The 139,366-nt window shown below is 39.9% G+C and overlaps 4 protein-coding genes across 16 annotated transcripts in view; all 4 read right to left on the bottom strand.

The window, feature by feature from the left end:
* Positions 1-16,517, bottom strand: part of LOC130568499 (nuclear receptor corepressor 2-like) — a 40,063-nt gene extending 23,546 nt beyond the window's left edge. For 2 of the 3 annotated variants that reach the window (XM_057357400.1, XM_057357401.1), the window contains exons 1-4: positions 16,076-16,517; positions 10,980-11,161; positions 10,738-10,862; positions 2,084-2,261 (exon numbers count right to left, since the gene is read on the bottom strand). In XM_057357400.1, the coding sequence (XP_057213383.1) occupies positions 2,084-2,261; positions 10,738-10,862; positions 10,980-11,066 (390 nt within the window). In that variant the 5' untranslated portion in view covers positions 11,067-11,161; positions 16,076-16,517. The remainder of the gene's footprint in view (positions 1-2,083; positions 2,262-10,737; positions 10,863-10,979; positions 11,162-16,075) is intronic. The other variant, XM_057357402.1, reaches the window with a different exon arrangement.
* A 1,962-nt stretch (positions 16,518-18,479) lies between these two features.
* Positions 18,480-49,451, bottom strand: ep400 (E1A binding protein p400). 9 transcript variants are annotated; one of them, XM_057357391.1, is made up of 54 exons: positions 49,270-49,451; positions 43,691-45,006; positions 43,308-43,415; positions 43,047-43,131; positions 42,608-42,727; positions 40,753-41,132; positions 40,232-40,537; positions 39,422-39,607; positions 39,099-39,239; positions 38,880-38,958; positions 38,601-38,656; positions 38,463-38,520; positions 38,294-38,383; positions 38,052-38,165; positions 37,753-37,940; positions 37,492-37,669; positions 37,241-37,377; positions 36,946-37,115; positions 36,611-36,785; positions 36,390-36,526; positions 34,975-35,161; positions 34,714-34,883; positions 34,399-34,577; positions 33,985-34,158; positions 31,715-31,867; positions 31,394-31,582; positions 31,240-31,307; positions 30,856-31,154; positions 30,553-30,755; positions 29,131-29,300; positions 28,658-28,854; positions 28,420-28,531; positions 28,057-28,332; positions 27,896-27,970; positions 27,686-27,820; positions 27,551-27,595; positions 26,617-26,767; positions 26,303-26,538; positions 26,046-26,219; positions 25,917-25,967; positions 25,708-25,844; positions 25,531-25,587; positions 25,312-25,390; positions 23,961-24,131; positions 23,824-23,869; positions 23,622-23,734; positions 23,071-23,230; positions 22,846-22,982; positions 22,464-22,670; positions 22,121-22,328; positions 21,861-22,003; positions 20,534-20,665; positions 20,336-20,389; positions 18,480-20,169 (listed from the first exon to the last, which is right to left on the bottom strand). In XM_057357391.1, the coding sequence occupies exons 2-54, from the start codon at positions 44,972-44,974 to the stop codon at positions 19,825-19,827; spliced, it is 9,225 nt and encodes a 3,074-aa protein (XP_057213374.1). In that variant the 5' UTR covers positions 44,975-45,006; positions 49,270-49,451; the 3' UTR covers positions 18,480-19,824. The 9 variants fall into 9 exon arrangements, with proteins under 9 accessions (XP_057213374.1, XP_057213377.1, XP_057213378.1 ...); XM_057357394.1 differs by having other exon boundaries at positions 22,121-22,298; XM_057357395.1 differs by having other exon boundaries at positions 31,442-31,582.
* A 679-nt stretch (positions 49,452-50,130) lies between these two features.
* Positions 50,131-80,820, bottom strand: ulk1a (unc-51 like autophagy activating kinase 1a). Its single transcript, XM_057357638.1, has 27 exons — positions 80,390-80,820; positions 80,185-80,277; positions 80,067-80,108; positions 70,457-70,489; positions 70,214-70,250; positions 67,167-67,340; positions 66,860-66,933; positions 66,024-66,125; positions 63,609-63,667; positions 62,792-62,874; positions 62,185-62,235; positions 61,921-62,003; positions 61,644-61,767; positions 61,483-61,528; positions 60,816-60,923; positions 60,483-60,592; positions 59,747-59,815; positions 59,433-59,551; positions 54,704-54,873; positions 54,375-54,487; positions 54,047-54,172; positions 53,800-53,966; positions 53,070-53,245; positions 52,858-52,976; positions 51,957-52,114; positions 51,714-51,849; positions 50,131-51,625 (listed from the first exon to the last, which is right to left on the bottom strand). Exons 1-27 carry the CDS (start codon positions 80,477-80,479, stop codon positions 51,570-51,572), a joined length of 2,718 nt encoding a protein of 905 aa, XP_057213621.1. The 5' UTR covers positions 80,480-80,820; the 3' UTR covers positions 50,131-51,569.
* A 4,001-nt stretch (positions 80,821-84,821) lies between these two features.
* Positions 84,822-136,627, bottom strand: adgrd1 (adhesion G protein-coupled receptor D1). Of its 3 annotated transcripts, none has more exons than XM_057357660.1 (25): positions 136,266-136,627; positions 136,151-136,187; positions 135,031-135,147; positions 132,790-132,912; positions 131,365-131,541; positions 130,017-130,274; positions 126,221-126,288; positions 123,501-123,653; positions 123,360-123,419; positions 122,644-122,773; positions 120,629-120,736; positions 119,450-119,525; positions 118,759-118,900; positions 104,575-104,648; positions 101,421-101,544; positions 98,676-98,779; positions 97,212-97,323; positions 96,558-96,711; positions 95,240-95,306; positions 93,533-93,599; positions 91,789-91,880; positions 91,562-91,688; positions 91,269-91,310; positions 86,984-87,076; positions 84,822-86,876 (listed from the first exon to the last, which is right to left on the bottom strand). In XM_057357660.1, the coding sequence occupies exons 1-25, from the start codon at positions 136,344-136,346 to the stop codon at positions 86,781-86,783; spliced, it is 2,682 nt and encodes an 893-aa protein (XP_057213643.1). In that variant the 5' UTR covers positions 136,347-136,627; the 3' UTR covers positions 84,822-86,780. The 3 variants fall into 3 exon arrangements, with proteins under 3 accessions (XP_057213643.1, XP_057213644.1, XP_057213645.1); XM_057357661.1 differs by having other exon boundaries at positions 122,644-122,770; XM_057357662.1 differs by having other exon boundaries at positions 135,055-135,147.
* Between the last annotated feature and the right edge of the window lie 2,739 nt (positions 136,628-139,366).

Here is a 139,366-nt window from a genome sequence, read left to right as displayed (position 1 = left end):
TGACTAGTTTCAGTGTTTGACTAGCTACATGACTAGTTTCAGTGTTTGACAAGCTACATGACTAGTTTCAGTGTTTGACTAGCTACAGTGACTAGTTTCAGTGTTTGACTAGCTACATGACTAGTTTCAGTGTTTGACAAGCTACACGACTAGTTTCAGTGTTTGACTAGCTACATGACTAGTTACAGTGTTTGACTAGCTACAGTGACTAGTTACAGTGTTTGACTAACTTGTCCAAGGCGACCGTTAAGAAGGTATCACTTTAGCATTTCCATGGCGACGCGGCACTGCTTATCACGTGACACACCGCAGAGCCACAGCAGCTGTATGACTGATGCATTGCTTTTACATCATTTTTCTTTTTAAACTGTTAACTATGTCATGAAATATCTGACATTCCTATTGTCATATATGTGCATGTGAATGTGTTTTGTTGTTTAAACACTTTTATAATGATCGCGTTAGGTGAGCTATAAGCGGGCGCCGCCATGTTTGTTTCCACCGTGGTCTGAGATCTGTCGGATTTACATCACGTGAATTCATCCACTTCTCTTAAAAACACAAACGTAAGTGCCTGGTGACCTGGTAGGAGAATTGAGTGATCTTAACAATTGCTTAAATTGCAGATACTTTGTCTGATCTGAATAAAACATCCGTCAAATTACATTTGAGGAGATTGTTATTGCCGCTTCCATAGACATCAGTGTGTATTATGCAATCTCTAAATGTATTTTGTGCTTGTAGGCACGTGTATATGTCTGAAGGCTAAATTAAACATTATGTGGTTGAAAGCACTGCATAATTGTGATATGTGACAGGATTGATTCTGTCTCTGGCTCAGTGCCAGCCACAGCGCTGAATGTTCTAATCTTACCGGTGTGATTGCGTCAAAGGGTTAACAACATTATGAAATGTGAATTTAAGACATTAAGGACAGGCTGGAACCCTGCAATTGACGGAAATCCTTCGTAGACTCTAGTGATGGGAAGTTCGGATCATTTTACTGACTCGGATCTTTGAGTCTCGTTCAGCAAAATGAACGAATCTTTTTTCGAGTCATATCGTTCATTTCGTTCATTTTAGCAAAATATAATTAAAATGTTACGTTACTTTCCTAACACATCTACTACTTATGCAAACGTTGATCACATTACAAACAATACAAAACTATAATGCTATAAGAGCTCACCACACCTCTTATCTGACAAGTCCTCGGGTTTGACGCCTTCGTTCATCACGTGACAGCGTCGTAAACTAAACCAATGCAATCAGAGCCGGAAAGAGAATTGATTAGTTCACCTCTCGAGTCTTCGGGTTTGAATCGTTCGTTCGTTCTTCTTGAATTCCAGTACAGGACCCATAGAATGTTGCGCAATGCGCATGCGCGACTGAACGAATCACTAACTAAGACGACTCGTTCTTCCCGAGTCACATTAAAGATTCGTTCAAAATGAACGAATCGTTCAAGAACGACCCATCACTAGTAGACTCGCTGCAATTAATGGAAATCCGTCATAGACTCGCTGCAATTAACGGAAATCCGTCGTAGCGACGGAGAACTTTAATCCATGTAATCTGCTGAACAGATTTATTATCGCTCTTCTCTACAGTCGGATTAATCTATATAAACCATGCAGCATGCTTACCAGCCTAATCCAGCTAGAATCGCAAAGAATAAGTCTGAGCCAGTTAAAGCTCGCCGTCTGCCATAATGAACTTTAGTCTTATAGCTAGTTATACCGCAAGACTTCACAATAACAGCAGTTCTGTGTCAAGTCAATGACAAACACAAGGTTCATGTATGAAAAGCTCAAATCATTGTTGCCTGCCTACAACTGAATTGTTTCTGTATTTCCTTTAAACACAGCAAACTTGTGCTATATGTAGGTGTGAGGTGAAAAGAAATTTTCCGACATAATACGTCCACTGTGTTGTACTTTGACCTGTGGGACATACACAATGAATAATGAATATTCTGATATTCTGCTTATTTGATGTATTGCATACTGTGCCAGGAAGTGTTTATGTTCAGACACAGGGAGCACAATTTTCATGTCTGGTTAATGCGAATGTAAATGCTGACCTTTGCCATTTCCTCAGCTCCGGCCACAGTGAGAGCCTGCCGATGAGTCTGATGACGAATAAGAGACTCCGCCCCGATTTCCAAGCGAGGCCTCTTCATTTCAGAGTAATCCACCTCTGAATGGCTGCTGTGCTCGTGCAGGTAAATGTGGTCGTATCGGATGTGGGGCTCTTGACCTCTGTAAAGAAGACGATGAAGAATTATGGGTAAATTAAAGAGAAGCAAGATTAAAACCTGAAATGCCTCACACAGCCGAATAACATCACAGTAATACATGACACTTCATTTGCCATTGAGAAAGTGAAATATGACACTAACATATATTATATTATAAAATGTCATGGTTCTGCCCCACCTTGTCTTGCTTCTCTTGACCTAGTGGCAGAACCATGATAGAACCTCTTGTTTTATGTGGAGAGAGTCAGTTTTGGTATTCCATATACTCCCTCTCTCCGGTGTGGCGTCTCTGTTCCCGCCCTTTCGTCTCGTTATTGTTTGTTAATTAGTTCATGTCCTGCACCTGTCCCCTCTTGATTTATCCCCTTTATAATGCCCTTGTGTCTTCTGTCTCGTGCTGGTTCATTGTACTGTGTCGTGTTTGTGTAATGTGGTGAGTTCCTGTCTTTGAGTTAGTTTAGTTTATTTTGTAGTTGTGATGTGTTTTAGTCTAGTCCTGTTAGTTTAGTTAGTCTTGTTCCTGTTTCCATGTTTGTTACTTTACCCCCACGTGGGTCTTTGTTTTGTTGCTTTTTATTTATTAAAGTTTGTGTTAACCCCTTACCCGCTGTCTGCACCTGGGTCCTCTGTCTCCGTGTCTCTCACCACCCACCATTCATGACAATAAAATATATAAACCAAATTAAAGTAAATTGAAGTACTGACACTATAACTAAACATAATTTAAGCTACAGAAACACTCTCACCAAGAAAACTATAGGAACTCACTTTTGAGGAAACTTGTCAAGTAGTTGTCAAATATATCCAAATGGTAATGTTCTAATCTACAGTAAACTTACAATTTATAGCTCTTATTAAATTACTGTAAATGTTAATGATATTACACAATTAAATCAAATGTAAATAAGGTTTATTGAATTTCCCTGTTGAATTCAAATCTTACTCAAAGCAAGTATTCAAACACCTAAAAGACACGATACAATGACCCGAATGACTGAGAACATTCATTGACATAATTACACAAAATTAACATAAGTGCTACACTACCTTGCTTGTGACCTTGTCGTATGTTTCATTCGTTTGCTGAAAACTACCATGTGGATTACCTTATCTTGTTGCCGTGTCTCCCTAGTTCTATATTTAGTTGTGTGTGTGTAAATTTAGTTATCCTGTTCCCTTTGTTTTTTGTCCCCCTCGTGGGAAGTCTTGTTTTTGTTGTTTGTATTGTTTAAGTTGCGTTTTACCCCATCGTGGGTTTTTGTTTTGCTTCGTGTTTATTTATTAAAATCATTGTTTATCCCTCACCTACTGTCTGTGTTTGGGTTCTGCCTTGCCCGCACCGTGACATAACGAACAAGCCCAGAACTGAACCCAGCAGACAGCCATGCACTGCGTTTGTGTTCCACTCTTGATCTATATGTGGCTAAGTATATGCATGACTTTAGTTTTGAATAATAAATACTTAGAATTACTCAATCTAGAGCACATCACACTCATAAAGCATGTCAAACAAACCACACAGAGTCTGACTTCATTTAAAGACTTCACATGCAGGCCAAAACTTTTCCTAAACGGCCCAAAACTATAGAAGTGTCACCCAAAGACTGTCAGGATCTGAGCGAAAGTGACTATTTTGTAACAATTCATAACAATGCGATGAAGATAGACGTGCTTTCATTTCCCACTCGTATCATCTCAACCGTGTGGACATCTCCATCACATTCTCCATCACTGCAGCGATAGACATGCCAAAACTACAATAGCTGATTCTGCACAATGAGTCATTTACATAAGGAAAACATTTACCCGTCGACTAGTTGACTACTTTTCTGGATGACTAGTTGACTAATAACTATAAGTTCAGGGTCTAGACTCCTAACCCCTAGATTTTGCGACATGGAGAAACCTAATCCGGCCAAAAAGAGGAACTTTTCCGATTTAGAAATTTAAGTTTAACCTTGAAAAGCGGAATCAAAGTAAAAAACAGTTTGGAAAGAGATCGCAGCAGTCAACAGCATTGGTGTAGTGAACCGAACTCCAGCTGAGGTTTGTATTTTTTATTAGATATTTATGTTTTGTAAATTTGAGCACAAACATTTATTTTATTATTAGTGTTTCACTATTATTTTTACACGGAAAGTATTGTCGTTGCTATAAATTAGATTGGTTGTATAATGCATTTATATGTAAACAAAATGAACTAATCTTTGTTTAAGTTACATTAATGCGTTAAATGTAAAAACGAATGTAGATATACAGTATCTCACAGAAGTGAGTACACCCCTCACATTTTTGTAAATATTTTATTATAACTTTTCATGTGACAACACTGAAGAAATTAAACTTTGCTACAATGTAAAGTAGTGAGTGTACAGCTTGTATAAAAGTGTAAATTTGCCGTCCCCTCAAAATAACTCAACACACAGCCATTAATGTCTAAACCGCTGGCAACAAAAGTGAGTACACCATTAAGTGAAAATGTCCAAATTGGGCACAATTAGCCATTTATCCTCCCCGGTGTCATGTGATTCTTTAGTGTTACAAGGTCTCGGGTGTGAATGGGGAGCAGGTGTGTTAAATTTGGTGTTATCGCTCTCACGCTGTCATACTGGTCACTGGAAGTTCAACATGGCACCTCATGGCAAAGAACTCTCTGAGGATCTGAAAAAAGAATTGTTGCTCTACATAAAGATGGCCTAGGCTATAAGAAGATTGCCAAGACCCTGAAACTGAGCTGCAGCATGGTGGCCAAGACCATACAGCGGTTTAACAGGACAGGTTCCACTCAGAACAGACCTCGCTATGGTCGACCAAAGAAGTTGAGTGCACATGCTCAGCGTCATATCCAGAGGTTGTCTTTGGGAAATAGACGTATGAGTGCATTGCTGCAGAGGTTGAAGGGGTGGGGGGTCAGCCTGTCAGTGCTCAGACTATACGCCGCACACTGCATCAAATTGGACTGCATGGCTGTCGTCCCAGAAGGAAGCCTCTTCTAAAGATTATGCACAAGAAAGCCCGCAAACAGTTCGCTGAAGACAAGCAGACTAAGGACATGGATTACTGGAACCATGTCCTGTGGTCTGATGAGACCAAGATAAACTTATTTGGTTCAGATGGTGTCAAGCGTGTGTGGCGGCGACCAGGTGATTTGTACCAAGACAAGTGTGTCTTGCCTACAGTTAAGCATGGTGGTGGGAGTGTCATGGTCTGGGGCTGCATGAGTGCTGCCGGCACTGGGGAGCTACAGTTCATTGAGGGAACCATGAATGCCAACATGTACTGTGACATACTGAAGCAGAGAATGATCCCCTCCCTTCGGAGACTGGGCTACAGGGCAGTATTCCAAAATGATAACGACCCAAAAAGAAGCTGAGGGTAAAGGTGATGGACTGGCCAAGCATGTCTCCAGACCTAAACCCTATTGAGCATCTGTGGGGCATCCTCAAAGGGAAGGTGGAGGAGCGCAAGGTCTCTAACATCCACCAGCTCCGTGATGTCGTCATGGAGGAGTGGAAGAGGACTCCAGTGGCAACCTGTGAAGCTCTGGTGAACTCCATGCCCAAGAGGGTTAAGGCAGTGCTGGAAAATAATGGTGGCCACACAAAATATTGACACTTTGGGCCCAATTTCTTCAGTGTTGTCACATATTTTTTGTAATATTTCCAAAATGGTGAGGGGTGTACTCACTTCTGTGAGATACTGTAAATGATCATGTAATTAGGCTAGAAAGGAAAATACTGTACTATATTAATGTAATGAAAATAAGAAATCGCATCGGAATCTATTTCTACATTTGTTATACTAAACGAAAAAAACCTAATCTTTCTATTTGTCATTATTCTTTTCAGGAATAATCAAAAAGGGTAAAGCATAGACAGACCTTTACCCCATCTCAAAACTTGCGTACATAAACTGAGACCTGTTGTGACATTTGATCGTAGCAACCACTTACGTCCATATTGATAAATTCCAAGTTTTGCGTGGAAATGACCGTGCGCCCAGTTTTCGGTCGTAAGCTCGTTTCATAAATGAGGCCCAGTAACCTTTAACAGCCACAGTGTGCCTCTCCCCCACTAAACTGTCTCTTCCTGTACCAAAGTCAGGGATCAGACACATGTGACACGCATATGAATCAATATCCTGCACGTGCGCAGAGGGCCAAGGCTCAAACGTCAGGGTTCGCTACTCGTTTTGAGATGACAACATTCAGAACTAAGGAAACACAACATACCAGTATTTTACAATTACCATGATAACAACTATGATAATATTGACACTGTTTACACTAAACATATGATAAAAACATAAATAATTCAAATTCCTTAGCACCACATTCTGCATCCCTAAACTCATATTCAGGTACGATTCATTGGCCAAAGGAGACTCAAATCAAAAAGATGAAATGGACAAATAGCATCACTTATTGATTTACTTTTGAAAAGACATTGAGTGCATTTACATGCACAAAATAAACAGATATCTATCAAAACTCAGCTTAAAAAGAAACCTGTTTTCACGTGTTTACATGTGTTACGCCCTCGGAAGGGAGAGTAACAAAACAAAGAGTGGAGAAAGAGATGTTTCACAAATGGTTTTATTTAAAGGCCGCTAAGTCATTTTTGAGTTCAACGATTCAAAAAGACACCAAAAGGATTGTTTGTTCGTTCGTTTGTTCGTTCCAGAGTACATCCGGCAATGTTCGCATGCCAGGAGTCTCAAGATCAATGCCCCTTTTCAGAAGGAATCCAAACTGCTTTTAAAGGTTCCCAATTCGGCTGATTATTCCTGCAGTAGCCACATCACGCCTGCAGGTGGAATCCAGAGAATACGGCAGAAAAGCAACAAGACGTCGCAGCTGTGACACCCTCCTCCTTAAAAACAGGAAACTAAAAAGTTTTCTGTTAGGATATAAACAAACAAACAATAAAAGGCCTTTTCCATAAATTCATATATACAATGCTTGTTTCCCCCCCAACACGTCCAGGTAGCACACAGCACCCAACGAAGAGAATAATCCAGACACAAATTTCACATCGGCGCTCTGGACAAAGCATCAGCAACTATGTTATCATAGCCTTTTATATGCTGTATGTTTAAGTGAATTGTCGGCTTTCCTCTAGCTTTCGTTCTAGATGTGCTTTTTCAAACTCCAACCGCCGTTTTTCACATTCGGTCTCACGCTGTATTAAAAGCAGTTCTTTTTGCTCTTCGAATGAGAGAGCAGTCAAAGCAGGTAAAGACGGTGCCGAACTATCGACCAAAACTTCAAGATCGACTAGCGTCTCTTTAATCATCCTCCGCATTCCCTCCTTTGACCTTTTTTGGACCGCAGAAAGTTCTATCTCATAATGCGCGGCTACTTCTAACATCTGTTCCTTAGTCATTGTATCAAGCAACTCCTTAGATGGAGATTGAACAAAAGCTTCAACTACACTCGCCATCTTAAACTACGATCAATAAACTATCCTCAAAATATATATAATTTAAACGTCACGAAAATTACGAAAAATCTCACAAAAAATCTATCAGAGCTTGTTAAAGAAAAAAAACTATCCCAATCCTAACTAATGTACACCCTAGTCTTCAGCTGGCCCAAGACCGGGTATTTATGCACTGACGCCCGTAAGTTTGGAAAGACCACCAATTGAAAAGTAATCCCCCAAAACCTCGGACGTGCTCCCGAGACCACTGCTACTAAGTCCCGAGCCAACCAAAAATAACAAACTAAAATAACAACCAACGCATCCCTAAGACACGTTCTTCACCTACCTGGGGACAGTTTATTTCTAGACAAAAAAACAAGCAATGATAGATTAATTAAATTGATGTATCCGAATGTTTATAACACTAATCAATATGACGTTAAGCAACCAGTGTAGCGTTCAAATTCAAAGTCAACAGAACGTTAAACTAATCCTTTCATCTTTCCCATTTACCAATTCAACACTCTCTTCTCCCCTACACCAAAGTGCGAAGCACTTACCAGACGCAGAATATTCCAAAATTAAGTCCAGTTTTGATGAGCCCCCATTTCTTACGCCCTCTGAAGGGAGAGTAACAAAACAAAGAGGGGAGAAAGAGATGTTTCACAAATGGTTTTATTTAAAGGCCGCCAAGTCATTTTTGGTTTTCATTTGGAAGTCATTTTGTTTACATGTAGCGCGAAATCGGAGTAATGGGAAAAAAACTACCTCTGCCGAGCGGGTTTTGCTGACGCCGTTTATGAGCTTTCCCCGATAAAAGAAAACCGTTTTAAGCATGTACATGACTTAAGCTGCGTTCCCACCAAACGCGAATGAAGCGTTAAGTGCGAGTGATTTACATGTTAAGTCAATGCAAAGACGCGATAGGAAATCCTGCGGCGCGAATTGAGCGTTTCGGGCATTTGACGCGTGTAACGCGTGATTCGTGCGAATTGCGCGAGTTGAAAAATCTGAATTTTGGAGGAAATTCGTGCCGCGTTAACCAATCAGGAGCTTGCTCTAGTAGTGACGTGATTATGATGTAGCGAGCGGAGGCAGAAATCCGAAACAACAATAGAGGACAAAATGTGTGTTGAGACATTTTGTTTACTCAATTTAAAAAAGTTGAACAAAAACACATTTTAATTTGCACAAACGTACATACACCTATCAAACACTTTAGTATTCAGTTAATCCTTCTACCGGGACCTCAAAGAGGTTTAGTCTCTCTCTTGTGAGAACAACAAGAACTACTGTACCATTCTCTGATTATACAGCTCATCTCCTGTACATACATCAGCACACAGACAGCGGAGAAACTTTGCTATTCCCAGTTCACCTACATTACACTCATTTAATCTTTTTATTAAAGAAAAGATGAAAGATATCATATTTTAGCATACTCGCCCACAACTTCATAACTACTTTAACAACAGTTGACAACATAAGTTAACAATGAACAATACTTTTGAACAATAAATGAACAAGATTTATTTAATTATTTGGATACGGGTTTTTTAATGGCCGATTCAGTAAATGTAATTAAAGTAAATGAGAAACATACAAAAAATAAGTGAAATTAAATTAACATTTATTTTGCATAATATTTATGCAATATTCTCTTAACTGTACAACACTTAATGAGGTAACACTTCAATATTGACAATTAGTGCAGCTTTTTTGTTTAACTGTTTTACTGCTTCTTTAATCCAACAGAAGATATAGATACAGTGTATAATTAATTACAAAAACAGAATGTAATTCCTTAATATTAATATAGTTACTGTACAAATAAATCACATTAAGTAATTTTAGGTCAAAGTAAAAAAAAAAAACTTGACTAAGAAAGATTTATGTCTGTTTTTTTGTTTTGTCTCTGTGAAAACAATACAAAACCATGACAAAAAGCACAGCCTAAGTTATTTATTTGCTTAGTTAGTGGCATGTAGCTTAGCATCAAAACAGAACGGACTAAAACGTACACTGGAATGTTAACTGTTACACACAACACAACGTCACGTTAAACGGGAATGATTGATTATTTCACAGTCTGTCAGACGCTGGCTTTGAGTGTTTGGTTTGGTTCAGCGCCGTGCAGGCCAGACGGCGTGTATCAGCATTTTTAAAGCATATAAAGCAGTCTGCTCTCAGGTTGTTCTCGCGGTGATTTGGTGTCGTGCACCAACCGGTCTGTGGGGAGCCGCATGGGGTCGAGTGTAGAAATCTTCCTAAGGAACAAAATGCTAATGCACTAACGTGACCGAACCGGAGAATCTATCGGCCAAACGGAAAGATTTATCGGCCGATGCAATAATAAAAAAATCCAAATAAATCGGCCTCTGCAATATATCGGTCGACCACTAAATTATTAATTTCATCATTTACTAAGACATTGCTTACAGTTTGAATCAAAAGAAATGTTTATTTGTTGCTGGTTTTAATCGAGCCAACAAAATCCTGTTTCTCTTACAAATATGTAACGTCATATCACGCAAGTATTATGGCTTGTTAACGGCATTTTATGTTCAAAAAGGATGCAAATTAAATATTCAGACAACTATGATGGCTTTTGTTCTAACAGATTCAACTGCTATACACATCCTCTGGGGATATCACCTAGTCATTTCCGCTCAATTTAGAGCTTGTGGCAGATCACAATTCATCTTTAGACATTGAAAATGACATTCTTTGGTGGTAAAAATGATGTGCAATACATAAGAGCAGACCAGGTTCAATCATCTGCTACAGCTAATACAAGCAGATGAAAATTGAAGATGATGTCTAACTCTGATTGAAGAATCTGCTAGGGAAGCATTTATTAGAGTAATAACCCCGTCACGCTAGCTTTTGCTGACATGGGCTTCTGCCATAATTCTGAAGGACTTGACAATAGATTGTGGTCAGAATGGGCAACTAGTGTAAAGCACATACTGTATGTGGTTAGCACTCAATAGACAGGATCTCAGTGCAAGACAATTTTGGAAAGCGCAATATGTTTGTGGGCATGGTTTGTACCTTTCATTGCCTGGCTGAAATTCAGACAGAAGGGACGGTCTGCGACGGTGGGCCAGGGATGCATGAGACAGATGGGAACTGTATTCCCGAGCAACGGGGTGGTAGTCCACCAGTCCACCAACATCCTGAAATAAACACAACAGCACACGTTACTCATGTGAAACGGACACTGAAGTTGAATGAAGAATGTGATTTGATTTTTCTTGAAAAATCAATAAGAGCAATACCGTGTGGGTTCTCACCTGCAGAGGAAGCGTGGCTGGACTGGGAAGGTGACAGGCATCCACAGCTCTCTGACCCTGAGGCATTGGCTGAGGGTGCGAGGACATGCTGACGATGCAACTTACTCTACACGCTAAAAGTGGGTGTGGTCCCAGCACAAACGCTGTGCATCATGGGGCGTTGAGTCCAGGCAGTCACCGACCTGGAAAAAAACAAGGGGATTACATTCTAACAACTGTAAATGACCAACTTCAGTAAGATTGTTATAAGCAGTTGTTGCGAGAAAGACTCTAGGGAAATCACTGAAGCTCTCAGAGGGATGGCAAAAACAGTGACTGGGAGTTTGATAGTTACAGGGAGAAAAAGAGCAGAGTGAACGATCATGAGAGACTAAGAGAGAGAAAGAGAGGGAATTCAAAGCCAACACCTGCTGCTTCTGGTCTTCTGGCCATGAGTCCTGGCAGCCCTGCAGAGCAACGAGGTTGTCTAAGGCCAGTTCTGTTTTGGGTTCAGGCATCTCGCTGGTCCACTTATGACACTGTGCTTTGTTCTCTTCTAATGTACAGTGGGAACAAATACTGCCCAAAAGAAAGAAGCCCTTCCAACTGGCCCATGTCCAATTACACCCTTTTCCACCAAAATGAACCGGGTGCTGGTTCGGAGCTAGTGCTATTGCTGGTTCAGAGCTGGTTCCACTGGTGAACCTGCTAAGAACCGTTTTGCTTTTCCACGGGTTAGAGAGCCACAAGGGAGCGAGGTCATACGTCACTGACTACGTCTCATCTTTCCCAGCAACGTTAGCGCGGTAGCGCCAAACTTAAAACACCATCAACAATGGCAGACGTTGTGTTGCTTGTGATGTTCATGGCTTTGCGAGCGTACATCTGCAGAGGACCAGAGTGCAAGAAAACAGTTTGTTTCTTCCTCAAACCAGTGTTGCTTTTGTTTCACGTCCGTCGTGAATTGAATTGAATTTCAAAAATGGCAGTCAGTGTTTGTCAGTGGTCACGGTAACCCCGACCCCAGCAACTGACGCAAGCAGTTCTTACTTCTAGCCCAGCAACGTTTCGGTGCTAGATAAGAACCACTTTTTCTGGTTCGGAGCTGGTGCTTTGCATGTGGAAAGACAAAGAACCGATTTGGAACTAGGCTCTGGCTCCGAACCAGCACCTAAACTGCGTTGGTGGAAAAGGGACTTAAGCAGGGTGGCCTTAATTTTTCAAATTTCACCACTTTTCATGTGCAAATCAAACACTGTTGACAAGCATTTGGCATCCACCATGATTTATTGACCCTTAATAACAACATCCCAGACATGAGTGAGTGAGTGAGTGAGTGAGTGAGTGTACTCCCAGCCTCATCATGAGCAGACTATTGAAGGGTAAGAAAGAGCAGGGCAGGTCCACAAATTATGGAGTTGGTTCATTATGTTTACTCAGGGCCCGTCAACAATTTTAAACACACAACAAGAGAGATTTACAGTAAAGTGAAGGGAATCTCTGCCTCACATAGGTTATGTGAAATCAAGCAACGCACCTTGATGTGGAACAGCAAACAGTATAAGTAATGTGTTGCACTTCACTTTTCATTGCGTTACTGCAGGAACAATCAAGCTTCAATATGGGCTCACAAACTGCATATTGTTGAACTATATAAAGGCCGTAGTGTGTGACATAATGTGTATCCCTAAAGCGGTCTTTAAGAGCATCCGACTATGCAATGCCTTACTCAAAACACACTTCACTGTGAAATAAAGCAGTTTTATTTTTGTTTTACTAACCTAACCACTAAATACTGACTTGGAAAACTATCATGATTGAAGCCTTACAAGTTAAATTAACACCATGTTGTACGAGTTCAAATTTATTATGCTGGATACATTCTGAGCAATAAATCAAAGCCCCTCCACCCTAGGACTCCTCAGCGTCCACCCAGTTGTTACTACAAAACCACTAATGTTGGCGTTCAATACAACATAACCGTTCAATACAACATAACCGAGCTAACTCGGCTAGCTCCACAGTCGACTAAAGAAACCCCTTTAATGGAGGTGTTAAGATATAACTGAATCCAGAATCGCAGTTTCAGCATGTGCAGATTGATTTTGCACAAATGCCACCTATAGGTAATCTGAAATATCTCTTGGTAATTGTAGGGCTGTGACGGTGGCAGTTTTTTTACCACTGCAGTGGTAATGGACAAATCAACCGCGGTGGTGAAATGCGGAAATATATATTATTTATATAAATAATAGATATATTTGCGTGTAGCAACCACATGACGAGTGGGAGAGAAATATAGACCTTATTTAAATACTTGAAATTGTTAAATAGTTAAATACTTGAAATTGAAATATGATATCTGAAATAAATGACGATGAAACATCAGTCCATGTTTAATGCGCAAATCCATCAGTGAAATGACACACTACAGCATATAAAACATTTAAATAAACATCAGTAAATAATGAAAACTTAAATTATATAAGAAAGTTAAATATTAAATAAAAAAGCTCTTGTTGCAGTGACAACTTCAGTCAGTCGCGTATTAACCCTTACAGTCCTTAACAATTCCATTTGAAACAAACTGTTTAAACCTACATTGGCTTTCCTATTCAGATTGCCATAAAAACTTTACTTTTTCTTACTCGTTGATGGAAAACGTACATTTTGACATTGTCCAGATTAAAATGTGTACAACTGCACTAAATGCGGGTTCAGAAGATGTGCACAGGAGCGCAAATGAATAGATGTCTCTCCGCAACCGTGGCAAAACCTGCGCGCGCTCTGACACTAAGCAGGCGGGTCATAGCCAGTTTTAATTTTACTTATCTGTTCATTTCACAACGAGATCCATTGCAGAACCCACAGAACAACGCACCAACGGAAACGTATGCCAATAATTTCTGTGTTGATGTGAAATCTTTTAAATCAAACCATCCACAATTGAAAGGCTACAAATAGCAATCCTTATCGCAACTGTCATATTAATTACACTTACATTTGTCACAGTGACGTGGCAGTTCACCACCATCATGGCACTTTACCACCGCGGTGGTGCGGTTGTCACGACCACCGTCACAGCCCTATTGTAGATAGATTCTCAAAAGTGGCCAAAAGCATTTCCGTGTGCGAAGAGGGATGCTAAAACTGTATTGAAAATCCTAACTAAGGAAATCAAAGGCTGCGCTGGTATTACTTCCTTAGGAGACCTGGAGGTGATCCAAGAGGACTACATGACTTCCTTAGTCGAAAAGCTTCTGTATGTGCTAATGTGTCTTCCTCTTCCCTCAGAAAAGCCTACTCATAGTTTTATTCCAGGACAGAAAGTGTTTGTGAGGAGTCTGAAGCTGACGAAGGTTGGAGTACCAAAGTACCACAGACCAGCCACAGTGATTGCAGTGACCAGAATGGGGGTCCTAACCGCAGTGGATACACGCATCTAGATTGTAGCTCTGTTCTTCAGGAGAGCCAGCAAGCTCCAATTCACAATAGAATCTCTAAAGGGGATTCACCTTACTGCCTGTTGGGGGGACAAAAGCACTATACGCTGAGGAAAGAACTACCTCTTATAGTGAGGTGGGGGCCTCCCAAAGCAAGAAGATATATGGCCCATTGAGCCGACAGTGCGGACTCCGTACTTATGCACTAAGGGCCAAATTTTTATTAATGGATGAAGCATATTTTGAGTCTTTCACAGAGTGTACAGTGACAGAAGCTATCATAGTGTTCGGAGAAGAAATTGTTAGAGCAGCCAAGGAAGCGCTAGAAGAGCAGCCTGAGCTAGCAAACTTGATAATACAACGACCACAGCTAGGTCAACTAATTCTGTACCTGTTTAAATTACAAGAAGTTGGAAAACATAGGAAATGACGACAGAAATTATATTGAATGAAAGAGGTATATGTGATATGCATACACAAATGTGTTTGATAGTTCAAATGACCGATAATGTGCGCAAGGGTATGCCAATTACATCCATGATCAGAGATTATAATTGCTTGTACACGGGTGCACCTTTTCAAGGGCTTACGTTTAACGTACATGCTCACCCGGCGGATTTGTGTGTCTGCTCTAGGATAGGAAAACATAGGGTAGGAATGTCTGACTGTAAAAACGTGATTACTGTTACTCGAGCTGATAAGGAGAACTATAATTGCACAATAAATTATCAGAATAAATTAGTCAAGGTTTTGAGTGCCCATTCTCACACCTGGACAGCGCACCTGGAATGGGGTGGGACTGTGGTGAAACTGCATATTATCATGTAGAGGAGGGAGAATGGAGGGGTTGTTGTTATCCTGCCATTATGGCTACAGGAAAGATATAACTTTTGTCTAAGTTGAAAGTTTAAGAGTCAGTCGATGGAACACCCAGAAGCTCTGGATCCAGGGACCAAGAATGACACAGACACAGAAGTGCATTTCACTCAAAGTCAAATCTTTATTGAGGCAATTTCGAATATATGCAAAAATTGAGGAAATTATGTAATGCTCAGATTAAGACATAGACACTTGGGCGGTGGAAAATCACGTGACATATTGTTAGTGATTTCTGCTTATCTCAGTGATATGCGAGTTCCGTGTTCTCAATACATCTGGTTCAGGAACCTATTGTGCAAAGGCACATTGGGTCGTAACTCACAGTGTCACCTTATAGTGTCAGCAACAAAATATAATCAGGATACAATATATCAATATGGCATGTCAGGATACAGTACACAATAGTTAGTGTTTATGCTAGTGGGACACAGGCCAACCCAAATTCTCACAGGAAGGTAATGTGGTTTGAAAACCATTATATAACACGTTATAAAAGACTACACGACATACAGCTGAATACGTCAGGCACAATATAATAACCGTGTCTAATGTTATCTCACAAACACTGCTAGCTATGCTAACTAGCCGGCCAGTCTTCATGGGGGAACCGATTTCCGCCTTGCGCGGCGACGCTCATTCCAAATCCAGGGGCAGCAGTGGCAAGAGACTCGCTGAGGCGAGGACAACAGAAGCTCCGTGAAAAATAACTGACCCCGTACCCTAAAAACCGCTCTGAGAGCTCTCGGCAACCTCAAACAGACAAACGGCTAACAACACATTCGCGTAATAACTCACCTCTCCGCGGAAGGTCTGTCGCTACCGGACGGCTTTGTGGTTTCTAAGGAGTGAGAAATGAAGAAATGTTCAGTTCACGGGTAATCCACATGTACGGTTAGATAACGTGGCCGTTTTCGTGCTCGTCGGTTTCAGACCGGATTCCACTCGAGCGCCGCGCGCCCGTCGCGTGAATAACTGAACTGTCTTGCGCTGCCTCGATGGGTTCGGCCTTCTCTCGCTCCCAGTCTGTTTTTTTCCCCTCTGTCGGTTTTATTCGCGTTTACGCCCTCTTATCTCCAGCCGGTTGTGAGTCGACAAGAGTTATTCGCTCCCATTCCGTACTGGTTTCCCGCAACGGTGTATGTCAATAGAAAAAGCGACAGAGAGGATCTCTGCAGATGACTGGAATCCGTGTGTGTGTGTATATGACCGACTGACTGGCTGCTGTGCGCTGGACGTCAAGTGCAGTTTCTCAGCTCTTAAAGGGCCAGTGCGCCCTTTTTGAAAATAGCTCAAACTGATGTGTGAACGTTAACTACAAATCGTATCGCTGATCAGAAGTTATGTTACCTTCAAGTGCACCTTTTGTTTTGTTGTTTTACACATCGTGTCTTTAAAATGATTGAAATACAGCATGTAAAGTTCAACTTAAAGGGATAGCTCAACCAAAAAGGGAAATGTTGTTATCATTTATTCACCCTCGTGTAATTAAAACCTGTTCATGATGATTTTTATCTTTTTCACAATAGAAGCTATTTTGAGAAATTTCTATGCAGGTTTTGTGTGTCTATACAACGGAAGTTAGTAGAGGCCAATGTTGATTGGTCATCAATGTTCTTCAAATCATCTTTTTGTGTTCTGCAGAAGAAATAAGTCACATATGTTCAAATACATGGCTGTTCATGTACTCGAAATTACAATATGTCCAACTTCACTTGAAGGATCCATTAAATAAGCTACACTCTTAAAAATAAAGGTGCTTAAAAGGTTTTTCACAGCGATGCCATAATAACCCTTCTTGGTTCTACAAAGAACTATTCAGTCAAAGGTTCTTTAAAGAACTATCTCATTCTTACTTTTTTGAATATAGTAAACATTGACCTGTCTGGGGAGTTGTGTGGTTATTGGCCTCCTGTTTATGAGTGTGTATGAATTTACTCTTAGTGTGTGTGTGTTTGCGGGGAATATTTATCATTAATAAGTTACTGGTTTTGTCACAAAGCCCTGATATTTGTTTAAGAGCAATGTTTCAGCTAAACAAACACAGTCACTCACAAAGAAAAATAGGAAAGAGACAGCGTAACAGTTCCTTTTTGTTACACATTTACAATGGCTTCTGTATTGTGATGCATTTTAAATTGAAACAGGATCAATTATAAAGGTCCAGTGTATGAAATCTAGTGAGGTCACAAATTGCAGCCACTCCCCCCTCCCTTTCGAAGCACAACGGTGGCTGACACAGGACTAAGATGTCCTGTTTTTCTTCTAAAGAGATAACGTATTTACGAAACGCGTTCTGTAGATCAGTTTGTCCATTTAGTACTACTGTAGAAACGACATGGTGTATTTCATGTAAGGGGACTCGCGGTGTATGTAGATAGAAATTGCTCATTCTAAGGTATAACATAACGCTTCATTTTGTAAGTTGTTTTATACACCTCGGAACACATAGTTATGTATATTATATTGCATTTCTGTCAATAGATCCACCAACAAATTACATCTTAATTTTTCAATTGGCACAATTGCAAGTTTTCACTTGTGAACCCTTCCTTAAATTTACAAAACATTAACTGAGCCAATTAAACTGCAGATTTAACCAGTCACTACAAAATCTTTGAGTTGACGTCTGATTTTTTTCATTGTACAACCTTACCCGCACTCTAAACTTAACCTTAACAGAAAACTTGCAGCCTTTTTCAACATTACAAGAAACTATTTGCTACATTTTATGGTGTTTCTACAAATGTAGACGTCCCCAAAAGGTTTTGGTCACTTCTGGGTCCAAATCTGTTCCCAAAATATGGTTCTGTCACAGATTTGTCAAAGTGTAAAGGTTTGTACCATGAAAACAGCTTGACTCCCTCTGCAGGTGGTGTGAATAGACTGACAGTGAATAGGCCTTTTTCACAATGACGTCACTTAACTTCCGCCTTTTCGCAAAGCAGTGTATCAAATGAAAAGTACCCGACGCAGCCACTGGAGCATTTCTGCTGGAATCAAATATTTGTGTATGGCCATTCACAATCGGCACATCCTCACACAGACGAAGAGGAAATGCATCTGTGTGTAAACTGAGCAAAACAGCCGAGTTAATGTGATCCTAGACGTTTTAAAAGTCTTTTGAGACGGCTGACTATAAGCAACATTTACCTCTGGAAATATCCAGCTTCGAGAAACAACACGAGGCACGTGTGTGTAAAAACATAACATTTTATACAATTAGGCTGGAAAAAAAATGAATACACAAGTACTTTACAAATACAAATGCAGTTGACCCCCCTCCCGTTATTTACATGTGTTCCTGACCCAACATCAATACAAAAAGACGTTTTTATTTCTGACTCGAAGCCACAATGTTAGATATTTTAGTACGTGTTGACAGCATATCTGATGCATTAAATCGTGGGGAAGAAAAACGAGGGGAAATGTCTTGATCTAAATCTATGGATTACTGATCCAGGCCAGTGTAAACACACTAATAGTCAGCCTGAGGTCTGACTCAACTGACGAATGGTGATGTTGTGCATAACTATGCATGAGAAAAAGTTTCACCGATGTTTCCAAAAATGACACATTTTTACGAGTTGGGAGAGAGATACTTTCCATAGCTGCCGCTAACTTGAATGTCACTAAACGGCTACAGTGCAGGATTATTATTGTGTCGATTCGTGGACATTAAATAGCATTCTGAGCACAAACATTTAACATACACAAACATCACCAGACACTTTTCAGGTGGTGTACTTCCATTCAGTTGCAGTCACGCTTCTCAGAAGATACCTTTCTAAATAAACCTGTATGGAAATAATTCGTTTTGGGGGATTTTGATCTGCACGATACAAGCTAATGTAAATACTCAATTCTTATACTAGAAATACTTTTTTTACTATGAGTACATTTTAGCAATAAGTGGCAAAACTTTGTCTTTCAGAAGCTATATCAAACTTCAGGTAGTTGGCCATTTTGACTTAACAGAGCTTTACTAACCATGATCATGGTTCATCATCCATCCATCATTTCAAAGGGCTATATTTCGTTTACCTACACAAACAGCAAAGGGACAACATCACACTCACTTTAAAAAAAGGGGGACATATTGATTACTTGACTGAATATTATGGATAGCATCGAGATATGCCAAAAACCCTGGAGTTCCCGGTGCACCAAATGAAGTGTTGCAGAAGGTCGGTGGCGTTTACGTTCCGAGCTCACTTCATCCATGACCTAAACATTGTAGCGTGGTAGAAAAACAACAGCAAGCGTTTCATAGCTTCGTACAAAATGAGCCATCATATACTGAGTGTCTTAAACATGAATTCAGTCTGAACTATCCTGCTTCTGGACAGTACAGACACACGTGCAGAGGGGTTAAAAATGTGTCGTAATTGCATGACTGGCCTTACAGTACAGGCCAGTCACATGTACTTCAACTGCTGTCTGTTACAGTTGGTGCCCCTCCTGCTGGAACATCTATGGTTGAGGACCACCGTCTTTACAAAACATAAAACGGATGTTGTATGTTGTGCCTGTATACGTCCGCCTCTTTAGCTGTCACCGCTAGGTTTGGCATGGGTCTTTGAACGCATGGCGGCCCCGGTGCGGGTGTTTCCTTTGCCCTGCTGGGGCTGAGGAGTGGCAGCCTGCTGTACTGGAGACTCAGATGCAGGGGTCACCACAACAGTCTGTTGCTGGGCGGGGCTCTGCGGGGGTGGGATTTGTATTTGAGGGGAGGCGGCCGCCGCAGTGACGACCTGCGGTTGGAGAAACTTCTGCTGGACCACCTGCGTGGTCGTGGCGGTGCCGGCGGGGATGACCTGCACCTGAGCCTGTGCCGAACCCGCTGCAGGAACTGCCTGGGTCAGGGCCACCGTCTGAGGTTGCGCCTGGATCTGCACACAAGAAGGAATTTGATGCCTTTAACACAACTTGAGGAATTGATTTTAATGAGCAGAACCAAAAAAACATAATTTGGGGTAACCCTGCAATGTTTGTAAATATATTATTCAAGTAAACAGGGACATAATGACATAATGTACCGAGCATTCAAACTCTTACCTGTTGAGGTGAGGACACTGTCTGCTGCTGTACTATTTGAGGAAGCTTAGCAACCTAAAAGCAGAATGGAAAATCACTACAAAAGCCGAGCTAAGCGCTATGGCCGCAAGCACTGCATGCCGCCCCACATCCATATACTTACATCGCTCACCCCACCTGTGCTGGACTGTGACTGTGCTTGTAAGAGCGTTCGCTTACCTGTATCTGCTGTGCTGTAGCGGGTTTCTGAGGCTGTGCAATGGACGTGGTAAAGAACTGCGTCTTAATGCCCGGCTGCAGCTGGGGGGTGGTGGCATACGTCACTTTCTGTTGTGCTGTGGGCTGAGCGGCCTGCCGCGTCCCCAAATAAACAGCGAGAAGGTAAGAGAACGGGAATAATGAATGGAACCTTGAGATTTTTTTAATGAAATAATTAGGGATGGGCAATATTATATAGTTTGCGATATACCGGTAGAAATTCCCCACACTATAGGAATTAGTCTTCCCGCGACATAAACAATAAATTCTAGTTGATGACGTATTTCTTTGTGAGACCCATTCACAGCTCATATGTGAAGTGAAAACGGGTATAGCGGAGGGCGGACGTGAAGCTGAGAAAGAGTTTGCACTAAAAGCTCTAAATCTCATTTAGGTTGGCACTGTAGACGCATCCGAGTTAATGTTTAGTTTCACTTTCGTTTCATTTAATTCGTTTGTTAAGTATTCGTTGATAGTCATAATACGTTACACCACAACATTTAGTTTGGCTAAAAGTATTTATTTAAACATTCTTTAGATGTTATGCGCGCGTGCGCAAACTGTTTAATACGATTTCTTGCCTGTTATATACAGGATGAACGGAGCGTCCCGTGCGCAGCTCGCGCCCACATGTGCTTTCATAGCGACACAGCGTGCACAGCACTGCTGCCTGTTTACAGTACAAATGCGAGTTTGTATTACGTTATTTTAAATACGTTTATGAGCGCATATAAGTATATGAGTGCATATAAAAGCATGGATTATTTAATTAGATTTCTTTTATTCGCATTTGTCTGTTCTCTTTCTGTAGCGCGAGTCATAGACAGATTCGTGTATTTTGCTGTGAGAAGAGAAGGTTCACACAGTTCAGGAGAGAGTGATTGACAGCGTGATGCGATCGATCGTTTCCGCCCAACAATAGAATATATACAGTTTTAGGTATGACATGATGTGTTTATTGAGCTTTAGTTCATTTAACTTTTCTTTACTACAACCTTTTGAAGTCGAATCTCACTATTATATTTTATATTTACAAAAATACTGTAGGTATATTTTAGGAGCTGTTTGATTTTGGGTAAGTTTTACTTTTTGATAATATTTGTTTTTCTGAGGGTCTAGACTACATGCAGCTACTATCACTTGACGCAAAAAACAGTGGTGGATGGCATTATGGATAGATCGTCATTTTTGTCGTTATCGCAACAAATCCCAGGAATTATCGTGATAGAGTTTTAGGGCCATATCGCCCATCCCTAGAAATAATACTGATCCAGGATTATAAAAACACCTTTTGTTGCACAGCAGCCTGTGTTTGCCCTGGCTGTGCTGCTTTCTGGACTGCGGCTGCCTGCGCGGGGCTCTGCTGCTTCTGTCTGTGTAATAGCTGCTGAACATGTTGAACCTGGAACGGGTGGGGGACCACCTGACCACCTGCACAAACAAAAAGACAATAACTAAAATGACTCACAAAATGCTTGATTTAATCTAACGGCCTTTGTAAACCCTTGTCAATCATCATAATCTGTTTAGTTCAGAGCCAGTCTGTACCTGCTTTCTGAGCTTGTCCGATGGCAACACTAATGCCAGCTACGGTAACGGGAAGGGTCGTGACCCCAGCGGATGACACCACGGCAGGAACAGAGACTACGGGAGGGGGTTTGGTCATTGTCACCTGGGCGGTTTGACCTGGCTGAGCCTGGATGGGTCCTGGAGCCGGCACACGTGTCTGAGAGGGAAGTGTCGTTTTTTTGAGTAGCTGCTTTGTGTGAGCAACAGAAGTAATTATTCGCTAATAACAGCCAGCTTCTGTTTGTTAAAATAAAAACAGTGACTATAGAAAAGAGGAACATGAAATGTCTCTTCTACTCCATAGAGAAAGCAGATGGCTTACCAGTCTGGCGACTTGTAAGTTGGTGACAGTGGTTCCGGCGAGCATGGCTCCTGCTCTGGGTGCAGCAATGGTGGTTAGTTGAGGGTTGGCTTGAGCCGCTGGTGCCGCCTGCACCTGTTGAGGCTGCTGTGTGGATGATGCCTGCTGACCCTGAGCTGCAGCTACTGCAGCTGCGACCTGCTGCTGGGTCATCTGCAACTTCTGCTTCTTCAACAGTTCACAGAGAGACGACACGAAAGGGGGAAATGAAGAAATATATTTTATTGCTTTGCTAATGTTAAATAACATACACTGTGAAGTGACAGACAAAGGGGGTGGCTTGTGAAAATGCATTTCGACAGCAAAAGCAAGATAAACAGCAGTTTATATCCTATGTGTATACCTGCTGTGGTTTTCCCACTGTTTTGATCTGAGGAGACGCAGCTTGTTGTAACTGTTGTTGTTGTTGTTGTCTGAGGAGCTGAAGTTGAGCTTGAGCTTGTGTGAGTGGCTTTCCCTGAGACAGCTGCATACCTGCAACTAGTGAAGAAGAAAACAGTATAAGAACACAATGATGGCACATCTCTTTTTTAAGTATTCTACCTGGGGCCACCAGTTTGGGACTGACCTGGAGTCAAATTAGTAGACACCACTGCTGATGCGGTCACCGGGGTGACGGCCCTCACGGCCTGTCCCGTTGCTATGGCGACGACCTCTGCCGGGGCAGCTGCTGCAGTGACTGCTCTCTGTTGGGTGTGAACCACCTGAGCGGTGGCCGTTCCTGCCACCTGTGAGAGTAACACATTAAACAAAATTAACAGAAAGTTGTTGCACAGTAATTTGCCAAATATTTACAGGAACATTAATAAAGAAAAAGACACCTGAAGTCGCTTTAGACAGGGATATAAAAATTAAATGAAAACAATAAATAAAATAGAAATGGTCTGAAATTTTAGATTAGAAATTACATAAATGTATTCAAGAACGTACAGGTTATTATTTTGTGGGTTTTCATGCATGTAATGACATGAAGATGAGTAAACAAACGAGAGAACCTTTATACTATCCATTTAAATTGCCCTGCATAAATACGGATTTATTTTTATAGTACAAATTCAGCTTCATGTCTGTCTCTTATCATTATTGTATAGTTTTGCATTGGATGTATGAGAGACTCACGGGCAGGGCTCCGGGTATAACAGGAGAGGCCAGACGCTTGTTAGCCTGAAACTGACTGGGAGGAACTCCTGCCAACGTATTCACGATCACATTCCCACTCACTGTAGCGGCCGCTGAAGTTTAAACAAACACCTGTCAACATTCACTTATAAAGCCAGTAGTAACACATTGATTTCATTTTGGTTATGTATTGTCATTCTACCTGGCTGGATGCTTGTGCCCACTGCAGCAGTCTTGATAGTGCCAGTCTTAAGAGACAACAAAACCAAACCGGATTAACATAAATAATGTCACTCGGTAATCCATAAATTAGTTAACATGCCGTTTTAAAGCTCTTACCAGTACAGCAGTGTTTGGGACAGCGGCTGCTCCGGGCTGGGGGACTCCCGCGGCCTGCGCTCCTGCTGCAGAGGCCTGAGGCTGAGCGGCGGCCCCCTGCAGTTGGGCGGCACCCGCCGCGGCCTGCTGCTGTTGGGATAACTGCTGGGCCTTTTGCTGTTCGGCCAGTGCCTGTGAGAGAAGATAGGAGAACACATGAAAATAGCAACAACTGAAATCTTGTAACTCTGTAGATGAAGCCACTAGGGCATCGCGATTGTTTGACCTCATCGCGATGATTTCGGATCATCGCAATTATTGCACATCTCTATAGAAGACACTAGGGGGAGCTGTAGTGCATCTGCATATTGCATATTTTAGTGTATATATTGTTACTAAAGCATGGTAATACTTGTAAAATGTACCACCACAACACAATCACTTAAAAAAAAAACTAAAACATATACAAATTACCTGCAGTACAATTTAATATTATTTAAGCAAATCTCAGTGTGAAAACCAGTCTACCAAAATTTCATTAACACACAAGTAAAATTTTACTGTAGTCTTGCAAGTGAGAAAAAAACAGACTAGAAGCTTTTCTATGACTGATAGTATTTTAATGGAGGCTTCAATTCACACCTGATCAATTTACTTCATTTACAAGTATTTGGTGGTTGTATTATTGACAGGTAAAAGCCTAAACCTTAAATATATGATGACCCAATTTTTTCCTATGTATTTCCAAGAAAAAAACATAGTCTTGTATTCAGAACAATATGGTCGTTTCAATCGCTGAATCAAAAATGAATGAGAAATAAATGTCAAAGCTCAAAAACAGACAATTAATCGTCATAATCGCCAAAGCCCTAAAACAGACAATGAATCGCCATAACCGCAATGATTTACTAGACAATTAATCGTCAATAATTTCATAATCGTGACAGGCCTAGAAGCCACATTAGACTTCAATGAGATATGAACAAGCTTCTGTCTGAGAGCTACTGTGCGACCTAAAAGCATGATGGGAAATGACTTGATATCACATCTCAGTCCTGAACATCAAAAAGCCTAGAATTTGAAAAGCTGGAAGAAACTGATTTTGGGGTAAATACAGGGTTTCAACGTATGACCTACAATCAAGGATAACACCCAAAGTTGTGGAAAGTTTGAAAAGACGGAGAAGGAATTTGTAATATTCAATGCACAACTGTCAGATTTTGACAAACTACCTTTAGAACCCACACCAAGAACCACACTTTTGGAAAACTACACAAGAACCAGAATTATACTTCATCTAAACAGACCAAAAAAAATGAGTGTCTGGCATCTCAAAGACATTTTGCTAACAAATTCTTCAACGAGTACTCACCTTCTTCTCTTTAGCGATTCGCTCAGCTCTCTGAGAGGCCACCTGGATAGGAGGAAGAGGCTTATCGTAGCTTATTCCACTGGAACAAAGAGACAATGAGATACATTTACACATGACAGAATTGTCAGTAGGTAATTCTCTCTAAATTGACCAAGGATGATTAAAATATGTAATTGAATACAGCCAATAAATGGTGTGAATAATAAAACTAGTCAATACCTCTCAGCCAGCACAGAGGCGTGCTTGGGGTTCTTCTGGAACGGATTCATGCCCAGCCTGGAGACAAAACAAATATTGAAAACTGAAGGTGATTTTTGTCTGAATGTACTGTGCTAGTGCTTAAAAAAACGCATTATTATCTTGGCATTATCTTGCAATCACGTCTCCTGTACGTACAGTGGTTTAATGGGTGGGCTTCTCTTGCTAGCGATGATTTTCATTAGCTCAAAGCGGTTGTTGTAAAGCTGGATCTGGGTGGCGTTGTCATCCTGCATGTAGATCTGGCACGTGCGAAGAGGACGACTGTTCTTGGACTGTGCCAACAAAAAAAGCATTATACATCTACAAATATGACAAGAAAAATCTTTGTTTTGAAAACAAGTTACCTTATAAATGCTCTTGGTCTTGTTCTTTTTCGGGTTAGCTTCATATATTAGCTGAGGAGAAGAAAGTTGTTTTAGAGGAAAATAATGATATTCATGACTAAACCCAAAAATCATGTACAGATGTCTTACCTTGCCCTCCTCTCTGGGAATGATGACGTTCTCGTAGCGGTTACGACACTGTTTGGGCGAGCGGTAGATCCTGCTGCAGGAGTTGACCACGTCTCTCACTAGGTCCCAGTTAGGAGTGTGAGCCGGAGACACGATTGTCAGGTTCAGAGGAAGCTCCAGTAACTGTTTCACAGCCTACAAAACACACAGAGGACAGAATTACAACCTCAGCCTGTCTACACGTGCAGTGATGTCATATGTGATGGAGTAACGTGTACCTGCAGCAGGGCCCAGTCCTCACTGATGAGCCACTCAGGATTGTCCTGTCCGGCCTCCATGGCTGGTTTAAGCAGCGAGGGCAGCGGTTTGGCGAAAGGAGCTTGTTGCTTCAGAGAGAAGTTCTTCTTCTGGTCTTTGCCCTCTCGTCTGACCTTGAGCAGACTGGCCTTGTCGAAGAGAGAGCGTGGAGGAATCACAGCTTCCCCGTGGCCCTTCTTCTTCTTACGGCCCACAGCTGAGGAGAGGAAAACTCAGAATCAGGTTTGATCGTGGTATGTTTTCAACTGTAGCGGCGTGTGTTTCGGGGTCTAACCTGATGGGTCCATGTGTCTCTTGCGCTCTTTGCGGACGTAGACCGGAGGCAGTTTGGACTCCGGCATGGGTGCAGAGTCATACATGAGGCACATCACAGAGTCGATGTAGATGTCGTTGTCATCCTGTGGCGGGGTTGGAGGAGTCCACAGCTACAAAAAAGACCAGCAGGCGTGTGAGTTACAGGGTTATTATAGTTTACTAAAACAATTAAAACATTTCTGTTGAAATCAAATCAAATTTCAGCCGCAATGTCATTTGAAAGACTAAATTAAACTTATAAAAATGTATCCTCAGAAATAATCTGAAAATAAATAAAAAAAATTAACAAACATTTACATTTACAAAAACTAAACTACAAATAAAATAAAAAGTACATTTGTCTTATATACAGTTTCATCAGACGTCGTACCGTGTTTGCTTACCGGTTTGGCTAATGGCAAGTAATATAACAATTGACTTTATATTTAATTTATAATATTCATTTATATTAATATTTTATTGTTTATTCATTGTAATGAATTAAATTATATTAAAACTACTCAACAGTTATTGATTATTTGCGGAGGTCTACCGGAAATTAAGTTAACGTTTGTTTAAGTTGTTGCTGCTGAAACAGTCTATATAGCAACATAAGATAAATAAAATGACAAAAACACATAGCAAAATTGCTAAAACTTAAACTAAAATAAAGTTATAAAAAATTTGAAAACGTGATGAAACTGAAAACACATCTTAAGTCTGGCCACATCATTCAGGCATTTTAATAAACAACTAAAGGGCTAAATCACACAAACCCAGTCAAGAATTATTTCATCAAAAGAAAACTAAGAAATTATATTATAATAAAGAAAATGAATTACATTTAAGACACATCACGCAATAACTTAAACAAGCTAAAACTTTGAACTCCAAGAGCACAATTTTAAACTTACCGGCATAATTTCTGTTTGTCCATCCTCATTCTCAAACACATACTCCTGTACAGAGGATGAAGAACGCGTCAGACATGATGTGACATCACTGCAATACACATTAGCAGATGACTATTCATGATTGCAGGTTTATACCATGTTGTATGCATCCTCTCTGGTGTATGTAAACAGATCCTCCTCATCTTCAAGCATCATCTGCTCCTCTCTCTCCACCTTCAGTTTCTTCTGTTGCTGAAGTTCCCAGGTTCTCTTTGCAGCCTCCATACGCTCCTAAAACCAACAAAGAGAAATTACCCCAACGTCCAAAAGCTTTAGCCAGATCTCATTGGTACGGTGATTTCCTACCTTCACCATCTGTTCATCCTCACTGATGTGTAGGTACTCCAGATACTGCAGTGCATATCTCTCAATAGGGGTCAGCTGGACAACACAACACACGTCAATCTCACACACAGGCATGGGTGTCACATGTTCACAGGTCACATGTTCACAACGCCCATTCTCACCTGCTCCATAACTGCTGCCAGCTCTTCTAAATGTGACGCCTCCCCACTCACACCTTCTTCCATCTCTTCTTCTTCTCCCTTCACCTCATTCTCTTGTCGTTCTACCTCCTCTTCGTGCTGGGTTTCCAGACGGATGCTGTTCAGGGCCTGGATGTACGGTCTGGCCACATGAGGAGGGATGGATTCAGATGGTGACGGGTCCTGGTGCAGAACCACAAACTCCTCCACCTTCTCTCCCGAGCCAGCCTCAACCTCGAACAGATCTTGAATGGTGCGCTGTGAATGACAGAGACGTTGTCAATATTAGCGTCAAACACATACGTTGATCTCTAACCTAGAAGTCGGTTGTGTATTTGTGTTAACCTGTGTTAAAAAGGCCAGCGTGTAGTCCATGCCCTGCGCTGCCACCTCTCGTATAAGATCCTTAGTGCCATTCTTCAGGAGCTTCTCCTCAATGGAGTTCCCACTCTCCAACCTTGACCGAGCAAAGCGTCAGGACAAAATCAACATAATCTTTGCCTATCATGCTTTGCTCATGCAATGCAAAAAACTGAACTGTTATCATCATGTAGTAAATGTGTATGTACGGCATCTCACTGACCTGTAGATGTGGATGTCTTTGGAGCGACCGATCTTGTCGCACCACTCCTGTGTGCGCATGTCCATGCTCGGGTTCAAATCGGTGTCGTAGAACACGATGGTGTCGGCGTCAAACACTTGACCCATGGCCGAGCAGCAGCGATTGGTCAAGATGGTGCAGAAGATCTGTCTGTTGCGGTTAAACTTCTTGACCTGCTTCTGAATCAGGGACGCACGGGACACAGGAACAAAAATGAGTACCATTTGATTCCACTAAGAAGCAAAGTTATGTCAATAGTACATCATGCATATGTAGAAGCTCGGTATGAAAGGGTGTCATGAGTCCCTGTGTGGAAATAAATCCAGCAGGGAGAGAAAAGCACACGCTTATCTATAACCCAGAAACCCACACAGCTTCAGCCAGGTCAATATTTGGTCAGAAGAGAAAAACCAAACAGTTACAGATGAGAAAACATGAAAGTGCAGATGTTTCACCTGTCGCTCCTCCAGTGACAGACTCTCGTCTAGCCGTACGTAGGTCAGCTGATGGTGGTCTAAAAAGGCCTCCAGTATGTCTAACATGCTGGCCATCTGTGTGAAGATCAGGACACGTCTGTTCTCAACGCTCAGCTTGTGCAGCAAGATGGACAGAGCCTCCAGTTTTCCTGCACACATGAACATATATACAGAAACATTAAACCATACCAAAGCTGAAAAAATCTCAGCAGCAGTGTAATAGGGTTATGACAGATCGGGAATTGAAAAGACATTGTTCTATTGCTTCCGAATAACATACTGAACTCCAGATTCAAAAAATGTGACCTGAAGTATAAAAATAAGTCCATATTTTAATCAAAGGTGATTACTGGCCAAACTGATTTAGTGAGTATAAGCTCCTACTTATATTTTTTGTTATACAAGTTATTACAACATAATCAAACAAATCTAGTATTTTAACAAGTATCAAGATTTAATTGCCATATTACCACATTCGGTATGACATATAGTGAAATGCTTTAGTGAAACGCTCTTTCCATAGTATGAAATGCAAGAATACACAATAAATCTATAGGTTAAAGAACAGAAATAAGAAATAGTGGTCAAAAGTAATGTCTTGTGAACTTTGGAAAACTGATATTTCTCTTTTTTCAAATATTTTTATTAAAGGCTTGACAAAAATTATTCATAAGCCTTATTTATTCAAGGTCCATAAGAATGGGTACAAAATAAGTATATCGTGTAATATTAATAACAGATAAAATCGTAGTCAATGTAAGCTTTATTTTCTGTGAGCTTTGATTTTCTATGCATTTTTTGTTACAATGCAAATCATATTCCCTCATATGCTTCAATATGACAAAAATATATATAGGGATGTAACAATATTATTGATATCGTGTTATTGCAATAGCAAAATTGTCTCAATATTATCTTGGTCACATGACTGTATGAAACGATAGGTCTTCCGGGCCTAACATAGATAATGTTAGAAAATATTATATATATTACCTTTGTCAAGGTCCATCTGGTGCAATTATTTTATTTTGTAAAAGGGATTTTTAGGTCATTTGACCCATCTCATACTATAACTCACACCTCTAAGCAACAGTTATGATTGGAGGATAAAGAAGAGAGGATGCTTATGGCACGTTTCCAAGTCATCATTTGTCATTTTAAATATTGCAATAAATATCGTACCATGGACTTTATACTGAGGTGTCATTGTACAGTGAGATTTTGATAGTTACATCAATAATTGAATAAATGTATTATTTAATTCCACATTAATTAAATAATGTACCTCAATTGAACAACTTGGTTACAGAAAACGCAATAATACCAGGTATTTTAATACCATGTTTTTTATCAAGGACCATCAATTAAAAAATATTTGCAGATAAGTGCCACCGTACACACCTGAATCCATCTCTAGCATGTGCACATCTGAGAAGCTGACCATAGTGGGACAGGCCAGACTACGAATCTCAGCGTTATGCGGAGTGGACACTTCCTGCAGCTGCCGTCTGAATGACTTTTGTACCAGGCTGTACGAGGGCGGGGGATTGGCTGCGTATAACTGAGGGGGAGGGGCCACAGCAGCAGGAAGTATGCAGGAGAATCTATAATATAACACAAAGCGATAAAATTACATCCAAAATCAGAAATACTACATAATAGTTTTATTAGAAGACTGATTTTTTTTTAAAGCACAGCACATACGTTTTGACCAGGCTGCCTGCTGCTCCCTGCTGCTCCATGTTGGAGAGGATGGCAGAGCGAAGAGGAGCGGCTGTGGACACGCACTTCTGCTGAGCTCTCATGCAGCTGTCTCTGCCCACCCAGGCCCAGCGGGAATGCTGGGGAGCGGGAAAGGCAGGCGGAGGGCGTCCCTCATAAACGGAGCAGGACTCGATCAGGTCGGAACCGTACAGAACGGAGCGTGATGACCGTCGCTCGTTCGCGTGAAACAAACAGGTCAGACGCTCCTTCAGCAGTCTGTTTCTTTCCTCGCTTGACTCCTAAAATGATACAGACAGGGTTAAGTTCAAAGCTTTCGACAAAATTCCTTCTGCCTTTCCTCAAACACACGTCTTTCACACTCACTTGTGATATGGCATTGGTTGAAGGTTTCGTGTCCGTGGTTGCTGGAGCTGTGACTGCCACGCCGCTTCCTATATAAAACACAGACAGCTGTGAAACGTCACATATTTAAACATCAAAGAAACAAAACCTTATACGTTTTCGCCATTCTTCTCACTAGATATCTGTATCGGCCAATCAGAAGCAAGCAGACTACGTTTTTGACCTTGCACTGTTGTGGCAGGAGGTGGAGTGCCTGAGGAGTTTTGGACAGGAACAGCCTGGGGCACCGTGGGCATCACCATGGCCGACCCTTGTGGCCTAAGAAGAGGTTGTCCAGGTGCTGTCACAATCTGCAGAATGTTACCTAATGCAGACACACACCAATTACATTCGGTACAGTAACCAAGTAACAACCAAAAAATGTAAGAATACGACTGGATACGGAAGTGAAATGAGGCCGAGACGAGGAAGAGGATGAATATGGGCTTGACATTACCGAGTGTACCTTGAAGATGCAGGGGCTGGCCGGTGGTGAGCTGGCGAAGCTGACTCTGGGACAAGGTGAACTTGTTGCCTTGGAACTGCAGGGTCACGGGGGTCTCCGGCAGGTCGATGCGGCCCAACGGAGCACCCTTCACTGCATCTCCACCTTCAGGAGGTTGAGAAAACACTTTCTGTTAAACGATACCCCAAACTGGCCCATAAAATATCTTGCTTTCAGTTAGTCCAGGGGGAGCACAGAAAGGCACATTCGCAACCAGGATGGGTTAAACGGGATTTATTGTGCAATTTCTGTGCTTGAACGGTGAAAACAAAACACCTGAAATACCTTTAAATGCAGACTGGTTCATATAGAATAGTAATAACAACGGATGCAAATCTTTGGTCTGTTGTTTACAAAATAAAAGTTCCATGCTAGTAAGAAGGTACATAGAGAACAGAGGTGTGGGGAGCATTACCCACATGCTTGATGCTCTTCAAACCCACAGAAAGATGGTAATAAAAAGCTCTGGAGAAGAGGAGCTGTACTGAAAAGTTAGGGAGGCAAAACAATATTAGAAAGCTTTCGGAGCATCCTGGCCTGGTTCGAAAACAACGGGTTTAGTGCGTAAACTGTGGAAGGGGAAACAGAAAAAAAAGAAACAGATAAAAGTGAAGGACCGGAGGCAGCGGGTACAGTCTGGAGAGAGATGTGAAGGGGTCATGCTTGATTAAAGATGAGGAGAGAGACCACTACAGTTTATCTGCTGACGTGATTTTGACACTAGCTTTTGACGCTTCTAGGGTGGATAAATGGATTTGTGCATCGAAAAATGAATGGCTGAATGAATGAAAGTTCATGGAAGAAAGTCATAAACTGATGAAGTTTTAGGGTTTGATGACAAAGTGTCAAAACGAAATGTTTATGTTGTGGTGAACAAATCATTTAACATTGACCAGTGTTAATTTTGTTGACGAAAACTACGACGAAAAGTATTCGCTAGCGACATGTTTTCTCTGACGAAAACGAGACGATAACTAAATAAAAATTTATGCATGATAACGAAAACTGTAATACAAATATACTGACATTTTCGTCAACTAACAAAAACGAGACGAAAATATTCTTGTCCCACCTGGCGGACATCAGTTTGCGCGCATGTGCTGCTTTTCTCATATAAACGGTAGAGAGAAGTCTCTGGGAGAAGGGGAAGCACAGACATACTGTATATTCTGTGTCTCCACGCGGTTTACAAAGCGTCTTATTTTCCTTCACGATTGCCGGTAAAACGCCGCAAACTTGAAGCGCAGCTGCAGGCGAGTCACCCCGAAACACATTACAAAGGAAGCACAAACGTTTTTAAATGCCTATGTTAACTTAACACGAGCTGCTGCATAACGTGAAATGCAACATAAAGTCAGCAAAAAGAAACCAGCGCTGTCCTCTACTGATTATAGAAGTTATGAAGTGAGTCAAACTGTACATTCTAACCAAGTATGTAACATGTTTGCATGACTAAAGAAATGTAATACAATTTATGTGAAAGCTATTTCTCATTCATTGCTTTCTCAAGCAAAGACAGTGCAGCTCTTTCTTCAAAGAGGCATGCCATGAGCCAATAGCCTTTGAGTGTGAGCCCTGTCAGAGCGTTTCATTGGTTGAATGAACTGAATGAATACGCCCTACTTAACGAGTCAATTGAGTCAAATGGGATTGAATGAACTGGAACATGTCGTTCATGGTCTAATATTCTGTGTTCCAACAATGCAAATCTAGTTACTGAACTTTTCTGAAAAATAAAGGTAATGACCTAGTTTAATTTCATTCTAAGGTGAAGTAAATTATGTCAAAACAGTTGAATCTTTGTATGGAACATTTAATTACACCAAGTAAATGATTTAAACCATTTAGATTTTAGTAGACTAAATATAATGTATATTTATTCGACTAAAATGTTTTTCATATTTCGTCGACTAAAACTAGACTAAAACTACAATGATGGGGTTGACTAAAATGTGACTAAAACTAAATTGCATTTTCGTCAAAAGACTATGACTAAAACTAAATCAAAACTTGCTGTCAAAATTAACACTGACATTGACATTCCTTAGCTTCTTCTGTTAGCTCACTTGAGCAGAGTTAGTACTATAGTCTCTGGTCTTTGGTCTCATTCGTCTTTCACAGTTGTCCTTGAGGACGTAAAGAAAGGAGGAAAAGATTCAAGTGCAAGGAGAGAAATAACAGGAGGGAACCGGTCTGAGGTGGGTGGTGGCGAGGCCACTTACTAGTCAAGCGTGCCTGGGAGGGGAGCACCAGCCTCTGGGATACCAAACTGGGCTGGAGGGTGTGGGCGGCAGGGGCCTGGGTGGCAACAGCACCCCCCAGAGCCAGAGGGGTAGAGGGGGGATTAGGGGTGGCTCCTGTTAAGAGCGGTCCGGATGAGCAGCTGGTTGTTGAGGCTATGGAGGAAGAGGTGGAGTTAACAGTCTAAACCATCCAATCAGGTGGAATGTAAAGGGAGAGACGGAAAAAACAAACGTCTCATTGAAAAAATGAAGGTGATCAGATTTTCAGATTGTGAGAAAGTTGTGTGTCTGCACAAAAGATATCTCTCCTGGTTTTGTGGCCTACACTCTACATACACTGCAGAGAAGTATGTGGTTTTGTAAGTTTATTTTTTAGCATGCGACTGATCTTACCCTGTGTGGAAGTAGTGGTGGTAAGAGATGGTTTGCCCCTGGGCTGTGTGCTCTGGGCAGCAGTAGTAGTAGTAGAGGCAGTAGTTACAGCAGTGGTACGAGGGGCTTGAGCGGTACTGGTGGTCATAGGGACCAGGCGGCCTTCTGGTTTAGTACCATACTGCACTGGCAGGAACAACCTGAAAAACAGTTCTCACATCAACACCAACTCATCAGGGTTAGTAAAACACACGACTGCTCATTACACTCCATTGGTCAGATCTTTACAGGTGTGGGCGGGGGTTAAACATCTATAGTTGTTAGAACTCCTCGTACCTCATAGGTTTGATTTTGCACTGTCTGGGTCTGGGTGGAGTGTCAGGTGCGTTGTAGATCTCTTCAATCAGTTGTTTGGTCATTCTGAGTTTGGGAAGAACCTCCTCCGCCTCATAACGGGTCAATTTGCCTTCGTTACCGATCAGATCAAACAGAGACATATCTACAGTCTGGAAAAAAATATGACACACATCAGTTGTGTAAAATACAACCCGCTTCCTCTTTCACTATTCAATACATGAGGTTATTTCCTCTCCTTACCTTCCATTGGTCCTGCTGCAGAGCGGTGAGCAGTAATGACGGGGTGTTGTACTGCAGAGGCTGACATATGTAAGAGCTGTGTGTGTCTCTGGGCTGGATCAGGTCGGGATGGTTACAGATCCTCTGCAGCTGCATAAGAACGTCAAGGACTCTCACAAAATGGCCTGTCTTTAGAGCCTCCTGTGCGCTAGGGGGCGAGAGAGGACAGGAGCAGCTTAAAATACACGAATTTGAAGGCTGACATTACAAAACAATCTCTGTGTTCCACTCCGAAGTGACCATCCCTATGCACTTCGAAGAGTAAAGCTCTTGATGTGTTAACTCTAGAGGGAAAAACGCAATTGTATCTCTTGTGTCCCTTTAAAATTCACTAAATGTGTCCCTTTTCTCTTTATTTGGAGTGACGTTTTGTATGGTGTCCCCTTCCCAAAAGGCCTTTCGGAGGGTGATATATCCTGTTTGGACCGCACCATATGTATTAGGGGTTGAACCAACTAGTCGACTAGTCGACATTAACGCTCTGACGCAACCTTTAAAGCTTGATGTCGACTAGTCGCGGGTCATGTGATTCTGACACTGTACCTTTAAGAAGAGGCTGTTCCAAGAGAGCTGCGCGCGGGATGTCATTCCCACCCGCTTCAGCGGGATTCTGTCACACTCCTGGCAATAATATGTTATCTTGTCCTGCTTCCGCACACATTATTAACAATGTTTCATGTTTTCGTCCGCAACATTCACAATTTGATCTGAAGCCGCAAAAGCTTGCAGATACAGCCTAACGTTACATAGATTTCAGTGCGCTGTGCTTCTACACGCAGATCTTTTAATATTATAGGCTATTTTTGTAATTGCTCCCCATTGTGTCATTGTGGCTGCTGTGTCACTGAGGTGCTGCGTTGATAAAGCGTCTGCATTAGGCTAATACATATATTGACGTTGTTCTAAAGTCACATTTTTCTGTTGTTTCATCTAGTAGTGCACATGACCCTTTCAGTTGACTTGTTGTAAATGCAAGGGAAGTTTGGTCTGTACACACGCTTCAGATCTGAAGTAACGTAAGGCTACTGTAGAGATACTGCATAGCGCCACTACCACCGACCTCGCGCTATAAAATAGTTTTATTTTAGTTTAGTTGTTGTTGCTCTTGTGCAATAGATGACCAACAGTTCATTTGTATTTGGATACTATATTTTTTAGAGGCAATTTTGCGGGAGGTCCGCCATTCTCCCGCAGCCCGCACGCACACACGAGTGTCTTACTGCCCAAACCCATCAAATCCCGTTGCAAAACATTCATTCATTTGTTTATGACGTCATCGACTAGTCGACATCGACACGGCTTTTATCACATAATAGTCAACTTCAAAAAATCTGAGGTCGTTCAACTCCTAATATGTATGCGTATTTTATGCTGACCTGGGCTGGATGAGAATGTCCTCGTAAAAGCTCTTCTGCCTCTTGGACAGACGACACTTCAGGATGTGCTCATACTTCTTGGGAAGTTGCTTCTCGACGTCTCTTTTAGAGCGACGCAGGATGAACGGCTGAATCATCTACAAATAAGACAGATATTTCAAACGTTAATGGAGAATTTTTTCAGGATAAAGTCTTGAAGTGTGCGTGTTGTCAGGCTTTACCCTGTGTAGTCTGATGACAAGTTTGTGGCAGTAGTCCTGGTTCTGGTCGGTGCCGGGTTTGACAGGGAAGTTGAGGTACGGGTGAGTGATTCCAGGCAGGAGGAAGTGGATCATGGTCCATAACTCTTTCAGAGTGTTCTGCAGCGGGGTGTTGATTAAGAGGATCCTCTGATGACTATTGAAAAGCAAAAATAAAGATCACACTTTATTACAACGTAAACAAAAAAATTGCTCGACCACAAAAGAATCTACACAAGTAAAGATTCACAAACGATACAAAGAGGTCAACAGGAACCAAACTGAATATTGAAAACTTTGTGTAGACGTTTCCTAACCTTTTGATATTGAAGATGGTCTCCCAGTGTTTCTCTGTCATGTTTTTGATGAGCTGAACTTCATCCAGCACCAGGTGTCTCCAGCGTCTCTTCAAGAAATGAGCGTGATCTTTCAGCAAGAGCTTGTATGATGTCAGACACACGTGGAAGCTGTTGGGCTCACACCACCTCTGCACACATCACAGAACACAGAAAGTGAGAACAGACACACTTGTGCATGTGAGAATTTTATGAGAATTCAATGACCCCTAAAGCTAATTTGAAAATGACAGAGAAAAGGTGCTCTGGTTCATACCGATCTCTTATATCTGCACTGCTTTCTGCTGCCGAGATACAGGAGGATCTTCAGTCCTGGACACCAGCGTTTAAACTCCATTTCCCAGTTTAGCAGCTTACACGTCCTCACGACCACCAGGTGCGGCCCCCAGATACCTGAAAAACCATGACAGCAGGTCAAAACACATCCCACTTTTTAAATTCTGAACATTACAATGACCAAACATCGATCGCCATGTTTCTATAAACGCAAGTGATTGGTTGTGGTACCCTGATTGCAAGCCAGATGAGCAAAGTAAGCCACGGTCTGTACTGTTTTGCCAAGGCCAGTTTCATCTGCCAGGATGCCGTTGAGGTTTTTGCGATGGAGGCTTGCCAGCCACTCCACCCCGACCTGCTGGTAGTCCCTCAGAGAGCCATGCAGAAGTGCAGGAGGAGAGAAATGACCCTGAGGAGCAAGAGATCAGTGAGTCATGAGACAACTAGACACAGTGATTGGGTTAAACTTCAGCTTTTGTAAAACAGACTTACTGTTAGAGCAGTCCTGGCGCTGCCTTTGGGCAGAATGAGGTCTGTCGCCGCAGCGACCTCTGCGATATCCTTTGCAGGCTTCCCATCAGCCCCAGTAGCCGATCGCTCAGCCCCGCGGTACTGTTCCATGCTCAGCAGAGAGTCTATGAGCACTGCATCGTGTGGACTGTCCAATGGAGAATCTGCATCTGAACAGACAATAATAATGAGACTTGAACCATGAGGCTTTCACTGCAAATCAGTATTTATTTCAATGCTCTTGCTTTTCTTGGCTTTAATAAACAGTTGTGTAGACAGACCATCAGCTTCCTCTTTATCTTCATCCTCACTCTGGCTGCAGGGCTGTGGCCACTCGAATCCCTCTGCGTACGCGCCCGCATACTGCTTTACCAGATCATCCAACGGCACCTCAGCTACAACACGTCACACAGATGTATCATTTTTTTCAGCTGTAAATGTACTTTGGGTGTTCCAATGGTCAACAAAAACAATCAGACCTGTTGCCGACATAATGGTGACCAGATAAAAACGCAAAACTCACCCTCTTTAGTCAGTTTGGCCAGCTCTGCTTTCTGATCCGCTGTGACCTCTGTAGCCTCCTGTTCTTCTATTGTACTCTCCTCATCTTCAACTGCAAAACAACACACGCTGTTAAAGGTCATGAAAACAGAGAAGTATGCAGTCTCAGCATGCATTAATGCAGCAGGTACCCTCTACATCTGACAGAGAGGTGCTTGACTTTCTCTTGCGGGATGGACCAGCCTCCTGCTGAAAGACAGACAGAGGCTTAAACATTGTGACAGCTGGTGAGGTCGTTTTTTAAGATAACACAAGGAAGAAGATCTTACCACTTTACTCTCTTTATCGGACTTCTCTCCTGGCTGGGCTGGTTTAGCGCATTGCCCTGTAGCAACGTAAAGCATTTAATGTAGGCTCAATAAATAAAAATGCTAATAAGACCTTGAAGATCAGTTGAGAAAGGTGTGAAGCCTGATATCATGAGAATTTTTGTAGCTCAGACAGTAGAGTATGTTGTTAACACTGCCAACACCGTGGGTTTGAAAGAATGCATGAACTGATGTTTATTTTAAATGCACCGTATGAATGCATGCATTACCCAACCTCACCTTTGTTTGGTGTTTTCGGCATGCTAACAACTTTCTGTTGTTTGTCATATACCTCGAAACGCAGCTTGATTTCAACAACCTGGAAAGACATGAGACGACATTCGAGTAACCAGATCACCAACAGATCTGGTTAACAGAAGTAATATTTGGACCAGACAGTAAGAACTTTAGTATAAACTACTGTCTGATTGTGTATATGAACTCATTGAGTATATTTACCTGTTCAATATTGGACCAGAAGTAGTCAACGCTGCGAGCAATGGTGCTGGCAATGTGTCGCAGCCTCATCTCCTCCTCCCTCTTCTCTCGCTCCTTGGTCTTCTTTAGCTCGTCATGGTAACGCGCGCAAGTGCGAACAAGCTACGGACAAAGGCACCATTTAACTCCACAATAAATCAAGACAGGAACTCGGCCTACTCAATAATGAACCATCATTGACACTAATATGCTAATGTGTAGCCAAGATGCCATGAGCACAGACTTTACAGTGTGACACTGTACTGTCTGAGTGGTTTGTTGAAAGCTGGTGCATGCGTTCCCACCTTCTTGGCAGCAGCCATCTTCCAGCGTCTCTCCTGAGCGAAGTCTGCAGCCATCCATTGCATCTCCTCCAGCAGATAGTCCCAGTGGGATTTCGGCCTGCAGGCCTCCTGCAGCTTGGGTAAGCGACTTGCCGACCACTGGCCCTCTTTACGGAGCTCTGCGATGCGCTGGTGCACATGACTCTCCTGCAACAACACAAAAACGAAGTTGAAGTGTCTGCCTAAAACATCACATGCAACTTATTTAAACAACAAATTTACCTTTTCCAAAGGATATTAAAGTGTGCATTTGTTGTCATTAAACAATACAAATACTAAGTTTTTTTAACACTTCCTCACCCTTCTGATATTGGTTCAAAATAAACATAGTCCTACCCCAAACTCAAACCATTGGTTAAGCCGGTGTCACTATATCCATGTTTATAATGACAGCAGTGTAGAGTGTGTTTACACTTTTAATGGGAATCAACCTAAGAACGATGTAGTTATCTCTGTAAATGTATCTGTTTGATTTCACACACAACCTTTAAAGTTGCATGATGCATATTTAAAGATCTTATAGACGGTTTCAACGGCAACAACATGAGGCCCAAACTTAACTTCCAGTGGACCTCCGCAAAGAATCAATAACTGTTGTGTTTTTCTGTTATATTTTAATTGAATACAATACACAATAAAATATTAACAAATTAAATATAACATAAATTGTTATATTATACCAAACACCGACTGCAAATTAACCTTGGGCAAGGTGCATGCGTCTGAATAACTGACTATACTAGTATTATATATATAATTATTGTTCCTCACCAGCTTGGCTTGCTCTGCTTGCTTGTCCTGAGAGCATTCCTGTGAGTTCTGCCCGACTGGACACTGACCCATCCCGGAAAACCTAAGCCCTGCAGTGCCATTTGTTGCAGCGAGTTTGGACTGGGCAGCAGTGGAGAGATTGGGGCCAGTGCTGGGGGTGCGGACCGGGGCAGAAGGATGTGAGGAGGGTAGAGACGTTGGGGATGTGAGCGGGGCAGGAGACATAGAAGGGGTGGAAAGAGAGTTGGACATCAAACGCTGGGCGGGCTGGGAGGCATCTGATCCGGGTCGTACAAGCGCCACAGTCTAAGAAAAAAATAAAGCAAAATGTGTGTCACTGGCAATATAAAAGTATAAATAGTAACTCTTATATAGAAGTTTAATACATGAAAATGAACTTTAATAAGCATTTGTCATAGAACTTTTGTTATATTAAAGGGACAGTTCACCCACACCACTAACAATCTAACAATGGCATCAGTGACTAAAAAACATTTCTCATGATGCTGCCATACACTCACTGCCTGGCCAGGCTGCATGAGCGGCTGCTGCATCTGTAGGTGGAGTGCTGACTGCATCTGAAGCTGCGCCTGCAGCTGCGCATGCGGGATGACTGGAGTCAGCACGGATCCGGGACCCTGCGCAGCCTTCATCTGCGCCTGCAGCTGACCTCCTGCAGCCTGAGTCTGTTGGTCCACCATCATGGACTGACCTTGGGAAAGGGAGAGGGCCAGCCCCGTCATGGGGAGCCCACCTTGGGGAAGGCGACCTGGGAGCTGTGGGGGTGGAGTGTGAAGGCTGGCCGCATTCTGTACGGGCGGGCCTTTGGAGGGGTCGTACTGCTGCTGGTTCTGTTTCTGCCCACCGATCTGGACCGTCGGTGGAGTGGGGGGCATACCTCCTGTTTTGTGGGATAAAAGGTAGAAAAGAGCAGGAAGGAAAGGAGAGAGAGAGTCCCATAGAGAGAGTGGACAGAGAATTGGCAAAATATGTGGCATAATATTAGCAAAGCTTTTTTATTTGTAAAAATGTCTAAACATCTTCAGAAGGAAAAATGTTTCACTGGATAGTCATATTCCTCTCTAAAATCTAAAGGATTTTTATATAATTTTTAAAATTTTAACTTCTAGTTTCTTTCTGGGTAAAATCAAATATTCTTCAAACTTCTTTTGATTTTTTATGAGTATGATGTTATGACCTACCAGCGATGTGTTACACACCACTGGAGAAAAGGGAACATTAATGAGAGATACTGTTCATGTCACAATGACTACATAACAAAACTTAAGAGAGATTTACATGTTCTAATGAATGAAAACTAGAACTCTTAAATGTAAAAATTAAAATGCTTCATTCAATGCCTGAGAATACTACTATGAAGAACAAAACTGATCATGCATTATCATTTAACTACCTATAAGCGATACAATAAGAAAAAAAATCAAGAAAGAAAAAACAAAAGAGAGAACCAAAAAGGAGAGAACAGACAGAAAATGGACACAACGAAAGCATTGACAGGAATCATGACCATGCATGAAGCAGGTTGAATGTTCATGACATCTGCATTTACACAACAGCAAAGCAGAGGGTACAGCAAAGGAATGATGGGGGGGTTAGCACGGAAGGCACAACCCATTTGGAAAGACTAAGTATGTCCCTCTTCTACCACCAACTACGCCAACTTAAATACATCTCCAGAGCTTTCATGTTACAGAGACTGCAAGACCTTTCCCGAGGGCCACATTCGGCTCCTCACCATTAGATCTGAAACAGACTTCACATCGTGAATGTTATGGAAACTCAAGATGTGATCCGATGCGAACTGAAAAGATGGTCACGATAAAACGAAATAAATTCTCTAGATGAAAGGAACCAAGTCTGAAATGCATTGAGAATCACGTTGACAATGCAATGGATCTAGAAAAGTGGAGGAGGGGGTGTGGTTTGTAGGAAAAGATGGTCGACCTTAAAACTGGAAAACAAACACGATGTGAAACATGACATCTTGGTGACGAGAACAACTTGGGACTCATCGTCCGATGAGCCGGGGATGGAGTCAAGGATGCCAATATGGCAAAGAAGAACGTAAAGGCATGAGGTGAATGGCTCGAAGAACTAATGAGAAAATCATAGGTAAAAACACAAAGTGACGTCGTTCCATTGATCTTCAACTGGATCTTCTGCTCAGATGTTCCTTGTGATTGTTTTGAGATGAGGTCTAAGATTGAACGGAGCCGGAACAAGTGAATCACAACTGGCAGATGATGCTTGAAATAAAGGTGAGGGGTTCAACTTTGGGACTGAACTTTGACCTCCAGCAGCACTGAATAAAGGACACAAGATCGGACCTGGCCCGAGACGCAGCGGCGCTCCTACCTTGGGCTGTCGGCATGAGCTGCTGGAGGGGAACGCCAGGAGATCCTAACAGAGTTACAGCGGGGTGCTGGAATATCATCCCATGCCGACCCACTTCCATCCGGGACCTCTTAGCCTGATCTGGGATGCAAAACACACAATACCCTCAAAACACCTCCCTCCCCCAAAAAATGATACACAACAAGACAACCGAAAGCAAAAAGCAGTTGGCACATGGCAATGATGTTTGCACATCGGCGGGTAGCCGTTGCGAAGCTCCCCATTTTCTCGATTACAGGCATCAAACACAGAGCTGGGAAAAGATGCTGGAATACCGAGTAAGCAGAAGCAAACCAGAGGGGAGAAAAAGAAAGCGACAGCAAAAAGAAACAAAAGGAGGGAATAAGGAAATTTAAGAGAAAGAAACATCTCCACCTTTGTGCTGCCAACGTCGCCCTACCTGCTTGCGCCATGGCTTGCTGCCGTTTGAAAGCCTCCATGTCCATAGGGTTGGAGATGCTCCCACCCGCCACCACAGTATGGGCCTGCAAGACAGAACACAAATAGCACATGTAGCGAAAACAGTGATTTTCAAGCATGTTGGCCTAACTAAGATGGTGAAAGTGTCAATTCCCTCAAGCCACATAATGACAATATTTTCAAGCAACTGTTTGAATGGTGTGCATGCATTACTGGTTTCCAGTAAAGAAGCTTTCGTCACCTGGAACTGCTGCTGAGCAGAGAACGCTGCAGACACGTTGGGTGGGAGTTGAGTAGCTATAGCAACAGGAGTCGCCGTCTGTCCATCCTTTCCAGTCACTACTTTCACCTGAGAGGTTGTCATAGAAACAGATGAAAGATAAAAAGAACGAAAATATATCTTATGTACAATTGAAACCGAGACCAAGATGTCTTTCAGTTTCAGGGTTCTCACATCAATTAATTTTCACATTTCTTTTCATTTATGGTTACTTTAAAGATTGCACTCACAAAGAGCAACTGCTAGCTTATAAATGTTAAAGTGCTGATACTAACGACACATTTAAAGACTTTCAGAAATTGAAAAAAAATCACCCTTTCCTAAGTATGCCAAGCATATTTTACCTCATCGTTTATGACTTCAGACTGTTCTTCCTCCTCCTCTTCATCCTCAAGGTCAAGATCATTTTGCTTCAAGTAGGTGGAAAGGGGCACGCAAGGCTTTTTCTTGAAAGCAATATAGTCCATCATATTTCCCTGCAGGTGCTGGAGGAAAAAGAGCTCGATCAGATACTCCTTAAAAACCTCCTTCAGACTCTCCATCTTCTTCCCATGATGCTCCAGGCACTGCTTCCTCAACTGCGCCACTTCTGGACTTGAGGGTACGATCTCTTCCAGCTTCTTCGGCTGCATCTTCTTCACGCTTGTGGGGGTCAGCGATGGGTTGGAGCCCTGGGGTGGGTTGCTCCTGGATGGGCTGGAGGGAGGGATGGTGGAAGGGACTCCAAAAGAAGTCATCGCGGGGGCTGCCATGACCTGTGCGGGTCGGGCTAACTGGCCTTGGATGATGCTACTGATCTGAGGTGGCAGATTAGAGGTGGTGATGTGCCCAGGGCTGCCCAATGTCGGGAGAGTGGCCCCAGATGCGATGGGACTCTGCGGACCTAAATGGTGGATGGTGCCGCCCGTTTGAGAGTGAGGCTGGGATAGGCGTCTTTCTCTAACTGCCCCCGGCATCCCTGAAGAGGAAAGCTGAACGGTTCCTGCTGTGTTCGGAGCCAGCTGAGCCAATCCTGTTCCATCCTGGTACACAAAATGGCTACCTGCTGGTGGGCTCAAGCTGATGTGCCTAACCATTATACCTGCCTCAACAAACCGGGTCGGGCTCTGACCACACACTCCCAGAGCAGACCCAGGAGCGCCCGGTCTGGGAACAGCCTGTATGGGGACTGGACTGTGCTGGGTGGGACTCTGGGGTTGCATGTTCTGGGGCAAGGGTGATGTCACCTGTATATAAGATGATGACCCGGGCTCGAACCTCCACTGGGGCTGGTGCTGAAAGCCAGGGGAGGTTGGGGTCTGCAGAGGCAGGGAGGTGAGGGTGATCTGCTGGTTCCCAGGAACAACCTGTCCAACGTTCTGTAAAGTGAAGTTCATGTTCTGGCCCGTGACGGGACTCCGACTCATGATGATTTGATAGTTTGGAGACTGTGGTGCGGAGGGACTCGCGGATGGGGCAAAAGATGTCACCGGAGACTGGGGGTGATTGGCATTTGCCGGCTGTTGCTGGGTAACCGCCATCGGCTGCTGCTGTTGTTGTGGCTGCTGGTCTTCTGTCTCAGATCCAGTGACAGACTTGGATCTCTGAAGATTCCTCTGCACATTTGGTGGGCCTCCTCCATGGTGCATTGCGTGGCACTTTTATTGTATTAAAAAACACTCTGTGGAAAGACAACAATGTAGGGTTTTAACCAAAATTAAAGATTTGTTAGTCATTTTTCTGGTTTGATACAGATGAGCAATTCCATGCAAATGTCAACCTTTACATAGCTTTTTTTAAACATTTTTATAGGGGTGACCCCGAATAGTCGAATTCGATGCTATGATAGGAGGAATCTGATTCGACTACCAATCTCACAGTCAAATCTTCGCAGAGGTGTTATGCAATGGGGTTCATGCCATTTTGGTTATATGGGCAGTGGCGTAGCAGACGGGCACGCACAGCACCGGCAAAAATATTATTTATGAGGTACAGAAATGGGATATTTTTAGGGTTGGGTATCGAAACCCCCGGCGCATATGAGCACGAGGTCTGGCTATGACCCAGTGCAGGATCGCGTCTCTTCTCATCTTCTGTGCTGTGAGACCGGTAAAGAGAAGCAGCACGTTCTGCACGCACCCGCAGGTGACTCGCAAATGAATGTGTACACCGTTTCCAAACATTTGTCACTTACTGAATATCTTCGCGTATAAATATGAATTAACACTTTGTCTGCAAATGCACGTGGTTCGTTAATTAGACAGAAGTTTGCGCTGCATGATACAAAAATAATAATAACGTAATATAACCAAAATCACAGCAAATAACCAATCTTTGCACTGAAAGCAAGCATGCGTGTCAGAAGGACGGAGAAAGAGTGTGCCGGAAAAAAGGTAAAAGGGACTTTTTGATTGTTTAAATGGTAAGATGCTTTATTGCATTCCTCCTTTATATGCGGTAAATAAAGTAACTTTATTTGTAGTTCATTGGTAATGTACGCGCTGTATTTCCGTTTGTAAAAAATAATTCAATATTATCAAGTAGTTTTGAAAATAGTTTTGAGGCGAGATCTGGTCTAGTAAGTGGCATAGCATTGTTATGTGAAAGTCCATTAATTTTACTAGCATATTTGTGGCTTGTGTTTTGAATATACACTCACCTAAAGGATTATTAGGAACACCTGTTCAATTTCTCATTAATGCAATTATCTAATCAACCAATCACATGGCAGTTGCTTCAATGCATTTAGGGGTGTGGTCCTGGTCAAGACAATCTCCTGAACTCCAAACTGAATGTCAGAATGGGAAAGAAAGGTGATTTAAGCAATTTTGAGCGTGGCATGGTTGTTGGTGCCAGACGGGCCGGTCTGAGTATTTCACAATCTGCTCAGTTACTGGGATTTTCACGCACAACCATTTCTAGGGTTTACAAAGAATGGTGTGAAAAGGGAAAAACATCCAGTATGCGGCAGTCCTGTGGGCGAAAATGCCTTGTTGATGCTAGAGGTCAGAGGAGAATGGGCCGACTGATTCAAGCTGATAGAAGAGCAACTTTGACTGAAATAACCACTCGTTACAACCGAGGTATGCAGCAAAGCATTTGTGAAGCCACAACACGCACAACCTTGAGGCAGATGGGCTACAACAGCAGAAGACCCCACCGGGTACCACTCATCTCCACTACAAATAGGAAAAAGAGGCTACAATTTGCACGAGCTCACCAAAATTGGACAGTTGAAGACTGGAAAAATGTTGCCTGGTCTGATGAGTCTCGATTTCTGTTGAGACATTCAAATGGTAGAGTCAGAATTTGGCGTAAACAGAATGAGAACATGGATCCATCATGCCTTGTTACCACTGTGCAGGCTGGTGGTGGTGGTGTAATGGTGTGGGGGATGTTTTCTTGGCACACTTTAGGCCCCTTAGTGCCAATTGGGCATCGTTTAAATGCCACGGCCTACCTGAGCATTGTTTCTGACCATGTCCATCCCTTTATGACCACCATGTACCCATCCTCTAATGGCTACTTCCAGCAGGATAATGCACCATGTCACAAAGCTCGAATCATTTCAAATTGGTTTCTTGAACATGACAATGAGTTCACTGTACTAGAATGGCCCCCACAGTCACCAGATCTCAACCCGATAGAACATCTTTGGGATGTGGTGGAACGGGAGCTTCGTGCCCTGGATGTGCATCCCACAAATCTCCATCAACTGCAAGATGCTATCCTATCAATATGGGCCAACATTTCTAAAGAATGCTTTCAGCACCTTGTTGAATCAATGCCACGTAGAATTAAGGCAGTTCTGAAGGCGAAAGGGGGTCAAACACCGTATTAGTATGGTGTTCCTAATAATCCTTTAGGTGAGTGTATGTTCCCCTGCATTTCAGACATTTTGCCTAAACACATTTATTTTGCACATTGTGACTTGAAGCTGTCTTATTTCGTTTTTTTAATGTATTATAAAGGTATATTTTGTTCTAAACAAAATAGATTTTCTATAGGCAGGTAAGTGAACTGTCACACCTATAACAGTCCATATTCCTTAAAAATGGGCACATGAAAATATAATAACTATTTAAGTTTTATGAAGAGCAATCCCTTCTCCATTTGTTAGGCATTTTTCTTCTTTGTGCATTTTAAATGACAAAAATCCTACAAGGTATGGAGTCTATCGAATACTGTCTTTTTTGTCACATGTTGTAAAATACAACTTGTGCAATGACTGATATTTCCCTCATGTTTAGACTCTAGGAACAGGGATTTAGTAAAATATAAATGGATGGTTCAATACATTGGTAACAAAAACAGTGTTTATGTCACATCATAACAATATATGTGGCCATAAATCTGCATTGGCTCATTTCTAATGTCCCCTTGGTTGTTAAATTATTGGTGTTGCCAGTGATTTGTTATTTTAGACTGTTTTCATTGAAGGCGACTTTTTTAGAGTACTCTACACTGTAAAAATAATCTACAAGTATGTATCTTTTTATTTTTAAGGACGTTTCTGTCAACCCTAAACAAACAATAAACTGCACTGAAAATTTTAAATCCAGGTGAAACAGCTGTAAAAAAAATCAAGATGTAAAATGTCTTCATATTAATATAGAACATTGTTCCCTACTCTGTATCTTTTTTACAGTGTCAGTTGAATAAAATGACAAGGATTAAGTGGTTTTCAACAGTGTTAACATAGTTAGGGTTGGGTATATATATTTATATTTATTTATGAGCACCGTTTTGTGTGTGTGTGTGTGTGTGTGTGTGTGTGTGTGTGTGTGTGTGTGTGTGTGTGTATGTGTGTGTATGTATATATATATATATATATATGCACACATAGCAACCATGATTTGTCTGACTTGACAATTTGTTTAAGTGCATCATGGTTAAACTGTAGTTACTATACAGAAACTATGGTACATTTGTGGTTCCTGTGCTTTACTGCAAATACTGTGTAGTTAAACTATGCTTACTACTACAGTAAAAAAAATGGTTAATTATTTTCATAAGTACTTTTAATCAGATATCAGCAGATCACAGATGAACACATGCACATTTCTGAAAATATGCATATACTGTACATATTTCAAGAAATGTTTATTTCAAAAAGAATCAATTCCTATTCTTTTCGATTCCGATTCCTACCTTTTCGATTTCGAATTGATTTTCGATTCCCAACCCTAAGCTCACACATGACTCCTTGCAAAATTCTGAGCAGTTACCACAGAACAAAAATAGAGAAGTACAATTTTAACAAAAATGTAAAATTAAAAAAATAGAAAATAACGTAAACGTTCATAGCGTTTAAACACGTGTACAGGACAGGTGCAGGCATCTCTCAATTAAATTAATTGACAAGTTACTGCACATTATCGATTAGCTATAGACTCTGCCTTCAGATACATAGCATTTTTATAGAAATGTCAACCACAATTTCCGCCAAAATATTAACTGCTACAATAAAACTGTGGTATGAGCTGTTGTCAATAAGAAACTAAGTAAAATGACAGACTTATCACACAGTTTTTCACACATATTTTAATATTATTTATTTACCCCAATGATAGGTAGGTAGTAATGACAACAATTGTGGTAATTATGACATTTAGGCTGAGTTATTAAGAAATATTTTGTTAAAGCATAAACTGCTGCACTACATGACTGACAAGACTGTGTTTAGCAGTAGATGCGTTCTGCTCATACTCATATTTACGGCTCATTCCGTATACACGACCACAGGCTACAGCTAACAGACCCACACATTCACCATATATGAACGCCCAGCTCTAGTTATCTACTGATACACACTCAATAAACACACAGACATAACTGTAAGCTGTAAGTATGTGAGGTTGTGTTCTGTGTGTGAGGATGTACAACAGAAAGCGGCGCGTTAGCACGACTGCTAAACACAAACGTCAACACACTCTTTACTTACTGTAAAAACACCCTCCTGCACTCCAACCATCCACTGGACCTCTGACCTCGGAGTATAAACAACAAACGTGTTTGCGTTAACACTCTCACAAACATAAAGCTGAATAAAACTATTATTAACGTTTGACAGATGCTTCTGTCTGAAACATGGCGATGGACTGCTTTTTTTTTCTTTCTTCTCCGAGTACCCGGAAGCACTCGAGTGAGAGCGTGACCTCTGTATAACTGACAGCGCTAGCATCCAATCATATCAGTGCAGGGGATAACAGAGCCTATCGTGTGTGAGAGGGCGGGGCAATCGTAGGTTTTGCTTCCTCTGGTTTTCTGGCGGAGGTTTATCGTATTATTTTTGTATTCTTTTTTTATAACCGTCTGCTTTCTTAGGTTTACATAGCCAAATATAAACATAATCAGTCCAATAAGGCCTCGAAGTAAATAAATAAATACATTCATTTACAATATCAAACAATAATGCAAATTGCGCAGTGTTTTATGTCCACGTCTTAACATGCAGTTCTTAAACAGATGGTTCACAAAAAATAAATGAAAATTAGGTCATTATTTATTCACCATCATCAGTATGAAAATCAATCAGTAGGAATTTCTTCTGTGAAACAGAAAATATTTATAAAAAAGGTTTTGGCCTATGGCTCTGATCTCAAAATCAAAAATGACCAAAATCAAAATATCGTTTTTTAAATCAAGAAATGTTTAAACTAACATGAGGGAGAGGGTCTTATAAATGTTTCATTAGTAATTTATATAGTATGTCCTCAACATCACAATCACTCTGTCTCCATCTATGCCATCCATTGTGCACATGAAAGTAATCAACACACACTGAGTAAAAATACAAGTGAAATTTATTAAATTACACACATCCATACCACATACATGCATTCTGCACTTGTTTTGGGTTTGGCTTCTTTGAAAGCCAAAATACAGAAAAAATATAATAAATACTGTAACAAATATACAAAATTGTTCATTGTCCTCAATTTGTTTAACATCCCGTTACATATCATGTGCATTAATCGAGTTTTATTTTACTATACACAATTCAAACTAAATGCCTTAAAACATCTTGATAAGAAACCTTGTTATTATCAGATAAGCAAATGGTAATAAAAATAGTTTTGATCATCCTGAAAGCTCTGATAAATCTATTGTTGGTGCAAAAATAGTGCAAGTAATGAGCAAACCTTTGCAAAAATAACAGGAAAATGTTAGTATATTTGATTGCGAGTCACACATTTGCTTTGAGCGTCCAGTGAGCTGAAATCAGCTGTATTCTCAGGGTACAATACAACTGTGAAAGTTTGATACGGTGTTAGTCAGAAGAGGTTTTTTTACAGAGTAAAAATTAAAACCAATATGTTGATCGGCTAAAAACATCACAGGCACTAATAAATCACTACAACAACCAGACAAGTCATGACTTCATCCCACCAAAATGTGCAAAAGCCCTACATTTACAGGTCTGTCGTTCTGGAGCAAATGGAAAACATCACCTTCAGTCATACAGTTATTCATGTTTTTACATGCAAAAGCAGTTTACAAGAAAAACAAATGCTACAATTTGCTACATACATGGGCTAATCTAACAAAAATGAGCAGTTGCATCGAAGACTTGTCTTTTCTGAATTGGTTTCTTTCCCATCCAGAAGGCAAATGGTTTTATAAAGTGCTTCACTTTGCATACACGTGAACAAACAATATGATAATCAAACATTACAAATCTCAAGTATTTCTTCAACCTCTATGACAACAGAAAGTCTTTATCAGTAGGTCTACAAAGGTTTGCCACAAATTTGGTCAAATGCCACATTAGAACAGTACATCTGTAGTGTAACACTAACAGCAGCCAGTTCATTGCAAGCTGATGTTTCACAAAAAGTATCACTGACAGGTTTCAAATGATAATTCCCTTCAGATATCATGCAAAAACATGCAAGCATCCAGGCTGATGCTCAACACTGGCTTAAATGTTATACTACTTAGAGTAAAGAAATGTCACGAAGTCAAACATCAGGCATTGGTAAACATGCTTGCACAAGTGACCAAGTGAATAAAACAGATTGTGTTTTTGTTAAATGTCCTTAAATGTTCATATATGACTGATAAAGACGATACATATGATGATCCATACAGTCTTTACTCACCTTTTTCATTCATTTCGTACCTTTGAGTAAGTTTTAAGTTTTTTGTGAAATTTCAAATGGCAACTGAGATGAACTGAGCTGCAGAGGATGTTTTTAACACAGCAAAGCAAATGTCCACAACCAGGACTGAGGGTTACCATCACAAACATATTCTGGGCTGAAGGGACGAGAGGCGTCTCTCGATACACTGTTGACCTGTAGACACAGTATATAAACACACATTGAGATGAGATGAACATTCAGCTCTCCACCCAACAAGCGTGTTTATGTATGTTATACTCACATTTGTTAATGTTGTTTAGGTCGTCAGTATCAGTAATAATTAAAGACAACCCCTCCATCAGCAGTAAAGCCTTATGGTATTTCTCGACAGACATTTCTCCATGATGAAACATCTCGTCCAGTGCTGCAGTCTGTACCTGATCACATTTATCACAGATTTATATTTAATATACTAAAAGACAATGATGTTCCTCCATGAATGTTTTTGTCAGTAGCAATTAACTTGAGTGTGTGTTGGATGTACCATGTGAATGGTGTGTGTGTAGATGAGTCTCTCTGCAGTAACGCTGCTCATGCGGTCCATCAGTCTTTGCTTGCTGCTGAAGAACTGCTGGAGTTTCTCAGTGAGGGAATGACAGGAGCTGACACAGTCTTTATACTGCTCGTTCAGCTTACGAACAACTGCAAAAGATCAAGAGAGACATGTCCATCAGAGACACTGTAAAAGTATTAACATTTAATAAGATTTAAAAGTGGACTACATTGGATTTTCGAAAATAAAAAATTACTTATGGTCCAAGATTATCACTGTTCTCACTCAAAATGGGCGCACACAGACTCGACAACCCATGTGATTCAAAAGATGAGATTTGTTGAGCCTGCGTGCGGCCATTTTGAGTGAGATTAATCGTGTTTACATCCAAACGTGACTAAATGAGCTCAAAATAGCAATCGTTTTTGCTCACAAATGTATCGTTTTATGTCATGAGACATGTATTAACCCTGGACATATAACCCTGGAGTCATTTGAATTACTTTTATGACAGATATATGTGCTTTTTGGAGCTTCAAAAACTGGGTCTCTATCCATTCCCATTACCAAGCTAGGAAGAACCAGGATATTATTCAATATAACTCAGATTGTGATCCGCTGAAAGAAGATGGCTTGAGGGTGAGTAAAATCTAGGCAAATTTTATTTTTTGGGATTGCAACTTAGATTTCTAACATTCTTCTAAATATCTTTGCATTCAACCAAACAAAGACATTTATACAGGTTTGGAACAACTTGAGGGTGAGTAATTCATGACAGAACTTTCATTTTTGGGTGAACTATTCTTTCAATAAGGTTCTGCATTATACAAGACATAAAATGTGTCTTCTATTATTGGCTAAGCCTGAATCCATTGTGGAAAGTGTGTTATACCTTGCTTTACAGATCCTGATGGGTAGAGTTTTCCTTCTTTAATTCCATCCTTTGCTGTGTGTAATGCAGAGGACAGCAGCTCGGCACACTTCATATAGAGAACCAGCTGCTCTGCAGAGCTACACACACATATCACACATCACCAACAGTGTACTTTATTTATCATCGTCATACATTTCACAAAGAACAGCCTGTTTTCTTTAGAAACACACCTCCAATCATGGCTCAGCTGGCTGATCTGGTCAGCCACGACGCTCTGCTCTAGAAATGAAGCATCAAGTCCCAAGCTCTTATCAATCCCAGCATCCTTTTCTCTAGCGAACTCCATGATGCAGTGGGTAAAAGCTAGAATGAAGCGCAGCTGGCTTAGCAAGTCTGTATGACCCTCCTGTAGAGAGGAAGAAATGACATTACATGATCCTCACAGAACAGAATCACTTGTTTTGATACAGTATAAGGCCCGATTCACATTTCGCGTCTAAAATCGTGCGGAAAACGCGAGCTGCGCCTCTTTCTCTCTTCAAATGACCCGCGGTGCGTGCGCGGCACTCCGAAAAGTTGAACTATTTCCATCTCGACTCGGCGCTGACACGCCTAGAAAAATGTGCGCCCCCTATTTGCATATCTACATTTAAAATAAAGAATATGCGCGTGGAAAAGACGTGAAATGTGAATCGGGCCTAAGAAGATTTTTTGAAGAATGTTGGTAACCGAACAACAGTATTGCATTGGTTTTGTGTTCATAAATAGAAGTGAACGAGTACCGCTGTTGTTCGGTTACCAACATTCTTCAAATGATCTTCTTTTGTGTTCTGCAGAAGAAAGAAAGTCATACATGTTTGAAATGACAAGAGAGTAAATATTGACAGAATTTTCATCTTTAGGTGAACTATCATTTTAACTTTGGCTTAATTTCATAATTGTATAGCCCTGTTATTTTACCTCCATCAGTGTCTCCTCTGGCAGTTCAGGTGGCACAAAGGCCACGCCCTCACATAGGTTCGCTGCCACGGGATCTGTGTAACCATAGCGCAGACTGTCAGGTGAACCGTGGGCCTCGTGAAAGTGGCCAAAGGTCCAGCCAGGGCTTGTCGGACTGGGAGTGCCCACTTTAAAAGCAAATAAAGTTACAATAAAACATATCATGCAAATGTCTCATCTCATGCAAAATAAGGTTTGCAGTTCTCACCTGAGAAACGTCTTGGTCGAATAGCGCGAGGAGGCGTGCGTCCATATTCAGGAGTGCCCAATGTGAAGACAGCTCCAGCAGGACTGCATGTACCCTGTTCTGTGCCATCACTGCCACAAGGGGGCGCTAGAAAGATAGAGTTAAACAATTACACTTATAGTCTCCACAACGTTTTTTTCCTTTAACATTTTATTTAGTTCATGTTATCATTTTCTGGTAAAATATCACATCATAGGAACCCCAGGGAAAGATAATTTGGTAATTTTACAGTAACATAATTGTTTTTTCTGTAAATTTGGTTTGTTTCATATCTATTGCATGCTCATACCTGTGATGTCCGTGGCTCTGTCAGCATATAATTTTTCATAGCTGCCTCTGTCTAGCTGAGGTCCAAACACAGCCTTCAGCAGCTTATCTGAGAGACGTCCGGTACTAACTGACCTGCACAACACAAATGACCCACAACTATAATACCTCACACAGCCCTACAAAACAAACAAACTCACATAATCAGCCTGCAGCAAACCACAATGACATCAGTGTCAATTATTAAATCTCACTATTATCACCAATGTGTCAAGAATGATTGTGACGCAATGATAGGGATAATACATGACATTGAATAACATCATGAACTAAAGCTGCAGTGGCTAATACCTTTTGATAGTGTCTCTTCTCTCCGCCGGCCTGAACAGGGACACACGGGGCCCAGCGGCGGGGCCCTGCGCCAACTCCTTTAGGTCAGACAGGGTTTTGTTTCGAGCCATCAGACCTCGCTGAACCGGTGACGTAGCTTGACTAGAACTGGGTCGCCGATACAAATCCCACTGAATCACAGGAAATGGAGAGTAATGACATACTGTATATGAAAAGTGCTTCAAGTTATCTGACAAATTTAAAAAGCATTTTTCTATTTTCTAGTGCAGGCAAATAATACATTACACAATAGCTAAGAATGCGTTTATATCAGTACTTCTAAATAGTAAATAGGTTTTAATTTAGGACAGAGTTTAGGATCACTAATCATTCTTAGTTTATTCCACATTTTAGAATAAATAACAGTAAACTCATCAAAACTAAGGAATAACAAAAATGTAACTATGTGAATTGTTATGCCTACAAAAAACAAATAAAACTTGTATTTTAGCATCTTTATTATAGTCCCCTTGCCTAGAATAAGCAGAAATGTTCTCTTGGCATTTTATCAACCAGCTTCTTGAGATCTCCCGAGTTGCTTTTTAAACAATATTGAAGTTGTCATCTATTCAACTATAGCTGCTTTTTCTTCATTATTCAGTTCAAGTCAACAATCAAAAACAATTTTTGTTTTGTAAAGAAAAAATGAACATCGTCACCATCGAACTGAAACCTTGTATCTCCAAAACTGAAAAAACCCTGAAGTTCTCTAAGAATTAAACACTGTATTATCAACATTGATTGACAAGATCTTTTTAATACTTCTTATTGGTTCAAATTGTGGAAACCTAACCCACACACAAACACGAAGGGTGGCCAAAAGTAATGTTTCATGAAAAAAAATGACACTATAAAAAATGGAGATACAAGGTATCAGTTCAACAGTGACGATATGTTGGTACAGATTTTCCTCTACATAACTTATTCCATTCTTTTAATTTTCTAAGATCATGAAAAACATTTTAGCCAAACAACCTTAAAGTTTTGAACAATAGTGTAAAACGTCGCTGTCCTTCCAAAACCTATATCTGTGCCGATATCTAAATTCGCTGTTTTTCAGGGAATGGAAAAACTCTACTTTTTAAATTATTAAATACTGTGTTGTCAAAGTTGAAAAGCACTTTTTAATACTTTATATTGGTTAGATATTTGCAAAACCCAGTGACAAACATAAAGGGTGACTAATAATAAAGGATGATCACAAAATATAGAAATACAAGGTTTCAGAAGGACTGCAGTGATATAAAAATGATTTATGATCATTATACACAGACTTGTATACAAGAATACGGTTACACATGATCTCTTTCATCATCTCGTGTTCAAGATCCACCTATGGGAAGGGCATCCGTACCTGACCTCTGCAGAAGCATCCAATTGCACCAAGTCTGGCTAGACAGACAGAAGCGCGCAGCCAATGCCAGGTAAGGCCCCACCCCCTTACCTGAGAGCATAGAAGGACTGCCTGCTCTTCTGTTCTCCAGTTGACATTCGCTTCTCGCGATCTCTGCATGGACACAGTTCGTTGGATATTCACTGCTCACTGCGTGTCTTAAGCAGGACATATTGTCTGATCAGCCTCCGCCAGACGTGACAGTCGTCTATTCAGCCAGGTTAGCTGTGTTTTGCATCCTGAGCCACCCACGCTAGTGTATTTTTCCACAGCTGCCCCCCACAGATTTCTCGCAATTATGTCGCTCTCTAAATCTGCCACTACTCCCGGGAACAGCTCATCAAGGGCCTGCCCGGCAACGTGTGGGGCTCTTATCGCCGCTAAGGTCTCTCACGAATTATGTGGGGTCTGCTTGGGCCTCAAGCATGCAGAAGAGGCTTTGGAGAGAACCCTGAGCATTGCAGCCATTGCCTTGTGCTGCCTAAAAAGCTCCTGCGGAATCGTCTCAAAGTTGCTGTGACCCAGTGTGTCGAGCTCGGCCTTTCTGACTCCGATGGGGGACACGGGGACGGCGACGCGGCCTCCCGGGACGCGACATCACTTAATTGGGCTGACTTGCCTAATCCTGCGTTCCCCGAAGAGGATATCTTCGTAGGCAGCCTCCAGTTCGCCGATGAACCGGTCGGTCTCTCTGCTTACCAGGCAGCTGGACAAAGGATCGTCAACCTTGTGGAAGGAGATCCTTACGGTCAACGACTTGTCCTCCGTAATGCTCATCAGACTGTCCAAGCTTGCGGGCGCTCCATGGCGCTTTCTGTGGTGGGGGAGCGCGCACTTTGGCTTAACCTGCCGGGACTCCCTGACAGTGAGAAGTGGCGCATCGCACGCCATAAAACAGAACGACTGGTTCACATCGGTTGATCTAAAAGATGCTTTTTTCTACATACTGTAAGCATTTATCTGCCACCCAGGAAGTTTCTTTGTTTCGCCTATCTAGGCATATGTTACGAATTCACGGTCCTTCCTTTCGAGCTCTCACTGTGCGGAGGCTGGCTTGGCTCCCCTGAGAATAGGTATGCGGATTTTGACATACATAGAGGATTGGCTCATCATAGCCGAGTCGAAAGAGAAAGTGCTGCAGGACACCTGCCGTGTGCTTACACACATCACATCTATTGCAGGGCCTTAGATTGCAGTCCCAAGTTTTGCCTCTGGGACTCCTGAGAATGAGAGCATTCATGAAATGGGTTTTGGCACTACATTTCAGCCCGTTACGCAATCTCTGTCGCTCTGTAACAGGGACGCGCATCTGCACAGCAGCTCTTCGCCACTGGAGGGACGCAGAGTTTTACGCACAGGGAACCAGTCTGGGGATGTTAGTGATGCGGAAAGTCGTGACAACAGATGCTATTAACAGGCTGGGGTGCAACCCAGGAAGGCAGAATTTTTTGCGGTTTGTGGCCGAGCAGACTACGTTCAGCACACATACATTATTTAGAGCTCCTGATCATATGGAAATCTCCGAATAATTTTCTGCCTCACCTGCAAGGACATCATGTGCTTGTACGCTGCGACAATACTACAGCGGTGGCATATATCAATTGCCAGGGCGGTTTGCGCTCATCGAAAGTTCACGCTCTAGCTCACAAGCTTTTGGTGTGGAGCGGGCGGTTTTTCCTGTTGTTACACGCGGCTCATGTTCCAGGCATTCTGAACAGAGGCCCAGACCTTCTATCGGGGGGAACCCACTCTATGGAGATTGATACACCCTCAGATAGTGGGCATGATATGGAGGAGATTCGGACAGGCTACCGTAGATCTATTCGCCTCACGCGAACACACCCATTGTCCAATGTTCTTCTCGCTAAATGACTTGAACGTGCCCCTCGAGGTGGACGCACTGGCCCACCCATGGCCCAAGGTGCTGCTGTATGCCTTTCCTCCTCTGGGCCTGGCCAGTGCAAGGACAAACTTAAATGCGCTTGGGCTTCACCCGTGTGTGGTTGCTACTATACAAAATGCATATGGTTTTAAGTGGCAAGTGTTTGAAGAGTGGTGTGATGGGCGCGGTCTCGCATCATATCAGTGCTCACTGCTCAGTTCCTGATATTTTGTATTTCTGACCTAATGGATAAAGGCAGGTCTTTTTCAACAATTAAGGTCTACCTGGCAGCTATTTCTGCCTGTCATGTGGGCTTTGAGGGCTCAACAGTCGTGCAGCATACTTTAATCCTCAGATTCATGAAGGGTGCCCGTCGCTCCTTGGCAGTCATCAGGAAAACTGTCCCTGAATGGGACCTCTGCATGGTACTGGAGACTCTGTCTCAGCTTCCTTTTGAGCCCCTGGGAGGTATTTCCTTGAAGCTGCTGTACTTCAAGATGGGTTTGCTCTTGGCCTTGGCGTCAGCCAAACGTGTCAGTGAGCTACATGCGCTCTCAGTACATCCCTTGTGCACTAAATTCTGTGGAGATAAGGTTTTTCTTAAGCCTAACTCGGCTTTTATGCCCAAGTGCTTCCATGCATTCACATCAAAGGTGTTGGAGCTGTCCGCTTTTCACCCTCCGCCTTTTTCCTCTGCGGAGGATCAGAGGCTGAATGCTGTTCATTCATTACAGACATTACATTTACATTTAGTCATTTAGCAGACGCTTTTATCCAAAGCGACTTAGAGAGAGTTCATGGAGCAATAAGCGATATGTCATACAGGAGCAATAATACAGCTGAATGCTCTGTGTCCTGTTCGTGCATTACAGACATATATGACCAGGACCAGTGCTTTCCGGAAGAAAGCGACCAGCTCTTTATTACATGAGCGTCCCCTCATAAGGGGAGTCCCATATCTAAGCAGCACCTCTCGCATTGGCATGTGGGCGCAATAGCATTGGCATACGAATCGAAGGGAGTGCAGTCCCCAGGAAACATCAGAGCTCATTCCATGAGGGGCTTAGCTGTCTCTTAAGCTTTGTTCAGGGGAGTATCACTGCAGGACATCTGCTCTGCTGCCAGCTGGGCTTCTCCCTATACATTTGTTACTACCGATTGGATGTCACCAAAACCTTGGTAGCACATTCTGTTTTAGGAGTGGGGTCTTCATAGCCCATCATTGTTACATTCCTTTACCTTCTGTCTAGCCAGACTTTGTGCAATTGGACGCTTCTGCAGAGGTCAGGAACGAATGCCCTTCCCATAGGTGGATCTCTCCACTCTATGTTTCAGAGAACCGGGGTTGCGAGAGTAACCTATTGTTATTGGTGGAGCAACTGTATTTGTGGTCTGTTGTGTCCTGAATTACTCACTCTGTGCACTACACAGTCTGGACTGTTCCAGTTGCCAATGTGTCTGTGGGTCAGGGTTGGTTCCCTGGCTGTAAGGTCAGTGAAAAGAGGAGAGACCTTACACTGCTTTTGCCACTCATCTGAGAGACAGAGACAGAGAGAGAGAGAGAGAGAGAGAGAGAGAGAGAGAAGAGCGACCGCATGAACGAGCAACCGAGGAGAGAGAGAGAGAGAGAGAGAGAGAGAGAGAGAGAGAGAGAGAGATGATAAGACTCGGATATCTGAAACAAGCAGTCATAAAAATGAATATGACATGCAGTGAAACAGGATTTTACTGGTAGCATTTGTCTCTGTCCTACTGCCAACAGGTTCATGCTGATTGGGTGTTTTCGGAAAAGTTCCCACTGAAAGATAAAAATCAGATCATCATTTTCTACATGATACACCAAATATATAAATGCTGACTAATTAAAGACGTTATCCGTAATTTGAGAAAATGTATTGACCATAAATAATACCTACTGTTAGACTATATTTTGCATAAATTAAAGGACAAGTGTGTCATTTTTTGGAGGATCTTTTGACAGAAATGCAATATAATATACATAACTATGTCTTCAGAGGTGTATAAAGACCTTACATAATGAAGCGTTATGTTTCTATTAGCTGAGAATGAGCTATTTCTATCTACATACATCGTGGGTCCCCTTACATGGAATTCACCATGTTGTTTCTACAGTAGCCCTAAACGGACAAACTGCTCTACACAACGCGTTTCGTAAATACGTTTTCTCCTTCAGCAAAGAATCGAAAACGTGACGACGTCTTAGTCCTGTCAGAGCCACCGTAGTGCTTCGAAAGGGAGGGGTGGAGTGAGCCATTGGTTGCCATTCACAACATCACCGCTTGATGCCGCTAAACAATTACACAATGATCCTTTAAAAAGCACATCATCTTTAAACCCTGGAATTTAGCTGTTATTTTAGACAGGTGGTTAATTCTGAAACCTCACTTCTAGTGTCTTCTCTATTATCCTAATATGCAAATCAGATCATATCTAGTGTTTTTTACCCTGTGGGAAGGGTAGATAAGGTCTGGATCCTCCTGATTCTGGAGAAGCCTCAGCTATTCCACATGTTGGAAATCCACTTGAGCTGCAGTGATACAGAGCTGCTCCTGTCCTGGAAAACAACACAGAGAACTCATCTGTGAAGCATTCACAGGAGAATATCTATGCATTTATGAATTTATAACATCCCAGAGAGAGAGAGACGACTAAAATTTCAATCGGTTTGGGCATTTTTAATCTGATTGACGTTTTTATATGTAACATTTTCATTCGGATTGGATTTTTAATCAGATTACAATTGTCCATGTAAACGTAGCTAATGATATACAGCCAACCTGTCAGATGCTTGTAGGTTCTGCTCCATCCTCTGGTAGTTTTGTTTTTGAGTTGGCACTGGAACAGGCACAGACTGACTGTAGCTACTGCCACAACAATCCACAGGGCTAGAGAGTGAGAGAGAGTGAGAGAGAGAGAGAGAGAGAGAGGTGAATGATTGACATGTCATGTGCACTGAGACCATTTGTTGCCTGTTGATGTATGAATTCCTTTCTTCTCAAGAATTCCCACTTTCACTGCACATATTCACTTGTGAAGTAAAAACATAAAAAGAGAACATTGTTGCCATGACAAGTCTGACACACAAACACAAAAAACTTATCTACAAGGAACATTATACACATACAGTACATAACTCCTACTGTATATTTAACAAGTCACTTGGTTACTACTGAAATCACACAATCCATGACTCACATCTATACTCAGTATAGCTCATTTATCTTATAAATGTATAAGACGGCAGATGGCACAACAAAAACTTGAAATCTTGAAATGAATACGAAAAAGGTCAACTGACTTCTCACAGTGGAAACTAAATATTTTAGTGAATGTGCAGGTTAAAGTTGAAGAGCATCTATATATGCGTTGTGTGTAACTCTATACACTGTGCGTGAGTGGCCCTTGTCACTTTAACACTCAAATGCATGTGAAACATCCACTCACCCGCTGCGCATCAAACTGTCCTGGCCTCCTGCGCTAACTGGTTCACCTGCACCAGTGAACAGAAGGATTACATCTGAGATGCTTCATTTAGAAGAAGAAATGTACAGTTTTTCTTATTACATAACACAATGTAGGTCAACACGCGTGTGGTTTCATCTTACTGGTGAACTGAGCAGGCACCATGACAAAGTCATCAGACTCCGATGAAGACGACTCCTTCAACAAGGAACCTGGAGACTGTGCGATGTTAGTCTGTGGGAGGGGCTTCTGAGTTTCAGTGTCGTACTGTCAAACAAAAATCATATATTTATCATTATACAGTATTGCAGGGTATGGTGATGAGACAAAATTTGGAACCTAAGTCTAGTGTACACTAAAGGGATTATATGGTGTAGTCTACCTAGGGGCCATTAGAAACAAGAAAGCATGATGTGTCACCTGAGTAGGAGTGAGTTGAGATGTTGAAGAACCACTGCTTGAAGAGCTGGTGCTGGGATACACGGGCATGGGCACAGGAGAGGCTAACACAGACGAACGAAGAGTTAAACAAAGCTTATTGTGACCAAAGAGATGCTGTTTATGTCTTTTACAACTATTTGTGCTAGCTTAATGGTTTTGGTATCATTCTATAACATGGAAAAAAGCAGGCATAAAAATGAAAAATGAGTGGATGCGTTCGAAGATTGAAATGGCACATCTTACATTTCCTCACAGATGAATTAGCTTCCAGGAAAGGATGGTGAAAAAACTCATCTGAAATAGAAAACAGTTCTTTTTTTATTCTAATGCATTATCATTTTTTTTTAGCAAAGTCTGTTTATGAAGTCGTGCCACTCCGCCACCATGTTTGCAATGCCTCTGGGCAGTTAATTACATCATAGCAAGTCCACAGTCCTATCTACTTGAATGGGGAGGCAGATATTTTTAAAATCGCTGCCAAAAATCACAATTAAACAGCATATTTCCTATCAATAATTAAACCTGACTGTACCATAACTTTGGTTTGCTAAACTTAAATTGTGCTAAAAAATAATCTTTTTCGAGATCGCTTCATCTGCGCATGCACACAGGCTGGCAAGCACCTCACGACAGCCCCGCCCCAGAGAATCATCAGTCAATACGATTGGTTGATTGACGATTGGTTCGTTTCACTGAAAGGCGGGACTTCCTTCACTAGAGCGGCCATATTGAGCATAGCATTCCTCCCCATTCATTGTAATGGCGCATCTTGTATTAATATATTAATATCTTTGTTTTGAGACAAGTTTTCATGGAGTAAAGTGCATGATCCAAGTTTATGTCCACTGACCAAAGTCCATGCGCTCTCTGTGGTTCCTCTGCAGCAAACCGAGCAGCAGATGCCTGAGGTGACTAGAAGTTTCCCGTGGAATACTTAGAAAACAAATTTGATGCATGGTTAGACACTGAGAGAAATCACAACCAACACATAATTCAGTGTTCAAAATAAGTGTATTTTTGTGTGATGGACTGTAGTTGAGAGAGGCTAAGTGTAACTCATGAATAGGTCAACTACAATTATTGCAAAAGTAAATAAATCTTTTTTTAATTTTTTTACCCAAAATGAACGATGAAAGGAGAAATGAAAAGCGCAAAATAAAATAGTTCAACTGTTGTATCCTTAAAGCGACCCAAAAATTAATATTCTGTCATCATTTACACCCCAACCCCCGCCCCCCGGATGTTCCAAACCTGTATACATTTCTTTGTTCTACTAAACATTTGGAAGAATGTCAGTAACCAAACAGATCTCATACCCCATTTACTGCCATAGTAGGTAAAAATAAATACTATAGGAGTCAGTGGGGGGATGAGATCTGTTTGGTTACTGACATTCTTTCAGATATCTTCCGTTGTGTTCAGCAGAACAAAGAAAGTTATACAGATTTGGAACAATGACAATGGTGATTTATCCCTTTAATAAAGTGCAATAATAAAAAACAAACAAATATGTTCACAACAATGAAAACAAAACGATTCACAACAAACTAAAAACCTGGTTGTGCACGTCTATAACTGTAACGCACTAGACCTTTGAGCCAGTATCACTTGCACTAAAGCAGATCATGTTGGTTGATGACTAATATTCTGTCCTCAGAGTCACTTACCTGGGATTCAGGCTCTGGTTTCTTTCATAGAACTGCCGCAGTTCCTGGGGAGTACTCGCCTGGAGAACAAGAATAACACTGACCGTGACTAAAGGAAAAAAAACACATCAGGGATCTGATCATTAAAAAATTGTTTGCTTGGAAATGAAATGATAGTTTTGTGAAAGAAAATGAATATTTTATGAATTTTTTGAGCTTCAAATATGGTTGAGTTCAAATATGATGTGAGTCTCATGAGATGTGTCGAGACGAAACTTTCGGAAATACAAAAATTTGGACACCATGACATTACAAATCCAGGACATTACTTAATATAACTTAGTGAAACTGGGTGAAAAAGAGTGTCTTAAATAAACGGTTTCAAAGCAACAACATAAACAACCGTTACTGGGCATGTGCGCTTTTCAGACCCAAACTTCTGGTACACAAAGAATAGAGTCCCTGTAGATTATTTCTGATAAAAGCAAAAGACATAAGTACAAGACATTAAATAGCGAGTTAAAAGTATCTAGTCAGTATTATTTAGGGTTACCAGTAGAAGAACCGTTACTTTGCTAAACTTAAATGCGACTTAAGTTACACTACTCATTCAACAAATTGTTTATTTAATAAAACTAATATACAATAAAATCCAACAAATTGATTAATACAATAATATAATTATGTAAATTAATTTAAATGAATTAAAAATAAACATGTTATATTATTAGCCACTAGCCAGACCGATAAACAAACACACACCGGAAATTAACTTTGGGGCAGGCGTGCGCGTCGGATGAAGCCGTATATACCTAGGATGAGTAAATTATGGGGTACTTTTCATATTCCGGTGTACTACTTCTATAAACAACTTTCATGTTAAAATAAGTGAATAAAATGTGATATCCTAGACAATAATGACACAGAGACTTTTTTCCTGTCTTTATGTAACAACCCCCCAAACATCCCCTAGCAAACACCTGAGCATTGTGACTGCTGTTTCTTTATTGTAGTTTGACATAGTTGGTTCACTTACAAAGTGTAAAACTACAAACGGTCTGATAATTACATGTAACACATCTTTAGACTGTCATCTGCTCATTGCAGTCTGTGGTGAGGAATCTGTTGCACAACCGTGACGTTCCAGCTACATTCCTCAGTGTAAACTCTGGCTGTTTGGCATGTAAACATGCACTCCGGGTCTGAAGTTAAACGTTTGTTTAGAGCCTTCATAGAAAACCAACAAGGTCGTCCAATAGCTGTAAAAACAAGCACTAAAACGTCTACTTTTCCATGCAGGACGATATAAACTCAAAGGTTAGATGAGAGATGAGTACTAAACAAACTCAATGACCCATGAGAACGCCACAACATTTCACGAGAGTCTGGGAATCCTAATTAATACCGACTCTGAAAGCTAAAAATATAAATGAGTTCACATAGCTGTCTGGTACCGTCTGATCTGAGGTCATGTGGGTGGATTTCACCCACAAATCAGCCCTGTGGACATCAACACCTGGTCAAAGGATTAGCTGAAGGACCCTAATAATATACAAAGGCACCTTTATAGAATTACAAACAATCCTTATTAAGAAGTACAATACCATGTTAATGAACGACCTGTGGCAATATATAGCGGAAGTGTTGCGCAAAAATAAACGTCTGTTTTGAAATGTGATCGCTCTTCCTTCTGCCTAAAAAAATGGTTTGCCATTACGATGGTTTAAATACAGTAACTTTTTTGTTTCATTAGTCTAGCGTTTACAACACGTTAAACCACGGTTTTACTGCAGTAACCATAGATTAATATTTGTATTTGTAGTAAAAATACGATTAGGCCTATACAAATGGTACTCAATCTGTCAAAAAACATGGGGTACCACATTTTTACTATAATAAACTCAGGATTCATTTTGATGGCAGTGGAACCCAAAACATGTCACCAAATGACAATGAAATGTGTTTATGCGTACATCAGTGTTTATGAATAAATCCAGTGCTGTGTTTAGTTACAGACACATGGTTGTGTTTATCAGAGAGAAGGTGAGGATATGTCACAACCATGTTTTGCAGGGCATAAATAATCACGGGTGCCAGCCTGTTACACAATGAAACCGTTCCAGAATGATCAGGACTGATGCAACAGAAACCAACTCTGTGTGGTATTTCATGCATTTTGTCTAAATAACTCTATTTTCTGTGCTTGTGTGTCTAATTTCACCATTGCTTAAAAACACATTCTTCCTGAACCAGGCCTTTAAATCAATTTATACAGTTCAAATAGGCAGTGCATTGACTACAGATACATATTAAACCATATTCATTTATTACTGCAGCTTGCACGTGTGTGTGTGTGTGTGTGTGTGCGTGTGTGTGTGTGTGTGTGTGTGTGTGTGTGTGTGTGTGTGTGTGTGTGTGAGCGTGCATGTTACAGACCTTAAAAGGGGCTTTTCCAGTCAAACATTGGAAAATGATGGTCCCTACACTCCACAGATCAGCTTTGGCATCGTAATTCTGTGACATGATAACCTCAGGAGCCTGTGAAGTATTTGAAAAAAAATGTAATCAACAAGGTTATTAGTTTGCTCAAATATTTCTGTTAAGTTTTAGCTGAATCACAAAATATTAACTGAGAATAAATGAAAACTAAAAATGAAATAAATATAACTTATATACAGTAGTAACAAAATAATAATAACAATAAAATGACAAAAGCACATAAACAAATTTATAAAAACAACTGAATATATAATAATAATAATAAAATGAAAACAGAAATAATAATTCATGACTAAACATTAATATAAAAAAATAAATAATTAAACATTATGAATAAAGGTAATTAATAATACAATTAAATAAACATTAATAATGATATTAATAAACTGAAAACAAAACTATAATAACAGTTAAGATAATTATAGCACCTGAGATACATGTGTACACTGCAATGAAACGTTGAGACTATAATTTTTTTTAATTAGGCACAGGTACTGACCAATGTAGTTACTCTAAAAATAGCCAACTATCAACCTGGCCAATATATCTTTCATCACTAGACTTTAATATTTAGATAGAATTTTGCTGTAATTCCTTAAAAATATCTCAAGTTTGTCATAAAAATGTTTTAAATATTTTAAATATCTATGACATTAATTCTCAAACATGGCTGTGACTTGGGTAACGTGCCTCTTTTCCTGGGAACATGTCATGTTTAAATGTAATGTCCTACAAATGTAAGGACCACTTTGAATATGTTTGGAAGCGCTCACCATATACATCGGAGAGCCACAGAGCGTGGCAGCCATTGTGTCAACTTGCAGATAGCGTGCGAAGCCAAAATCAGCTAAACAGAGAGAGAAAATAAGTTTAAAGGAATGACTACAGGAATGTTTAGTGACTTTACACAGCTGTGTAGTGACTCATAGACTCTGATTATCACTTAAGAGCACACAGAACAGAACTGCACCACCACGTGAGCTAACACAACAACAAAAATACACCCAGGCGCTGCCAAAACGGACTCAGAAATTCATACACTAGGTTTTAGAAACAGGGAGCTCGGCATAAGAAACGGACCCAGTTTGATGCAGATGTTGTTGGGATTGGCCCTGCGACCCGTGTTGTAGGAGAGGAGGATGTTTTGAGGCTTCAGGTCACGGTGGATGATGCCTTTACTCCTTAAAACGCTCATGGCTCCCGCTAGCTGCTGAAGTAACACATGGATCGTGTCCTCACTTAGAGATCCTTTAGCTTTGGAGAAAAGGATAAAAGAGGAAAGAAGGATCAAGACGTGCTTTTGGCAAACAGCAACATTAAAGTGAAACAGGAGAAAGCAGTTCTGGGAATTATAATAATAATTATTATAATGAGAACATTTATAACATTATATGCACTGGCATTAAATACAAAACCCAACAGCTGCCAACCTCTACAACCCTTGACCCCTTCCCCCCCTAAAACATGCTGGTTTGATGCGGTTTTATTTTTAGCCCCTGTGTTTTTCCACTGCATGATAGGGTGGACAGCAGTCTGACAGGTGGATGAGGTCAGGGTGTGGGTTGAGTTTCAGCAGGGGATCTTGGTGTTGTGCCAAGGCGAGCGGTACCAGCAGTTTGTGGTGAACGGTGAGGGTCAAACAAAGACCACAAGTAGGGTCTGCGGGTAAATGCTACCAGTATGAGACCTTAAATAGAGCAGTCAGTGCAGACAATGTAAACAGGGCTGGGCTGGAAACTTTATGGTGGGACAAAGGCTTAGTTTAACACTGACGTGTGTGTGTGTGTGTGTGTGTGTGTGTGTGTACTGGTATCGTCACTGTATGGTGCCTAATACAGAATATATCGTAAACCTGATATAAAATCAAAGGAAGTCTATGGAATGTCCCCATAAAACATGGAAACCAGTGTGTGTGTGTGTGTGTGTGTGTGCTTGTATACATGGTTTACGAGGACACAAATCTGTTTAATGACATGTGTATGACAACTTAAACATGGTTTACGGGACACTTCCTGTGTCCTCGTAAACGAAATCGCTTAAAAAACATTTAAAATTATGATTTTTTTAAAAGAAAAAAATGCCAAAAGTTTTAGGTTTAGGGGTGTGTGTGTGTGTGGATGAGATCTCTTCCAGTGAGGTTATATTTATGGTAGCACGTGTGAAGCTGTTCTCAGAGTTCCTGAATTGGCTTTCTGAGGAACTCTCAGGCAAGTTGTTTGTTAGGTAAATGTATCTCTTTTACAAGACCGAGTCCAAGTCCATATTTAGTTCAAGGTTGAATTAAAACATGCTTTTTTGCCTTCAAGAAAAAGTCTTAAATCAACAAAGTGTGCCAAATGAATTTATCGAACTGACTGCATTTATTGTACTACCTTCGACATAGAAACAATTAAATAACTTCAGCTGGACAAGGAAATGTATTGCACCTGTCAACAAACACTGTTGAAAAAGGTCACACTTCAGTATAGGGGGCAATTCTCGATATTAACAAACCATTAACTACGACTTTTCCCCCAATAAACTCTTAATTTGTTGCTTATTAATAGTTAGTAAGGTAGTTGTTAGGTTAAGGTATTGGGTAGGATTAGGGATGTAGAGTCTGGTCATGCAGAATATGTGCTTTATGAGTACTAATAAACAGCCAATATGCCAATAATAGGCATGCTAATAACAACTAGTTAATAGTGAGAATTGCCCCCTATACTGAAGTGATACCTTGAAAAATAAGCAGTGATGTTCCTTTGAGCAATGTCAAAATGGATCATGTCATTATAGGAAACTTGTATATTTTTATAATAATAAGCAAGTAGTTAATAATGAATTTGTGTACCTTAATAAAAAGTGTAACCGCATTTTCGGTCACACTTCAGATTAGGGTCCATTTCTCACTACTATGACTATGACTTTTGCCTAAATAAACTCATAATTACTTCTTATAGACGGTTTCATCTTAACAATATAAACAAACGTTACTGCGCATGCACACTTTTGTGACTCCACCTTATTTCCGGTACACATTCATAAACAATAGAGTGCCTGTAGATTATTTCTGACAACAATCAAAAGAAACTGAGAAGAACCGTTACTTGGCCAAACTTGTCTCTCCAATATTTTGAATTTAGACTCCGTTACCAAGCTCAACCGCTAGACGTCAATGTACCATACGGTTTATTTAAATGCGTCAAAACTACAGGACCCATTCAACAAATGGTTTATTTAATAAAATAAACATACGACAAAATTCACCAAATCGCTTATTTAATACAATTATTATACAACAAAATAATCATATAAATTATTTTTTACATAAATTAAATATAAATAGTTATATAATTAGACACTAGCCAAACACAGACCGGAAGTTAACTGGGGGTCAGGTGCGCGCGTCCGATGAAACGGTCTATAGGGTAGTTTTTAGGTTTAGGTATTGGATAGGATTAAGGGATGTAGAATAAGGCATTAAAATGTGCTTAATACAAACACATTTTCAACCAATAAGCATGTTAATAAGCAAGTAGTTAATAATTAATTTGTGTACCTTAATATAAAGTGTAACTGCATTTTCATTTTTGAGTAAACTATGACTTTGAATCAGGACGTTTAGGCCCGGTTTCACAGACAAGGCTTAAGGCTAGTCCCAGACTAAAATGAATGTGTGACCTGTCTTAACTGAATATAACGTGCCCAGAAATATCTTAAAATTTATCAGTGCCATTGTTTTGTTTGATGCACACCAGTAATGTATTCTTCTAAGGCATTTTTATAAAAGCGACATAAATATCTTAATTCAACTAAGGCATAGTCCTGGTTTAAGATAAACCGTGTCTGTGAAACCGGGCCTAAATGTTTATACTGTAACTAAAAGTGTGAATAGATTTTAATGTGGATGTAACTAAGAAATATGTAATTTCTGCACTCCCTTAGAACCAAAACATCATTCATATTCCATTGTTTGGACAAAGAGGCAATCCCGCCCCTCCATTCAACTGGTTAATCCAGAAAACATTTTCGTTTATCATTTGTTCATCATACAATTCACAAAGCAGATCATTATCTGCTGTCACTCACACATTCATAATGTAACAACAAATGCGTTGTCAATGTTCACATGAGGCTTGTGTACTTACAGTGTAAATACTCCGCTAGGTCTCCTCCATTGCAATACTGTAAGACATACACAAACACTATCATTTTAACAGTAAAAACAAATCAAACTTTCATCAATGAGGGCTTCAAATGGAAAACAATAACACAATAGCGCAAACTAAGCTTAGAGTTAGGTTATCTCTGAATTGCTCTTTTTTCCACACCAGGTCTATTTTGAGTTAACAGTTGGCATGCGAGAGGTGCAGTGTGCCATCTGGACTCACCTCCATGACGAGATAGACACATCCCGATATTTCCTACCGACAAAAACAGATGTGAGGAATAATTAGAAAAATTATTTACTGTATGCATGAAACACACAACAACACAGTACATGATGACTTTTGGCACGCCATATAATTACAGTGGTATGAACGTCTTGAAAAACATTGACGAGTCAGCACAACTTTTACAGTGACTCAGCATACAAAGCCTATGACCGAAGCCTTTATGAATGAGCTTGTTACTGTTGTTTGTAAAAGGAATAACAAGCAAGCAATACAAATCACAATGGGTGTCAGTAATAATTTCATAATTGTATGCTTAGAAGACGTAAAATCATGCAAAATGATTCAGAACAGGTGCATGTAAACATAAATGTGTTCTTACCTATTTGTACTATTAGCATAAAAAGTGCTTAAACTATTTCCTTATACAGGCTTTCAATACAATCTCATCTGCACAACCGATCATCTCTCTCCTTCAAACTAATTCTTATACTCACTAAAGATGCATGCACAGCAAGATCTTTGCAAACTGTGCAATTTCTAAAATCAGCAAAGATATAATTTGTATAGACCTAAAATCATACGCATAGGCCTACATATAATTCATATAATTAGCTACTAGGGATGCTCATTTCGGTTAATTTTCCTAACCGAGAACCGACACTCGTTATCCGAACATTAACCGTTAACCGATAAGATTCTAATAATAAATTGGAATTAAAAAAAATACATGTTGCGTCTCATTTCGAAGGCTGCGTCCTCCGGAGGTCGCGTTTGTCCGCCGCATACGCCTTCGCATGCGACATCCGGAGGACGCAGACTTCGAAATGAGACACAGCTACAGTTGACGAGGGTCTGTGACACATTAAATATACAAACATTTTTTTCACAGATTTATTTTAACATGCAAACAGCATCATAACGATTACATCAACAACAGCACCTGCATTCACATATTATCACATTTTCACGAACCTGCGGCGTTTTGGACAATGGAGAAAAACTAAAATAATATATAAATCCAAAGCATAAAATAAACAGGCAAGAAAAAAATGAATTAATTAACAAAATATGACAAAACGAAAACACAGAAGAACCGGAAAAGTTTATATCCGTCAGAAAGTTTTTTCATCAAATAAAAATAGCATGCCTACCTCAATCCAAAGCTTGGAGTTTTTATTTAATAAAGTAACATGTTTACGTGTTGTGGTGACAGTCTGAAGTTTGTTGACAATTAGACACCCTGTCAGATGGCACGGATGTCCCGGGAATGTAGAGATAACGCCTCGGGAAGCGCGTCACATTTGCTTTCCACCAGCCAGTCTTAGCTAAACATATATAAATGCGATCTCCTATACCACCCACAATATAAACATTATTTTTTACTTATTCATATTTCACATTCGTATTTTTACGTCACGTCTAAAAGAAGGCAGGGAAACCACCGGTCGCGCCGTTTTCTTCTCCAAAGCGCACGGGCAGCCGGCATCCTTGAGATAAATTTATGTAAAGGATAAATTGATGACTAGCACCGAAATTCCCTTGCAGTAGCTCCGCTATTAGCTTTGCTGAGCCGTAGACACGCCGGGAGACAGAGGATGTCACAGCGCATTGTGAGTGCGATTGTCCCGTGTCTACATTTAAAACAAAGAACTTGAGCAAGGCTGCCAGTGGCACTCCGTTTGGAGGAGTAAAGCCCTGACAAATGTGGCCTCAACAATCAGATGAATTACACGTGTCCTGTTTCGTCAAGTGACTTGCGTGATCGGATTTTAATCGGTCTCGAAAACGTTTCGGAGGGCATTTACACCTAGTCGCACGCATCTGCACACTCCGTGAGTTAATGCTTAGCATGTTTTTCTTTCACCATACAGAAAACTAAAAACATGTACGATTTAATAGTCATTTAAAAACGTATTATTAAATAATTTTTATGATTATATTATTAATATTATTAAACTTAAAATAAACATACCTTTTAAATCGTTTAACTGATAGTATTAACCGGTCAAATTTTTAACGATCAGTTAACGGTTAAACGGTCAATATGAGCATCCCTATTAGCTACATTCTAACCCATTACATAATTTGTATTACTTATCAATGTCTAGACTAGGATCGCTTAGTTATTAAATTTCTTCTATAACATATTGAAATAAACTTAACACACATTGTATAATTCTAATGTGAGGTTTAGGTTGGTTCAAAATTTCAATCTAAATGTCAAATAAATCTATGTGCAAACTTTGATAAATGGAGAACCAGCGTGAAACCGTCATTTACACGGTCCAGATAGTGTGCAACAATCCCATTTGGCCAATTTCCATGTGTTACCACAGTCAGGAGAAAAACAGATGTCATAACCCACAGCTGACTGATACCCAATCACTTCATCCACCAGCGTGACAAAAGCACTTTCTTTCTGTGACTGTGTATTTATGTAAAATATCACATGGGCCAAAGTTTTTGTGAGAAAAAAACAACACAATGGATTCCAAAATTGCGTAACCGCTAATGTTATAAGTGCATGGTACAATTATTGTGCTCATGGCTGCTCCTGTGCGTGTTTGTGTACACAAGTCACACAAGAACTGAATCCAGTCTGTGTGATGTAATGTAAAGTAAACTGAATGAAGCCAATGGCGAGGCTTAAGACCTCACACAGAGCAAAATACACCAGAATAATCTCCATCAACATATTTGCGTGCCTTGGTAACAACTCTCAAAACATTATGAGTCATCAACATACAATACAAAGGTACCATGTTTCAGAACAAAAGACTAAGTAAAGCCAAAAATCTGTCATTCCATTATGTTGAACATTTTTAAAGATGAAGTTTAACTTAAAGCTGTTTGAAAGTTGGTCTCAATGGATTTCCATGCAGGCATAAGAGAGTTGGGTTTCACCGACTAAGCATACGTGTAAATTTCTTGTCAGCCACCTGGTGCGTGTTGTGAATCCAATGTGTGACATCAGCTGTCTGACACAGGTACAGAACCCATTCCCCAATGACAGACATAAGTCTAAGAGGTTCTCAAATGTAGATTAAACATGTGAACGTAGCTTTTTTCAGCACTTATTGCTCAATTAAATTTGGATAAAAGCGTCTGTCGATTAGACTGACACTAGAGACAAAGGGGGTGGTGCTTTGATTCCAGGTTTGCAGATGACATGCTCATGTGACACCCCTAACAGCATGTGAAATATGATGGGCCGGGTATAGATTATTCATGTGCACTCATTGTGAGGTCACTCTTTGAAGGTGCTGTGGTAAGAGGTACTGCCACTAAAGTTTTAAGACACAGCAGCCACCATATTGTATTTCCTTTCCTTCGTGGCTGGTCATATTAAAAAGCGTGAAAGCACACATGCATGACTAGAACAGAGGAGGACTTGCATCACAACGTCAAAAGTCCTTATTTTGTATTGAATTTAAAGGTGTCATTTTTTGGAGGATCTTTTGACAGAAATGCAATACAGTATACATAGGCTAACTATGTCTTGTCTAAACTGACAAACTGCTCTACAGAGTGCATTTCGTAAATATGTTATCTCCTTTCGGCAAAGAAGTGAAAACGTGACGACTTCTTAGTTCTGTGTCAGCCACTGTAGTGCTTTGAAAGTGAGGGGTGGAGTGAGCCGTTGGTTGCAATTCGCAACCTTACCACTAGATGCCGCTAAATTTCATACACTGGACCTTTACTTGCTAATCTTAATACTGGTTTACTAAATCATTTTAAATTGCTATTGTATTTAATGTCACTAATAATTGACTATTTCATTGACTATATTGACTATAAAAGAGATCAAATCATCCTTTGAATTTAACTTACAGTCTACAACTGCCAACAGTTTGAAGTAAACCTGTTAGACTTGCTGTTAATCTCTAGGCGATCACCACCCCACACCTGAGACAGCCATCTGTCATCAGATGAACAGCCTGACTGCCTAGATTCCTCATCTTAAATTCATTATTAAACACTGATATCCTACATCAGACAGTATGTCTGTTCTTTACGCAAATGATGGAGACAGTAGGTTAAAGAGTGTACTGGGCTGGCAGGCACTGACTAATGCAGGAACAGGTGTATTATAATGACTGTCTTTGTTTCTCACAGTTTTGGTGTGTTTATTTGTTTTAGTGTTTATTAAAGAGTACATAACATGAGATCATGAAAATTACATTGCTGTGTGTAATGTTGCCGTGTTTGAAAGTAAGCAGTCTGCCAAGTTGTAAATTCAAAGGTGAATGAATAACCAAGTTATTGGCTTGGAAAAAGGGAGTCGACTCTGAATCACACAAACGAGTTGTCCCTAGTCCGATTCGCCATCTACTGAAGACACCTATATACACGCCTTAAAATGCAAATGACACATGACGACGTGGGCGGGATTGCCTGCCCAAAGCATATAAATACAGTCGCATATGTCATTCCCTTTGCTCAGTCCAGCTCTTCGCCGAGCTTACGACTGTGCGGGGCCAAGATGTGTAGTACCTCGTTTCCCTCCTTCTGGGAACAGTAGTTATATGCATAACTCAACGTTCCCATTCAGTCGGTCCACTCGGTACAACATGTGACTATGGGACTTGTATTCATGCCCCGCCAAGTCGCCGAACTAAACGTAAGGTACCAGCACCATCACTTAACCCATGCATCTCACGGAAGTGACGGCCCCTGGCCTGAAAATCCTGCGGTGAGCACGGACCGAGCCACTGTCGTCTCCGTGACATCTAGTCGGTAAAACTGAACAAACGTGTGCAGTGATGCCAAACTAGCTGCCGCGCGAATGTCTCTACAGGGACTCCTCTAAACAGTGCCCATGATGTTGCCATGCCCCTTGTTGAGTGCGCACGCACCCCTATAGGCAGGTCCAAACCTTGTATGCTTTTGTATGCAAGAGATATTGCCTCCACGATCCATTGTGAAAGGCGCTGTTTGGACAGCGGCTTCCCCCAAACTGGATTGGCAAAACATACAAACAGCTGATCTGAGGAACGCGTGGCTTGCGTCTGCTCCACATACCTACGCAGAGCCCGAACCGGACACAAAGCTTTTGGTGTATACGCTGCATTTGGGCGCAGTGCCATCTTCGACCCATCCAAAGCAAACTGCATACATGAGGGATGCACTGACAGTGTGTGCAGATCGCCCACGCGCTTCGTCGATGCCAGCGCCAGCAGCAGTGCCGTTTTATACGACAGTATTCTTAGATCGAAAGAATCCCAGGGTTCAAAAGGGGGTCCACACATAGCCTCCAGAACAGAGACCAGGTCCCATGACGGCACCATTGATTTTACAACGGGCCTCAGACGCTGTGCCCCCTTCAGGAACTGAACAGCGAGTGGGTGTGCGCTCGGGGTAGCACCGTTTATGCCCTCATGACAGGCCGAGATTGCTGCCAAATAGACTTTTATAGTGGAATGGGAGCGACCCTGTTCCAATAATTCCTGCAGGAACGTCAAAACCCCTGCAATCGGGCACTGATGCGATGATAACGCTCTTTGCCCACACCAATTGTCAAGCATGCGCCATTTCAGCGCATAAAGTCCCCTTGTCGATGGCGCTCTAGCACTCTGAATCGTTTCTACCACATTGGTAGGGAACCTCGCTGCCATCAGGTTCTCCCTTTCAGCGGGTAAGCCCAGAGACCAAAGCTCCGGATGAGGATGCAGAATCTGCCCCCCTGCTTGTGATAGTAGGTTGTAGGAGTGGGGAAGACGCCATGGTGCCTCTGACAACAACTCCATGATGCCCATGAACCATGTCTGTGCCGGCCAATGAGGTGCCACTAGAATTAGTGACAGACCCTCCTGACGTACTCGGTCTAGAGTAGGTTGTATTATGTCCACCGGCGGGAATGTGTATAACAGGGTACGGGGCCATACATGCGACAGCGTGTCCACCCCCAGCGGGGCGCTCCTGTCTGTGATCGAGAAAAACAGTGGACAGTGTGTGTTCTCCGCGGACGCAAAGAGATCCACCTCGGCTTTGCCGAACCGATCCCAGATCTGCGCCACCACTCGCGGATGTAAGCGCCACTCCCTGACATGCGGGCCGCCTCTGGACAGCATATCCGCTGCACCATTCAAACGGCCCGGGACGTAAACCGCTCTGTTCGCTGCTCCACAACAGGAGCTTTCGTGCCATCTACAACAGGGGAAGAGAGTGAGTCCCCCCTTGTCTGTTTATATATGACATCACTGTCGTGTTGTCCGTCCTGACTAACACATATTCGTCCCGCAGATGCCAGGCAAAGTGTTTCAGCGTCAGACGAACAGCCTGCAGCTCCAGAAATTTTATGTGACGCTGTCTCTGCTGGCACAGAGCTCCCCATCCATGTAGCAACGCATCCGTCGACACCACAATACGTTACGTCACCCTGCCCAGGGGAACTCCCTCCGATAACAAAACTGGGTTTCCCCAGGGAACCAGAGTCTGAACGCACGAAGGCGTGATCGTCACCTGTCTGTGCAGATGCTGTGCCGCGTTTAATCTCGTGCTCAGTACCCATCTCTGGAAGGCACGCATAAAGAGGAGACCCAACCGGACTGCCGCTATCATTGAGGCTATGAGCCCCAGCAGTATCAATATTCAATGAAAACGGACCCGTTTGCCCAGCTGAAACTGAGCCAGGAAGCTGCGAAAAACCTCGACCCTTCGTACTGACAGAATAGCTGTGTTCTGTACGGAATCTATCTCCAAACCGAGATAAATTATCTGCTGCTTTGGTACCAGGGAGCTCTTTTTCCCCAGAGCCCGCAAATGGGAAACAAGTGCTTGTGTCTGTAACACTGCTTGCTCTCTGTTGTCTGAGGCCAGGAGCAGGTCGTCCGAGGCCAGGAGCAGGTCGTCCAAATTATTCGAACACTCTCATGCCCTGGCGCCGCAACGGTGCCAGTGCTGCCTCCATGCATTCCGTAAAAATGCGTGGTGCTAGGGACAGCCCGAATGGTAGGACCTGAAATTCGTACGTGGCCTTCTTGAAGGAGAACCTCAGAAACTTCCTGTGCCCCGGGTGAATTGAGATGTGGAAGTATGCATCGGTTAGATCCACTGATGTTAACCAGTCTCGGGGATGCAAGGAACACAGAAGATGCCGTACCGTAAGCATCTTGAATTTGATTTGTCTGAGATGTTTGTTAATTCGTCTTAGGTCTAGGTTAGGCCGTAAACCCCCGCTCTTTTTCGGAAGGAGGAAGTAACGGCTGTAAAACCCGTCTTCCATGTTCCACCGCAGAACCACTTGAATTGCTCCCTTCTGGAGGAGAGCACGGATTTCCCCTCTCAGCACAGACTAATGTTGTAATTACCCCACTGAAGCAAGGAGGGGCGCGAAAGAAACTGTAGTCGATAACCCCACTGTATCGAGTGAAGCACCCATGGTGCTGGGGCGCATGCGCGCCATCATTCTAGGCAGACAGCGAGGATCCCCGTCATTACTCGGGGAATCTCCGCATCCACTTGCCCATGATGCTGTGTATGAGACATCGATGCAACTTTTACCTCCGTCCGCACGTGGCCCGACTGCGAGGTTAGTATTTCTAAAATATTCTGATTCTGCTCACAAAGCAAGACATGAGGCATTGTATGCTGAACACAAAACTTTATTTTCTTGTCTTTGACAAATAAACTCAAAACTGAACCCTTTCTTTTGTAGGGTCTTGTCTGCGCCAAGAGAGGAACACGGCTGCCTTGAGACCGATATTCCTCTCTCAGCTGCTGGTCAGGGATATGACATTCCCTTCCTTGCTGCAGCGGGGATTCCGCTTTTCGCTGGGGGCGGGCCTCGTCTTCCAGGACCGGCCTGCTGTCTGGGCTGTGCACGCATTCTCTGCGTTCCCCAAGCATCGGGTCTCGGTGCTGCCACTGGAGCCGGTCTTTTGGCCGGTGGCGGCCGGTAGACTGACCTGAGGCCCGCGTTGGCAGTCGACGGCCCGGGGCGTTAAACCTCCACTGCACCGAGCCTCTCAGGGTCTCCGCCTGCTTTTCGGAATCCTTTGGAACGCGCCGAGACCTTCTCCGAAGAGCCCAGATGGGGAGATCGGTGCGCTGAGGAATGCACTCTGATCCCGCTCGGGCAGGTTAGCCAGGGTCAGCCAGAGATGACATTGCGCCATTACCGTACTGGCCATAGCATGGCCCAATGACCCCAGAACCCCACGGGTCGCACGAAGGATATAATCCGCTGTGGAACGTACTTCTACCATGAGCGCGTCACACAGCATTCCTGCCGACATGGCCTCACTCAGCTCTCCCAGTCAGATGGCTTGATATGTCTGTAGCAAGGACATAGAGCTCAGAGCTCCGGCCGTACGTGCTTGCTCGCCGTAAACCCTGCCCTAACCCTAAACCCTACCCTTGCTTAAAAGAGATGCGGCAAGGGCCTGTCGGAAGAGTGGGAGTGCTTGTTATTCCCGTGTACAGAAGCGGACCATGCCTCGCTGCTGCCCCGCTAAGCACCCGCTCTATGAATGCTACACGCCGCTCGAGCGTGGAATGGCGGAGCCGCTGGCAATGTGCACATGCCCCGGGATTAGAGACAGCAAGCCTCGCATGGAATATCCCCAGACACACCGGGCAGTGCTCGTGAGTATCCTTTTCTGATAGTGAATACCCACATGCCATAGGGCAGGGGCGATCTCAAAAAAGGTTTACTTAGCTGTTGTTAGCAGTGCTAAACTGAAGCTAAAAAACACACTTATTTTATTATAGTTTCAACCGGAAATACCACATGGGCTACCACTCGTGAAAACAGAATTGCGTGACGGTGTCCTAGCAGCACGGTGAAGAGCTGAAGAACAAAGGGAATAACACATGCGACTGTATTTATATGCAGTGGGCAGGCAATCCCGCCCACGTCGTCATGCGTAATTTGCCTTTTAAGGCGTGTATATCAGTAGATGGCGCAAGAGCGCGATATCCCATAGTCATGTGTTGTACCGAGTGGACCGACTGAATGGGAACTTCACTCTTCTCCCCCAAACACTGTAGCTCGTGAGCCTCATTCGCGGTAGACCAATCACAGCAGACTAGATCATCTGACCAATCACATCAGACTAGATCATCTGACCAATCACATCAGACTAGGCTAGCGGAAAGGAGGGGATTAGACAGAATCGCGGAACGAATTATTTGAAAGTCAGTCAAGAGGTAAGAATAACTGCCTATTATTACGAAATAATAGTGTTTTTACACCTTCTATGTACATAAACTTGTTATTGGACACCCCATAAACCAAAGTAGAACCTTCAAAATCCCTAGTTATGTACTCTTTAAAGCACAAGACATATCCGAGATGCTGTTGAGACCGTTTTGACCGATATTGATTATGTTTTCACTGATGCAAGAGGATGCAAAATGAAATCATTAGTCACTCTGAGTCATTGCTTCAGTTTATTCTTCATCGCTAAACATCCTAGCCGCGTCACGGGGGCGGAGTTTAAACATCCGACCAATCAGATGCAGGGAACTGCTCCCATAACGTCAACAGTGAGCCATGCGATATTCCAGATGTAAATATCTTTTTCAACCCCAGAAAACATTTTAGACCTCTCCCTTAAATAACTAAACACTTCTGAGATTATAACAGAGAGCATAAACATACCTGAAAGTCCAATAAACTGACGATGTTCTCATGTTTTAGCTCCTGAAAACAACAACAACACAAGTTTATCAGACCGCTTAACGTTACTAAAGTATGCAAATTTATTAAACAAACTCACTTTTAATATCTTGATCTCTTTTCCTAAGAGCGACTGTGATTTGGCGAGATTTTTCTTGTTGATGCATTTCACAGCAACTTCAAAGTCATGTTTCTGTGGACAGGCAGAAACTTTTCATCAAGACTGACGTGAAGATGATAATGACGCCACGCAGTATTTCTTCGAGTGATAATGACTTTATGATAATTATGAGATTCATTTTTACCTTTTTGTGTCTTCCTCGAAACACCACCGCGAAAGCGCCGTGTCCTATCAAGTCTTTCCTGTTAAACTCGAACTTTCCGACGCTTTCCATCGCGTATAATTGTGTAAAACTCTAAAGTAAGATCCACAGGTGCTATCAGGATGTCAGTGATCTGTCTGTGTATCCGCAGGAGAAAACTGGACCTGTCTGTCGCTTCCCATGAGCCGCCGTTCACCCAAACAATCTGCCGTTTTGGTCATGTTCGGTACTGCTACCTTCTTGTTAATAAAAACAAAGTCGCCGTCATTGTCATCGTCCAATTTTAAAACATTACAGAGTTGTTTAAAAGTAGTGACCCGCACTGATCTTTATAAAGGACTTTTTTGAAAGGACTATGTAAGACTGAGAGACTTTCAGGCAGTGTCGACTGCTTGAGCTCCCAGCCGTTTTGATCGGCACTTCACAAACAAAGCTTGGGGCGCATGTATATTACGCGCATGCGCACTACCTTTCTGCCTCTTGATACGCGCTGTACCGAAAACATAAAAGCAGAATCTTGAAAACATGAATTTCATATGTAGATGTAATGAATCACTATTACTGAAGAAAATTATGTCATTATAAAACCACTGATTTGAACTGTGACTGTGAATTTCATTTGTGTTTATTCTATATATCTATTTTTGTCTATTTGTTTTCTTAAAATATAAATGTATTATTCATGTTCAATGTATCCTTTTGGTAAATTTAGTAAATGTCTTGGTCTAAATAATCTTTTATTTCAGTCTTTTTTTTCCAAATGCCTTTTATTTGTAACAATATATAATTAGGCTTACAGAGACACAAATGCTATACGGACAAATTTAAAATAAAAAATAAAATTAGGCATTTGTGTCTCTGTACGCCTAATTATGTTCTAAGCCTAACAACTGTTGTTTTCCTTTTATTCAAAATACAACATAGAGAAAACACTGTCCCTTTTATTTCACACATTTTGTCTTAAAGGTCTTTACAAAAATAGGTGAAATAATAAAATAACCTACATAGTAACACAATAACATTTTGAGGAAGCATAAAAGTGCTCGTCTATCCGATCTTTCGTACCAAAGTGGAGGACCTTACATATTTAGACATGAAAGCACTTCCCTCTTGTGGTAAAACTAGTTTGTTACATATTTTCGTGTTTCAATTTATTTCAATTGGTTTAAAACGGAGAGAAAATAAAATGAAAAATGGGAACTCATTATTACAGTGAGGGAAATAAGTATTTGATCCCCTGCTGATTTTGTAAGTTTGCCTACTTACAAACAAATGAAGGGTCTATAATTTTTATGGTGGGTTTATTTTAACTGATAGACACAGAATATTAAAAAAAATCAGGGGAAAAAAATGTTATATAAAGGTTATAAATTGATTTGCATTTCAGTCAGTGAAATAAGTATTTGATCCCCTACCAACTAGCAAGAATTCTGGCTCCACAGATTGGTTATGTGCCTATATGGACCACAGATTAGTCCTGTCACTTTAAGAAAGTACTCCTAAATCAGCTTGTTATGTATATAAAAGATGCCTGCCAACAGAATCTGTATCTTCCAGTTCAACCTCTCCAACACCATGGTCCAGACCAAATAGGTTTTAAAGGATGTCAGCGACAAGATTGGAGACCTGCACAAACCTTGAATAGGCTACAGACAGAAGCTTGGTGAGAAGGAGACAACTGTTGGTGTGATTATTTGGAAATAGAAGATATACAAAATAACTATCAAATGCCCTTGTTCTGGAGCTCCCTGCAATATTTCCCCAATGGGGTAAAGATGATCATGAGAAATGTTAAAGATCAGCCCAGAACTACACGGAAGAAGCCTGTTAATGATTTCAAGACAGTTGGGAACACAGTTAGCAAGCAAAACATTGGTAACACATTGGTAACACGCTATGCCACAGTAGACTGAAATCCTGAAGCACCCGCAAGGTCCTCCTGCCCAAGAAGGCCCGCCTGGCTCGTCTTAAGTTTGACAATGAACATAAAAATGATTCAGAAAAGGCTTTGGCGAAAGTGCTGGCACTGCTGTGAGACCAAAATGGACTCCTGTGTTTGGAGGGAGAGAAATGCTGACTATGAGCCCAAGAACATCATGTCTACAGAGAAGCACAGTGTTGGAAACATTCTGCTTTAGGGCTTTTTCTCTGCTACAGGTATACAGGATGACTTCACCGCATTGAGGGGCTGAGGGACGGGCCCATGTACCGTAAAATCTTGGACGAGAACCTCCTCCCCTTAACTAGGTCACTGAAGATGGGTCATGGATGAGCCTTTAACATGACAAAGACGCAAAACATATTGCCAAGACAACCAAATAGTGGCTTAAGGAGAAGCACATTAAATGTCCTAGCCAGTCTCTAGACCCTAGTCCTATAGAACCTCTGTGAAGGAGGCTAAAACTCCAATTTGCTGAGCGACAGCCAAGAAACCTTAAAGATTGACAGAGGAGTGGACTAAATGTATCCGGACACATGTGCAAACCTGGTGACCAACTATCAGAAATGTCTGACCTCTGTGCTTGCCAACAAGGGTTTCTCCACAAAGTACAAAGTTATGTTTTGCTTGGGGATCAAATACTTATTTCACTGACTGAAATGCAAATCAATTTATAAACTTTATATAACATTTTTTCCCCCTGATTTTTTTTAATATTCTGTGTCTATCAGTTAAAATAAACCCACCATAAAAATTATAGACCCTTCATTTGTTTGTAAGTAGGCAAACTTACAAAATCAGCAGGGGATCAAATACTTATTTCCCTCACTGTATATGTTGGGTTAATGCTATTATCTTTGTTATACTAAAATAGTTTCATTTTTTAAGTGTTATTTTTAAAAAAATAATTTTCTATTTATTATTTATGAATATAAAAGGGATACTAGTGAACTAGGATTGTTACATTCAATGTGTTAGCCACTTTTTGATTTAAAAAGTACTTATAGAAACAAACAAATATTTTTTAGTGTGTCAAAGTTTAACATCTTTCCTTAAATGTAAACCTTAACACTGACATGTGGCTTTGTCTCTGTTGTGTTTCTGGCTCATGGCACATTTTATGCAAATTCTTGATTATCTTTTTTCTGCATTACTACAAAAAGAACAGTTTTACTAGGTACTCATTGTTTTTTTTTAAAGAAATATTTTAAAGAACCTTTTTGGCCTTCAGTAGGATGATGGTATGCTTTCTCCACCCATGGAGCATGAAATGTATTCCAGAAGAATGTAATTACAGAGAGAGAGAGCAGCACAATGATCCACACAATTCCATGTTGCTTCTTCTCTAAATCAAATTTTGGAGTCCCAGCCATTGTCTTCACTTTTGGATGTCACATGTTGGCTTACATCACCCTATTCATTGTCACGAATAAAAACATTGTATGGGCACTCTGCCTTTGTTATATTATTCATAATATCATACTGACGTGTTTGGCAATGAAGCATCTCCACCCTAACATAAAGATGGATATATGACACTGCAGAACCATTACTCATATGAAAACATATCTAGCTCATAAGCAGCACTCTGATTTAGGTTCTCTAAGCTTTTATTGTAAGAAGTCACTTGAGACCTTCATTACTTAATTGCAATAATGAATCTAAATAATCTGCTTTTAAATCTAGACTGAAATCCACCTTGTTAAAATGAATCTGTGCAATCTATGCGACATCGGACGTGTAGGATGCTTTACTATACGTACATGTGTGAATAGAGGTTTCACCCCTGAAGGACAAACATTAGTCATCGGACAATCGTGTCTTGGCAAAGATGTGACAAAATACACATATGTTCTGTCAATTTTTCTATTGTCTATGGTGCATTATTCTCTTCAGTTTTTTGTTTTGCTTGTGGATCTCTATGAATATGTGCTGTTTTGCCAGGATGAAAAATTCCACCAGGTACATACCAAACACTTAAGATTTAATATATAGAGTATTTAATGATATTTTAATGAGGCAACACTTCCTAAAAGTATGGAATTTACGGTTTCAGCAGCAACAACATAAACAAAGGTTATGTGGCCCAAACGTTTAGTAGAAAATAATCAATAACTGTTGAGTAGTTTTAATGTAATTCAATACAATTAATATACAATAAAATATGAATATAAATTAATACGAATATAAATTGAATATAATATAAATTGTTATATTATTACCAAACACAGACCGGAAGTTAACTTTGGCCCAGGCCAAGTGCGTGAGTCCGATGAAACCGTCTTTTCAAGAAACTTACAGTGCATGAGCTACAGTAACATTGGTTTTTATCCCGAAATATATACTGTAAGAGCTTGATTTCAGAATTCTTATACAGTAGGTTATAAACTAACAAAGCTTAATAAATCTGGAGACGTTCCGTGCTAACTTAAAACACAAAAATGCCATAAACTGTCACTTAATAAAATAGTTTTATTTAAACACCAGAACACATTACAAAAGTAAAGACTTTTTATTAAAATATAATAGACAACAAGACAATCAAAATGTCATATAGAAAACTTTATAGGCTAATCGGTTTCCATTTTACATGGGAAGACATCATCGCAATACAACTTATTTGGATCTATGTCATTTATCCCGAATGACTGTTTTCAATACCTTCCTGTCACAGTAAATCCATAAGGATTCACAATGGTTTACAGACACACAACATCAAACACAGAAGCAGAACACACAGGTTATAAAATAATCAATGTCACTTTCCTCACTGTGAAAAATCACCCATCAATGTGTGTTAGGCTATGTTTTATACAGATGTTATCGTTTCCAAAATAATGTTGCAACTTTGGCCATTAGTATTCATAACTCAATGCCACTTTTTTATGTAGCAACATAAGACTAGATATGCACAGCTCACATGTCATATCACAGTACAGTTTTTAGACTTAAATAAATGATCTTATTTTTTAATAATCTTACATTTTTAAAACAGACCTCTTAAAAGATAGAACAGAGCAGAATACAATTCAAGGAATGGAATCAGAAGAATAGAAACTTCACAGGAACCCAGCTCACATTATATAAATAAACCACAACACACTTCACTGGAATTTGTAAATCCAAGGCACTTCATGTGGTAAAGCATCAGAAAACACTGCAAAGCTGTGTGATGCGATAACGCTGACACTATACAATTATTTTTAAAGAATATGTTATATGAAAATACATAAATACTTCATAGGCGAAACGTCCGATCATATTTAGTGTAACTACAATCTACAATTAATACATGGAGTGGAGAACAACAACGTCAGCAATTAAAAATGACAAAAGTGGGTTAAACGCACATAAAATCACCCGATAAACTGCATAAACACAACATATTAAATAACTGGACAAAAACTGTATTTGGATGAAAAATTTCACCCTGTCTTTTCGTGATGACTTGATCTGCTGGGGACACCCAAAGAATTGGAACGCCCCGTTTCACACATCATTCCCCTCTTGTTTTTTTTTTCCTCACTATTTTTGGATAATTTAATAACGCATTCAGCTACCAATTAGAGTGCAGCACTCTTGAGTCCCCACTAAATCCATTTCATGAAATTCTGCAGAATTTTCTCTAAAATTAGCACTAGGTCTGATTCTACAAACAATAGCTGATAAAGCCATAAAGTCCAACAAATAGAGTTTATACAGTATTCTGATACAGCATAAGAATGTCAATCTTGCAGTATCAAAGTCTTGCTGAAACATGATGAAAACATTCATTTAAAATATACATATGGTCACACATTAAATATGACTATGATGGCATATTTACATGCACTGTTACTCTGTGGATGTGGCATACTGGCTGTAGGGCTTTAGTTATTTACAATATAGGATTAAAACAAACATGTTCAGTTGTATTAAACATGGAAACAGCGCTTGACTTTTAGAAAATAATAAAAAACAAAAGCAACTATAGTGTCAGATAAAAAGCATATTTTTCTTGTTAAAGTTGAAGATTCCAAACCGGAACTGGCACTTTCTTAAAAAAAAATGGACCAAACGTCAGGTATGTTGTCTAAAAAAGCATTTGTCTTATAAGACTCTATTCCTTGAGAGTTAGTACACTGTCTAGTACGTTTTATACTAATGTTCACTAATTCTGGTTCCTCGACAGACCCCATTATTGTTCCAAAACGGGCCTTGTGTCCATCCATCGTTTGTACCTTAAGAGAAATGATCAGCAGGAGGAAATGACATCAGAGAACTTTGCGTCGTGAGTTCAGTTCTGTTGTTAGCTATGTTCAGCTTCATTCTTCTCGGGACTCGATTTTTCTGATTATATAGGGTCATAATAACAGCATCTGTCAGCAAGGAAACGTTGCTTTACTCTGTTGTCTTTTGCTGTCTTTGGATCAAGCAAATGAAGACCCGTCGTTTTTATACCGCTGACAAATCTATGCGGTTGGCTGAGTTGGTGCTTTTATCCCATGTGTTCATCTTTGTGGGAGTAACACCTCCCTTGTTGCCATTCATCTGAGAAGGAAACAAGAAAGATAGCAAACTGGGCGTGAAATACATGTTGTGGATAGTCCAAAGTATATCAAGCCAAAATCATTAGAATGAACAATACAAGGACTTACGACATCTGAGTTGAATGGTTTGACGTTAATGTTGCGGATAGAGCTGCTGGTTAATGTCCACACTTTGGTTTTGTGTTTGAAAGCAGCTCTCACCTGCAATACAAAAACAAGAACACTGTTGACAAAACTTCTTTATGTTGGTTAAAAATTGGGATATTGTTCTGAAGTTTCAAATTCGACTGTATAGTAAAGCCTCGGTATTGGGCCCTGGGGAGAGGGAACCCCTTTTTGGTTATATTTTAGCAACGCTTTTATTTAGGGATACATTTCTGTTAGGGATCAAATAAAATATCAAACTAAATGTTTTTTTTTAAACTTAATAAGAAATGTTGCCTTAGCAAGAAACTGAAGTAAGTTTAAGTTGAGACACTAAATTATTACCTTATTAAATGAATGATTGATTTATAAAATGGTAGTGTTACCAAAATTACTGCAACAACAAATAATTATTCAATCAATCTTTATTTTGTTAAACAAATTCTTTAAGTGTCTTCCTTCCATTAGAATATAGGTAGTTGACAAATAAACTGCACTGTACCATGTGACTGTGACAGGGATGCTATTTTCTCTTATCCTATTTTATTTTAAATATAAATATTAATAATATAAAATAATATTAACAGTTTGTTTTCTACATTTTTGCTGTCACAGTCACATGGTACGGTGTTTTTTGTATACTATCCATATACATGTCATAGCTGGTGTTATTGGTCTCTATGGGTGCTGTGCAGGGGCGCAACTGCACATTTTCTGAGGGGTATGCGAGGTCAGTATTGGTGGCCGATGCCCCCCCATCGGCCACCCCAATATAGAAAACACACAACAAATAGAAAATCCTCCTTTGGAGTCATTCTATTTTACACCATGACAGTGACAATCAGATTTGCATCTATAACAGAAGCATAAAGGTTTCCTTTTACAGAAACATTTTTCCAACTGCTTCACAGTGTAACAGATACACAATTCTGAAAAGATAAATAACAATCTGAAAAATAATGAAACAAAGGAGCAAAAAGTAGTAAAAGTACATAAAGTTTATGTTCAGACCAGGGGCGTAGCCAGAACCTTTTTTTAGAGGTGGCCAGGTAAGACCCAGTGATTTTATTAGGGTGACCAAAAAATCCTTAGACAGAAATTCTTGAACTTCTACTGTAATTTACACCAATTCTTCATTACACATAGTTTGCTGGTCAAAAACATACACAAAGAACGTAAAGTAAACAATTTATTTGCAATGCTTTCATGTGCTAACATTATTTTAAAATAATTTGCTAGCTATCATTTGCAGTAAGTTAGCATTTTTTATAGAAAATAAACATTGCAGTACCCCAGCTTAAACTTTCGCGAAAATATAATGATGAATGAAATCCAGTTAAACAAGACTGATTTTACTGACTAGTTTTGACTTAAACGGGCATTAAGTTACAGCTTACGCACTACAAAATATTTTTGAGTTGCACCATTCAACTTAGTTGAAGCTTAATGTTAAGTATAAACTAAATATTTACGGAAGACTCCTAACGGAATAAGCTCTTGCTTCACTCGACATTCTTCAATGATTTACACACATGATAACGCTGACATTTACAGTCACTTACCTTTTAAAATAGAGAACATTGTGTGATGACATTTAATTTTTGACTGCTCTAACATGAACCGTCCTAGCGCGCCTCCGTGTGTGTATATCTGCCTGTGTTGTGCACGTCAAAATGAAATAATCTTCTTTTTATTTATGTGGCGGTTGGCAGTAAAATGAAATCACCCATATTGCATGTCATTTATTATTGCATTAAGTAGGCTGTATTGTTTTAAACAGCATTTGTTTATTAATCTACTTTTAAATATGTTATTCATGAAAGGTAGTATTCTATATACCGATTTTACCGTTATTATGTGAGGTAAAATAAGTTTAAATCAAGAATGTTTTGAAATTCACAACATTTCAACAAGTTTTTCTCACAAATTTAAAGGCTGCTATTGGACTGTTGAAGGTAAACGTCATATTATACGACTTCGCATTACTTTACGGAGAGCTTACGAACTAGCTAAGTTCTGCCTTAAGACCAAATGGTGCAACCGAATAACATACAGATTTAGTTACAAACTAGCTAGTAGTAGTTACTGAGCCTCTAGTGTGGACTTTATGTTCACGTTTAAGAAAGAACTTACGAATGGCTGGTGCAACCCTACCCTGAGCCTTCCGCTCGCGATGAACTTCCGTGGTACACAGACAGTACACTGTCACGAAGCGAAGAGGTTAGCAGCTGTTCAGATAATAGCGCTCCGACTGTTTGCGTCAGTGCGTCAGCGTATGACATCATATTAACGCGAGAGTAATGTTCTCGCGTTACTATGTGCATTCGCTAAATGATCTGCGCAGCACTCTGTAAACTCCGACACGCATCTCAAAACTGCTTCGCACAGCAGAGGTGGGCAGATAGGTGGCCATCCATCATTCAGGGGTAGCCGTGGCCACCATGTAGCTACGCCCCTGGTTCAGACATACACAATAAATTAGGGCAGAAACTAACGATTATTTTAATAACCGTATAATTGGATGATTGTTTTTTTGATTAATCGGATAACAGGCTAAACAGTTTTTAATTTTATCTTTTGCTTATAATAACTAAATAAAACCCCAAATAAGGCTATTTATTGTATTCTTTGAATAGTGAGTTTCACTTATGTAGTCTAGAATTTTGACATTTAAAACCTTTAACAAAAAAACTTGTCAAGTTTTAAACAATAAAACTTCTTTAAATATCCCAAATATAAGTAACAATCGAGTTGTAGCCCATTAGAGATGTGCTGATGAGGAAATAAACTTATTTTGATCTTTAAAGTTATACATTTAGATTATTCCCTTTCCTTCAACAAAAAGTATTATTAACATTATTTATTATTATCAGAATAAGACGTATCACATGATATACTCGCGTTGTATAACGCAAATATACAAACGGTCTTTGTTTTTTTCCCACTTAGGCCTACTTTAAAACGAATGCTTAGTTTGTGGTTCATTAATATTAAATAAAAACACAACAATAAAATAGCCTATGTTAAACATACCTTTACTTTGCATTTATAATTAAAATCTTATTGAAAAAACGAAATAAGATGGATAACAGATAAAGATCATTTAAAAAATCTTTGGATTTTCCCCTTGCTTTAAGCAGTTTTAGTTTGTGGTTCACATTTTATGAAAACATCATTAAAGTAAAACAAAGACAAACTCACTTACATTGAACGCGCAAATTATTTTTTATTAACAAACGTTCTTTTGCGCTCTTGTCGCTGTCATCCTGTCAATCATTGCGCTGTTTCAGTGTCCACACGCAATATCTCCGGCGCTCTGTGCTGCGCGCTGTTTGCAGAAGACGCAACTGCTCGCGTTATGTGAAGGACACGGACCTGACGTTCAAACTGCACAGCTCGCGTCGTCATATGGGGAAAACGCGTCCGACGATTAATGAAGAACCCGATAATGCGTGATAGTGGGAGACTTAATAGCTTTAACAACCGTCTCAGACTCTCCCGAATGTAATTATAAAGCTCCTCCACAAACATTGATTTATTTTATAAGCGCCAAAGATGTATGCCTAGAGGTGACCTGATATTGTATTATAATATGAACTACCTCTCAGGCAATGTTAAATAACTTGTTTTTTACTTGTCAATTTACTTTTCATTTTCATGTTCTGTTCTGCTCTTTGGGTAGTTTCTTTGCTCGATCCATTTGGTCATTTGACTGTCAAAGAGTGATTAGTTGACATAATTATATATTTATTGAACTCGTTTAAAATGCTAGACAAAAGTGAAACTAAAACGTTTTAGATAATGACTTTTTCGTTATATTTTTTATAACGTTTTATTTAAAAAAACGTTAAATAATATTTTGGCACAATGGTGCCCCCACTTGTGCGGCGCCCCTATGCACCACATATACTGCATACCCCATTTTTGCGCCCCTGGTGCTGTGCATACACACAGTAGTCAGGAATGCATTGATTAGAAAAATGATCTATTTTATAAATTCTAGTTCTTAATCTGTTGCAAGTGAGATTTTACTGTTTTTAGTTTAGCCTTTAATTTGAAGATTTTCGAGTGCATAAAAATGCAGTACCACATCTTCACCACTAGGTGAAGCTTTAAACAAGCGCCACAGGTGCACAGCAGCAGTCACACAACTCTATCATTTACACCAGCATGCTGTTTGCTACAGCTACAGCTACGTCAGATATTTTCCCCAGACATACAACACACAGCTGCACAAACAGGCTCTTACCTCAGAGTTTAACAGACAGTGAAACAGGAATATGAAGAAGCCCTTTGAGATAAAAAGACAAACAAAAGATAAGACCAAGTGTTGTGAGGTCGTTTCAGTTCGCATCGGCTCATGTTCTCACAAGTCGCTCCAGATACTTAACAGGCTTAAGTCTTGTCAAACAACATTATGTACCATATTTTTTAAAGCCGTCATTGTTTGGAGAGCATGCTATTGATTTTGGACGGCGTTTAATCGGCATGAGAAAGAACCGTGGTAATATGCAGGGTTTTGTGTATCCAGTGACGTCTAACCTGTAGTGAGTTGAAGACTGCAAACAGGTACTGGAAAAGCAGGGAGTGGTCGTTTACTGCAAGAACGCCAAAGATCCACGATATGCCCAAGATGGGCAGGAGTACTGCCACGGCTTTGGTCGTAAGCCTGGAGGGACGAACACACATGAAAACACACACAAGGCGGTATGATTCCACAGATGAAAGCAGAGCATGTGAGGCATGATATGAGATAAATGATCACTCACTTCACAGAGTTGGCGTCTCTGTGGACCTTATAATTCTCAGCACTGATCCTCGATATGATCCTTGTCACGGCTATCAGGATGCCAATGTTGACCTGGAGGGCAGAGGTCACAGCATTACAAACATAACACGCAAACGCCTTTGCATCATTTCTGGTCAAGAATGGATGATTTAACAGACATTATTAAGGCAATAATGTTAGGTTCAACATAAACTCTGTCAGCAGCATCTGTGTGACATGCTAAATTACTACAGATATTGATTTTGACCTCACTCAGTTTACATAAACAAACATATAATCACATTTTAGAGCGGAGAAGTGCAGCTTGTATCTTTGCTGAAATATGTGTTTGAGTTCTTCCCTGCTGAAAAAAAGTACAGAAACCCAATAGAAACCATCACAGAAATTCTAATGGTTTCCATTAAAATAACCATTAGCTTTTCCATTAAAACCATTACAAAATGTATTTTTCCTAGTGTGTTTTGGGTTATCTGCCAGAACCCCACCAATAGAATCATCACATACCAGTAGACACCATTACACGTAGTTTTCATTAAAACCAATACAATTCCCATTATAACCATTAGATCCATTACATTTTCAAATCCCTGCTGAAAAAAACTATAGAAACCATTACAGAAATTCTATTGGTTTCCATTAAAATACCATTATGTAGCAATAGCTTTTTCCATTAAAACCTTTACAAAATGCATTTTTCTAGTGTGTTTTTGTCATGGTTCTGCTCCATCTTGTCTTGCTTTTCTTGATCTTGTGGCAGAGCCATGGCAGAACCTCTTGTTTCATGTGGAGAGAGGCATTTTGACCCTTCTGGCCTTCTATATGCTCTCTCCAGGTCTCGCCATTGTTCCTGCCCTCTTGTTTCCTCGTTAGTGATAATTATTAGTTCATGCCCCGCACCTGTCCCCTCTTGATTTACCTCCCTATATATTGACGTCGTGTCTCTTGTCTTGTGCTGGTTCATTGTACTGTTGTGTTTGTGTCATCTGTGGTGAGTTCCTGTGTTTTGTGTAGTCTAGTTTATTGTAGTTATGTCAAGTGTTATTATTAGTCTAGTCTAGTTAGTCCTTGTTCCCATTGCCATGTTTTGTTACCCCCCCGAGGATGTTTGTTTTGTATTTATATTTTATTAAATGTCTTGTTAACCCCTTACCCACTGTCTGCGTCTGGGTCATCTGTTCCTTGTCATTGTGTCTCACCACCCACGTTCATGACAGTTTTGGGCATTATTCCAGTAGAATTAAACATAGATTAGACCAATATATTCCATCACACACCAGTAGAAACCATTATAGTTTCCATTAAAACCAATATGAATCCTTTTAAAACCATTACAACTTCTTTAATGGTTTCTATTGTTTTTTCAACAGGGTTGTGTTTTGGGCAGGGATTGTTTGTTTTTTTGTCAGCGGGGATCTAAACCAAATTCTATTGGTTTCCATTAAAATACCATTATGTACCATTAGCTTTTATCCATTACAAAATCGCTGTCGTACCATTATAGTTTCCATTAAAACCAATACAATTCCCATTATAACAATTGAAACCATTAGATTTTCTATTGTGTTTGGTCATGGTTCTATAGTTTTTTTTGCTTTTGGTGTCCTTGTGTACAGTATATTATGTGAAAGGTTATTACTGGTTATATGGGATAGTTTTAACTAAGCAATAACAAATATGCGATCAAGAAAACTGAACTCTCATAATTTTTTTTAATGGCTACTTACCATTATGACAAACAAAGCAGGAGCTACAAAAGCCCAAATTGCCCCATTCTTAAGAGAAAGCCAGCAACTAGTACAGACAAATATGAGACAAAGAGAAAGAGACAACATAAATAGACAATTATTAAAAGTCTGATTCAAGTCACACAATCTGTTACCTTAAAGTGATAGTTCACCCAAAAATTTAAATTCTGTCATTATTTAGTCACCCTCTGGTCATTTCAAACCTGTATGACTTTTGCAGAACACAGAAGATATTTTGAAGAAAGTTGGTAACCGAACAGCACTGGCCCACATCAAAGTCCGTTTACGGAAGTCGTGCCACTTGGCGGCCATGTTTGCAATGCCTCTGTTAACAAGTCCACAGTCCTATCTACTTGAATGGGGGAAGGCAGATATTTTTAAAATCGCTGGCAAAAATATAAATTTAACAGCATATTTCCAACCAATAATTAAATCTGACATGAACTGTACCATAACTTGGGTTTGCTAAGCTTAAATTGTGCTAAAAATCCCCTTTTTCGAGATTGCTTCATCTACTGAGCATGCGCACAGGCTGGTAAGCGCCTCACGAGAGCCTCGCCCCAGAGAATCATCAGTCAATACTGATTGACGATTGGCTCGTTTCACTGGAAGGCGGGACTTCCTTCGCTAGAGCGGCCATATTGAGCGTTGCATTCCTCCCCATTCATTGTAATGGCAGTGGCGCATCTTGTTGATATTAATATCTTTCCCACATTCACTTCTATTGTATGGACACAAAACCAATGCAAGTGAATGGGTACCGCTGTTGTTTAGTTTTAAAACATTCTTCAAAATATCTTATTTGTTCTGCGGAAGAAAGAAAGTCGTACAGGTTTGAAATGACAAGATGGTGAGTAAATGATGACAGAATATTCATTTTTGGGCGAACTATCACTTTAAGGCCTGTTCACACACCCATGATGACAATGATACTGTAACTATAAAGTTTAAAAAAATCCCTCTAAATGAAAGAGAAGAGCAGAGTACACACAGCAACTAAAATGATGCAGAGGAACAATATAGTTGGGATCAATTTTAATGTTCAATAAAAGCCAATCAAAAGCATTTTTCAAGTTTAAAGGGTTCACGCATTTTAAATGTAAAACGGCTGCATGTGAGCTCAAAATAAGCATATGGTTATCATCCATTGGTGTGGACGCTAATACTGTATATGTGACCCTGGATCACAAAACCAGTCTTAAGTAGCACGGGAACATTTTTGTGTTCCATACATTGTGTGGGTCAAAATTATCGATTTTTCTTTTATGCCAAAAATCATTAGGATATTAAGTAAAGATCATGTTCCATGAAGATATTTTGTAAATTTCCTACCTTAAATATATAAAAACTTTATTTTTGTGAGTGGATGGTCTGCCACAGTGCCCCTGATTAACAACTTCAAAGGCGATTTTCTCAATATTTTGATTTTTTGCGCTCTCAGATTCCTGAGTTTTAAACGGTTGTATCTCAGCCAGATATTGTCCTATTCTAACAACTCATATATCTATAGAAAGATTATTTATTCAGCTTTCATATTATGTAAAAATCTCAATTTCGAAAAATTGACCCATAAGACTGGTTTTGTTGTCCAGGGTCACATATAGTCCTCGTTTTGGTGTGAACAGGCCTTTAAACTGGCCATCTGCTGACCATGCTTTGACCCGTGGTGTCGTCATGGTAACTTACTTGCCAGTCTCCCCATAGCTGCTCAGTGATGAGGTCATAGACACCACACATATGACCAACGGGGATCCTGAGTAAATAAACATGTGAACGTGTTTTACAGATTTGCAACAGAGGAACATTTTGAAAGGACAAAACAAAAAAAATAGGTGGTTGACAGGAAACTTAACCTCATGCTAACTAACACAAATCTATTTCTCATACATGTAAATGTACTTAAATGTAATAATTACAGACATGTAATTAAACCGGTTGGAAAAGCTTGACTAGTACAGCCTTAAGGTAAAAAACAAATTGTCATCATTTACTCACCGTCTTGTCATTTCAAACCTGTATGACTTTCTTTCTTCCGCAGAACACAAAAGAAGATATTTTGAAGAAGGTTGTTAACTGGCACCATCACTTGCATTGGTTTTGTGTTCATACAATAGAAGTGAATGGGTGCCAGTGCTGTTCGATTACCAACTTTCTTTAAAATATCTCCTATTGTTTTCTGCGGAAGAAAGAAAGTCATACAGGTTTGAAATGACAAGAGGGGGAGTAAATGATGACAGAATTTTCATTTTTGGGTGAACTATCACTTTAATGTCAAAATATGCGATTTGTTAACCAGCCAAATACTTTTAAGTAGTTGTGCCAAATCTTTTTTCCTCTATGTCATTATTATATCCGTGAACATTTTTTAATGTAATACAAATCTTATTTAAAACATAACCAGAGCTAAAATTATCTCTGTGTAAGCACAAACCACAGTTTAAGTTTAAGATCATGTCGTAGGAGCTAAAATAAGAACAGCTGGACTGTAGCCGGTTATTTCCGTGCCACCATAAATAAAGAGCAGTGTTTCATTGCCAGAAAGCTTTAAGAGAGGGAGTCGACCTCAATCTAATGTAATGACTTCAGTTCAATGCAGCCTGTTTTCTTCATCCACACACATCACGGGTTTACCATTATCACATGTGCACACTTGAGAACAACTCAATTAATATTGATGACGGTATCAACAGCGTCAACACACAAAAAATTGAATGACATCTTTAACAGACTGTAACATACTAAATTTCTTTCACTCCCTTTTCTAAACACGGTCACATTATTCATGGCTAAAGGGAATGGGCTGATCTGTCTCAGGACTGATGCTTGCGGTGGGATGACCTCCATTGACTCTCTTGGGTTCACGTATTACGCTAAATTGGCTCATTTGAGGCGATTGAAACCGATCTGAAGTTTTGCTTCACGGCACGTGTGATTCGGTGCATTTGTTCATGCACAAATGTGTGTATTGGAATGTGATTTATCCAACAGTGTTCTGTAGACTCACCCCATCCAATGGCATAGTAATAGAAGTGCTTGCTGCCCTCCGAGCCGAACACTTTGACCACCATGCTGTAGAGATGAAGTCCTTCCACCAGCATCCAGGCGAACGCACACAGGAAGAAGAAATGCAGCAACACGGCCATGATCTTACACGGAAGCTGCAGAGAACAGTATCAGCACAGATCACTGAATCGGCCGACTTTGCGAATGAATCATTTGGATCAGCTTTTTGAATCATCTTAAATGACTCGTTCATAAGACGTTGATATGAGTCTCATAGCTTGATTCAACTGTGCAAAATAAATAAAAGTTTATACCAGCTCAAAGCTGACATTCAACGCCCGCAGCGAGAGTTCAGCCGATCAAATGAACTCAGTATCATATTAATCTGCTCGTAATGTTGCAGGCATGTGAGAGGATCAGTGGAGCCATCTGCTCTTTTTTTCTTCAAGTAACGACATCCTATTGTTTCTGAAACCAGTGATGACACCAGTACCGTAATACCCAATTAAACACATTTAATCTTAAATGAAGTCATTTTGAAAGTTCGTAAACATGTCGGCTAGAGTGTGGATCCAACAATATTTAGGCTTCAGATGAAGGTGATGCACTGTCCAGTACTGCAGAACGAGACTGAAACAGCGTCATAAAGACTCACCGTTCCGGGACTGAAGCGGAAACTGATGAGCAGGAGGATCTGAGCGACGAGGATGGCAAACGCCAGGTTGGCATGAATGTGGTACCTCTGGTTACGGATGGTACTAACAGATCTATATACACAGCAACAGATAACAGAAGATGAGTATTTGGAATAGCAATGATGAAAAGATAATAACGATTAAAGGCATTTTATCTGGAATATAAAGTGATGTGATGTGAGGCCAAGTATGGTGTTCCATACTCGGAATTTGTGCTCTACATTTGACCCATCCAAGTGCACACACACAGCAGTGAGTAACACACACACACCCAGAGCAGTGAGCAGCCATTGCTGCGGTGCCCGGGGAGCAGTTGGGGGGAACGGTGCCTTGCTCAAGGGTCTCACCTCAGCCGTGGTACTGAAGGTGGATCATTCACTCCCCCCCCCTACAATCCCTGCTGGTACTGAGGCTCGAACCGGCAACGTTTGGGTTACAAGTCCGAGTCTCTAACCCCACTTACAATACAGAGCTTGGTAGGACTAGAAATATGTATATATTTGTTATAAATATCTTGATTTTGTAGTCGTTTTAGCTTATTCCAACTCTTTCCCTGATAGCTTTTTTTTTAAGTTGCTAGCCAGCTCCAGCATTTGCATTTTACAAATAAAAATGATTTTCACAATATTGTCTTCTATAAATATATCAACCTGCAATATATCAAATTCAACTGATTCAAAAATTGATTCATTTTTTGAAAAAGTGAAACTGAAGATTTTGATTAGCTGCTTTTCGATCCTGGGATGCTGTACTCATTCAAAAATTCCATTATTGGTTATTGCTTGTTAATGCTTGTTTTGTCTTATTTTCAGCCAATGGTATGAGGATTGTTTGCTTGACCAAAAACAGATGAGAGAGTATTGGAAACCTTTCTGAAAACAGCCTATTTTTAATACATTTGGTAATGCTCGCGTGCAGAAATGATAAATTATTTAATCACCCTGATATATTAAAGTCCCAGTGAACCGGAAGTTGCCATTGTTTTGATGCATTTCCAAGTGAAATGGAATTTCAAATGAGAAAAATAGTGGCCGTGGCTCGTGTTTTCCGCTGCGATTTGATTGGGTGTTTAAAAATAGGCATTGCAATTTGAAATGGAACTGGCAGCAGACTGACAGTTGAAGGGGAGGAGTTAACGGATGCTCCGTCCCAAGCTGTCTAACGTACCTTATTTAAGATGGATAGTCACTAAAAGGTGGAAGTACATTTTCAGACTTTAACTGAAGATTATGAGGGCCCTTGAATTTTAAATAGAGAATGACCCACACCGATAAGCTATTTACAATAATTGCTGCAGTATTTCATGAAAAATAGGCAATGTAATGTTTTATTTCACTGGACCTTTAATACATACATTTATGCATGATATGACTTAAACATCATATTTATGTATGATATGACATATGGCAATTTGGGATACTCACGACAGCACGGCAAAGGTGACCAGCGTAATCGCCAGGCAGAAAATGGAGATAGAGCAGCCGATGTAGCTAATGGCTGACAGCGCCACCTCGTGGGCCTTCGAGAGCTGTGGAGAAATCATACATACGGCACAGGCAATGAGAGGCAACCAATAAGTCAATAATTTGGCCTTGTGTACCACACGGTACTTGAGGTGTTTAGAGGGCTTACGAGCCCCAGATGTTATTGTAAATGAGAAAAACACTGAATACCACGGCAACGGTCCACTGATTGTAAAGTCAAAGGTCCCATATGATCGGCTAAACTTGAATTAGTTCGCATAATATCAAATGACCTCAATACAGTTACATCATCATTTTATCAAAACCAAACGTGCCTAACATCAATCACAATCTGTTACGGGGTGTCAAAATTATTTTATCTCTTGAATAAAAAAGAGCAGCAATTGAAAATCAAAAACAGGACAAAACGACTGCTTTAAACCACCTGTTAAGAAAACATAAAACATTCACATTTCTTTCAGGATATGAAGCGACCCATTGGTATGAAGCCCGTAATTGGTACCCAGTGTCGCATCTGTGTGCTGAACCAATAGGCCGTTGCTTTCCCTCGTAATTCTATTTCCATACTCGGGTTCGATTGTACATCAACTCCGCTTCCTGCCTTGTGATTATAACAGACCCGGAATATGGAGGACCTGCGGAGCGGAAAAGAAAGCACCATCTCCTCCGGGCTCGAAGCGTTGAGGTGAGCCGCTAATTGAGGCCCAGGCGGAGACGGGCATTAGCATCAAAGCGCGAGAGGAGATGATTACACGACCGAGTGAAGACAGAGTTTCTCACCAAACACATGCAGATGATAGACGCACAAGAGCCAAGCTGCACCTGGGTGTCTGGGTTTGGCTCGTGTTGTACGCTTGCTGAAATCACAAACCTCGGGAATCTGACTTTTTTGTGAACCAATGTCTTATGTCTCTGCAGACCTACTATACGTCCCTACTTGAGGTTCGATCTTTTGAAATAAATCAACAGGACAAGGGTTAGCAAAATATGCATTTCAAAGGCAGCTGTTATTTACAAGCATTCCCTGACAGATGACAATCCGGCCCACGTACGGAGCTCAACCCACCCACTCTCCGACTCGCGTTCTCCTCCGAGACCCATTAGCATTCAACACCGTGTTTCGAATGAACTAGCAACGAAATACCGCACGTCACCCCGGGAGAACCGTCTCAACTGCGTCCAAATTGTCTTCTTTACTAAAGCTCTGCAGCTGATTTACTGAACGCCTCAGCCAATCAAAACTCTGAGCCCTGCATGCTGCTGGCTCGCGGCGGAAGAGAAACACAGTTTAGCGTGGCAATCATCTCAGCGTTTTTAGAGGACCCTGCTGGGATATGACCTAATTGCTTAAGCAAGGACTCTTGAGAAACTGCACTAACATCAAGGGCAGCTGTTCGTTTTGTAATATATGTGCATACAGTATATCTGAACATCTAATGATGGAGAAGATCGGGCTGGTAAGATGAAAGTTAATGAGCGGGTGTATTGGAGTACTTCTGGAACATGGGTCTGTAATGTTAGACGACTCAAATCAGGAGAATGAAAAAATCAAATCTACAGCATGACTAGTATAGACAATTCACAAATGATGTAGGCTTGAAAACAGGTCTGTGCCGAATAATCAGTTATGCGAGTCTGTCAGTAGGCTAAAGTCACATAATTTATCATGAGGTGAGAAGCGTCAAAGCAGTCATAGCCGTAAAAATGGCAAAAGTAAGTAATATGTGTCAAGGTCTAAAAATCAATGAGTTAAAGAGCATCAAAGTTTGATTTCAACAATTAATTTCACTACGATTTCAATTTTTGACATCACATTAGTCAGCGAACATTAAAAATGTCAAGATTATATTTTCGCAGAATGTTCATTGCATTTTTACATGATTTTATGTAAAAACAGTAAATCACAAAAAAAGACTTTAGCTGGGTTTTCCGAAAAATATTGAAATGAATCATTTTACTGCTGCTGCTTTTGATTATTTTACACAAAAATGCCCAAGGCCCGCCCAAGAGGCCACATGACTGACATGTAAAGCAACCAATCACGTTTTGTTTTGTGCCACATCATCTTTAGAGGCGTGGAAATGTGTAACAGTATTCACGAACGTGTCAAAAGTTAACAGCAACAACGTTTAGGAGTTTATGCCGTAAAACTTGCATACGTTCAAGAAGAATTTAGTGTTTAGTCGATCGTGATGAATTCTTATTGCAACTGATGTAAACACGACAGCTTCTTTGATCAGAAATGTTCCAAAACCACACATTTCACATGTGTTTTTGCACATGTAAAACACATGTTGAAATTCATGTCTAAGGGCATGTCCCCACCTAAAGTCCCCCAGTGAATCTTAGTCATTTCCACCACATCACACACATTATTTGTTAGAATCAGTCGAAGCCAGCAGAGAGATTATTGAATTAACACCTGACTCATGCATTGACTAAATCTAGATATACATTCACAAAGGTTACATAAAACAACTTGAATTAGAAAAATAACTAACATTATAGTGGACACAATGTTCCATCCTTTTTTTACAAGCAGGCCTCACAGTGCACACTTAACCATTGTTATTTTCGTTGTGTTGAAGCGCTGACCCTTCCATTCTCTAAAGCCACGTTAGCCACCATTCAAATCAAGACATACGAAAACCAACAGCAGATTGTATGACGTTGTGGTTGTCTCACCTCCAAAGGAACCACCTGCATGAGAATGGCGAAGTTGGTCAGATGGTTACACAAGCAGACAGAGAAGGACAGGTTTCCATCAGCTCTCACACATCCCTCATTGGACCACACACCCTCTTTGGAGCTGAAACGCACACATATACACGTGTTTAATTAAGCGTTACATCTGCTGGAGCTTTTCATAGCGTATATTGAAACCATATGCATTCACAGCCTCATTCACAGTGTTCATGGTATTACCAGAGCTTTATTAATCAAATCCGATTGAAAAGAAATCAAAACGATCCCATTCATCTCTGTGAGAGGATATACAGTAGTCCAGCTTCATTACTTCTTCATCGTTCATGTTTGTCACGGGTGCAGTTATTTATTGAGTATTCAAGAATGAGCAAGCATGAGAAATAATGAGAGAGAGAGCAAAGACGAGGAAGGGATGTCAAATCAAATGATTTACATTTTTTAAATGATCCTCAATTGGCTTAGTTTGGCTCATTTGATTTTGTTTCACGGCTCTTATTGCACAAGACTGTTCTTCATCAATAACAGATTTTTTGATGAATCTTACACTCTAAAAATGGCTGGGTTATTTTTTAACCCATAACGCTGGGTTGAGTCCGTTGGGTTGTTTTTTGGGGTTATTTTTCCACATGTTAAACACTTTTTGGGTAGTTTTAGTTTTCCAGGTGTTGGGTTAAACCCGCTGGGTTAATGTTCTGGGTTGTTTTTGCCCACCGCTGGGTTGTTTGAAGAGGCTCACGCGCTTCCCGCCCTGAAGACGTTGAGTGTACTACGCAACTTTCATTTTTATAAAGAACAATGGGGCAAAGCCACTGGTTGGAGCAATTTAAAGGTACGTGTTTTACATTTTAAGTAAATATTTATTGAAATGAGCAGAATTTGTAACATTTTGCAAGGCAACAGTGTCTTAACTAACATTAGTGATGTAACTTAGATGACCAGCAACTGTTACCTCAGATCGCCATTACATAAATTGACTCGCATAGTCCTGTTAAGATGCGCGACACTGCGAATTAATACAATTTTAGTTAAACCCATCACATGTAAGCTAAGTCTATGAACTTTAGTGAGAATTGAACTAAAAGTGAGTCAAACCGGCGAGTGCCCCGCGAGCGCGGTCCAGCATTCCCGGTTCAGGAACGCCTCTCTCGGAGTCCACTCTGGACATTAAGCGGCCAGTCAATTATATTGCTCCCTCCGTTTTAAACCAAACATTTCAATTACTTGCATATATACCTGATGTCAAGACACAGTGCTAAGTGTATCGGAGTATTGTTATTTTATCATTTGGTTTTCTTCTTTATAGATTGGACCAAACGTGGTGGAATTTCTTCACCGGACAGAATTAACGAAGCCCTTTCATTTTGTTCCGTCATGGGAAACATCCGGCATATATCTCAGGCTTTTGTCATTTTGAATGGACAAGTTCTGGAACAAACCACGCTGCTTTCAGCTGCTGATGTATGTTTCAACGCATTTTATGTGTTTTGATGTTAACTTTCCCAGGCAATGCGCTTCTACCTGGGAATTTCTCCAGACTGTTGTTTTTCAAATGAAGGGGAATGAATCATCTGCTATTCGATTTCTTCGCTGCTCTTTGCTTGCTGAGGAATAACTTAACTTTTATTTTTTCCTTGATGTTTTTGTTAATATCTGTATTCGTTTAATTTAAATACAGTGAAAGTATACATTTACACATTAATGTTTTTACTGATTCAGAATTCAAATTTGACTGATTCATGAATGATTTTATTAATTGACTGATAATTGTTCTAATTGATATGTGACATAGGTCTGTTGCAACATGTAATTGTGCAGAATTTTATTTATTCGTGTTATCTATACTGCTAGTGTTTGATATTAGCCATATTTTTATTTATTTAGTTGTTTTTATTAATTGTCATTTGTTGCTACATATTGTGGAAAATGTTTATTAGTTATTTATAATGTTATTTATTAACATGTTATTTATAATGCTTGTTAATGTTTGATATGAAACATTTTTATTTATTATAATTTAACAATTTTCTTTTATTTAAGCAAATCTATAAATATTGCTGCTACTGACTGTAAAAGTTTAAATTTTTATTAACAATTATTTTTACAGTCAAATAATTTTTTTTTTTTTAAATAAATGTCAATTGTCTTGATTGACAATGAAGCACAGGAGAAATTAAGAATAACCCTGCAAGAATAACCCAGAATTAAACACATGAATAGTTAAAATGACTACATTTGGGGTTTTTTCAATAACCCAGCATGCTGGGTTAAAATGTGTAACCCAGTGTGCTGGGTTACTTTAACCCAGCATGTGTTCTGTCCAATATTTACCCAGCGCTGGGTTGCCAATTGGGTTGTTTTTAACCCAGCCATGTTTAGAGTGTATAAGACTTGTTGGAATGAAACATCGCAAAACATACAGTACGTGAGGCCTACTTTACTGTTTCTAGCTCTGTTTGGCTCATTCGTGAGAGAAGTACCTGTGTAGGATTAATGAACAAATTGTTCGTCTGAGGCGAATCTTTTCCATGAATTGGATTTTCTTGTTTACAACCAGTCTGAATGACTTCTTCACAAATTACAAAACTCACAGAAAGCACCAGAACTCATTCACTGTAAAAGCACAACTGCTACATTCTGTAAAATTTTCCCAGCCATGTTCCACATTGGAAAATCTTTTAAACAATAAACATGACAAACTGTTTAAGGGATAGTTCACCCAAAAATAAAAATTCTGTCATCATTTACTCCCCTTTGAGTTGTTCCAAATGTGTATACATTTCTTTGTTCTGATGAACACAGAGAAAGATATTTGGAAGAATGCTTATAACCAAACAATTCTTGGTTATAAAAATACTTTATACATTTTTTTTGTTCTGCTGAACACAACAGAAGATATTTTGCAGGATGTAGAACAGCAAACAGTTCTGGGGCACTTTTGACTATTGTAACTTTTCCTACTATGATAGTCAATGGTGGCTAAGAACTGTTTGGTTACAAGCATTCGTCCAAATATCTTTCTCTGTGGTCAACCAAACAAATAAATTTATACAGATTTGGAACAACTAAAGAGTGAGTAATTCATGACAGAATTTTCATTTTTGGGTGAACTGTCCCTTTAATACTGTAAACCCACCTGTAATCTAGGAAGGCGCAGTAGAGGAACACTTTATTGCTTTGGTTTAAGGCCTGAAGCTGCTGTTCTTTACTCTGAAAGAAAGAGAACCATTTATAAAATGATAAATAAATCATCACAGCTGTCTTGTTGGTACAGTAGACTCATTCAATGTCTTATTCATCCTGAAAGGTTAAATCCATCACATCAGACGAGAATTCGGTGTCAATCCTTATGGATACTGAAAGGTCACAGTGCAACAAAAGCAAATCGTGTTTTTGCGTGTTGGAAAGTTTGTATAAATTAAATATATCACACACATACACATGCTAAGACCAAACAACCGCAGACAAAAACAAAATTCACGTTAGAGAAATAGTAATTCCGCATCCAACCTAGCCAAATGTCACACACGATTTTCAACGATCAATTGAAACGCTTTCCGTCTCCTCTCAATAATTAAACTCGCTGAATGTTTGTGACTCAATGGAGGACACAGCAAGTTAGCGTGATGGAGGAAAGAACAGACTCATATTCAAGACTGGCCTGACTTGGGTGGATGAGAGATATTTGAACTAGTCAGCCTAGGAGGGCTTGGAAACTATGTCTAACACACCAGCCAGTCGAGCTGGAAACAATTCAAGAGAGAAAACGATTTCGGGGAAATCGGAAGGACGACGCAATTCGGAACGCTCAGCAGAATGATTCTATTGGATTTGGCATTTTGGGAGTCATTGCATTTGGGCTTCAAATAGAGACAGAAGGTAATGACATCATTATTAGACTGTTGAGAAAAATGTGGCGCAATGAGTTAACTGATGGGATTGTTCACGGCCACAACAAATTATTTGATTGGAATAAACACAGCTTGTGTTGTTTTCCATCGTCATTGACGCACATGGCTTTGAAGTGAAGTTAACCTTGCTTTGTTGCTTTGCAATACACAATTGACACAGATACACAATATATTACTCAATCGAATCAGGCAAAGAAATTGACCACATTCTACACTCTTAAAAATAAAGGTGCTCAACAGGTTCTTCACAGCGATGCCATAGAAGAACCATTTCTGGTTCCACAAAGAACCATTTAGTCAAAGGTTCTTTAAAGAGCCATTTCTTTCTTACATTTTATAATCTGAAGAACCTTTTTTGCCACAAAGAACCTTTTGTGACACAGAAAGGTTGTTCAGATGATAAATGTAAACAAAAAAAGTTCTTCTAGGCATTGTGAAGCAGTATGTGGAAGAGTGTAGCACTTATCATAGATAAGCCTCATGCATTACCTTTTAAAACATATAGTATAAACATCTGATTTATTAAGTCTTATAATGAAAACTGTGAATTTTTCACTAGCCTTTTTACATTAGAAAATGTGAGAATAGTGGTTGCTAGGCCATTGCAATATGGTATATTTACATTTACGCATTTGGCAGACGCTTTTATCCAAAGCGACTTACATTGCATTGTATTATACATTTGTTTCTGACTTTGTGCAATCCCCTGGGATCAAACCCATGACCTTGGCATTGCTAGTGCCATGCTCTAACCACTAAGCCAGAGGAAAGCTGGTAGTTAGGGTTGTTAGGTAGCTCAGTTGAAATTGTGGTTATAATAATATCTGTGGTTACAGGATATATTCTACATTTGCGCTTCAATCCAAAGCAATTTCCAAAGCCTTCAGGCATTATGCTTGACTTTGGTGTCGGTGCCTAAGGTGCCTTTGTAAAACAGAAACGTTGTTGCATTTGTTTCCTACAAAAATAATACATCCAATCATTTCCAACAACAAATCTATATTAAAAAGTATTTTTTCAACCCTGCATTGCTCTTTTAAACTCTGGCTGTGTTGGAGTTAAGAAGAAACATATGAGCACATAGGGCACCACCCCATCTCAATAAAGAGTGGCCTTTACAACAAGAAGACAGAAAAGCTTGCTCTAAATCATCTTGCTTTCCTGTTCCCTCACTACAATAGTCTCCGTTTCACTCTCAGACTCACTGGTTCTCCCTGTAAAGACAGGGGCTTTAACAGTAATAAGTGACTAAGAGGCTAATTTTCCCCAGGAGGGCCAAAGAGCATGAAAAGTCTAACCAATACTGACCTGGTCAAGATAGGGGCCGTGTATAAATTCTCGAACTTTCTTGGCATTTTAATAACTTTGCTGAAGAACTTAGGGAGCGTGAAGTGAATTCTGTAGATGTGCAGGTATGTAGTTGATCCAAATTCATGGACACACTACTGGAGATTGTCTTAATACAGGACTAGTTAATGTCTCATTGGAAAAACTTGGGGTACCTGCACCTGGTAAACCAATTATACACCTGTAACGGCCCGGACATTACAACAGTCAGCCACTGTTTGTGGATACCACAGAAAACATGAATCCTGCCTATTGTAAAATGGTCTGTGACTTTTCTTTAAACAGCATTTGTTCCTTGTTAACTCCAAATATAGCATTCAAAACTTAATGTAATTGAAAAGATGTTTATGGTTAGCAAACAGGCGGCCAATTTATTATGTGCCAAGTTCTTTCCACAAGCGCAGTTTGTTCAGCATACTGAAGTAGCTTCTCTATTGGCTTCTACCTAAACAAAACCGCCTCATCCCGCTGCAGAAATCCTCCCACATTACCGTCAGCATGAAACAGGAATTGTGCCACCATTTTCTTTCAAATTGTGACATATATGAGTGTAACGGCTTCTGGAATGAGAAAAAAATGTAGGGCGGGGCTTGATTTTGTCCTTTTGGAATTGATTGGATGTTGGATGTCTGGCTATAGAGCTCCGAAGGTTGACGTCATGCAATCTAAACTCCGCCATTTTGGCAGGCATTTAGGAGATTGCTAGAGCGGCTGTAGCATTGATATCGACAGTGGTCGAACAATAGTTTAAAACCAGACTGTTTGGACCTTACTATTTCAACATGGTGTACAGTTGCAGGGCACCAGGCTGCCAGCACAGGCGGGGGAAAGCAAAATGGAAATAATTTTATTTTGATTTCATGAATGATGTCTACTGTCAAGTTACTCACAGCGATTTTGCTATGCTGGCTAAACAAACAAGGGCAGCTAGAGTTGATTACGTTAGCTAACAACACAGTTGACTTAGCCTTCCAATGAAGATAAAGCTGGCAGGTTTTAGTTGGCAGACTCCAAAGTTGAATATTTATCACAAAATTAGACCGCTTTCATTTGTACCTCTCCAGGCTTTTGTAGGCTTTTTAAAGAGTCTCCGGAGTAGGACGAGGGAAAGTTGATAGTTGTAACGTTAGATATCAGGATAGTGCAGGTCAGGAATGCTATCCATTCCTTTATTGCATTGATACTCAAATCTAGCTCGCAAGATCTAAGTTTTAAGTGATCTGTGCGCATGTTGCATTATTTGTGAGCTTTATATGCACAATGACGTCTAACGTACCCTCCAAAGGAAGTAGTCGCTTTTAGAAACTTGTTAGCAACTGCCGTTTTTGAGACACAATAAGGCTTTAAAAATCAGCGACAGATTCTATTTACACTAAGTTTAAATAGCAGTAGGTTCTGTTTACACTAAGTGAAAATAGCAGCATTTCTTAGCTATATGCTATTTACACTAACCAAAAATAGCTGTATTTTCTTTGGATTAAGTAGAATTAGATGCTATTGGTACTTATAAATAGTGGCAGATAACATTACCCTACTATTTGCACCTCAGTATTGTTGTGTATTAAACATTATGCAATAATAACAGAGTGTAAAACTATTCAAATGATGGCAACTTATTGAGATATTAAATCCCTACACCTACACCTAACCTTACTCCTTTATGAATAAAAATGAATTTTAAGTCTTAAATCAATTTTATTGAAAACAAATGACTTTATGATCTGTAATGTGATAGAAAAAGGTTAAAGAGCGTTTTAGCTAGAGGTGGATTAGAACCCCAGTCTCCAGTGCCAAGCTCTACAGACTTTACACCTTACGCCGCTGGAGTCGCTGTTAGAATTGGCTTCGTTCTTACACTTTCTCTATTCTAATCACATATTGGTGGGCTGAGCTGGTCGCAAATTGTCTCTGCCAACAAGGCGGGCTATTTGTACTCAGTGTAAATATACACTCCGTATAATTGTTGTGTTTTATGTCATAGAATAAAACGTGAAAATATTTAGAGGTTTTGTTTACCACAGACCTTATTTCGGACGATTTACCAAAAACTAGGGATTCAGATGTTCCGATTCGATTCTCAAGCTTTTGATTCGATTAGATTCTCGATTCAGTTCAATGCATGCATATAGAGAAAAATCATATAGATATTTCTTAAAAAAGAACTGTAAACATCAGATTTCAATGGTGAATTAATAAAAATAAATGAAAAGCCAAAAACGTGCAGTGTTTCCGCTAGGAATTTGTGGAACCGTGGCGTTTGGTGATGTCACTCGCTAATTATCATATTTGTGACGTCATCGTCATTCATAGTTTTTGAGTTGCAAGCTTCTACTCTCTGAACATTCCGTATTTTAATACAGCTTGTTGGCAAAAAAAAGCCGTTCCCATTTACATATTTTCTGTTTCTGTTGTCAGTCTGATTCTGTTTCTGTCATCATCTGACAAAATCACCATGCACACGTGAAAGAGCAGTGATATTGGCTACAACACAGCACGTAGCCTCTATCTATGTAATCATGCGCTAATTTACAGACGAACTGTGTTCATGTACAGTATATCCAAACAGTCAACATAACAGTGACAGGTGTTTGGAACGCCGTTTTGTATACTTTTATTCACGAATCGGCCGCCGTATGGTGAATTGAATGTGCTGCTTCTTCCTGTATGTTTAATGCTTGCGGAAATATGAATGAAAAAAATTTATTCATGATGTTTGAGAATCGATATTGAATCGACCGCATTTTAAAAATGATTCATCGAAAAATAGATTTTTTTACCCAGCCCTACTAAAAACCCATTAAAAAAACCCATAAACTTTGAAGCGATGAAACCGGAAGTCCTAAAATGCTAACTCACTTCCGGGCATTGCATACAAAAATACATTATCTCCTCGGCTCCCTATTTTTACAGCTCCATCAGTGAGTCTCTCTCTCTCTCAGATGGGGTCGGCCGTGTGTTACCGGCTCCCCTCTGCCCCGCAGTGCTCAGCAATTGCCAGGGAAGCGTGAAAGCAGTCCAGCACTTTATTAACAACAAAAGGCAGAATGTGCTCGTACTTAAGCAGAAAACACATCTTTATATTGGCTGTCATGGCGATTGAAGCGTTAACACGCTCATCTGTGCCAACTGGCGTTAAAGCCTCTCTTCTGATTGGATGACATGTGTAATTCCAAGCATATGCGAAACTCTGCATTGTCATTTAGGAGAATGTGGAGAATGACAACAACATGAATCTGGACGAAAATCCTGGATCGAATTGACCGTTTTGGAAAACAGCCAAGGACCATAAGGCACATAAGCTGGATTTAGCTCTGTGGGCTCAATTTAATATCGTTAAACTTTTCTCAAAGCACATAATGTAAGAATAAATCACAGAGAAGTCAAATAATTTCTTGTTTATCCAGCGTCTCATCTCTTATGTCAGAATATAAAGTGTCTTCAAGCGAAATATGTCAGAACCTTCTAGAGAATAAGCCCACAGCTTTGCTCTATTTAGGTCTTTTTCAAAGTTCTCCTGAAAGCTTCACGTAAGCGTCAAACGCTCTCACATGTCACGCCCGGGTGAGTAATCGGTCTATGAGCGTCATTTTTTAAAAAGTGGAGACCGTTTGGGGTTGCTGGTTATGACTTCATAAAATGATGAAGGCTTAGCTTGTGAATATTAATAAAATTATACACAAATTATTTTCTTTATTCATAATAAATAGCCTATATAAGTGCAGTTGTTAGTGTAGCAGGTAATGCTGAAATGTGGGCTATTAAAATACAGGAAAGTATATTTCATTTATTATGTTTCGCTTCGTTTTCATTTTCATTTATTACTGTGTACTGTTGTGGCCCATTTCCCGGTCAAAAATGAAAGATTGTTCTGTACTGTCTGTATTCTGTACTGTCGTTTTACAGCTGTGGACCAACATTTAAACATCAAGCGCATGAAATTTAGCAGCATCTAGTGGTGATGTTGCGAATTGCAACCAACGGTTCACTCCAACCCTCCTCCCTCCCTTTCGAAGCACTAAGATGGCTGACACAGAACAAAGACGTCGTCACGTTTACGCTTCTTTGCCGAAGGACATAACATATTTACGAAGTGCGCTCTGTAGAGCAGTTTGTCCGTTTAGGGCTACTGTAGAAACAACATGGCGAATTCCATGCAAGGAAACCCGTGGTATATGTAGACAGAAATAGCTCATTCTAAGATAATAAAAACCTAACGTTTCATTATGTAAGGTCTTTATACACCTCTGAAGACATTGTTATGTATATTATATGCATTTCTGTCAATATATCCACAAAATAAAATTACACATTGGACCTTAAATATCTGAATTCATGTGGATGAAAGAATGCATCAGAATGCTGTTCTACATTTTTTGCTGTTTAGATCCTAGCGCTGTCACACATTTTGTTATACAAAAATAAATAAAAACTAACAGCAGTTAAAACTGTATTTTTAATAAAAACTATCAGGTTCATCTGTGTTTTTAATGGAGCGTAGGCATTAAAGTGTCTAATGTTGGGCCGGGACCCCTGATGTCTGGCCTGTATGACTAATTCACTGACTAAGTGAAGGAAAAACTGAGCAAAAACAATACAATGAATCCTATATATTTCACTTACGCAACACAAGAACAACCCTAAAGCTTAAACTCCCTCGAGTGAAATACACATTATTCCTATAATCGCTCTCTCTCCCCCCCTCACCCCCATACGTATGAGCACACGCTCGAAAAATGGTCTGCTAAACATCTTGCACACTCTCTCACATATTTTCTGACTGAGACCAAACCCAGTCGCATCACGCACCATATAAAACACGCTGGGTAGTGGCATAACACAGGGGTATATTTAAAGAACTGCTCGGTCTAAATAAAGCCGGCTGGGCTAAATTTAAAAGCACAGAGGAGTGTCGTCCGAGCTTAACAGAGAAGATAAATGATGAAGAGTAAATGTGGGATTTTGGTCGCTCCCATTCTATTCACAGCTGTATAATTACATCTGCGGACGGGCTGGGCTGTAATTTAAAGCGACTTCTTCTGTACACGGAGAAGACAAAGACTAATGATCGCGTAAACTCAATGAAAACACACATTTCGTTTTGAGCTTCCAACTTCGTAAGCAGTTTGGGGGTGGGACTGATAATGTTTGTCAGCGCACAAAGCAACATCCATGACTAAATGAAATGAAATTTGCATATTGAATGTTCTTATTTTAAGATTTTAACACAGCCTTACACTTTCATTGATAAAAGTTTGCAGAAAAATATAGTATATTTATGCATGTCTAAATCAGAAAGATGTAAACGTGACTACTATGTGAGTCTCTATAAAAGTCTACGGTATATATTCACATATGTTTGGGAAAGTCCCCTTGTCAAAAAACGCAAGCACACGCCCGCACACGGCTTTGGTGATATTTGGCTGACGCTGGCAAGACAACATCTGTACGTGAGCGGGGTGAAGAGAAACCCAGAGAAGTCCTCCGGGGGGTCAGCCAGTTGTCGGCCGTCCTCCGGAACTCTGGAAAAACTGGGAAATGGTTTAGGCCTCCACGGAGCGCAGAAACCTGGAACCAGTCGAGGCTAAATACGCAGTAAAACTTCAACCATCCCTGCTCAGGTGATCGTGTGAGGAAGTTTCAAGAGTTCAATGGTATTTCTGACCTAATCCTGAAGGAAAGCGCTAATATACGGAGACTGCTTGCTGAAAATTATTATAGGCGATCTAAAGATTTCATGGAACGACCAAGAAGGCACGGCAGAACTTACAAACTGTTTATAAGCTAATGTCAATGAGTTTTCAGGAGAGAGAGAGAGAAGGAGGAGGCCACACAATCCGAGGCAGTTGGCTCCAAAAGGATCACTTGAGCCAAACCATCTGCTATAGATTATGAAGACTCATGAGAGGAGAACTAAAGAGAGAGAGAGTAAATCAGACCAACTCACAGTCACAGTCAAACTAAGACGAAGACTGCAAACGAATGAATGAATGAAAGTGAGAGAGAGAGAATGAATGAATGGGTGAGTGAGTGAATGAGTGTGCGAGTGATCTATAGTGAAAGTGAATGAGCAAGTGAGCAAGCAAGCATGTTAGCGAATGAGTGTGTGCGTTTTATAAAAAGCATTTGGCATTCAGGACCTCTCATTATTGTACCTTATAAAAGGGTTAAAGTACCTCACTGTACTATAGACAAACAAGTCAGTCATACAGCAAACAGTGTGTCAGATTTTTATAAATTGTAAGAGCCATTAGGTCTCTGTGAATTCATGATTATATTTGAAGTAAATCGGAAATTCTTCTCGGGGCAGAGCTGTTCGTGGTTCAGTAATTCTCCCACAGAAATCTTTACAGACAGTTTACTGGGCACCAAACCACACGAACACAAACACAGAACAATGGGTAATTATATTCATCTTAAGGCATTACAAGCTTAAAAACAATGAACGTCGGGCCTCTTCATCTTGTGTACTGGTTAGAGTAAACATATAACAAATGCAAGCACATGCATACAGCGAGGCCAGCGTGTGCGCTCGCGCTCCGTCCAGCAGCATCTCTCTGTGTTCGCGTCCGCTCTGCTAAAGCTGTATTAGGTTGTAAATGCAGTGAGAGCTTGTCAGAAATCTTTATTTAATCCACTTGATTATGAGGGCCGCCTGAATTGCGCATGAAATCATTCTTTCCATTCGTTCACCTCAAGCCATGCGTTTCAGCCGTCAGAGACGAGGGACAATACAGAGATGAGACTGACCGGTTCATTAGGGACTTGAACTCATTTTTAAGCCATGATTGTTTAGAGGCTTTTTGCAACACCTTCCGGCAACTATTTCAGTCCTATTTTCTTGAATGTGGGAAAAAACAGATATCTCCAAAATCGCTGGCTAAAACCATCATAGAAGCAACATATTTCCCACCAACAATTAAACAGTAATTCAGCTGAATTGTTTCTTAAGCTCAAATTGCATAAAAACTCATTCTTCAGTGCGCATGCACAAATGTTCACCACTCTTGGTCACCTTGGGATTACAATGTTCTGACATTTTGTGTCAAAACTGAGTTATTCACATATTGTCTGTGACAACTTACGTTTACATTATGTGATGTTTTATTCTTTACATTGTGTACATTGTGGGACTTTCTTTAGAAAACAAAAACGTTTTATCTACGTCAAGTGGAATGCAAAAACTTTTAATCTCAGTTTCTCAAAACTGATCAGAATGCAAATAGAACCTTATAATTCCAAGGCAACAAATCAAACGTTTTTTATTACAAGGAAAGACTAATCGAATATAATGAAATTGTGAAAATCTCAAATTCTCATTGGTCGAAATTGTTGACTTCAATAATCAATACGTGAAAATTTTATAGAAATCAAAAGGACTATTTGGTCATCGTGACCCATTCTTAAACTATAAACTACAGCCACCACAACTTTAAACATAAAGGTTAAAACAGTAAATCCCCACAAGCAGTTGATTTTCCAATATTTCATTTTTGTTGATCTCTAGTGTACTTTAAAGTTAATGAATCCACACAAATCAAGTCCTGCGCTCTTATCACATGGGAAAACGTACCGTGAGAACAGTCTCCACACACAGCAGCATTGTTGTCACACACCAAGCCACAGAACCTCATGCCCAAATATTGAATATGTCAGATCATTCTTCCTAATAGGCCATTGATTAAAAGGGTCTTATCCAAAACAAGGTCTTAGCACACTACTCCATCACAGACACCTAGACAGATTATTGACACAGAGATCTAGAACGCTCACGTGTTTTCCTCATGACACATTTCTCAGATATCAATGCCTCTATTGAGGTCAACGTCGATGACGGTAGCAAGATGCACAAAAGACATTAGATTACATTTGGTCATTTAAATTATAACCAGCAGAAATGAAAAAGGGGAATCCAGTGACACCATTTCTATGTAGCTGTTAAAATGTAAGCCGTATCTTTGTTGATCTCCATTTTATCCTGTACCAGTGATGTACCATAAATTTGACCAAAACCCCTTTTTGGTGATTTGGGGAAATGTAACATTTACTTTCTTTCTTTCTTTCTTTCTTGCTGGTTTTGAGCCGGAATGGACCCCTTTTTGGATTTCCCTCAAACTGGTGTACTACAGCAAGTCATTATGGGATTCTGGAATGGAGAACATTCTACAAAACATCCTTCTGTATCACAGGAAAGAAGCCGAATTTTACACTTCAAATGCATCATGTCACGCCAGTGTGAATCAATGATCAACATTCAAGCATGATTCATTGTTTCCCAAGAGCTGTATATTAGGGTTGCATTGCGTACAAGAAGTTATTAATTGTTACATTGTCAAATAATGACTGTTTTGCGCTGTATCATGAATTCAAATAGTTAATACAAATGTATACTACAGCATTTTTCATGCGGGATGCTTCATGTCATTTTTTATGACTTGAGTTTGTCATATAGCCAGTTATAAATGTTTACATGAAAAAGTAGCCTATTCAAAATTCAAAACGTCAACTTGTAATGCCTAAAAATGTATGTATTTGTTTGCTAACTCCATATAATACTTTAACATTATTATTATTTAATTAATTAATTATTTGATTATCAGTATAATTCTGCGCTCTGACATAAGCACAACTGTGCCCTCCAGCAACCCAACTTTGAATCCAAGCTCAAGGTCAATAGTCATCCTGCTCCCCTCTCTCCACCGTTTACTATCCTATTGTGTCTATACTGTCCTATTAAAATAAAGGCATAAACAAATGTATTATAATTCTGTGGGCAGTGATGTCACAAATCCCAGTGACGTCCATAACCTTAAACCTGAGGTACTGGGTCTTTTGCTTACAGAAGGTTGCTGTCATTTATTACAATAGCTTTCTTACAATCCCACACGCACATACACAGTAAAACAAACATCACTGAAATAAACATTTCTCACAAAAGCATGAACCAGCCAGCAAAACAAAAGTCCGTCTCTATAGTTACGTGCATGCCAGCATGGTTTTGATTTAAATGCAGTAAAAGTGCTTTAAAAAGAACACTGAAAAAAGACACAGGGAAAATATAATGACTGATCAAATAACAAGGGAATTGTGTTTTTTCTAGGACGGCGTTAGAGTGGCTAGAAGTGGATGAGTTTCTTTTCTTTTTTGATTCATGAGATCAAGTCTTTGTTTAAGAGGATTGTGACGTAATGCAATGTTTAGGATCTCTTGTGTAATGTTACAGACTGTAGTGATAAGTGGGAAATCCAATGCTACAGTGAACGCCTTCTCTTCATCTTTTTTATAGCAAGTACCCTCTTTAAACATGCCCAACTGGTTAAGTTTGTCTACATGCCATCTGTGTCCATTCCTCAAGGGTTTCCCATGGAAATTTGGCAGATGGACGTGTCCTTGTTGCATCTGCACAAATGCTTGCCAAATGGGCTCCTTGTTAAACCAAATCATCTTTCCCTTTTTAATAGCGCTCAGAACCGCTTTTCTTCTGGCGAAATGCACCTCGCTTCAGGGCTGAAAAATGGGAGCGAGGGACGCCGCATACCGAAATGGATTTTCACGGTTACCGCTGGCTGTTCTGCTCACCGCCGATGGCATTTTCGTGTAACACGGATCCCACGGCTCACCGAAAGACAAAACCACAAGAGCAGCAGAAGAATGGTGGTCTTTGAACGTTTTCCACGAGGCATTGAAAAGAGCGAATTTACATCATTTACTGTGTGATTTTCTCTTCACACTACGCTGCTTCATACAATGAAAGTGAATCGTGACCAGGGGCTGACAATAAATGACAATAATAAATAGGCAGCGGCTATTTCACTAAGTGTAAATAGCAATAGATACTATTTACACTAAGTTTAAATAGCAGTAGGTTCTGTTTACACTAAGTGAAAATAGCAGCATTTCTTAGCGATATGCTTTTTACACTAACCGAAAATAGCTGTATTTTCTTCGGATTATGTAGAAATAGTTAGATGCTATTGGTACTATTTGCACCACAGTGTTGTTGTGCATTAAACATTATGAGTGTAAATCATTACATTTAAGACAATTATTAAAATGATGGCAACTTATTGAGATATTAAAGCCTTACCCCTAACCTTACCTTAAACCTAAACTTTATGAATAAAAATGAATTTTAAGTCTTAAATCAATTTTATTGAAAACAAATGCCTTTATGATCTTATGATTTTTATAAGGTGCTGTTGGCTTTTTGAGCTTGACAGCTTTATCAGTTTCACTGTATTAAAAATTTTGATTTTATAGAAGAGAGAAAATCATATGGTTCGGTAATGACATAAGCGACATGATTTTCATTTTTGGGTGAGCTAAAACTTGTGCACATGCAGATGTGATTGTTATTAAGAAACATACATTGTAAAACTTTGCTGTAGTTTTGCAGCAGGTTTGCCAGTAAAGTAATGTATTACTACTTCATAATACTTTCCTATTAGTACTGTCTTCATTTTGAGTTAAACTTTACATCAAGTAAGGGATAATGCACCGGCAGCCGGTTGTTATTGCAGAAATAAGCACTGAAGGGGCTTATTTCACAATAACAGCCGGTTGCGTGTACATTATCCCACTTATTACACGGCTACTTGCCACATGAGAAAAAAACTGGACATAAAATGTGAATTTGAAATATTTTATTAGCTCATTTTTACCGAATGCAGACCTTCCGTGAGGAAAAGCCGTTTAGTTTCGGTTTTAAAGTAAGAAACGACGTTCAAACGTCACAACCAGGCAAATTGGTTTCCCTCTCAAACTGATTTGCAGCATCCGGGTTGCAGGGTGTTATTAGTTTTGAGCGGTCGTTATTTGAAAATAACAACCCTTGGAATGTCACGACTGGCCAATCAGAATCAAGCATTCAAATGAGCCGCGTAATAATCAAAATGAATACACTTTTGACTTTTGAGATTCAAAATGAGCAGGAAGAGATTGGTCTCATTACTGGCATTAGCACAGCAACACTGCAAAAATGACATTCTTCCTAAGCATTTCTGTCTTGTTTTCCAGTAAAACTATTTAAAACTGCTTAAATTACGATACATTTACATAACAAGAAAAGTGACCTAAGATATTTAGTCTTGTTTTACGAAAGAAAATATAAGAACTAGGTAAATTTATGTTTAAAACAAAATTGTGAATTAAATCTATAGTAAGTTACTGGCAACCTGCGGCAAAAAGTGTTACAGTGTACTGTAAAGGGGTTATCCCAGCGGGATAAAGGTTTCCAAAAAATGTTTTGTGTCAGCTAATCCATAGCTTGTACCTGTATACCTTTTACATTTGACAAACATTCAACGTTTGTATTTTAATTTAACAGCCCTAAAACAGACTGTCAAAAAAAGGGAAAATGTTGCAATGTAACTTGTTTTATATCAGTTTGTTCAAGAACAACACGTTTGGGGAAACATATGACATGCTATTAAAATATTATAATTGTTAAATCAAAACTTAGTGCAACCTTTGTAATAAAAACATGATTTGAATTAAAAAAAAATTACACTGCAACATGTGCCAGCCAGGCAGAACACAATTTTGTGTCTTGGCAACACAAAACTCACACATTGTTGCATGACCTAACCCACATGTTCAGTAAATGTCACTTAGGGAATTCCTGAGTTAAAAGTCAGGGATAAGACTGACAAGCCAGAGGAGAATATATCGATTAAAGTTGTTATTTTGGTTTGTTTTTCGCACATAAAGTATTGTCGTCGTTTCAAAAAAATTCAGTTGAGTGGATTATAATAATAATCCACTATGAGCGGATGAACCAATTTAACAATGTCTTTAGGACTTTTCTGGACCTTGACAACAACTATAACCGTTATGTAATGAGGAGGCCTGGAAATCTCTCGGATGTCACCTAAAATATCTTTATTTGTGTTCTGAAGATGCCGGCAAGTCTTAAAACATGTTGAACATCATGTTGGTGAGTAAAAAATAACCCAATTTTGATTTTGAGATGAACTTTTCCTTTAAGGTTAAACACAGAAATAGAAGCCCACAAACACCCAACTAAAGGTAAAAACGGACTGAAATGACAAGTGATGTTTTCCTACCAGCTGGTGCGTGAGGACGATCCTGATGAGAGGCTCAGCAGAAAGGTTGAGGGACAGCGCTGGAGACGGCTCCACCTTCAGAGAGATAAGGTGACTGGCCATTTGGATTTTATAATCTTTAAAATCCACTGCTTCATTAATGCTGCATGGACAAACAGTCAGTTATTAGTTACACCTCTAATAATGTTTCGAGGTCAACAGGAATATACCCTGGCCACACATTGCTTTGTTAACCAGTGCTGTTATGTAAAAGGAGGCCGTCTGAGTCCCAGAGCTGAGCTAAAATAAATACAGTGAGTTCAGTACTGATCACATCTGTGTTAAGATGGGAAGTGAGTGTTATCACTCGACTTAATGGCTGGGAGTATCAGACATTGAGAGCAAAGTGACCAGATGAGAAAGAAAGACAGATTGCTAAAGACATGCTCAGAGGAACAACATGTCCAACAGGAAACACACACACACACACGCACACGCACACACACACACACACGCGCACGCGCACACACACACACACACGCACACACACGCAATTCACTTTATTAGGTATATAATGTTGTATATACAGAGATGCTGTATAGCTGTATATGCTGTTTCTATACAGAAAGTTGTGTTTTTTAACATTAGTTAATCCACAATTAACTAAACACACACACACGTGCACACACGCGCACGCACACACACCCGTCACCTTGTTTGAAGAGGGCTGATCTTATTGTAGTAGTTGTGCATCTTGTGGTAGAAAAGGCCCACGATTGTGGTCTGAGCTGCAGGGTAAAACAAACACAAGCATTAAAAATGATTTACTAAACTATTCACTTTTGACCGCCGCGATCGCAATCTACGTGCAATTCCTGCGCGCGTCTGTGTTCAAGAATGTGTTGTGCTGCTGCTGAAATGCAGAGGGTGGACAGACTCATTATCACAGGCCCTGCATGTGGTCCTCTCATCGCACATCTAATGGGAAAGATGTGTGTTCACACACACGCGATGAGAGACCGCCACGCGCGAGGAGGAGGAAAATATTTTACGCTCTCCTTCTAAAAAACGCATAAAAAAAATACACAAAGCCTTTGCCCTCGAGTTTATAAGCAACTTCAGTATTCATGTGTCCTTCATTGTTATTCATATTAGCTAATGCGTAATGTTAATAAATGTTTTTTAAAACTTAAAGAAACTTGGCCGCCGTGGAAATACACACCGCTCCATCACTCCCTGCTTTTAACTGCTGTATAAAACCTCTGCTTGGTTCTTTTAATGAAGTGCACAACATGAGTCCGTGTGCGCAGGAGAGGCAGATCAGTGGCACATTAATGCCAGCTTGCCGTTTATGTTCCATTTCTGATAACAGAGCTTTAATAGATTATTAAAACGGTTTATAATAAAAACATCGGGATTCAGGTTCAGCGTTGAGCCAGAAAAGCTGAAGGGGGTTGACCCCAAAATGGTGTCAAACAAACAAAGTGTTTAATGGCCTCATAATTGCTGCCACCACATGGGAAACACACATTGCAAAACTCTCTATTCAACTTTTGATCATATTAAAAAATGAGCTAGTTTCGCTGTTTTTCACAAAACTGTGCACCAAACCCCTCTAGATTAGGCAATGCTTTGTTCTTGAGGGGTTTGTGTGAATGACAGGTTTAATCTGAAAGCAGCGGGAAGGCATCAGAGATGATTTCATTGTCAATTTATTGTCTTTAAGCCACAAACAAAACTTGAAAAACAATAAATGCATAAATCCTCTATTGTCCTTGTGAAAACAACATCATTTGACCTCAGTCTCAAGCACTGTGATGCATTTTGTATGTGTGCTTTACACATTTTATTATAAACAATGGGATATACATCATATATGTTATATACTCACATTGCATTGAGAGAGCCACTCCTGGAACTGAGATGTAACTCTTCCCTTGTGTGGGGAACCGGTAGTTGGGCATATTGTAGTTCTGAGGGATTTTCATCAGGGAATAATCTAGTCAAAAGGAAGTGAATGTGGGTTTGTTACTTAATCAGCGCTGTCGTTATCATCTACTGCTCGCGGACAAATCATCCTGCTTTCTTTATATCTGTGATCTTGTGTTTATTTATGCCATGTGCACTGACTCTAACAGTGTAGGCCAATATTAGCTCATGACCCTAAGACACTTTTGTCTTATCAGAGCACAGGGGAAGATGGGAGATGGAGAGTGAAGGGAAGAGAGAAACAGAAGAAGAGAAACAGAGAAAGGTTGACAGGGCCTGATTCAGGAAGAGAGAGAGAGATGCTATGCTTCATGTCTAACTCATTTAGTTTCATGTTGGTTGACACAAAATGCATGACAGACATGTACATTGGGTGATTCTTAATTTGGGGACATTATGACAACTTGACATTTTTTTTTAAATATCTTAAAATTATTCATCTATGGAAATTTTGGCTTCCAATGTTTTCAAAAACAAAATAATCGAGGTGAAACCATTATTACACGCCATTGCAATTTGCAAGGATCTACAGAGGTGCAACATTTGTTTTTACATTGTTTAGTTTTTCAGTTGAATTCAAGTTAAAAAGACAACATACGTTGTTTTAAAATTCATGCTGAATAATATATTTGAATACTGGCCCAAATATCGTGATTATGAAAACATACAAACTGAAAATATGAATACATTAAACATAGTTTTTCTTACATTCTTGATAAAGTGGTCCCATAAATCAGTTTTTTATGAATTAATTTTAGATGGTACATTAAGAAGTCTAGCTAATTCAACACAGAATAAAATAAGAAAAAGTAAATAAAGAGACACAATTTCAAAGACAACCCTTTGTAGATATATGACATTAAAATAATGTCCATATATTTATTTCAATGGTAGAACAACTCTTATCTGCTACCCGAGCAGCCTCATAGTGGCAAGTTCTGTGTTCGGGTCGGTACACACAGCCCCGCCCATTCCCTGCCTGCGGAAGAGTGCGACATGGCTTCCAAACGACGTTTCTGCATTCACCGGTTCCATCAGCCTTGTAAACAAATTCAAGGGTATCGCACTGCCCACGGGGAAGCTTATACAGCTACATTATTGACAACACTGATAACGGACAATTGCGCATATCAACCACAAGGGGGAACCTGTGAGCAAACGTTCTATAGTGTTGCTTTAACTTATTATAGTCTATCTTTTTTAACACTGTTTACGTATATGAAATCGCCCATTATCTTCATTTGTCATCACCGACTGACCTTAAATTCCTTCACCCAGGACTAAGGGCCAGATTTACTAAACATGCAAAATAGGGCGAGAGCGCAATTTCAAAACAGCACTGATGGAAATTTCTGCGGGTGATTTACTAACAAAGCACACAGTAAAAAACACAGGTGCAATATCTCAGTCCCATAATAACCAATCCAATCTGAGAGCGCAGGATTTTTATTGGCCGTTAAATAAAGCCGCAAATACCAGTACAATGACTAGCGCAAACCTTAGTAAATCAAGTTGTGTGATTCTTTTAAATACTCTCCTACCATAAAGTTTGTGTCTGAAGAGGAAAGTCCTACTAATGCATTTATATGCAATAAGGTCAGTCGCAAAAACAGCTGTGTCCACGCCTTTTCAGCGCTTATTTTCAACGCGTGTCTTTAAATACCAACGGTGGTTTTTTCATGGCAAGAGAGGCATTTGCGCTGCCGCAAGCTGTTAGTAAATCTGGCCCTAGCTGTCCATTGTGACACACACCCCGTGCGCCATACATTTATGCATGCTGTGTATTAGATACATTTCTTCCTCCAATACATACTCCACATACTTCATGCCAGCCATGTATTGCAGAGGAAAAGAAGATGTCGTACATTTCTAAGAACAGATATTGTGAAAATGTGGGAGTGTACAGTATGTACAGACCTGCTACAGAGCTCATGCCGCCGATAGACAGAGGGGCCACAGAGTCTCCGCTGGACTTAAGTCTGGACGCCATGTGCTCCATCACTTTATCCACTGTCTCCACCAGCCCGCTCACCACTGGACTCCACTGCTTCAACCCCAAACAAGACACAAATAGTGCAAACACAAATCAGAAGGTCATATCTCACAAACAAACATCACATGGATTGTCCACCTACACAATTGGATTGCCCTTCATCCCAAAATCTGTCAAATGACAGATGCCTTTGCGTGTTAGTCAAGTAAATACTTTGGCTAATTTGATTATGATTGTAACACACTGAACTATGATTCAAACCATTCTGTAGAATTTCACAGATTTTCCCTCAGAATAAAAGCAAAAAATGGCATTAAGACGTATTATATTAATTGATTATATTATTTATATATATATATATATCGTGGCTGTCCTTCTGAAACCTCAGACGTCCAATTTCTCTGTTTTTTAGGAAATGAAAAAAACACTTACTTTTTAAATGATTAAATACTGTCCTCAAAGTTGACAAGCACTTTTTAATACTTTTTATTTGTTAGATGTTCACAAAACCTAGTGACAAACATAAAGGGCGACTAATAACAAATAATGATTTATGGCAAAAAAATCGCATAAAATGGAGATACGAGGTATCAGAAGGCCAATAGCCATATGTTCAATAGAATATGTCTATATAACATACCTCATCGTTTTCTTTCCAATCTGAAGAGGTTATGACCTCATCCACGCTCCTTAGTAAAGACTGAAACCCACAAAGCAAAATAAAAGATTGTTATGAATGTATCTGGGTATGTTTGTTTGAATGAACACGTGTTCAATCTACCTGTGTGAGATTGTTGGCTATATCTTGATGTATTGTCTTGTTTGGTAGATTAAAAGACAGAGACTGTAGAAAATCTGATGCGTCCAGTTGCATGGGGTCGTGAACTTTGTCTACCAGCTTTGTGGAGACAGGATGAGACCTTTCAGTGGTTCTCTGTAAACACACACAGATACACACAAATCCGGAAATATCATAGCAATCCACAAAGACGTCCGAAATCACATGTAATGGCTCTGTATGATTGTAAAGTGAAATTCAAAAGATGTTTTCTGTCATTTATTTGTACTGTCATTGAAATACATTATTTCTATAGACGGTTTCATCGGACGCACACGCCTGGCCCGTAGTTAACTTCCGGTCTGTGTTTGGTTATAATATCACAAATTATGTTATATTTAATTTATATGAATAATAATGCATATTAATATTTGATTGTATATCAACTGCATTAAATTAAAACTACTCAACGGTTGCTGATTCTTTGCGGAGGTCTCAATCAAATGTTCCGATACTTAAAACTTTATGCTCTTACAGTACTTGCATGTCAACAATAGTCTAGTTTGTGTTTATTTTTTATGGGAGAAACATCTAAAACAATAATTAGCTCAGTTGAGTCTCGTAAGTTACAAACAACAACCAAACAACAAAACTTTCCTCCAACCCCTACAGCACCTGACCTCTTTACTCAATAACAAGCCGCGGCGTCGCTTGCGTGAGCATTCAATCTGCAATTTCTTTCCATTTCCTCAGAATCCAGAGGCAACAATAGTTCCAAAAGATGTCAATTTGTTTGTGTTTACAGCTTCGGCCTCCACCTCATTTCCTGCTGGGCTCTGGTCCGTCTGCCAAGGGCGTGTGCGCACATGGACGTCCCAGGGCCCCGTCTGCGTAGACTTCATAACACCTAATCATCCAAGAGTGTGTGAGTCTATATACCGTGAAGTGTGTTTCTGTGTACCTTCTTTTTACTTCATTCTCGCTCATGAAACAAATCAGAGCAGACAGTTTAAAGGCCTGCGAGAGGAGGTGTGCGCGACACCGCTGAGAGCCTTTAGAGGATACTTCAATGGCTTGAAAACCCGACGTAATTTACTACCATCCAAATGAAGTCAACGCTCTCAGTGCATTGCTCTCATCCCCCTTTTCTCAGAACCTGCGTTTCCACTGAGTGCAGGGCCGAACGATGATGTAACTCAACATTACTACATAACCTGCCAAATAAACATGCAGCGTCGCAGGCTTTGTTTACGAGTATTATGAGTTGAGAACATATTTGAACATTCAAAGTCATTTAATTCAGCTTCATCATGCCATCACAAGCTGCTTTTGTCGAAGCATTTAGAAGCGTGTTAAATATATAACCAATAAACTTCACAGCCACTGCTTCACACATAATGCTGTTAAGATTTTTTTTTGCTTTGCAGTCCGACAATGGTCATCTGAAACAGCGTTCGTTGTTTCTAGACGGTCTTGGATATAATGGGGGTTGATTGAGTTTTGTGTGATCTAGTCATTTACTTCGCGAATGTTAGATGAGATCTCAACAATGTCACCGATTGTACTTCGATTTGCCAAGATGTCAAAGTTGGCCATCGAAAGTTGCACATTCAATGTCAAACATTTGTCATGAACTTAAACAAAATTAACATGCCAACCTAAAACACCTACTTTAACTCTATCTCTGTCTCTATCTAAGTCAAAAAATGTTTCATTTCTGTTGTTCAAAGTACATACTATAAATATATATAAATAAAACAAAAATGAATTCTCCATGTTGTCTCCTGAGCCATGAAGAGCTAACTGTACTAAAAAAGTTAAAGCTGAAATCCGTACATTTTATCAACCTGATCTCATTTGTAACTATTTTACGAGGTGGCTAATTCGTATGAATTCGTACATTGTGCATTGTACAAAAACCTAGCCCCTAACCCCGCCCCTAAACATAACGTCACTGGCGCGAAAGCAAATCGCACTAAAGTGTACGAATTAGATCATACAAATTAACACGGATTAGCCAAAATAATAATAATAGTTACGTTTTTGCTGTGAGATTGTGTTGGTTATACAGGTTAAAATAACACATAAAACACATAAAAACCTTATCTTATCACAATTCTCAACAGTGAACTTATAATAATCATTTACAAGTTGAGCTGTCGCATTGGATTTCACAGGAAATGTCAGTTTGATGTTATTTGATTTTATTTCATGTAAACTAACCGGCAATTTTAATCAGAGACGGGGATATAGAGGCTAAAGTTACAGATTGCAGCTCTAATAAATGTGCAAGATGGCAACAAATCCTATACTGTTCCCAGTTAGTCCAACCAGACTGGACCACCGATGACTGAGAAATTCCATCTCGTATTTGTGGTCGTTTCAATGAAGGCATCTAATCAGACTCACAAAACAAAGACAATGACAAATTCTTCATCTTTCTTAGTTTTTTTAGGGGCAGAGAGAGAGAAACAGGTTAGCTCATATTCTTTTCTGTGATGCATCTGCATTCATTGGTCAAACGAAATATCTCTGAAATTCTCGCCTTTTCTGTTCACGTTTATTGGGCATGACCTACTGAGAGTTATCTCTTAGACAATCCCGGAATTCAGACTAATGCATCATGCGGTTGTTTTTAGTCTGTCTTCAGTGAAGTTTGGTAGACCCGTAGACTCGGTTTTAGAATGTTACAGTATGAGTGACATCAGATCCGAAAAATTTACCATAGAATCTGTTCCAGTACTGACTTTGATGGAGGCATCGGTCGGGAAGGTGGACATCACTTTCTCTCCTGTAGTGACAAAAACAAAGGAAATACTGTAAAACAAAAATATTTGTAGGAATGGGCATGTTCATTTTAAAATGTTTAGTAAAAATCAGGTTTAGAATTAGGTATAATGGTGATACAGATGATACGAATGATTACCGTATGTGACAATGAACAACACTGAAAACAAAAAATAAATAAAGAATATTATAAGCAGGGGGTTATGTACAGTCAACCGGTCATTGTTGAAAAATAAACTCTTCCTTGTTTTATTCTGAAAAGGTTAATTTTGCAGTAATGACCGGTTGACTGCACATTATTCTGTTTTACAGAGTAACTCAGCAAATAAAAAATGCACATGAAATATTTATTTGAGTTGAAATTGTTTTACTATCCAAGAAAGATATAAAACTAGCGTATTTACGTGCACATGTAGGAAATCAGTAACCGGGGCGACAGTCAATACAGTTTATGCGTTATGTCAGCACACAAAAATTTGACCAGAGACTGACCAATCAAAATCAAGTATTCCAAAGAGCTGTGTAATAATACATAAAAAACAACGCCAAACTCACACCATCTAAAGCATCACTCATGAGCAAATTTTCTCTCTCTGTTACGTTCTCTCATGCACAACAAATACTTCACACCTGTTGGAAACACATGCTATACCTATCCCTGTATGCAGATGTCAATTGCAGCAAGGTTGGTTTATAGAGCCCCTGGCAAAGAAGCTCTCTAATGACTCTGTACTATGTCCCTCATTAGAGTTTATTACATCTGGACGTGTGCAAAACAACAGTAGATTTTCATCTCTTCGACAACAGCACGTTGTGTTTTTTATCAATAACAAATGCTCTTTTCTTTAAAGGTGGCAAACAATCAATCAGCACAGTGAGGGGGTATATTCTACACTTGCCAATGTGGTAGCCAATAGCCCGACTGCAGTGCCAAACGCAGCCCTAAATCATTCCAATGACACCCATTTAACTTTAAGCAATATGGAATACGTTTTATAAGATTTAAAGTGATAGTTTACGCAAAAATGAAAATTCTTTCATCATGTATTAACCCTCTCGTCATTTCAAACCCGTATGACTTTCTTTCTTCCACAGGACACACACACAAAAAAGAATGGACACAATGGTGGTACCCGTTAACTTCTATTGTATGGACACAAAACATTCTTCAAAATATCTTCTTTTGTGTTCTGCAGAAGGAAGAAAGTCATACAGGTTTGAAATGACAAAAGGGTTTTTTTGGGTGAACTTTCCTTTTAAATTATGGATTTATAAACACAAAAGCGTGTCCATTGTAACTTTCATTTTACAGGAAAGAGTTGTAACAACCAACGGTATATTTAGTGGGTAACCAGTATGGACGATGACCAATCTAAAACAATCTAAGTGAGAAGGTCACGTTGTAAATCAAAAACATGATTTGTCATTTTTCTATGTGCAGAAGTTTTCATACTGCATGAAGAGCCACACCTTCCAGATGATCCATTCACTATTCCACCTAAAACATTTTATTTTACTGTATTAGTTTTGGAAGGTCTTTTGAAAGCCATGGCTCCAATCTTTTTGTGGTGTCTGGTCTCCGTTACAGATGAAGACTCTATCAAGAGCAACACAACCGGCACATGTATTCTCTCATCCGCTGGAGACTTATGCAAACCATTAGCAGCCTCATTGGAGCTTAAATTGTATCTGTCTTATTGCCATCACACTGAAGACATCTTGTTTGCTCTTAAAGGAACAGTTCATCTCAAAATGAAAGTGCTGGCATTACTTACTCACTCTCATTCAGTTCCAAACTGTGATGATGTTATTTTTTTCCCATTAAAAAAAGCCATTTTGAAACTTCACGCAGCTCTTTCCATACAAGGATAGTTCATAGTGCATGTCAAACACCGTAAATGGAGCATGTATGACTTTCCAAGCGTGCTAAATTCTGATTCGAGCTCACAGTCTGGACCGTGTCTGCTACCAGGTAAAAAATGGCAACACTATTGATGCAAAAACACCATCAGTTTTTCTTTTCTGTGTAGCAAGTGTGATATTGCCAGCGAAATGCACGTTTCAGTTAACTATAACATTTTTGTCTTAAGTATAGCACACAACAGCCGAACGGACTACATTTTTGAAGCTTGAGAACATGATGACAATAAACTATACTGTAGCAAGAAATATTAACTACTAACCAAAGAGCTGAAGAGATTCTTCAAATATTTCAACATTTTTGTTCCAAAGAATTACAAGTGACCAAATTATGACAGACTTTTCATTAAATCGGTCACATTTGCTGTTTAAAACAAAACAAGCCCCCTTATATAAACGCCAGCCCATTAGCAGATACATGTAAAGAAAAGATACGTGCAGTGGTCAACAAAACTGTCCCTAAGGACACACACACCCAAGTATGAACTCTGATATTATGATGTGGTATTTCAATAGTGTGTTTCACTGCGCTCCAATTGAGACCTGGTGGAATGTGGAGCAGCATCTCCTTAGGAAATTGTCCCGAAATGTTTCTTCCTCTCTGCAATAACCCTCAGGGACAGCAATAACTCCGGCGATAATAGTAGAATAGCAAATCGTCAGTATCACAGATGTTCAAGCAGCATGTTACGAAAACCAACGTTCAGCCATCAATGGCATTTCAGCACATCCTAACCAATAACTAATGTGTGCGTCATCAAACATCTACAGTGGCCCTAAAAAATGTCTAGACACATGTAAGCCACACCTGAATATGAATGTCATTCTAGCAACTAAGAAAATACCAAAACAATTTATGACAGAAAAATGGCTTACTTTTCACAAAAAGACATCGTTTTTAAAGTATAAAACAATAGCTTATTAAGTGATCAAAAGTTAACACAAAGGATATTTGGACAATGGACATGGTTGTCAAATGTAATTGAACATATTAAATGTGATGAAGAGCACATGTGGTGGTTTTGTTGTAGACTTCTGTGAGAACAGACATAATAAATCCACTAAAATGACCTTGACAAGAACTGGTTAAAGTCATTGCAAAAATGCCAAAGATTTTTTATGAGAAATGCCAAGCAATATTTGTTTGCAGATGGCACAGTTTTAAAGGGATAGTTCACCCAAAAATACAAATTCTGTCATCATTTACTCACCCTTGAACTGTTCCAAATCTGCATTAATGTCTTTGTTCTGATGAACACAGAGGAATATATACGGAAGAATGCTTGTAACCAAACAGTTCTTGGCCACCATTGACTACCATAGTAGGAAAAATGACAATGGTAGTCAAAAGTGCCCCAGAACTGTTGGCTGTCTTATATTCTTCAACATGTCTTCTTTGTGTTCAACAGAACAAAGAAATTATAAAGTAATTTTTCCTACTATGGGAGTCATTGGTGGCCAAGAATTGTTTGGCTACAAGCATTCTTTATACAGATTTGGAACAACTCGAGGGTGAGTAAATGAAGACAGAATTTTCATTTTTTGGTGAACTGTTGCTTTAAGTGTGGCTGAAATGTCTTTTTGGGTCCACTGTACGTCAACTTAATAAATAAAAGACAGATGTACCATTTACAACAAATATTCCAGATAAGCGGAGATCTGGCAATCCTAAGAAACCAAAGCCCAAATGCAGCTAATTTCAGAAACCCTGACAATGACTGACAACCAGCTGAAAGCACATGGTTACACCAAGCGAACGTTGTTCGAGAAAATGACATAAATCGCGTGATGTGGAGTCACAAGATAACTTACCAATGGCGGCTTTGTAGTAAAGCCGGATGTCCAGAGGAGACAGCGCCCTCTCCCAAATCACAAACTCATCGAAAGCACCTGTTGCGTAGTGCCCGTAACTTCCAGTATTTCCTGTGCCGATGACCAGGTCGGCGTAGGGGTCGCCGTAATTATAAGAAACATTTCCTGTGGGGTCTCCTATGCTGAAGGTCCCATTAATGTACACCATCAAGCCGTCCGTTTGGGTCCAGGTGAAGAGCACGTGTGTCCAGTAGGGCCCTGAATAAAAGATCCAAATGAAATTTCAAACAAACTTAACTTTGATTTCCATGTTTTGACTGTTTGGAATATTGCTTCCAGGTTTACCCATGGGTGCGTTAGACATGAGTTTAAAATGAAAAGAAATGGAGATGTGTAAACAGCATGTGGAATGGATTTATTTAGGTTACAATGAAGCCAAGAGATTTCCTGTAGCTCAACTGATAGCAATATCCAGGTCATGGGTTTGATTCTCAGGAAAACACAAACTGGTAAAAAGATGATGATGGACAATGCAGAATTTTTTTGTTTTGTTTTGTTAGACTTCATAGCTGATGTTATACCTGATGTGTTTTGGGTAATTTAATTACGAAAGTACACTCAACAACAACCTCCATCCGTAGAGAGCAGATATTCTGATGGTTACAAAAACAAGGATCCTTAAGACATAAATATACTCCGGGAATGATGTCATTCCCCAAAATGGTTGAGAAAAACTTTAGCTTAGATGAAAGAGAGATGATTGATTTCTTGGAAAGTTGAATGATTTGACTTTAGCTACTTTTCAATCACATTTTTATTTCTTGTCAACAGTCAGAAACAAACTTAAACCACTCATCACAAGTCCAATGGCAAAGTTTACACTGAAGTCTTTTGACCCAAGCACTTTCAGACATCTGGATGAAATCATTATGATTATGCAGATAATTACATATTCAAAATATTTATGGTCAGATCACAAATGTAATTCCAAACCCGAATGTATTTCAAAACGAGTCCATGTGTGCGTAAATTGGAGAGCATGGGAAATCTTTTTTGGCCTTAGAGATAAGGCAAAACATGTCCCCCAAAACCATTTAAATCCTACACTTTCCACATCCTGAACTAGCAGCAACACACATAAACACACACATGAACATACGTACACACACACACACACACACACACACACACACACACACACACACACACACACACACACACACACACACACACACACACACNCACACACACACACACACACACACACACACACACACACACACACACACACACACACACACACACACACACACACACACACACACACACACACACTCCAAACAAATACCTGGGAGTTTGATATGTGCTTTCCATGTCCTGGAGTCTCCTCTTGTGTAAAACTCCACATATCCTCCATGAGGATTGGAATAGACGGAGAAACCGCTTGACACAACTTTACCACCGGATGCGATGGCAAAGCGAGACTCTACCTCGTGGTTTTTCCAGAAGAAGGAGAAAGTGATTCCTGTTCAGGACAAACCGTCAAGTAAAGCTTTTGTGTTTTACCAAAATTAACCATATAACTATAAAACAACAGTTTGAAGGTCTATATGAAAATATCATAAATAACAATTCAATATTTTTTATATAAATGTATTATAATAAATATATAATATTATAAAATATAATAATTTAACAAATCATTGAACAAAGATAAAATTCAGATTTCGAATATATATGCATTCCAAATGCATATATATTCTGACATGCTCCAAAAAATTATAGAATTTTGATGACATCATTCTGCAACAGGGATGCCACAATTGCGGGCAAAATAATTCATCATAACACCTTTACGGCGATATCTACGAAATTATTAAATAAAAAATAATGCTATCTGTCCAATTCATTTTTCAAAAATGTCATTCTTTTCAAATTCAAAATTTTACATTTTGTCTTTTCTCTTTTTTAGGCCAATGAATTGGATTACAGTATAAAGAGGCAAAGAGACGCTGTGTCATTATGACTCTTATCGCAAAATGTTAAACCGTTCAAAACTACCAAACTTCTGTTAAAGTGTCAACCAGATACTTGCGGGCTGTGACACAATTCAATATAATCTGCACTGTCTTTCTGTTTTATTTAAAATGACCTCAACACATTGAATAACGCAGGGCGTTTTAAAGTACTTCCATTAGCATTAAAGTCTGACTTCCATAACCCTCTGACAAATACCAAACACCATGTGCTTATTCCAATATCGACTGATATATAACTTTAAACAAAAAAGTTTGTTATTAGATCCAAGCCAATTCATTACAAACACTATCACGTGCTTTGGTCAAGCCCTGAATATGAATAAAATGTATTCTGTGTTATTGTGATGAAATGAATGTTGACTGATACAATACTAGATGAATAACAGATGATATCAGCTTTCATGCACAAAAAGATTGATGTAAGCCGATATACAGTATTTGCATGTGACAAATGTAGTATCTTGTATTACCATAAAATCAATTAAAATACATTTGAACCATTAGTCTATACTGTGTCTTTTTTAATTAAATGAATAGGATGTCAATAAATCGCTTTTTGGTTGGTTGTAGTTTTACATCACTTTACAGTCACTACTATTACATTCTTTTATATATGACATTATATTATATTCTGGTGACTTATTTTTACTATAGTGAATATTAGGATATTATTTTCAATAGTAATACTGTATATTCATTTTTGAATTCATGTAATTGTGATCATAAAAACGTACCTTCAGGTCCACACAGTGCAGGATCACTAATACACGAATCCTTATAGTTGCCAAAGTGAAGAAAGGTGGCCCCATTATCCCCGTTCAGATAGATGCCTTTATTAACCATTCCTTCTACGATATCTACACGATGACATGAGATAGTGACCCACAACATTATAACACTTGAAATCAATCTCTAAAATGACATTAAATAAACATTACAATGCATAATCCCCACATGCACATTACTAAATTATATCAACCTTGAAATGATCGCTTTCTTCTAAAACAAAACCTGGACCAATTAAGTACGACTGAATAACCAGTAATGGCCTAAATGAACGACGGTTATTTATTTTGCATTTCAACAATGCCGTTTGTTCTCGTTACACTGACCAGATCAGTTATAGGGGAAATCCCAACCTTTCACCCAGACCCACATGTTAAAAACATGTGTGCGCTTCACAGCCTTCACCTAAGTCAACAAACTGACAAACTGAGGAAGCGAAACGCTCCCATCTGTATAAATCAACTACTGATGAGTCAAGATGGTATGAGTTTTATCAATGGCAAGTTGTTCCTCTGCTATGACTGTGATAAATCCTCCTTTATTAGATTTAAAAGCTCAGGATCTGTGGATCACAGTGGGAGCCGTAGCACCGTCCCACCTCATGATGAATGGATGTATTGAGAGATGAAATGATGGTGGAAAAGCGTGTTCAACGGCAGAAAGACAGAAGTGTAAAGCAAGTGAAAAAGAGTTTAGAGAGGCTTAGGAAAATGTATTGTGGAGTAGGAGATAGTATACAGAAGTGAGGTCTGAACATCCATCTATGCAGTGAGATTTGAGGTATCGGCATGATTTTATGAAGAACTGTAATGTATTTGTTAAAACCTGAAGGATTTTTTCTCCTGCAGAACACAAAAGAAGATATTTAGAAGAACGCTGCTAACCAAACAACACAGGACCCCATTGCACGGACACAAAACCACAGAGACATTTCTCAAAATATCTTCTTTTGTGTTCCTCCAAAGCCTCAAATACAACAAAAAAAGAGTCCCAAGCTAAATGTAACTAAACAATACATGCTTCAGTTAGCCTAATGTAAACTGTAATATAAATTTTTGTTTATTTCTTCTCCTGATGACGTCGTTTTGATATACAAAAACGACAGGCTATTGGACCCCATATACAAACCAGACTGATCTATCATCATTCTACGATGCCCTAGCTTGATTACATCACGTTGGGTCCTAACAAACGTTCAGTAATAGCGTGCAGTGAACATGTAGGAGAGCCTCACCTACTGTGGCGGAAATGTTAGTGTAGGCGGAGTCATTGGTATACACAGAAGAGGAATTATGGGTAGTCAGGACAGTGTGGTTGTGGATTCTGAGAGCTGTGATGGAGAGAACGTGGAAACAACAAAGAAAGTGAGAGGGAAAGAACACAAAACAGGTGATTGGGATACAGGACATACATACAGTGCGAGCACAGAGACACGAGACAGGGACAAGCACGATGGATAAAATGACTAAACTGTTGTGAGGAATAGATGATTTTTATGCACAAACACACTCGCACAAGCGTAATAAATCATCTCTCTGCTCAACACGTGGGGACATGGTGAGCCGACCACAGATGTGTAATGTCTAAGAGGCCCCGAGAATTTCTCTCAGCTCTCCATTTGTTCTGAATTAGTCAGAACAATTGCCATACTGTACTAATAGTGGGAATATACTCCAATAGAAGATCCAGCAATGAAATGCTGTGTGGATGATTCTCTAACATGCACTTTTTATTCACTTACAGTATTTTGAACACATAAACTGAACGTTGCACAGCTATTTGAATAGCGTTGCATCGTGGGCTAGTATACACACACACACACCGGTACATCACTGGAAGAGATTGTGCTTTACTTTTAACACCCTTAAATGTCACTGTCATTTATCCCCATTCATGATTGAGGTGATCTTGTGAGTAATTCCACAACATTTATACTCAAATTAGAAAATCGGTCCATTTCAAGAACCGAGGACAGCTGCAAGGCAACACAGATCTGTGCGGCTAAGAAAGACGTGAGCTTGAAAGAATGTTAAGACAGCTGTGAAAGAAAGAAAGGCAGCAAGAGAAAGAAAGAAAGAAAGAAAGAAAGAAAGAAAGAAAGAAAGAAAGAAAGAAAGAAAGAAAGAAAGAAAGAAAGAAAGAAAGAAAGAAAGAAAGAGCAGGTGTGACACAACAGCATGTTCACATACTTATGTTAGTCCCATTAACATGACCTGTTCTGTTCCCAATTTGGTCTGATAGACCATAGATCCCCGCCACTGAATCCAGAGGCCAGTAGTGTGAAGCGGTCGCCAACACCTCCAGGCCTGGTTCACGACACACACAAAAATCACAATATACACACAAATACAAAGTGTTATGGTTTGTAGTCCATCTGTTCAATGAAACTACAATACAGTGCGATCAGTTTCCATTCAGACTCTTCACTGGTGTAATATGGATTAACTATCAAACTTTTGTTAAGATTATATTATTCATTTCGTTATTGTTATTATTATTATTATTATTAATTACACATTTTTTTGTAACTTTTCCTTTCCATTTAGATAAAATATAGGCATAATCTTGCACTTTCTACTCATATTCAGAATAGCTAGTATAATTTAAAATCTTAATACTCCCACATTATTGTCCATCAGCCATTTGGATCATTACATTAATCTCCAAAGCCAACGTGAGTGATCAACATGAAAGGTGTTTATGTACATTTTATATTAGATCTCACAGGAAAGGTATGTTTGTTTTCGTCATTCAGTCTAATCTGTTATTTTCATGCATAATAAATTGATGATTTAAAGCAGATTTTGTGTAAATGAAGAGGGTGTTGGTCTACATTTGTTGACAGTGAAGAAAACTTTACCAGAACGATCGTTAGTCTACACTAAAGTTCCGTCTGTCGTCTTCATAAACAAATAAATATAAACCTAAATATCAAAACTAAACTAATTTAAAGCCCATTTTCGGCCACTTGCGTATTTTAGTACAAAGTGTGATTATTGTTTACTATATTTAGGCTACAAGATGAATACCGAAATAAGTATAGGCTACATTCAGGATTTACAGTAGCCTACATATTCTGCGACAACATAGCCAACTCAATCCAATTCATGATGAAAGAATATACAAAAACAGAAACAATATAAATGAATAAATACAAAGAATTAAAACCCGCGCTACATTGTACAATGTATATACATTGTTTATGTGTGTTGACTAAACAGAACTAATAATAGTTTGGTTGAATGTTAACAATTTATTGTTCTACAAATTCTAAAAAAGAAAACTTGAATAAAGAAAAAAAGATTTTACCTGGATGTTTGGATGGCGAAACCGTGTTACTACGAACCTGTAAGAAATAAAGCATCCCACCTCTTTATGACAAACATATGAAAACTTGTTTTGCTTTTAAAAGAATGAGTCTTACCTGTAAAACGCTCAGGAGAGTCATGATAAGTAGGACTTTACAGCATGCCAAGTCCATTGTTTTAAAAGGAGTTTCAAGCATCGAAAGCAGGTTAAAAAATAACTCCGAATCTATTTGGCGTTGTAAATATTAAATGCACAAATCATGGCACTTGTAGCGATGTAACGAAACAGTTCGTATGTCATTTGTTAAGTAGTAGTAGCTCATCAGAATATGACGCTGAAAAGTGATCAGTGTGGTATAAAGATCAGTAATGTTATTGTTAACTAAATAATTACGAGTTCGTAATCCATCGAGTTAGATGAGTCCGTCAGTATGATTCACTACACTCGAGCTCTACTGAAGATGAACAGCACGCGCTGCTCTCGCACCCTCAGCAGTGGGCTGAGCTCATTGGGCGGTGAGTGCTGTTAAAGAACACAAACTTTTCCTCCTGCAGGAGGCGCTTTGTTTGACTGAAAATCTTTGCATCTTAACAATTTAAACGTACACACATTTATAACAAGAATTGGTACCTGGCATACAATTGAAAATCTGACTGGCTTTTGTATGATTTTTTAGCGCCCAATCAAGTAATCGCAAACGTCTGTGATTGGTCTAAATTGACAGGGCGGTCTGGAAGACAATTTACTTTACAAACTTTAAATTTCTTTAATTGCCATTGAACTTAGACACAGAATGGACCATTAAATAGACAATGGCACAACCAGTCATGTTTTGAGTACTTTTACACTCACTGATTCTTAATGTAGGCTATTAAAAACACGCAAGTATGGCTGCATGACTAAGAACAAATAAACAATAGCAATTTCGCCAAATATTTCTCGCATAAATAATTGATTGTCGCTTTAAGTAGGCTGTATAGGCTCTTGAATTGAATGCAACGAAATTAGAAGCGTCATGTCGGTGTTAAAAACAGAATATACGAATACACAGACAAATAAACATGTATAAACAATTAAAATTAAACTAGAAAATAAAAGTCATAAAATATTTAACATTAATAAAAGGTAATAAAATGTTGAAAAAAGTCATAAATCTGAATTACGGGCGCCATCTAGCGGCAGTACTCTATTATATTTTATTGACCTGCACTAAAAATCACACGTAGGAGTATACTCACCTGTGCAACTGTAAAAAAAAGGAATCCTCGTATGATTTCTAAGTTTATAAAACAAACACGTAAACAATGTGTATAAAATATCAAATTTATTTTCATAGAAAACTGCACATGCACACTCACACAATATTTGATGACCATCAATATAGGCTTATAATTCTTTTCCATAAAGCTAGCACACAACTGCAGACTTGAAAACATTATGGTTCGAAGACACCATGAGGAAAGCTTGCACTGTCCGATTATAAAGTTTAATGTACAAAAAAGGCAGTCTGAAAAGCAAGTATAAACATTTAAAAAGAATGTACAAATGGACAAAAAGTACAAAAAGAGCAGAAGTCACTCAAACATGAAGAAGCGATACTCTGTAACGCATCTATGACTAAATGACTCTGCAAAAACAAAATATACAGTTATTCGGATGAATTTAAATGCCCGTGATTTGGCTGTAAAATTGCACAAGATATACAGAATGTTTCTCATACATTCCTGTTTTTTGGCAGTCTCGGTCCAAACTCGCAAATCTAACATTTTACGGTGAAGAAATACAGTACAGATTGGACCAAAAGGACCACTATTACTATATTACTATATGGTTAATCTTGGCCATACATTCACAATTTCACATTTATCATTCTCATCAAGTGCAGATTTTGTGCGATCATGTTCTCTCAGAAACATGCTAATCCCTTTAGAACATTAAAATAGACATAACTGAGCCCATAAAAAAATAAAGGATAAATTGTGCAAAGAAAGTGTAAAGTGGAAGTGTTTAAAGCAAGATGAGAGTCCCCCATTTCATACTTTTGACACATCTCGCTGGTGAGATTTGCAACAACACGACACCTGGTGGTCACAACTTTGGAAACACTTTTTTTTCATGAGAAGCATTGTTGTGACTGCACACAACACAGACAAATCTCACTCGAATGACTGGACACAACACAAACCATTGTGCATCGTATAAGGCAAATATAAGGAGGCTTGCTTCCACTAGGCATTTCATGACCTTTCAGGGCTGAAAATCCAGTCAGAAGTGGCAGAGCATATCCGTTTAGTTCGTGGTGTCGGTCACTGCAAAATCCACATTTCACATTTGTGCTTAATAGTAAAAATTTGTGCTAGGTTATCTTAAAACATGTGCGAAAAGAAATATTTTATAATTTAATCAAATATATGTGATAATTTATAATAAAATAATGCACGTCTCTTAAGTTGAAATAAATATTATTTCGTTTTAAATCAAATTTCTTTACATTCCGCCCATGAATCATTTAACTCTAAACGCTGACCAAGAACATCTCTTGTACATTTTGGTAACTCAAAAAGGGTGCTTTTAATAAAAAATAATGGGCAGGGTTAAGATTCCAATGTCATAAAACTACAACCCCCCCCCACTAAGTAGTGGTCATGAAAGCCCTAGTTTCCACCACATCCCATTCTCTTTTCCATACTGATTGAAATGAAAAACATTTTCCTTTTTTCTCCAATAATTCGAACATCCTTAACTCATCCAAAGCAATGTTTATTTGACTATTTAACAGCACCGAGCCTTTTCAACAGATTCTTTCCTTTGGAGAGCAGTCCTGTTTTCTTGGCTCGGGGGCGCCGGACGGGACTGCCGGGCCCCGGGATGTGCGGGCGCACTGTGGGAGTGGCACTTCTTCCAGGAGGGCCCGCTTTTTCCACGGGTACCTAATGGGAGACCCGCAAGGGACAGTTCAGGGCTAGATGTTTAAAAAGAAAAGAAGCTGTTTCTTTGCTTTTTAAAGCATCTAAAGGCAATGTATATCAGACACTCCATCTCCTCTCATAGTCCTTTCTGTCCCAGCAGGGCCACCGTAGAGTCAATTTGAAATTAAGAGTACATTTTGCATTATACAGAATAGGGGGAAGCTCTTTCAACACTAATCTATGAGTTAGAGGTCATTGTTATGGACAGGAAACTTATAGAAATGTTGCATCTCATAAAGTCTAATTA

This window comes from Triplophysa rosa, linkage group LG17 (assembly GCF_024868665.1).
Source record: "Triplophysa rosa linkage group LG17, Trosa_1v2, whole genome shotgun sequence".
Taxonomy (NCBI): Eukaryota; Metazoa; Chordata; class Actinopteri; order Cypriniformes; family Nemacheilidae; genus Triplophysa; species Triplophysa rosa.
This window is presented reverse-complemented; position numbering and strand designations above follow the sequence as displayed.

Bases quoted from the DNA above. Each gene is read 5' to 3' on its own strand.
- ep400 (XM_057357391.1), bottom strand. From the start codon at position 44,974: ATGCACCATGGAGGAGGCCCACCAAATGTGCAGAGGAATCTTCAGAGA. The intron at 31,868-33,984 runs GTAAGTGGCCTC...AACCTCCTGAAG, and splicing joins CTCCCAGGCACGCTTGACTA to GTGGAGATGCAGTGAAGGGT. The intron at 25,588-25,707 runs GTACGTACAGGA...TTTTGTCTCCAG, and splicing joins AGCCCACCCATTAAACCACT to GCTGGGCATGAATCCGTTCC.
- ulk1a (XM_057357638.1), bottom strand. From the start codon at position 80,479: ATGGAAAGCGTCGGAAAGTTCGAGTTTAACAGGAAAGACTTGATAGGA. The intron at 59,816-60,482 runs GTAAAAAACACT...TTTATCTTTCAG, and splicing joins TTATCTACCCTTCCCACAGG to TGGGAACTTTTCCGAAAACA. The intron at 53,246-53,799 runs GTAAAATAACAG...TCCTCTCTACAG, and splicing joins CAGAGGAGACACTGATGGAG to GAGGGTCATACAGACTTGCT.
- adgrd1 (XM_057357660.1), bottom strand. From the start codon at position 136,346: ATGCTTGAAACTCCTTTTAAAACAATGGACTTGGCATGCTGTAAAGTC. The intron at 130,275-131,364 runs GTATTTGTTTGG...TCTTTTATTCAG, and splicing joins AGCACATATCAAACTCCCAG to GGCCCTACTGGACACACGTG. The intron at 96,712-97,211 runs GTGAGTCTTTAT...TGTTCTCTGCAG, and splicing joins TCCGCTTCAGTCCCGGAACG to CTTCCGTGTAAGATCATGGC.